Source organism: Cynocephalus volans, chromosome 11 (assembly GCF_027409185.1).
Source record: "Cynocephalus volans isolate mCynVol1 chromosome 11, mCynVol1.pri, whole genome shotgun sequence".
Classification (NCBI taxonomy): domain Eukaryota; kingdom Metazoa; phylum Chordata; class Mammalia; order Dermoptera; family Cynocephalidae; genus Cynocephalus; species Cynocephalus volans.
The window spans coordinates 61,862,898-62,004,035 of record NC_084470.1 but is presented as its reverse complement, the minus strand read 5'-3'; the positions used below and the strand labels follow the sequence as shown (position 1 = coordinate 62,004,035).

The following is a 141,138-nucleotide window of genomic DNA, read 5'->3' as shown; positions in this document are numbered from 1 at the left end:
TAGGGTGCTCATGGCTGGCCCCAGGCCCTTGCCTCCACACTGCCTGCTGTCCTTGAGCATTAACACCGCCACTGGCTCTGTGAGATTCAAGTCAGATTGCTGGGGGCTGCATCCTAGCTCTGCCATTTGGGTTGTCTTGGGCAGGTGACGTCCCCTTTGCTCATCTGTAATGAGTTTGCTCATCTGTAAATGGGGATGGCCAGAGCTACTCTGCAGGTTGTGGTAAGGATTAGTGGTAATGTGTATAAAGTCTTGAAGTGCCTAGCAGGGCCTCAGTTGCCGTTTTAGGGTAAAGGATTTATGCTCAGGACTATCAGCTGATATGGCTTCAATGTTTATCTCTCCACCTGGAGAATGATCCTCCTAGGCCAGGGGCCATGCCCAGAGCACTGACAGAGTTCAGATGTGTTTGAATCAGAGGCACATGAAGCTGGGAACAACAGCTCTCCCTGAAAGCAGGACCAGGACTCTGGGGAAAGTATGTGGACATTGGTGCTGGCTCGTGCTGGGGAGCAATGAGTACCAGACAAGGAGAGGTCTGGGCATGAGACCTAGGAAAACCTGACAGGAGGAAGACTTCCATGTGAGGAGAGTCTCCCTACTAAGCTTTTACAATGCAACTCACCCCTTCCCTCTGAGTGGAAAAAGCACACTTGGTTTCTCCCACTGTATCTCAAAACTCGCTTCTGACACCAGGTGTGGGGGATTTCTCCCCACCAGCAAGCAAGCAAGCAGTTCTCTAGTGGACACCAGCTGGTGTCCTCCAATTCAATTCTGACACTATCTACCTAGAGATAGGGTCAGATCCCAAGGTTGAGGGTTCAGTCCCCAAGACTGTCCCTCACTTCAGATGCTACACACAAGCCTCAGGTTCTTTTACCTGTACTCTTGACTGGCTATAAATTGGGGTTCCCATGGCCCTCTCCTTGGGTTTGGTTAATTTGCAGAGCAGCTCACAGAACTCAGAGAAACACTCACTTACATTTACCAGTTTATTGAAAAGGATATTACAAAGGATACTGATGGAGAGATGCACACGGCAAGGTATGAGGGAAGAGGCGTGGGGCTTCCATGCCCTCCCCACGTGCGCCACCCTCCAGGAACCTCCATGTGTTCAGCAATCTGGAAGCTCTCTGAACCCTGTCCTTTTGGGTTTTTATGGAAGCTTCATTACGTAGGCATGATTGAATCATGGACAACCATGTAGAAATGTGATTGGATGAAAAGGGTCTGATCTAACACTAATAAACTAAGTCTATTATTATTAGTTTGTTCAGATTCTTCTTGGCCTTTCTGTGCAGCATTCCTTCCACCAGGGTTTGGGGAAGGACCCTTTCTGGAATGGGGGTCTTTCATCTCCAACCAGACAAGGGTCAGAGGATATCTTTATGGCCAGCTCCAAGACAGAAAGGCAGGGGAAGATTAGAGTCCTGCCTTGGTGAGAAAAAGGAGCAGGAGAAAGGAGGGCAGGAGAAGGTCAGAGAGTCATCACCTAGAAAATTACAAGAGCTATAGGAATTATGGGCCAGGAACTATGGGTGGAAAAAAAAAAAAAAATATATATATATATATATATGAATAAAAATTATGTATATCATAATACCACACTCTAGGATACTTTATTTAATGCCCTAAGCTTCTAAATATTCTTGGAAAGGGCCAGCCTGTGGCTCACTAGGGAGAGTGCGGTGCTGATAACACTAAGGCCACGGGTTCAGATCCTATATAGGGATGGCCGGTTGGCTCACTGGGTGAGCGTGGTGCTGACAACACCAAGTCAAGGGTTAAGATCCCCTTACCGGTCAGCTTTAAAAAAATAAATAAATAAATAAATAAATAAATATTCTTGGAAAACTTTCGTGACATTGTACTGTTTCACCTTAGAGTTGTTTATAAAAGCCAAGCTTCTCATTTTTAAGCAGTTCATAAATCCCATCTGCTTCCTGCAGATCTTTCCATCTTTTGTTCTTATAACCCCAAGAAGCAGGGAGGGGAAAGTTCCCCAAGGGCCTTGTAGACCCTGTTGGCTCTGAGTCTTATGAAGGAAGAGTGAGACTTCCTGGGCATTCAGGTAGAGGCATTGCCCACGCTAGCACTGCCCACTTGAAGGGGAGGAGGTGGAGGAGTTCTAGGCGTGGGAATGTGTCGGACAATGGAGATTCCTGAAAGCTGGTGTGAGGTAACAGGGCTGGGGGCACCAAGGGAGGGTGTTTCCTGAGCAGGAAGGTATTGTATCATGGTTCCGAGGTGACGTGACTTCCTTCATGCCTAGTGGCCTGCTTTGATGTGCAGTTTTTTTTTTTAATTTGGTGGCTGGCTGGTATGGGGATCCAAACCCTTGACCTTGGCATAACAAGGCAGCGCTCCAACCGAGCCTCGACATATGGTCTTATCTGCTGGGAACGTGACTCAGCCGAGCTCTTCTCAGTGCCAGGCCCAATAGGGGTGTGTGTCTCAGGAAGCCCAGGCGTGCTCCCAGCCTCCCAGGAGGATGGGGTGCCAGCACAGCTCTCCAGGGAGGAGAAAGCACAGCTGCTCTTTCTAGAGCTACGAGAGGGAGACAAGGCCGAGAGGTCTCCTCGCCACCAGCTGCTTGGTTTTTCTTCAGCTCTCCCATTCTTCCTAGCAAACTACACTTGCCATCGGGGTTCCCTTTCATTCCCTCAGCATACATTTGCTCAGTGCCTACTGTGTATCAGGCACTGGACTGGACTTTGAGGACACAGAAGATAGAAAGGGTACCTGTCCTTATGGAGATGACATTGCACAAGGTCAAATGCGACGGGAAAAAGTCGTGGTGGTGACTGGCGCTTTCAACGGCAGCATGGCAGGGGCCAGGTGATGATGAGAATGCAGAGGGACGGCCTTAGCCAGCACACTCAGCGGAGGTTCCGTGGGGACCCTTGTCCTGAGGGAAAAGAGACAGCCATGCCATAATCCCAGGTAGAAAAATCCAGGCAGAGAGAGAATGGCTATCACCTTGGCCTGGAAGCTGGTGAGAACCTAGGTATTTGAGGCCCTGAAGTGGGCCCCAGCCTATTAAACAGCATGAATAAACGGTGGGATGGGAGATGAGGCTAGAGAGCTGAAGGCGAGCCCAATCCCAGCTTTGGCAGCCTGTGTGGGGAATCTAGAATTTAATTGAGTGCAACTGGAAGACCCAGGGAAACTTTCTGCAGGGGTGGGACGTGATCTGATTGGTATTTTTAGATCTCTCAGGGAGTTCCCCACATCTGTGGACGGGCTGATGCAGCTGTCATGAGATCTCTGCAAGGAAAGTCTAGCCAGGGGCTAGACTCTTCTTCCCATGGCTGGAAGTGGGGTCTGCATCATGCATCTGTGCCCACCCCCTCTGCTCCTCCCCAAGGTAAGGCACTGTAGTAGACCAGGCACTGAGACACCCATGGGTCCCAGCTGGTCTTGTGGCTCTGGTAATGTTTGGTACCAAACCTGGGGGCCAGAAAGAGCAGTGCTTAGGACTCCTTGCCTCTGGTGCCTTTCTCTGACCCCTGGTGTCCCTCCCTCTGGTCCCCCCAGAGACAAATATGCCCGGAAAGAGCAAATCGAAGCGTGGGAGGCACCCCATTCACTCTCCTCCAGGAGTAGAACGTGGAAGGGACTAAATGGGCACAGCGCGGCCCTGGCCACTACCCCTTCCCGTTTACAGCAGTAAGCATGGCCTCCTCCCCCACTCCCAATCCCACTCCCACAACTGTAGCTTGGATTTAATCCAAGTTTACAAGTAGACACCTCTGGGGGGGCAGACAGTGGACAAGGTGGCAAGGGGTAGGTATTAGGGGTCCAAGCAGCCATGTACAGACTCTATATACAATATACAGACAGGGTCCCTCTCCCACCTGAACCCCCTGACCTTTCTTGACTTCCCCTTCCCCACCAGGCTAAGGCCCCCCACCTAAGGATCCCTGGCTCCTCTTTTGTTTCTGTGAAGCTTGGACCTATGCAACGCACGCTTTTGGAGACCATAAGATCACAATGCCCCCTCCCTTCCAGCCCTGAGGTGGAACCTTGCTCTCTACCCATCTATGTGATCCCCACCCATCCTCCTGGACTTTTTTCAAGTGTTTTGGCTGAGACGTTCCTATTCTGCTATTAGTCTAAAAAAATAAACTGGAGGTAAAAAAAAAAAAAAAAAAAAAAAAAATCAGGCTGCAGTTAGGGTGGAGGCTGGAGCAGATGCCACAAGAGGTGGCATGCCAGGGTGGCAGCAGGGGAGGTGATGAGAAATGGCCTGATACTTCAGAGGTGGAAGTTACAGGACTTGCAGGGCTGGCCAATTAGCTCAGGTAGTTAGTTTATGGTGTTGGTAACACCAAGGTCAAGTACCGGCCAGCTGCCAAAAAGAAAATTACAGGACTTGCAAATGGTGTGCATGTGAGGCAAAGGCAGAGGCGACTTCCAAATGAGAGGCTCTGGCTAGATGGCACGAAGAACAGTGAGGGGTGGGGAAGGGAGGGGCGGGCAGAGCCAGGGAGGCCTCTGCACCTGTGCAGTGGGAGGTGCTCATCTGACGCCCAGTCAGAGCCAACAGTTTGCGGTGTTCAGATGGAACTGAGAACCCTGCACTGAGAGGGACCACGTGGGGTGGGGGGTGTTGAGTGCAGTTAGAGATGAGCCTGGTGGGACCATCAACATTCACAGGAGGACCCAGCCAGTTAGACCAAGAAGAACCAGCTCACAAAGTAGGAGGAAAACAGTCAGGAGAGGTTAGTGGCACAGCTTAGAGGAGAAACCTGTCAAAAAGCCAAGGACAACCACCTCCAACACAACTGAGATCCAGTGAAATGAGGACAGAACTGGCCGCTGGATTTGGCAAGACAAAGGCAAGATGTGGCAAGAAGAGTGGCCTCCAAGGGACTGGGGATGAAAGACCGAATAGGAGGGATGAGGGGAGACAAGGGGCAGAGATGGGTGGCAGCTGGAAAGGGGTATAGACTGAGGGAGAGCACGTGTATTTTTGACAAATAAATAAACAAATAAAGTGACAAAAGCCAGGGAGAATGAGACAGCAGAGGAGGAAGGATTCGTGACACAGAAGAAAAGAGATGATTGCAGGAATGTACAAGAAGCAACAGGATCCAAAATACAAGTGGAAAGAGTCAGGGTGAGAAGCATAGACCCTGCACTTCTGCTGGAGGGGACACGATGGGCTGGAGGACTAGGTGGTGACAGATAAGCCAGCCCCTCCTATCACGGGGAAGATAGTTGAAGCAGGAGCAGGAAGGGAAAGCAGGAAGGATGCAGCTGCAGAAGGACTCTGGGCAGCACTGACTGCCCGTTTAAGACTCAAGGCTAGAAGTTCCACGTGAACCCGGCTGCCGTTGAGGTGTTGCTTCTTTCAGAACTGTTCAGCCACTGGGGTGCAGCAGGCACCAAACAGGTAGTTGGGATCAAGCAGAGCAGGAGGTGCTGCCACTCCAGCAGGGTCTGAGCCATTACCAGAGGACCAGTATATTTTTGTACAGCTTATACATCTCTATAACATAGACTGAATTTAAAGGGAAGGGATGATGAAAAAAATTTTGTTTGATTAAGTAGTCAACAGCAGAAAGACCCATCATTTAAGAATTTATTTTCAGGACTATGTTTTACTATAGATTAAAATTTAATATAATTTAATTCACATATAAAGACAACTCTGGAAACTATCTGGATATGATAATGGCCTGGGTTTAGGTAGAGTAATTGAGGTCACATTCAGGCCTGAGCAGATACCAACTTGCTCATGCCTGAGAAATAGGATTTCTCCCTTTCACTCATCACTTCAAAATGCAGTGGCCTCCTGCAGAAGTTGCACTCGGCTGAAGAATGTGGCTTCAGTTCCAGCCCCACTCGCTTCCATGTGGCCAGCAGATTCTCTGTGAAGAAAAACAGTTTTTAAATATTAAAGGGAGTATACACCCAAGAGAAATGAAAACATATGTCCATACAAAAACTTGTACACACTGGGCCGGCCCGTGGCTCACTCAGGAGAGTGTGGTGCTGATAACACCAAGGCCCCGGGTTCGGATCCCATATAGGGATGGCCAGTTAGCTCACTGGGTGAGCGTGGTGCTGACAACACCAAATCAAGGGTTAAGATCCCCTTACCGGTCATCTTTTTAAAAAAACAAAAAAACTTGTACACAAATGTTCAAGTAGCATTATTCCTAACAGTCAAAAAGTAGAAATACCCAAATGTCCATCAATTAATGGATAAACAAAATGTGGTAAATCCATTCAATGGAAGATTTGATAATAAAAGAAATGAAGTGTTGATTAATGCTACAATACGAATGAAACCTGAAAACATGATGTGAAGAAGTCGGGCATAAAGGACCACATATTGTACATTCCACTTACAGAAAATATCCAGAATAGGCAAATCCATATAGACAGAAAGTAGATTAGTGGTTGACAGGGGCTGGGGAAGTAACTGCTAATGGGTATGGGATTTCTCTCTGGGGTGATGAAAACAGAGGTGATGGTTGCACAATATTGTGAATGTACCTAAAAACTTCTGAATTGTATAGCTTAAAAGTGTGAATTTTATAGTATGTGAATCCTATCTCAATAAGGATGTTATAAAAATAAGCAAAATAGAGAAAAGCAAAACCTAGAGTTAGGCTTTATCTCATAGGCCTTCAGGGAAGAGGTTGCTGCAATGTCTCCACATCAGGGTTAATTTAAACTGAGCATTTCTAACACAACGCAAAGCCTCTGAGGAAGCTCAGCTGGCTCAGGAGGGCCATGTACCTTTGGGGCAGAGGCAGCTTGCGGCTAAAAGTCCTCCTCAGTCCCTGCCTTTAGTTTGGACATGGGGGGAGGGAGGTGGGGGGAGACAGTAGAGAGCTGTGAGCAGTATAAAATGCTGAGCAAATACTCTTATCAGAGGGGGTTAGGTATGGGGTTAGTTCAAGGACCACACAAAATGAAGGAGAGCAGTGCAGAAGAGAAATATGAGCTGGACTCTGGAGGGCCAAGGGAGACTCAAGCCTTCAAAGGCCTCTTCTCCCCTGCAACAGCCATTACTGTGCTTCCTTAAGTCATATACACAAGGGGGCACTGGAAACACTGGGTGGATTAGCAGGCTCCCTCAGAGCTTTCATAATGACTCTGCACCCTCTTAAAGTGAATCAAACAACTAAACATATTTTAGAGTTTTGTACCATCTGAGGGCATTCTTAATTATACGGAAAAAGAAGAAACAAACCTGAATGCCTCTGATGGGCTTCAATTATAAACACTGCAAGACGACAGCTTTACGCAACTGTCCAATGAGGCACCAGCAGCTCCCAGGTACTCACCAAGGAAGTAGCTCATCATCTGTGGTGTGTGGTGAGGGGTAGGGGCAATCCGTAGGAGCTCTTCCCCACGGGGCACTGTGGGGTAATTGATTGCTTGGACATAGATGTTATGTCTGCTCATCAGTTCGTCACAGACTTCTGTGTTTTTCGCAGCATCTGCAATCTAAGTTTGATGATAGTGGAAGGTAAGGTCAGAACAGGATAACTACCTCTTAACAGAGATTCCAATGAACACTGCCCACAAGGCTCATGATGAAGACCAGACTGTAGCAGTATATACAAACTTAGGGGAGAGGAACAATGCTGCCCAAACACCTGCAATTTAAAGGATCTGGTATTGATCAGTGAGGAACAGAGAACCAAAACTATATTAGGAAGAAGTAAATTTCACATTGCTCTCCCTCCAAAGCCTCACCTGGGGAAAGTGGTTCTGTTCCTACTAGCTAGTCTTCATAGCCAGGATGTATAACTCAGCCTCAGTTATATTAGCTATATTACACTAATTCAACTGTGACACCAACAGAGCTACCATTTATAGTGGGAAGGGCAAGACTTATTTCAAAATTTACTAAATAGAAAGCCATACTTCAAAGCTGGCCAAGCTCAGGCTTTGAAGCTTTCCAGATATAAGCTGTATTTATCTCATTAAGGTCAATGCTTTGGAGAAGGAACCTCTGCTCCAGCCTCAAAGGGTTCAGGGGGTTCATTCTCATTGTGAAGTGAGCCAAAGGTAGAAACATGAGACAGCCTCTGGCTATAGCCCCCTGTCCCAGCAGTCACCCCTACCCCCCAAGCCCAACTTCAGGAAGGTGTGAACCAGAACATCTGCACATCAAGTGTGGAGGCACAGCCCCCAGTGAGTCCAATCACAGACAGGCCATTACCCGCACAGGGATGATGTGACTGGGGCAGTGGACAACTGGGAAGCCAGCATCCATCAGCATCTGCCTCATGAGCTTAACGTTGCGCTGGTGCTGGCGGCGAAGCGCCCGCCCCTCAGCACTCTTCAGGATCCGCACAGACTCCAGGGCTCCAGCCAGCAGCATGGGTGGCAGGGAGGTGGTGAAGATGAAGCCAGCTGCGTAGGACCGTACGGTGTCGATCAGAGATCTTGTGCTGGCAATGTACCCTCCAACACAGCCAAAGGCTTTGCCTGGGAGGAGCAAATTTATTACATTTATTACAGCAACAGCCTCTAAATGTACACAGCAAGGTGTTGTAGAGCCTCAAATAATTTACTTTTCTCCTTATCTACTCTGTCCCTAGACTGACAGAGGTAAAGGGATGTCCACCCCTTTTTAAAAGGGAAAAAGCTGAGGAAAGTTATACGAGGGTCTTGCCTGAAGTCACATGGCTAAGCTAGAGTCTGACCACAATCAAGACCAGGCCTGGCCCCAGTGTGCCCAAATACCAAGTCTCCAGACCAAGCCTGGCTCCAGTGTGCCCAAATACCAAGCGGCTACCTCTCTTCCCACCATTTTATTCTCACTTGCCTTTCCCACCCAAGCTTGCTGCTCTGCCAGCCAGCAACGCTCCATTTCTGCACTGTATGTGCTCTTTGGAACAAGATATGAGTTGTGGTACTTGCGCTGTCCTCTCACTGTGAACATTACCCTTAAGGGTGGAGTGTTATCCAGCTAAAGCATTAACTGTTTTGCTGTGACTAGTGTTATTTCCTACTTAAGTAAACACAAACTCTGACAATTAGCATTTGCCAGATAAATATGAAAACGCAGAACCTGTCAGGGTTGATTTAGGGCCAGACTTGTTTTTCAATTCTCGTTAAGTCCCTTTGTATAATCTATATCTCAAGTTTCAGGATTAAGGACTCCAGAAAGAGTCCTCAGAGATCTTAACATTATGTTCTGTAATTAACATTTTTGCTGGAACCACATGCAGAGCAGGATTGGTTCAAACCCCTACAGTGAAAAATCTCTCTCCAGCCTTTCCCATCTTACAATGAGTGTACCTTCAGAGAGCCCACGTCATGAGAGCTCTTTAAAAGAAAAGAGCTGCTGGAATTAGGACACATGAACAAGTGCTTTTCTCCTGGCAGGGTTCTACCCTGAGCACCCACAGGCTCTCTGGGTCTGCACCAGGCTCTCACAGGCCTTGGCAAGTGCTAAAGCATGCTTTTTTGCCTGCCTTTCCTTTACCAAGTGCAGGCTATAAATTGGCAGTTTAGCTGATTGCTACGTGGATTTCTAGCTGCCTTACCAACTTTTGAAGGTTTAAAAAAATCCTCAAATCTATACAATTTACATTTTTATCTCTTTTGGGTTCTCACAGGCAAAGGGAATGTCTACAGTAATTGTCTGCGCACAACTCATTTATCTTCTCCACAAAAATTATGATTTCAGTCCTATTGTTATCTCTGTTATATTGATGAGAAAATCGAGTCACAAGAGGTTATCTACCAACCCAAGGTCACTCAACTGGTGAGTTATGCAGCCAGGATTTAAACCCAAGGCAGCATGGCTCCAGAGTCTGGCTCCCATCTACACAAGATGCTGCCTCTGTATGAGAAGGAGCAGAAGAAAGCCAGGGTGAGCTGGAATGTTCCCATGTGGTAGGCACAGAGCTCAGTACTTCACAACATCTGAACCTAACAATTGCTCTAGGAGAAAAGTACTAAAACCCTTTTTTCTTTTTAATTTAGGGGAACGATCTAAGGCATAGAAAGTAAAGACTCTTGCATGGCATGTGGCTAGAGCCACAGCTATATTTGGAATAAGCTCAGATGGTAATCAGTGGTATTTCTGTCATGTTAGGCTGTGAGAGTTCTTTAATTCTGGGAGCCATGCTTTCATGCCCCAAGGGATTCTGCTAAGCTGTGCTGCCACTCATGGGGATATAACATTTCACCCAAAAGAAAAAGTGGCCCAGGCTTTATATGTTATCACACTGTCTCCTCACCTGTGCCGTTAGACTAGTTAGTCCTTGGTCTTGTTAGGATAATGTAATTTTAGTGTAGATGACAGGATGTACAAAATATACATACCAAGTGTTCCAGAAATGATGTCCATTTTTGGCATGACTCCATCTCGATCACCAATCCCTCCGCCTTGAGCCCCATAAAGCCCCACTGCATGGACTTCATCCACGAAGGTGATTGCTCCAAACTCATGGGCCACATCACATAGCTCTTCCAGTGGGCACACTGCCCCTAGCAAAAGACAAGAGACTGCTTGGAAGAGCTTGCCATTTTGGAAATTTCTGTTTTGGTTAGAGTCAGAACAGAATAAACTTACATTCTAAGGTATCATTTTTAATATTGCGGAGAAAATTAACTCCCCCAATTTCTAGGTTATCTTGAGGTCTTAGAGCTTAGTAAAAGCCAAAGCAGAAAAATCTACATTCATTGTTCATAATTATCTTCTGAAGAAAAAAAAACAAAAAAAAGAAAAGAGGGAATCTACATTCACCCAAATCCTTAAAATGTTCATCAATTACAAAATCCCAGCAGAGTGAGAGGAAAATAAAATGCAAAAACAAATCAAAACACTATACTTTTAAAGAGCTTGGGCCTAGTTTTTCAGCTCAGGTTTCTGATTAGCCTGTGTTTAGACTTACCATCCATTGAGTGGACAGTTTCAAATGCAACAATCTTGGGGACTGAAGGGTCAGATCTTTGCAGCAGTTCTCTGAGATGGCTGACATCATTATGGCGGAAGATATACTTCGGCACTCGGCTATTCCGAATCCCTTGGATCATGGAGGCATGGTTCCCAGAATCAGAGTAAATCTCACAGCCTGACACGACAAAAATGCTACTTATTGCCATCTGCATCAAAGATAAATTAATTCCTAGACAGAGACAACAGATTTTTCCCTGAAAATGCCAAGTAGAAAAAAGACACTGTCTGCCAATTTCTTCCTAGAAAAATAATTAGCTAGTGTTTTTCCTTTCAGAAGGCCCAAGGTGTAGAATAATCCTGTGGCAGGTAACTAACCTGCTTTTAAATCTGGCTGCCCCAATCCAAACTTAATCAAGAGATAACTAAAAATGATTAAGAGATTTCTCCAAAGGATCTTCTTGGAATACAAACCACATTTGAAGCAGTTTGCGTAAGGGACCTTCCAAATATCAATCTTCATTGATATCATGTTCTACTGGAACTCGTAAAGTGTAACTGGCACTTCATGCTCGATCTAACAGCAAATGGTCCCAGACAAGACCGTTCCTCTCAATTGAGAGTTTTTGGTAAGCCTTCTTTGTTGCCAATATTCTTGTTACTACTAAGAAACCCCCAAAACTCTATAAGACACCCACATGCCATGCTTCCTTACCTGGCATCATCTTAGCCAGGGTGAAGAGGGTTGAGTCATTGGCCACAAAGCATGAGGAAAATAAGAGTGCCGCATCTTTCCCATGGAGGTCAGCCAGCTCCCGCTCCAGGTCTACATGGAATTTACTAGTTCCAGAAATATTTCGAGTACCACCTGCCCCAGCACCATGTTGTTTTAAAGTTTCCCTGTTAAAACAAAACAAAAGACAGAAAATAAAGCTCATGGTTCTAAACACTATGTGATTGTTCCCAGGATCCAAGAGACTGAAATTTAATGTTGATCTAGCAACTCTCTCACTGTGAAACCTGGGCCCAGTAGTTTCAACTGACTTCATCTTCAGACTAGGGAGAGAAGGTGTCAACACTATGGTGATGACACCTTTAGAATCAAGAATAAGTGTTCATTTAATAGTCACTAAGTACTTAGTATTAGCCAAGTTAATTTACTAAGGTTCCTTTCCTCTGAAAAACATAGTCTTTCCAATAACATGACATATTAAGAAAAAGCACTCTAGAGAGACATCTTGGATGGTGGTTACCTAAACCCTCTGCAAACCAGTCATGTAATGTCACGATATACATGTATTGTTAAATCTAAGATAGAACTGTCTTTAGCAAGCCTCTTGGAGAGTTTGGCAAGCAACTTGTTCAAGCATCCCTAGCTATGGCAATCCTCCTGAAGGGCATGAATGATGGGATCTACCATCTTTTTTGAAGTAGCTTTTCCTCTAGTGCTGCTAGATTTGTATTCTCTGCTTGTATCCATAACCAAGGATGTCTCTGTGCATGACTGCTTGATATTAAAGACACACTCACTCATGGAGTGGTAGGAAGTGAACCGACCTGTGTAGTCAATGAGCCCGTAAGCATGAACCCTCACACAGTAAGGAGCTCCACCAGCTACTTGCACAGTCAAGTTTCTTTATAAGTAATCTGTAAATTTTTCAAAGGCTAAGAATAGTTTTTCGTTATGACACACTTTCAACTGCTGAATATTCCCTCCATAAAAGATCCAACTCCTATAAATCATCAGTGTCTTGCCAAATAATGCCAGTGGTATTTGAAAGCCAAGGGCTACTTACATAACTGCCCCACACACCCGTGGGTGGCGACTCATCCCTAGGTAGTCGTTACTGCACCAGACCGACACCTGCTTTTTGGTGATGAGGGAGTCTGAATAGTCATCTGCCATGGGGAAGATGTGTGCTCTCCGGTTTACAGTTTTAAAAACTCGGTAGGTGTGGTCATTTTTTTTCTCATCAATTTTCTTCTCAAAGAAACAATCATACTGAAAAGTGGAAACAGCTAAACACCAAACAAAAGACAGTAAGGTATGATGGTTAAGAAGCACATCTGGGTTTCTGTGACAGACAGACCTGAGTTCAAATCCCAGCTTGTCCACTTAGTAGCAGGAAGATTCGGGGCAAGTTACTTAATAACCTTGAGAAAAAATAGTGACTTAGAGCAATATAAGGAATGTAAGGTCTGCTAAATTTAACAGGCCCAGAGAGATATGAGCATACAGTCATGTCCCCCTCACCCTGTCTGGATAACTGCTAAAAAGCATGTTCTGGTGGTGGTTTCCAGACTGGGTGCTGCCACCAACAGGTATAGATTACCCAAATGTTGTTATCACTAGTTGTATAATGCGACTCTCACTTTTTTTGTTGCAATGTTCCTGGAATTTATGATGCAAAGAGCAACATATAGCCAATCAGTAGCTCATTTTATTTTAGCAAACTAATATAAATTCTTGGCAAACAACTTTGGAACTGCCCCTTAACTTCTTTCTCCCTTTCAAAATCTGTTTGTAACTGCTGCCCAGTGGAGCACATATCCAAGGCAACTTGGGTTTGTGTTTCCTGGGCTGTAGTCCTCAACACCTTGGCCCAAATAATCTCATTGTTTTATATATTTTTGCCTCAGTTTCTTCCTTTTGGTTGACATCCTCATCTTGTGAGGAGTTAATGAGATTGTGCATGTCAAGTGCCTGGCAGTGCCCAGAGTGTGGATAGCAGGTATTAAAAGAGAGAAGGCAGGTTACCAGCAGCATTTGTAGTCACTATGACTGAGAGCACCTACTCACTCAAACGAGGGACACAGTTTTCAATCCTTAATTTACCATGCAATTTTATGTTTAATCTGATGCATGTTTATGTTATAAACTCTCTCCTGCATCAGGCAAACCACAAGAAACTTACATTTTGGCAAGTTATCTTGAAGAAGATGAGACACTCTTTCTGGTCTCTGTTTTCGCATGATATCCTGGAAGTTCTTCAGCAATCCACTTGGATCCCCTCTGTCAGTCTGCACACTAATCACACTGGGGTTCACTGAGGTTTGGGCAACCTCTGTAACAAAAGTAACAAGAGGCAAATGGGACTTTTTTTTTTTTTTTAAACTACTCAAGTGTAAGTGAGGGAGGGTGGAAGAGCAGAACGAGGAGTTCAATCTGTAACTAACTGTGAAAAATCAATTGAGATAACTCACTACCTTTGGACCAGGCCCAACATAATAGTCTGAGTTCACAATACTTTCCATACATATTCTCAAAAATGGCTTATTGTCTAGCTCACAGGAAAAAGCCAATCATAACCAAAGTTAATTGTAACTCAGTGTATGAAGCTCTTCTTCTATTTTATTTACTGTAATGGCTGACTTCTTGCTGCTATTTTGTTTTCAGAGCTACCAGCCAGTTTTAATGATCAGTAAAGTCCAAAGCTTTCTACCTGGTTAGCATGACCTCCCCACTTCACCTCATTTACCCTCTCTATCCTAATCTCAATTTTCTTCACAGAAAACAATTTTGGTCATATGTATAATTTCTGCTGGTGAGGCTTTTTGGAGGCCTTGGGTGCTCTGTGGCTGATAGCCAGAGCTGGAATTAAGATTGCCACTCAATGACCATCAGCTTGGTCATATGACACATAACTTGGGAGTCCTAGGACCAGCACTTACTGCAGTAACACCATTGTTTTCTACCTTTTATCCAAAGCGACAAAGGGCAGATTGCAGGATAGACCAAAGGGACAAAGGGCAGTTGGTACCAGCTCAAGACTGCAAGTTATCTTCGAAAATTAAACAGTTATTGTAAAAGCTGGTCACATCCTATACGCTCACCAGAAAGAAAGTCCCACATTTTGCAATACAGTTCTTTGATTGTCTGTCTTGAGGACCTTCCTCCTTGGCCATAAAAGAGGAAGGCGTTTACACAAATATAGCCCTAATAACAGCTCATACACAAATCTGAGGATCCAAAAGAACCTCCTCACTCTTCCTAAAGGTTCTTGTCTCATCCGTTACCTTTCCTCACAGCATGCATTTCCTGCACATCCTCCTGAAGCTCGAGACTGGCTTTGCAGAAGACACTGCTGCCCCTCTGGCTCATCTGTGCTGCCAGGAAAGGGCATTTGCTTGCAGTGCCCTGGCTAGTGGCAGGTGAGGGGTGTCCAGATGGAAGCTGTGTACTATCTGGAGTCTGCTGGGATTTGTCAGGAGCCTGCTGGACCTCAGCTTTGGCAGTTTTGTCCTCTGAGGGAGGAAATGGAAAAAGTGAAGCATCAGATCTGGTTGCACAGTATACAAGAAAACCACTTATTTCTTTCTCTTATTGCCTCAAAGATAAACTTTATACTTACTCTACCCTATAATCCAGATACAAGCTTACTTTTATTAGGTTCTGCTAATATCTCTAATTTCTCATCTGCCTCACTGGAAACAATGCTCCTGTGAAGACTTAATTCGAACACTCCAGTCACCTCCCTAACCCACAATTTTCCCCTTATAAATCCAAAAAAGTACCATTTTCTAGTTTTAGACAACCCAGAGTCCTTTAGTTAGATCATTTCCAGTGACTCCTACCCCAAGTATATTCAGCATATTTCACAAGAGGACACACTCTCTACAGTAATTGTAAGTATTCATACAATTTTTTTCTGTTAATATTTTCTAAATCGATTTTTGACAAAAACGCTATTGCTTAACATAGAAACTATGAGTTTTCTTCTAAACAAAAGAAATTAGACTAAAATTTAGGTCTTTAGATTGCTGTCTAATACAGTGCAAATTTGTAGTAAGCTTAGAAAAAAACCAAGGGTATATCACATTCACATACCTCATCTACTTTCTCATCTAAATTCACCAAAGAAGTCTGCTGACTCATCACAGTTGGCTGGTAATTATGCCTCTAGTTACAGTGACTTCCCTCTCCCCTTGAGCAAATTTGATCACTTTCCTTCTAGAAAAGCTTTTCTTCATCATTTTGGAATACTCCTGTGAGTCACTGGCTAGCCTTTCCTACAACTTGGGTAAGGTATCTCAATACAATTTCCAATAAAATCTTCTATAAAAAAAGCCAAAAAATTATTTTGAAGTTAATTTCATTGATTATAAAATAATACATATTCATTATAGAAATTCTGGCGAAAGAAGAGTCCTATCATTCAAAACATAACCATTGCAAACATTTTGGTTAAAAAGACATAACTCCTGAAAATTAGTCCTACAAAGGATAAAATCCTTTCCACTTAAAGAAAAGAAATTCCTTTCTTAGAAGTCCACACCCACAGAACACACCTAAGAAAAGTCTGTAAGGTAAAATATACTGTAGGATTAAGTGAAATCTGAAAAGCCTAATCCTCTCCTGGCAGAACCAGATCAAAACTAAATTCAACTCTAGTCTCTTTATTAAAAACAAAACAAAACAAAATTATGTATAAAATGAAGATGTGCTAAAAAATCACTAACAAATACTGTACCATTGCATTGATATGAGTAGTCAAATTCATACAAAGTAGAATGATGACTGCCAGAGGCTGGGACATGGGAGGTATGGGAGTTACTGTTTAATGGGTACAGAGTTCAGTTTGGGAAAATGAAAGAAAGTTCTGGAGATGGATGGTGTTGATAGTTGTACAACAATATGAATGTACTTAATACCACTGAACTGTACATTTAAAAATGGTTAAGATGGTAGATTTATTGCGGTGCATTCTACCACAAAAAAAAATTTTTTTAGGGCAGGCCGGTTATCTCAGTTGGTTAGAGTGTGTTACTGATAACACCAAGGTCCAGGGTTTGATCCCCGTACTGGCCAGCCACCCCTCCCCCCAAAAAAAAGAAATTTAAAGAAAAAAACCCCACTACTTTAAAAGCCAAAGGCCATATATTTAATGAAAGGTTGAAATAGAACATTCTAATTTAATATTTATGTGAATGAGGCACTGAGGAAACACTAAAACACCAACAGACACTGACATGCAATCCAGAAACCTGTAATGTGGAACAGTGGTCACCGTTTCACCTTTAAAGATGGAAAAGTAAAAGTGCCTACCTCCTGGGGTTGGGGTGACAGTGATACAAGAGAGCCCACGCACAGAGCTGAGCCTCCATTAGTGGGGCCCTCACCACCACTGTGGATTGGCACTGCTTCTAGTCCAGTAATGAGTGTAAACATCCCCACCCGCTCCTTCACTGCCAATGACACTTACTCTCATTGGCTGGAGGGGTTTCTTTGATCTGCTGGCTGTGTACTGCTGAAATGGACAGAACCCGAGGGGCTGGTTTGGCTCCAACTTCCATCATCTTGGGGCAGTTTTGGGCATAGAACAACAGAGATTTGCCTGCCTTCTGCAGAAAAGTCTGGGGGACTCGGGATAAGAATGGGCAGCGGCGAACAACAGTCTCCATGTCCAGGAAGTGCGCTGGCTCCTGTAGAAAGACCGATAATGAGTGACATCAAACTTGTTAATAAGCAAATACAACTGTAAGGTCATAGGGTTCAGGTGTCACCTGAAGTTTATACCCAGGGTATTCTGAGATACTAACACCTCTCACTCAAAAATGTCTAAGAACAGCACTGATGTGGGACTTAACTAAGGAGTGGTAACCATACTTTACTGAGGTCATCAAATTCTTCATTTTCCATCTCTGTACAAAAGCATCTTCAAAACAATTTCACCAAATGAATTAAATACTGATAATTAATAACTAAGGGGCTGGAAGGATGAGGGACAAGTAAGGAACAGTTTTGGGAGTCTAGAGGCTCCTTGAGGGAGGTGCACAGTGCAAATAAGACAACTTGATACACACGCAGGTGGAAATGTCTGCTGGGGGAGAAGCCACTGTCATCCATCAGGCAGGAAGGACAGGACTCTTAGGGATCCTTTCTTCCTCCTGGTCTCCACGCCCCCAAAGCCAGAGGAAGGCGTCCAGCGGGCCCTGAGTCCCTGAGGCAAGGATTTCCCCCGAGGTCATGCCCCCACGGCTGGGAAAACCGGACATTACTGAAGAAGGAGGAGGCCTAAAGAAGAGCAGGAGTATGGGGGGAAGCGCCTTGGGACTAATTGGGAAGGCGCTGGGGCTATAAAATCGAGGGAGTCGAGTGTGGTAAAAGGAGGTGATCCTCCAGGAGTGGGGGTCAGAGGTAACTCGGGGTGGAAGGCTGGAGAATAATTGGAGGGATATGGGAATGGAATACTAAAGCGGCCAGTTAGACAGGGAATGGCGGGAGGGGACTGTTTGGGGGAAACTGAGGAAGCCGAATAGGCAAACTATTTGGAGGATGAACGTTGACCCCAAGGGGGCGGGTGACTGGGACGGTGGGGGATGGGGTCAGAACGACCGGGGGAGCAGGGGCCAGTTTGGCAGGACACGCGGGGGCACCCACAGCGTGGGCCCTCACCTGCGCGGAGAACTTTGAGGAGGCGGTGGTGACGGAGAGCACTCTAGCCGAGAAGTCCAGATGAACCGTGGCCCTTGTTCACCAGCAGCCGAAGGCCCGCACCGCCAGCGACCTAATATACAGCGGGAGTGACGGCTGCGCATGCGCCCTGGGTGCGGCCTGCCTCCGCGCAGGCGCGCCGTGTAGCGCTCCGGGAGTCGGGAGACGGGACCGGGAAACCCCTAGTACTGGGTTTGCGCCCTGGGCTGGGGTTGCTTCTCGGGCGCGCCTGGGGGAGGAGGAAGGGCAAGGCGGTGGGCGGGCGAAGTCTGTTTTCGGGGCCTCATCTTGCACCCCCGTGCCGCCTCCCCACTAGTGCTTCAGAACCCTGCGCCTCCATCGTGGAGCGTTAAAAGGACAGAGACGGAGGCGAAGTGCCACTAGGGCCAACTGAGGGAAGGGGGTTATAGGGCTGTAAAAATGGGTGTCTTGGACATGTAGGAAGGAGGAGATACAAGGGGTCCCGGGCCACGGTCTTAAGAAGGATCCGCTTCACCAGGGACTTGCTTTCGCGGCTGTGGGGCTGTGAACGAGGGCTTCCTGGAGGAGGTGGGGCGAATTGCCCAAGGCTAGAGTGGTGCTGGTGGGCTGGAGCTCGGAACCTCGGAGTAAGGAGGAAGTAGCGGAAGCAGGAGACCCAGCTGTGGCCCCTTCCGGTTCGAGATGATACAGAGAAGGGATAGAGGAACAGGACTGGATGGAACCCATTGACTCCACAGCTTTGCGCACCAGGGCAGAGAGGCACAAGGCCTGACACATAGTTAGAGTTTGACACATATTAGCTATTTTTATTTTTCATCGAGGCTTGTCCAAAGTTCCTTGCTGGCCACCCTAGACACCAGCTGGCTGGCTTAGGACTCCATCCCAGAGTTCAGAGTTGGGCCATACCTCCTTTGAGTCTTTCCCAGACCACACCAAAAGTGTAGGGCTTGGCAAACCACCTCTCAGGAATACCAGCCTGGCCTCCTTGCTCCACACCCTTCTTTTGTGCTTGGCTCAGGCTGGGCTGGGCTGGGCCTGTGCCAGGCTCAGAGCTACCCTCCTCCACTCTTAGGGAAAGGGCTATTCTGGTTACTCCTTCCCCAGCTGAACTGTAATAAAAGTCCAGAGTGATGGCAACCACGATGTGTCCAGGTACTTTCCTGATTCTCTGAGCATACAGCCAACTGCAAGGCAGGCAAGGTGAGTCTCCATCTGCAGAAGAGGCACCTGGGTCCAGAGTTGCTCTGGGACCAACCCAGATGAAGTCTCTAGCCTGGGAGTCCAAGACCCAGCTCTGCCCCATCCTGCTCAAGGGTCCTGGGCAGTGCACATCAGACAGGAGGAGAGAGGAAAGATCAATCAGTCTGTGGACTCAGACGCAAGTGCAGGTAGAAGTGGGAACAGGATGAGGGTGATGTTGAATGCTTTACTCTTCTCTGGGCCTCACTTTCCTTATCAGGGCAATGGGATCATAATCCCTGTTCTGCCTGTCTCACAGGGGTGTTTGGGTGATTGTAGGCAAAGCAAAAGCAGAAAGAACTGGACATTGGAGCTGGACACAGGTTCCAAACTCAGCTCTGAATCTTTCTTGGCTGTGGACTTGGGCAGGCCACCACCTCTCTGACACTTGATTTCCTCATTTGTAAAACTCCCCCAGCCCTACCACTTGTGGGTGGCAGGAAGGTCAGGTGAAGTCATGGATTTCAGAAGCTTAATTAAACCGACAAGACTCCAGTCCTCTGGGAGTTTCCTGTTTAATAGACAGAAAGGTTGGGAAATCAGGCAGACTCACAGAAAGTGAAGTAGAATGTTGTAAGCAATTCCAAATGGAGGAGGAGGAGGCTTTTACTTCAACAGGCACTAAAGGAAGGGGATTCTAAGCACCAGGAAAGCTTCCAGAAGAGAAGTGGGTGCTGGCTGGAGGGGTGGGTCTATGTGGACTGGGAGACTGTTGGATAAAGTTGAATGGCTGTTGAATAGGAAAGGCCCTGGCCTGTGGGGGTTGGGGGTGGGGATGGGGTCAGCGTGAGTCAGCCTGAATAGCTGGGCTATATGGCAAGGAGGTCAGAACAGAAATGCCCTAAATGAGCCTTGGGGCTTCCCAATGTCAGAGCCCACCACCAGGGTACTGGTAAAAATGCAGATTCCTGTGCCATGCTCCTTTGACTTGAACCCAGGAATCTGCATTTTAACCAGATCACCTTTCTGCTGATGTGGGGGTGGGGTATCTTGGGGCCACATTTGGGGATATGCTGCCTGAGAAGCTCAAAGTTTGAGACCTTAAAGGGCAAAGCTAAAGCCATGAGTTCTAATCCTGGCTCTGCTACTTTCTGACTCTGAGATCTTGAGCAAATTATCCCATGCCCTAAGCCTTAGTTTCATATCTGTGAAGTGGGAGTTACCTCAACTGCCTTGGTGATAAGTCTGAGTGGACCCTATTCTGGCCCTCTCCTGGGCTGCTTCTTCCCCTCCCGCAGCCCCATTCCTCCTCCTCCTTCCCCCCTCCCTCCTCCTTGCCTGCCACCTCCTCTTTCTTCCTCCCCTTTCCCTCCTCCCTTTTCTTTCCCTCCTTCCTTCCCTCTTCCTCCCTCTCTTCTTTTCCCCTCCCTCCCTCTTCAGAGCTGCGATACAAACATCTTATCTCCTGGCCCTGACAAGGGAGCTCAGACCGCTGGAATTTGGGCAAGGTCAGGCCCATACTGGGGATGATGCTGGGGCCTTTCCTCCCACCCAGTCTGCGTCACCATCACCGTCAGGGGCTGCTGCACACAGCACCCGCCTAGCGGTCAAGGCAAAAGGAAAATGTCAACCTCAGCCCCAGATTCACCCTTCCTACTCTGGGCCCCAGGAGCTGTTTTTAGGAGTGCTCCCCCATGAGGATGAAGTAGGTCAGCCTGGACAAGCTTATTGCTTTCCTCTGGGCATCAGTTTCCACATCTGTCAGCCAGGCAAGAAATCTTGCCAGTCTCTCCCTCAAGGAGACCCAAGAGGACGTGGGACAGCTTTGAAGATGGACAAAACCTCCAACCTGTGCTGTTGATGCTCAGTGTGGCCTTGGGCCAGCGATGCTGTTTGGAGTGACAGTGCCCTTCTGTATAGTAGTAGGTGGGGACCAGCCTTGTAGAATGGCTGGAGGTTCTAGGCATGACTCCAGGGTTTACAGTGACAGGGCCCAGAAGCCATCATGTGAGATAGAATTTGGGGGTCGGGCAAGGAAGGAAGGTTCTGAGATCCTCAGCAGCACCTGCCTTGTCCTGGCTATGCCTTTGGAACCCCCTCAGGCTCTGGCCAATCTGGTATAGCCCAGGAGGGACAGCGCAGGCCTGAGCCTGGGTTTGTGAAGCCAGCTGTAGGGCAAGAGGTTGGTGAGGGGAGAAAGAGGGGCCAGGGTGGAGCAAAGCTGTTAAATGTTTTAGGAGGCAGGTCTGGAGTGGGGTTCACAGGGAACAGCACCCCCAATCCTAGAGAGCAGGAAATGCACAGAGGGCCCCATCAGACCCCTGAACCTAGCCCTTCAGCCTAGCACCTGTGGCCCAGACATGTTCTATTTGGCCCACATAGTTCTTGTTTTAAAATGTTAATTAATTATCAACATTTAACCATCAGGAGATTTCTCATCAAAACTCATATTCCCAGCTTCTCTTGAGGAATCAGCAGACCTGAGCCCCTGGGTTGACCAGGCAGGATATGGTCTCTCCAGTTCTCTACCAGCCCTCCCTTCAGTGGGTCCCCAACCCTGAGAACACGTGATGTCCAAGAAGTGACACCTGCCTGGCCTTGTAGGTATCACAGTGTGTCCTTAGCCCTAAGCTGTTTTAGAGCCTAGAAGAATAAGACCCAGAGGGAGGAGAGGACTTGCTCAAGGTCACACAGAAAGTGACATTTGGGCTACAGTGGGACCACGGTGTCCTGTTTTCCAGTCCCATACACTGAGCTCACAGCCTCTGGAGGAGAGGACCTCCCTGCCCTTCTGAGCTGCTGCTGAGACATCAGGAAAGGAGCTGTTATAGGCTGTGACCATTGTGCGCAAGGGCACTGGGCTAGAGAATGGCAGGGAGGGGGACCCACCTCAGAGGTGGGACTTGGTGTTAAGGAGATGCCACCTGGAACAGAGCAGCCAGGCCAAGGGGTCCCCGGTGAAGGCCAGCGTGTTCCTGGTGTGGAGCAAAAACATCTAGGAGGCCAGGGAGGCTGGATCAGAGAGAGCAAGGGGGAGAAGGAAGGGTATGTGGCAGAGGCAGGAAGGGGGTCAGAGTCTCAACAGAGTCTCTGCTCCAGAATCCCACCATGACCAACAATGCAATATCAACCAACACAGAGGCCTTATTTCTCTCTTGTCTTGTAGGCATTTAAAGACCTACCCAGGGCCGGCCCGTGGCTCACTCGGGAGAGTGCGGTGCTAATAACACCAAGGCCCCGGGTTCGGATCCCATATATGGATGGCCGGTTCGCTCACTGGGTGAGCGTGGTGCTGACCACACCAAGTCAAGGGTTAAGATCCCCTTACCGGTCATCTTTTTAAAAAAAATAAAAAATAAAAAAATAAAGACCTACCCAGCGCCAAGAAAGGGGAGGAGAAGGGAGTAGAGAGTGAGGGAGGCTCAGAGAAGTGGTGCTGGGTAGGTGGGGCCAATAAGAAGAAGGCCAGGGATGATGGAAGAGCCATACTTGAGTATGGCAGGAGTAGCAGCTCTGTTCAAATGATTGGCCTGGCGTTGTGATTATGTGCACAACATCAGGTCTCCCTTGAAGCAACCCTACAGGTCAGTGCAATTATTAACCCATACATGGGACAGAAGGTCAGAATGGTTAAGTAACTTGCCCAAGATCACACAGCCAGCAAATGGGGAGCATGGCTGACCTGCTGGCTTTCTGCCTTCCTGTCCAGTGCTCCACCCCTGGGTGGGAGTTGAGGAAGCTAGGAGGAATGAGGTTGGGGCTGCTTTGAGGGTCTCAGGTCTCAGTGGACGCATTTCTCTACCTCTGGGTAACAGGTCTACTTTGGGCAGACAGATGGGAACGCCCACCCAGCGATGATGACTAAGGCTTCAGCCCAGCTGCTGGCCAGCCCTACTCTTAGGAGAAGTTATCCACTTCTGGGAACCTCTGGGCAGTCAGCCACAGCTTCAGGAGGCAGGACTCCTTCCAGACTCCACACACTGGTGGACACAGCTCACTCTATCCCTTGCACCTAGGTCAGCAACTCAGGGCCATTGAATAGCACCAGGGCCCATAGCCTGGCAGAGGGCTCCTTTCTGACTTCCTTTTCTCCCTGCTTGGGGGTTCCTAGAAGGAGGAAAAGATGCCCTCCTGGAAAGAGGAAAGAGTTTTTTGCTATACGTCCCAGAACTCTTCTCCAGTGGTGAAGAGTGCCACTCCTTTATTTATTGAATTTTCAGTGCGGACAGTAGTAGTAATAACAGCCCCTTCCTTATTGAATTCTGTTTCTACCATAGGTGTGGTGCCGGGCACTGTGTGCGTTTTAATATCTAATTTTCACAAGTATCTTATGAAGTAGCTATCTGCAGCCCCATTCTCAGAAAGTGGAGGCAGAGTGCTGCTTGTGTTCAACTCCCAACTTCTTTCTCTGTGTGCTCTGTGACCTTATGCAATTGACACAGCCTCTCAGAGCTTCAATTTTCTCATGCACAGAAAGGGAGTAATACTTTCTGTGATGGTTAAATGTTATGTGTCAACTTGGCTAGGCTGTGGTGCCCATTGTTTGGTTAAACACTAGTCTAGATGTTGCTGGAAACATACTTTGTACATGTGATTAATATCCACCATTAGGTAATTTTAAAGAAAGGAGATTATCTTCAATAATGCGGGTCGGCCTCATCCAATCAGCTGTAGTCCTTAAGACCACAAACTGAGGTTTCCTAGAGAAGGACTTCTACTGCAAGCTAAAACATAGAAATCCTGTCTGAATTTCCAGCCCATCAGCCCGCCATACAGATTTTAGATTTGCCAGCCTCCACCGTCGTGTGAGTCAATTCCTTAAAATCAATCAGTCGATCTCCCTGCCTCTCTTATTGGTTCTGTTTCTCTAGAGACTGATGTTTTCTATGCTCAAGGTTGATGTGAGGACTCAGTGGAATGCTGCCTCTGTGCTTGACCACAGCACTGGAGACAGCCTGCAGGTAGTGTTAGCTGTTGGCTACAGATGAAGGAACTGAGGCTTGGAAAAGTGACTTGTCCAAAGTTTCAGAGCTGGAGTCAGGATTTGAGTTAGGACCTCAATCACTGTGTCTTTACCTTGTCACTTCCTTGCCAAAACCATGGGCCAGGGAACCTAAGGGACTACTGATGGCTCCCTCTCTCCAGGGGTTCCTTTTGGGTTTAATTAAAGCCCTCAGGCCCTGGTGGGGGAGGTGAGACCAGACGTACTATTGGGGCCCCAGTAGTACTGAGTTAACAGGTTCTTGTGCAAGACTAACAGGCTTGTGACATGCTAACATTCAACTGCCCTAGAATTGTCATGGCCCTGACTCAGCCTTTAGAGTCGTTGTAAGTGAAATCAGTAAAGAACTGATAACTAAATAACAACCCCTCAGCTTGGGGAAGCCCTCTCAGCTCTATTTCCCACTCTGCAGTCCTAGCAAGCTAAGCCATTTGCAGCGTAGACCTGGGATCTGCTATGCAGAGGCCCGCAGAAGACATATCTCAGCTCTGACCATTGTCATCCCCAGGAACACAGCTGATGTGACCAGGCCTCCTTCCCATTTTTTAAGGAAAGACTCACATCCAAATTTTTATATGCACTTTGAATTCTCATTGTTTTTTAATATCAAAAACTTATTTGAATAGATGGTATTTGCATATGGTAAAAATGCAAATAGTATGGCAGGGAAAACAAAGAGATTCCCCTCATCCAGGTCTCTTCCTGGACACTACCACTGCTTCCAAGTTCTCTCGGGTCCTTACAGAAAGATCGTACTCATTTATTCAACATTTATTAGTTGATCACCTACTACATGTCCAGCACTGCACTTATAAAAAATTATCCTCCTTGTTTGCTCCTTGCTTTTTGTACTTAATACTATCACTTGAAGAGGGATCCATATGTTAAGAGAGGGTGCCCATCCTTTTTTACAGCTGTGCAGACATGATTCTCTTGCCTAGCCCCTACTAGTTGTTTGGTGGTTTCCAGTAAGTTTCCCATGGTTACTCCTAATAAACATCCTTAACATGCTCCTCATATGGGGTGAGGACATCTGTGGGATATTTTGAAATGAAATCACTAGGTCAAAGGTCAAAATCTTTTATTCCAACTTTATGTTTTGTTCTCTCCTATTGAATTGCATGTGTTCTTGTAAGTGGCCTCAGATCCCTGATGGAGTGAGGCAGCCTTCAGGAAATGGATAAATAGATTTATTTATTCAGCAAATACTTACTGTGCACTTACTGTTCACCAGGAACTGAGCGGTTCTGGGATGGCACCATGAACAAGGAAGATGTAGTCCCTGCTGTCGTGGAGTGGACAGTCTATGGGGAGACAGATGCATAGTAAGTAGATGCCATCCAAACATGCCATAACATTGGGGTGAGAGCTCACGTGGTGGTCTGAGTGACGAGAACAGGGGCTGCTCTATTTGGAGGGTTGGAGTGGGCTCTCTGAGGAGGGGAGTCCTAAAGGAAAAGGATCCAACCAGGTTCATTATTGGGTCAGGCTGGGCAATCCAGCACCATGCTACTCGCCACTTGCAGCTCTGGCCACTCTGCTTTTTAATATGGGAGGGTTAGAAATCTCACCCATCATTGACCGGTGCCCAGGAGATGTCGGCTATGTCCAGTTATGATTACTGTTATTATGATAAAATGTGAACAAGGAGGCATGAGAGAGCAGTTGGGAGGAAGTGAGCAGCACTTGAAAGAGCTCGGGCTCTCTAGTCCTCTGGCGGACTGTCGGGAGGAGAAGTGGGAAGGAGTTGGAAGGCCACAGTCCTCCAAGCCCTCAGTGAAGTGTAGCTGGTGGGAAGGGGAATGAGGGGCAGCAAAGGCAATCTGGGCCCAATCGAGGGGCCCCAGAGAGCCAGCCAAGAGATGGGCCTTGTTCTGTGGGGTTTGGGATGGTTGGACAGCTCTGAAGCTTTGGGACTCAAGCCCAGCTGAGACATACCCTAGGCCCCGGGCAGGGTAACTGTGCCAGCCCCAGTCTGGGGGGCCTGGGTTGGGGGGAGGGTAACCACAATGTTTACCCAACCTTCAGAATTCATTCGGCTTGATGCAGTGGCCTGGTTGTGACACCAGCTCAGTGCTTCCACCCAGCTAACGGCTATCAGCCCACTGAGCCCCCAGGTTCCTCTTTGCTGAGCCACCCACCCCAAGGTCTGTTGGGACTGTGCTCTCACTACTCTGACCTGGGGGGCTGGAACAGGTCAGCAGTGCTGGTGGCTCACAGGAGGTGCTCAATGAATGTTTGTTGAATGAATGAATACATGCATAAATGGATTACCTGTGGACTGTGTGCAAATGAACATGTGGGAGTGAGTTCTCAGGCCCCAGAGATGGGGTGCTTTATGGGCAGGCTGTGTCAGCAGAGAGGCAAGTGTGGAAAGCTGGAAGCAGGTGGCTGGCAAGCAAATTGCCCAGGGGAAACTGAATGAAGTCATTTACCAGGCACCCAGTTGCTTGGGCATCTTTGGGAACCTGCCCTGGGGAGATTTGTAAGTACCCAATTCCCAAGACCCTGCCACTACACTGCCACCCATGTGTATATAAGCTCACATGGGCCCTCCCAGGGGTCCACCCCATCATCCTCAGTGCCTCTGTGTGCTCACCCTGGGACAGGTCACCTCTGACTCTGGGCCTGGTCTGTGGACTGTGTGTGCGTAGTCAGGAGTCAGTTGAAGACCCTTGGAGCTGAGCTAGGCTAGAGGCTGCAGGACAGATCACAGAGCAGGTGGCAAATCTTCCCTGTCTCAGACCCCAAGGCCCCTTCCTGGTCCTTCTCTGGTGCCCTTCTCTGGCCAGCACATCAGAAGATGTCCATGGCTGTGCAGCAGAAGGGCTCTCACTTTATATTTGGGTAGGTACATTTTTTTTTTAAAGATGACCGGTAAGGGGATCTTAACCCTTGACTTGATGTTGTCAGTACCATGCTCTCCCAAGTGAGCTAACCGGCCACCCCTACATAGGGATCCGAACCTGTGGCCTTGATGTTATCAGCACCACACTCTCCCAAGTGAGCCATGGGCCAGCCCTTTTGGGTAGCTACATTTAAAAAATAGTTTTTCCAGGAGGTCACCATGGCGGTGGCCTTGGCTCGGCTCAGGCTCCAGTCTGTCGAGCAGGTTTGGGTTCAATTCTGCCCTTTTGAGAAGAAGGTGGAGTTGACAAGGACCTTCCTCCAGGTGGTAAGCAGCAAGGTCTGTTCCACCAGTCTCAGGGGCTCGGTGGTTGCAGACGTGAGGGATGATGGCTAGAGCTGCGAAAGCGCTGTTCCCAGCCGGGCATCGCCTGACTATGCACAGCCTTGCTGCTCAGGAAATGCGACTGCCTTCGCCTCCCACATCCAGGCTAGGGGTGCAGCGGAGAGCGGGGACAAGCTGAGCCCTGGCATTGGGCGCTTACAGCTCGGAAGACACCAACAAGCAGACTTTAGCCTGCGACTAGGACACTTCCCTAAGAAGAACTTGAATTAATCACTCATATTAGTATCTGGAGGGCCACGGAGTAGCAAAAAAACAAAAACAAAAAAACCCGCGACTACAATGTTTCTGGGTCAAGACAAGATTGGGGAAGGGTCTGGACAAATTTGAACTTATTTCACTTTCTAACCATCACTCACTGCTTAATCCTTTTGAATTCGGCTTTTCCCACCACTTATTCAAGGTACCTCTCACTCTTATTTACCAAATCCAGTGTGAAAGAACACTGACAGACTGTGCTGTTTTCTCATCTTTCTATCAGTAGCATCTGCTGCACTTAATTTACCTCCTTGTGGAACTTCTCTCCCTCTGGGGTCCTTTTTCTTTTCATAGCCATAAAGGTGTACCACCTTCATCCTTCTCTTTTTATTCCTCCTGGGTCATCTCACCCCTGTCATACCTTGAACTACCCTCTCTAGGGTTAAACCCTACATTTCTGTTTGGTTCTAATCCCAACTTCTGTACTATGGTCAGGTTACCTACTACCAGCTTCCTCCAAATCCCACCAACACTCATTGTCTAAAGTAGAATTGATCATCTTACATATACATGTACTTGCCTCTCCCCCCAACTTCTTTTGCCTTCTTTTAAAGGCAATTAATCTGCTCAGCCTTCTGGGCTGGACACCACAATGTTATCTCCAGTTCTGCAATTTCCCTTTCCCTACATATCCAGTTAGTCAGTTTGGAGTATTCTTTTATTCTAAATATTTTAATTCTAAGTCTTTCGTTTTGTTTTGTTTGTTGGTTAGTTGGCAGCTGGCCAGTACAGGAATTGAACCCTGGATCTTGGTGTTATCGTCACCAATCTCTGACCAACTCAGCTGACTGGCCAGCCTATTCTGAGTCTTTCTAAAAAACTTCTGAAATGGTCTCTCCATTCCCACTCCCTCTCCTGTATCATTGTTGCATTCTCCCACCTGGTCTCCTTTTTCCTAATCATTTTTGCTGCTGCTTAATTTTATCCTTCCAAAGTACTTGACTGGTTTTATTTCCCATTACTATCTGTTTCATAAAACAGTGCCTAAAGTAGGGTTTTTCATAGAAATTAATTAATTTAATTTTTAAAATTATTAATTAATTTAGGGAGTTAAATCAGCCTGATAAAGTGAAATAGAATAAGGCTCACTCGGGAGAGTGTGGTGCTGATAACACCAAGGCCACGGGTTTGGATCCCATATAGGGATGGCCGGTTTGCTCACTTGGGAGAGCGTGGTGCTGACAACACCAAGTCAAGGGTTAAGATCCCCTTACCAGCCATCTTTTAAAAAACAAACAAACAAACAAAAAATGAAAAAGAATAAAAAGTATCATAGTGCATGACAAAAAAAAAAAAGAGAGAGAGAAGAGAAAAGAATTTTTCCACAGCCTGCCTGTGTCTTAGCAGACAGAAAACTTCTGGCCACTCAGAAGTGACAACTCAGGTTTGGAAGTTCTTAAGGCCAACTTTCTGCTAGGGCACGCTACTGGTCACATTTATAGGTGCACACATTGGATATCTCTCAAATACATACACAGTCCCGGGATCACAGGTGCCCAGAGTCACAAACACCCCCCCACACACACACACAGCCACATGCCCAGCCACTCTGGTCACAGGAATAGCAACACATATACCAACAACCACAGGTTGCTGTAAAGTCACATTGTTATAGGTAGACACACAAGTATAGCCACAGTGAACCCCAGGATGTGACACTGTCACAGAGACACTCAGGTATGGCCACAGTGCTCCATGGTTGGGACATCATACATGGTGTCACACACACATGGGCTGAGCTGTACAGGGTCAAAGTGTTGTGCTGCTTCACCCCTCTCCTCCACTGTGCCGCCCCCCAAGTGCTGCCTAGTTCCCTGGGATGTGGCCTCATGCTCCCTTCCCACACCTACATTCCTGACCAAGTCAGGGCTATCAAGAGCCCTCATTGTCCCTCCTTTTGCCTGCTTCCTCTGTGGTCATCCTGCTCAGGACTGTGCCGATGGCCCAATACACCCCTGAAAACTACCAAACCGACCAAAGTATGGACCCAGAGAGGTCCCTAGGGCATAGTAGTAAAGCTGAGTGACATGAGAGTCCCTTCTCCTTTCTAGGCCTCAATTTCTTTACCTGTTAATGGGGGCATGGTCCTAGGGGTTCCAAGTTCTCTTCTGGAATCCATAATGGCCCCTCTAGCATTTCCTGGGCCATCTAGCTCCTGAGATTTTGCTCAAACCTCATGGCCAGATGTCTCTCGCTAATGAATGGGCCCCCAGCAAGGTTTCCTTGGAAGCAAGGGAGAGCCCAGCTATCCTTGAGGTGTCAGAGGGGCCCCTGAGGCAGGCCCAATGCCTGGCTGTCGCAAGAGCTAGAGGAGTGACCTCCCAGCTTCGAGGCAGGAGGCTGGATGGACTGACCTCCTGGGACCCACCTAAGCCTTCTATAAGCAACACATTATCTGGGCCCAAAGGGTAGTTCTTGGGGCAGGAAAGCCTTCTAGAGAAGCTGCCATGAACTCTGGCAGGGTTGCACTCTGACCACCAGAGATAGTCATTGTTCTGTACAGGCCAAGGTGGCAACCCCTCCTCCTCTCCTCCTTGTTCTTGGATCCTCCCAGACCCTTGAGTTCCGAGGGCAGCCCAGGGAGTCAATGCATGAGGGGCTGTAGCCAGGTCCCTGTAGAGCTTGGGGGAGATCAGTTTGTAAATTACCCATGTCTAGTCAGGGTCACCATGAGGAAATTCTTGCCTTTTTCAAAGGGCAGTTGTTGAGTGGTCACTCCATGCCAGGCAGTGCGAGAAGCCAGAGAAAATAAACCAAAATGCACCTGAAGTAGCATTTTTCAGTGTGGCCAGATGTTTATAAAGTGTTCTCTGAAAAAAAGTGTTACATGGTCAAGAAGGTTAGGAAAGCATATTATGTAATTCACCTGGGCTGAACAAAGATGAACTGATTTCTTTTTTTTTCCCCCCCTTTTCCACTAAATGACCGGTTTCTTTCTTGTGGGGTTTGGCAGAGCCTTTAACAGGCTGTGTATGTCAAGAGCATTCAGGGTTGTGGGTGGGGGCTCCAATAGCGTGTGTCTCATTTCCCATGTGCCGCTGACTGCAGAATCCCTCTTCTCACAGCATCTGATGGGGTCTGGTGAGTGAGACTTCTCCAGAAGCGCTTGAGCAATGGTGCTTGAATGGCACCAGAGTTCCTGGAGGGCTCCTTATGACGCAGGTCTCTGCATCCCACCCCAGGGCTCCTGACTGAACAGGGCGCCTGAGAATCTGTATTTCTACAAGTTCTCAGGTGCTGCTGTTGGGGACCACACTTGGAAAACCACTGATCTTATTTATCTCAGAGTGATCTTTTTAAAGCCAAAAGTGCATGGAGTTCCTCCTCTGCTCAAAGCCCTCCTGTGGCTCTCTCTCACTCAGAGTAGAAGACAAATCCTCACGGGAGTCTGCAAGGCCCACCTACATTGTGGACATCCCCCCAACCCCCCAACTCATTTTTCTGTTCCTTAGACCCACCCAGCAAATCTCCACTTCAGGCCTTTGCTATTACTGTCCCTTCTGCCCATAATGTTCCTTCCTCAGATCTTGGTGGGGCAGCCCCTCCCTCACCATCCCTCTATTTCCACCCCACCCCCATCCTTGTACCCCTGTTCTTCCAAGAGACCTGACTACCTGACTACCATGGCAGCTCTGGCTGCCTCTCCCCATCCCCAGCCTGCTCCCAGTCATCCTCCGCACACCTGAACCTTGGGTTACTGCCTTAGCCTCTGTCAACTCCAGGAGGCCAGGGCTGTGCCATCTTGTTCACAGCTTCATCCCCTGTGCTGAGAGCAGAGCTTAGCATGTGGGGTGTGTGCTAGGGTTGCTGTTAAGTTGGTGGAGCCCAGAGCAGCCCAGGGGGCCCCAGCAGGGCTAAAGCTGAAGGCCTCTGAGGCCAGCCAGGTGAGCCAGGCCTGAGCAGCTGGGACTTTCACTCAGAAGGATGTGGTCCCATGCCAGGTCTGGTGCCCTGGGAGGGTAGGAAGGGAGCAGAGTTGTCCAGGCTGGGGTAGTGGGGAGTGACCCTGTGGATTTTGTCACTGGCTCCATGAATCTTATCAGGCTGACCTATGTCCTATCCCTGGAGCAGTCTGTGTTCCCAATGCATCTGCCCAGAGGTCATAGCAATACAGATGAACTCGGCTCACCCAGTTCTCACAGTGGCCTTGATGAGCTCACAGGGTGTCCTGCGGCAGAAACCAGAAGGCTCTGAGTTGGGCTGGAATTGGGGCCAGGCCTGTCCTCCCCAACCCACCCTCTACTGGCCCTAGCTACTTACAACTTACAACCCACCTCTACCTACCCCAGTGGGCAGCTGTGGGGAAGAAGGGCTTGTCTGACTGCCAGATGCATAAGAGTTATGGGGAGGGGGTGGGGGAGTGGCAAACCCCCCTCTGACTACTCCTCTGTCTGGTGGGAAGTGACTGCCCGTAATCTTCACTGTGGTCACTGGGGCCTATTCCATGTCTTGATTCCATGTCTTGACCCCTTCTCCCAAGTGGCAGCACTTCTCCATCATGCCAAGCCTATGGGTTTGAGTAGCCTTGGGTGTGGGGGCTGTCTGTGAATTTGCACATGACATCAATTGTGGCCTTGCTCAAGATTCCCAAGGAATTTTCTGATGAGCTAAGCTTTGACTTTGGCAGCCCTTATGCTGGCAAACTCTTGAACTACCATCAGGCTGGCTCTGCTGGGCAGGTGGGCTGCAGGCTGAGGTCCCTGAGTCACCTTTCCTGGCCCTCCTGGGTGTGACTCCATGAGTGAAGCTTTGTTTCCCGTGCATGTGTATCTGCCTGGGCACACATGTGTGCACGTGTGAGTGTGTGGGGGCATGCAGGAAAAGCCTGCCAGCCTGAGTTCCCTCATCCTCCCCCACCTGCCCTTCTTTTTTAAGCTACCACTTATTGAGAGTTTACTGTGTTCTAGGCCTGTGTTCTAATCCTTACAGCAACCCTATACCCTAGGGTTGTGCCCCCACAAAGATATTTTCAAATCCCAGTACCTGTGAATGTGATTTTATTTGGAAATAGGGACTTTGCAGATATAATCAAGTTAATGTAATCATACTAGATTAGGGTGGGCCCTAATCCTGTGACTGGTATCCTTAAAAGAAGAGGGAAATTTGGACACAGACACATAGAGATGACAGCTATGAGAAGAAAGAGAAAGAAACTGGAGTTCTGCTATTAAAAGCCAAGGAGCTCCTGGGGCTACCAGAAGCTGGAAGAGGCAAGGAAGTGTCCTCCCCTAGAGGCTTTGGAAGGAGAATGCCCTGCCAGCACCTTCATTTCTGACTTCTGGATTCCAGAACTGTGAGAAAATAAATTTCTGTCGTTTTGAGCCACCGAGTTTGTTATGGCAGCCCATATATTAGGAAACTCATATAACCGGCTTCTGTTCTCATCTCCATTTAATTTTATTTTGTTGTCTCAGGTTTATTGAAACTATTACAGCATAGCAGGAAGATTCAAATGGCTCTATGTGGTGTTTTGAAATTCATCCCAGCAGTAGGTAGGCTGAGGGACCTGCAGGTTGGGCAAACGGCTAAAGACCAAAAGCTTCAGCACTTCCTTGGTGTGAGGATCTACTTCAATGATCTCCTGATCCAGGGCTGAGACCTCAGGAACATAATCATCTCTCCTTTCTCTCTCCTGCTCCTGCAGCTGGACGGAGATACCTCCACCGGGCCTCTCTGAATCCGCTTCATCAGAGGCACGCATAGCCCGCGGTCTTGCTGCGGAGCTTCTTGCTGCGAATAATGGCAATCACCTCGCACACATGCTCATTTGTGTGGGAGTCGTTGCCCAGGTGTGTGTAGTACTTCTCGGTGATGACCCGGGTCGCCTTCATGGTTTTGGTGTGAAAGTGGCCCGTGTTGGCGGGTCCTTGGTAAAAGAGGTTGAGTGAATGAGGAAACTGAGGCTCAGAAAGTTTAAGCTGTTACCTACAGTTACCCGGCAAAGTCAGTGTTGCACATGGGATGGGAGCCCAGACCTACACAACTCCAAGCCTGTGAGCTCAACCTCTCCCCTAGGGGTCCCCTTGACCTGTCACTTTCTCTATTGGTCCCATCCCTTGACCCTCTTCAGCACCATACATCACCATCCCCTCAAAGTTAGGGAAGACTCTTTCCCGTCCCTTTAGCCCCTAAAGACTCCCCCAAGGGTCTGGCTTCTCCAAACTCCGGCCCCACCTCCCTTCTTCCTTTCTCCAGCAGGCTTCAGTGGTGCCCCTCACCATCCCCCAGACCCCACAGCTGCTTCAATCCTTGATTCTGCTCCCAACTGTCCATTTGGGAATTATGGTCCCCCACAGCCTGGCACTGACCTGATGCTCCTGCAGTGTCTCTGTCTGTGCTGTCATAATCTGCCTGTGGCCAGGCCTACTTCTTCCTGCTGCTCCTCAGGTCTTGGCAGCTCAGGCCCCTGTTCTAACACCTCTCCCTTTTCCCCAGGCCTCCATGCTCACTCTTTGGCAAGGACATCTTGCTGAGGCACTCAGACTCCTCCTGTCCCACCCCAGCTCCTTGGCATTGCCCATTCTGCTCCTTGACTCCCTCCCCAATTTATTCTCACACTCCTCCACAGACCCCTCTTCTCCTGCTGCCCTATGGCTATCAGACATTGCCAGTGAGACCTGGCTGCTCTCCTTTTCCCATTCCCTTGGTCTCCTGTCCTCCGCCCTGACCTGTAGCTTCTGAATTCCTAAACTTTGCTTTGACAGTTACTGGCCACCACCCCTCCCCAAAAAGCAATAGCCCCTGGCCAGCGTCACCCCAGGCACATACCCTTCAGCCTTGACAGGCTAGTCACCTGTCACACTTAGGGCTTTGCACAGGCTCCTCAGCTCTGCCCATCTTACAGACCTGCTCTGGGTGTTCTGGCTCCCAGTCTCCTCCTCCCTCCAACTGCTTGGTCTCCAGCCCTGCTCACAGAGTGGTCCCTCTAAAGGGGAATGCTGACTGTGCCCCTTACCAACATACCCGGATTCCAGCACTCCCCACTGCCTACAGGGCAGGGGCCAAGCTTTCCCCAGCTACTGTCAGGCTTCTGTGGGCCGCAAGGTTCAGACAGAGGAGGCTGGGGCTCTAGTCCTGGTGCTTTCTCCACAGTAGGGCCTTCCCCATCTCCCTGCTCCCACCACACTTTGACCCCCAGCCTCCATTCTGGCCCAAGGGCAGGAGGTGCCACTGTCCAAAGCAGGTGCAGATCTGTTTGTCCAAATTTGGTACAAGCCTTGCATGATTTGGTAGATCCTAAGCCAGCCTGGCCAGGGGAGGGAGAGGGGACAAGGCCAGAGCTTGCTTGATGTTGTTCTGACCTTTCCTGGATCAGTAGAAGTTTGCACAAGGAGAGGTCACTGGAGTCCCTGTGTCCCTGGGGCATGACAGGGCACTAGCACATACACGTAAATGTGGACACATGGTGCTGTGGCTTGTGTTGATGCTCTACCCAGCCCCCTCCCACTTACTGTGTTTGTGTACACTGCCTGACTTCCAGCTCCAGTACTGGATGCCCTGTACCTGAGAGCTTGCTTTGCCACAGGAGCCCTGAGGCCTGTGTAGGGCAGGCCAGAAGTGCCAGGCCTCAACCATGGCAGCCAACAATGACTCCCTCACACCTCAAGTGGGATAACCTTGGTCATATTCTGTACCGTGACCCACAGCTCTCCAGGGGGGGGATTGGGCCCTGATCACTCACAGTGGTAACTTGCTTAATGACACACACATTACTGCTGCTTTCCCTTTACTGTCTCACTGTCTGACGCCTCCCAGTGTGTCCTAGGATCACTCCCCGAATAAACAAGTTACTGTTGAATCCTTTCTCGGGGTTGGCTTGTGGAGGAACCAAAACTAAATCACACAGGCACAGGTACATGTATTGTGTCTCACATGGGCACACACCCACACCCACACACACAGACACAGCTAAACACATACATACAAGCATTCATGCACAGGGAAGCACAGCCATGGACACACAAAGCCATACCCAGACATGCACACATGTATATGCATGCACAGACACATTCACATGCACAGATACATGCATGTACTCTCAGCCACACATGCAGACACAGGTGCACATAGCTGTGAGTATGCCTTCATCCATTCCATCTAATCAAGAGGGGACCAGAATGAACTGACAGGACCCTGCCTCCAGGAGCACATGGATCCCCAGCTAGAGTAAGATCCGGCCCCAGCAGCCATAGGGGAGGAAGATCTGGTCTGAGGGAGTCTGAGTAACCTGAGCCCCTTGAGGTCCAGAGGGGAGGCAGCCATTCCTTCTGTGCATGGGGGTGGAAACATTTGAACAAAGGTTAGGGGCAGGATTTCCCCCTAGGGGCCTGGACACAGGACCCTCCCAGGCAGAGGGAACAGCATAGACCAGGCACAAGGGTGGGAAGGTCTGGCCCATGAGGTGGTCCTAATGGGGTCGGGTGCAAGGCGAGGCTGGAGATGTGGCAGAGTTAGGGCAGGTGGGCAGTGGGGAGTCTGGCCTATCCCAAGGGCATGGGGAGCCACAGATGGGCTTTGAGTGAGGGAGTACATGGCAAGCCCCAGGGAGACTGACAAGGGTAATCACCCCACATCTCTATGCCCCTTTTCTTCTCCTCTAGGATCAGAAGACAAGCTCCCTCCTCTCTGGAACTCAGTCTCCCCCACCACAGGGTAGTTGTGCTGGCCCTGAGCGTATGGGTGACTCATGGGGGTTGAGCCTACCCAGGACCCAAGGATGACTCACCACAGGGAGGCCTTCGTCACCTTGGCAAGCCCCTTGACTCCTTGCAGCTGGGCTAGAAGGGATCAGTCCCTGAGGGGCAGCGGAGCTGATGGGTAGAAGGCAGTGGAGGTGAATCCACACCAGATGGGCCTGTTACTGCCCACCTCAGCCTGGAAAAACTTTGCGTCTCTTCCATCCCACACCTTTCCCTTCCAGGGCCCAGGGTGCCCATGCCACCGTGGGACATCTGCTTGTCCTTCAGCACTCCCCATGCTTTCTCCTCCTCCTCCTCCCAGAAGCTCCCCATCCTGCCAATAGAGGGATACCCCTGGCACTGAGCTTGAACCCTTGGTGAGGACACTCACTGAGTTCAACCTTCTTGGTGGCCCTTTCCCTTTCTGGCTTCCCTGGAGGAGGCAGTCTGGTGTTAGTCACCTGCTTTTCCCGCTGAGCCAGGCACAGAGGCCCGTATACACCTGCCATTCTGCAATCTGGTGATTCCAGAACAGGGTGGGCACACATTCCACAGATGCTTGTGGAATTGAATTTCCTACTTCTGACCCCATACAAAGCCCCTCCCAGAGTCCAAGCATTACTGGGGATGGTGGGTGGGATGTCCTGGTGCTCTAATCCTAATTCCAGGGATTGATTCATCAAACAAGTCTGGATGACCTTTCTCTGTGCCAGGCCAGGGCCAAGTGCTCAGCACCCACCAGTGACCAGAAGGACATGGTCCCTGCTCTCATAGAGCCCGTAGTCATAGGGGAGGTAAACAATAAATCCACAACATATAAGCAGTGAGGAGGATTGGGGCGTGAGAGGAGGCTGGGGCAGGGTTCAAGGGGGAGCCTCTGAGGAGGTGATGTTCAGGCTAAGATTTGAAAGACCATGAGCCAGCAAAGTGATGACCTGGGGAATGAGCAGGACAGGCAGAGGGAACAGCCAGTGCAAAGGCCCTAAGGAGGGCCTGAGTTTGGCTTGTGGGAGGGGGAGCGTGGCGTGATGAGGAAGGGAAGAGAAAGAAGTCCAGACTAGGCTTTCTTCCAGCCGCTTCCTCCAGGGAGGTTCCCCTGACTACATCCATCCGTTGAGACCAAAAGGCCCTAGAAGCTACCTGTGGATGTCTTTATTGTACAGATGGGGAAACTGAGGCCTGAGATGGGATCACGGAGAAAGTTGAGGTCAGAGCCGGGACTTGTCTAGTCTTGTGTCCCTGACCAGGGAGGGCATCACAGTAGGGTGAGAGTCCTCTTGCTCCTTAAGGGCAGGGCAGGGCTGTTCTTTCTTAATGAGGTCTCAGGACCACCACATCAGGATCACCATGGAAGCTTGTTACAAATGCAGGTTTCTGGCCACCTGGCTCCCAGACCCACAGAATCAGACTCTATGGCAAAACTGGGAATCAGCAATTTAAACCAGCTCCTGCTTGGATTCGTAAACCCTGTGCCCTAGATCCCCTGTGGGCCTGGCCCTGACAGGCCTGCCTTGTTTAACGACCATCTGGGTAACCCTTCTATGGCCCTGCTTCTCAAACTGATGGGTGGTGGAGAGGAGGACATGAAACCACAGGAGAACAAACTGGGGTGTCCTCCTGAGTATCAGCTCGACTTGGAGTTAAATGGTCCATCAATAATTTGATATTGAAAAGAGACGGTTGTACTGTAGAATAGATGATAAATGTGTTTGACTGTTTGAGATAAAGCACAAGATGGCAAAAGACTTTCTAGTGTGGGGTTGGCCATTTTGGGACAGTTTTGGCCTCCATTTCTGCTTCCGGGGGTGAAAGTCTTGGGACCCTCTTCAGTTCTACTGGGGCCTGAACTATTTCAAGTTTCTTAGTCCTTCTTCCTGGATGCATTAGGATTAAGGGTTCAGCTTGCAGTCAGACAGACTTGGGTTCTAATCCTGGCTCCTCACTTTCTGCCTCAGTTTCTCATCAGTAAAATGGGTACAACACTGCATTGCTCCTGGGGTTATGATAAGACTTCATGTGGCATTTGGTGTACAATGACTCTGCAGTAAAAGAAAGTTGTCAGTTATTTTGTTGCTGACACCTTTCTGGGTTGGTTCATGGCACTTCAGGACTCTTTGAAGGAGGGAAATCCCATTATCTTCTGGCCTCTTGGGCATCTGGCCCCATTTTCCCACCCCAGATGCTTTGCTGGACAGCCAGCAAAGCCCTGCTATGGGGCACAGAGAGCTGTGGCCTGCATCCTTCTGTCTTTCCCTAGGTCCCTGGGGTTGGGCTAGTGTCCATGAATCCGCAGTAGGCATAGGGTCAAAGAATTGCCAAAGCTACTGTGGACTGGGCATCATGCCCCCCATGACCTCACCAGGAGACTGAAGTCCGAGAGGCTCAGTGACTTGCCCAAGGTCACAGAGCCAGTCCACAGTCTAGAGCTGTTGTGCCCAGTATAGTAGCCACCAGCCACATATAGCCATTCACATGTAAATGAACTAAAATTAAAATAAAACTAAAAATTCAGTTCCTGAGCTACACTAGCCACATTTCAAGTGTTCAATAATCACATGTGACCAGTAGCTACCATGTTGGACAGTGAAGATAGAATATTTCTATTATTCCAGAAAGTTCTTTTGGTCAACTCTGGTCTACAGTAGTGGTTCTCGGCCTTGGCTGCCCACTGGAGTCACCTGTGGAGCTTTGAAAAACACTGATGCCCAGGCTTTACCTGCAGAACTTCTGAATGGCAGCCCAGGCTTAGAACTGCTGTTCTGATGCTCTGTCCGCATGCATTATTTACTGGAAAGGTTCTTAGCTTTGAGTTCAGACCTTATCTGAGTATTTGTACCCTGCTCTCAGCGCATGTGTGCAGGGCCAAGGTAGAGGGCTTTGGCTTTGTGGGATTTGCTGTTTTTCCAGCTGGGCTGCCATGGTCCTGTCTCATCTCCCTGAGCTGTGCAAAACAGAGGCCTGGCATCTCTCATGGTGCCACTCAGGGGTAGGGGAGGGAGGCCATGGGTCATGTTCCTAGAATGTGGGTAGAAGGAATCAGCATGCAGAGGCTTCCCCATCTGACTTGAGTGGGTGGTGTGGGGTGTGGCTACTGGCCAGCTCTGTGTCCTCACACCTTCTAGAAACTGGTTCTAGGGACTTCTGGGTCCATTGACATTACTGTCTCCAGGAATCACATGACAGCTCCAGTCATGTCAACCACTGCCTGAAATGTGGAAGGACAGGCCCGAGCTGTATGCTTATCCAGAGAGACTCCCTAATGTTTCTACCAGCATGGGCTTTTCACCAGAGTAGCCACTGCTGTAGGACAGAGGAGCAGGGCTAGGTGAGGTTGAAGGCTTGTGGCCCCACTGGACCTCTCCTCATTCTGGGGCGTGGCCTGCCTCGAGAGAAAGCTGACCCACAGGGGCATGCCAATTCCACAGTGGGTACCACTGAGGCCCACAATTGCCGTGGGGTGGGGGCCACCCTGCAGGGGTAACTCCTATAGCAGGTGGGCCTGTTGCTATAGCCCCATCTGTGGGAGGTCTCTTTTGGCTCACCTCAGCCCAAGGAGGAGACATGTGGCCTCCTGACCCTTTGAGACTGATACCCAGGGGTCTTGCCTACATTTGTGGCCTTACAGTCTGGCCTTACTCTTCACCCCACCTGCTTTGTCCCTGCTCCCCAGACACTCCATGTTCAGTTCTTTTACCAGACCTTTACCTAATTTATTCTTTGTTCCCAAACTGCCCTTCCTCTTCACTCCTGTCTTTCTGCACCCCACTCATGCTCCAAAGCTCAGGTATCCGTGGCCCCTTAGAGGAGCTTTACCTGATTACTCTAATCCCTTCTCTCCAGGTGAGAACCAGTCTGTCCAGCACAGATCCCATTACAACCTATGAGCAATCTTGTAGTGATTCATTTATTTATTCATCAAATATTTATTGTGCCCTCCTTCTGTCTGGGCCCTGGGTTGGATGCAGGTGCACAGTCATGTCTGTCCCCTTGAGCTGACATTCTCATGGGTAGAAGACAACAAACAAGTCCAGCATGTCAGATAGTGATAACTCACTGGAGGAAAGTAAAGCAGAGAAAGGGGAGGGGTAGGTTGATATTTTAAGTAGGGTGGTCATGGAAGGCTACACTAAAATGACATTTAAATATAGGTCTGATGGAAGTAATGAATCAAGCCAAATGGACACTGGGACAATAGCCAGTGCAAGAGTTCTGAGATGGGAGTGTGGCTGGCACATTCTTATTCAAGGAACAGCAAAAAGGCCAATGTGGCTGGAGCAGAGAGCCAGAGGAGAGCGGTGGGAGTGGAGGCAGAGAGGTGTCGGCTAGATCAACAGAGAACAGCAAATATGAAGTCACATACTTCATATTAAGTATTCACTGACAGCTCAACATCAAGCTCTGACATGAATTAATAGCTCATGGGATCTCCCCTCCCCCATTGTGGCAGGTATATTATTATGATTATTTTACAATTGAGAACACAGAGACTGGGAGAGTTGATAGGACTCCTTCCAGATCACCCAGTAGGAAGTGGCAGGACCTGGGACAAGCCCTGAGCTGCCCTGCTCAGAGTTTCAAATCCAGGCCACAGCAGGTGCAGGGCAGACTGATAGCACTGATGGGGCTTTCCAGGCGCAGGCTGGACTGGGCTGTTGGGCATGATCTCTGCCTTTCTCACTGCTTTTTCTGCCCCACCCCGGGTGGCCTTGGCCCTTGGGCAGCAGGTTGGAGAGTAATGACAGGGTGAGAGGCTCTTTTAGGGAGGCCTGCCTGTGGGCTTTTTATGAGGACAGAGACCTCCCTGCCACAGGGGGGCTTGAAAAAGAAGCTCCCTTCCAGCCTCCTTCAACATAGGAGTCCCCGCAACAGGGAGGATCCTACAACATTGAGCTCTGCCACAACATGGAGGCCACAGTCAGAACTGGAGTCCGAGCTAATGGGAGTGGCATGGGGAATAGCAGACCTGCCCAGTCAGGAAGTGGAGGCACTGACCTTGGTTTATGCGGTTGTGCTAGTGGCAGACCCTGGGTTGTCTACATGGTGTTGGCAGAGTCTGCATTTTTTGGTTAGGAAATGAGCAACAGGGCATGGGATATCCCCAGTTCCTCCTACCTTGTGAGTAGGGATAGAAGACAGTGGGATCTGGAAAGATTAGGGAGGGTGAGTAAAATCTTCCAGTGACTCTCACTTTGAGCAAACTTCATATTTGAAAACCATTTTACAGAAGTTTCTGTAAACTCATTTTTTTTTTTTTTTTTTTTTGTCTTTTTCGTGACTGGCACTCAGCCAGTGAGTGCACCGGCCATTCCTATATAGGATCCAAACCCGCGGCAGGAGCGTCGCCGCACTCCCAGCGCAGCACTCTCCCGAGTGCGCCACGGGCTCGGCCCTAAACTCAATTTTTGAAATTACAAGCTCCTATAGACCAAGGGTTTTCATAGCTAAAATCGACAATAACAAAGCAAAACCAAGATCACAAAATACAACACCCAACAATAGAAGAACCCTTAAGTTTAATGGATAGATCTTTCTGTATTTAATTGTTTAAATCTTCCTCAATTCTCCCCCCCACCCCCCAATGTTTGGTTGCCAGGCAAGACAACAACTGAATAAGATGCTGTAGTAGATTGAATTATGTCCCCCTCAAACTCACTGAAGCTTGAATTGTGTCCCCCAAGTTTTACATAGTAGAAACTTTGTCCCCACTTTGACTGTTAAGAGGGTGGGAAATACTATTACGGTAATTGAAAGGTGGAGCCTTGAAGAGGTGATTAGATTGCAGGACCACGCAGTAGTGAATGGATTAAAAATTAGTGAATGGATTAAAAATGGTGGTCAGCAGATGATTCTGAGGGCTTTAAAGAAGAGGGAGGAGAGTGTGTCTGTCTCCCTCTGCTCTGCCATTTCACAATATGATACCCTGCCATCACTTCAGTCATCACCAAAGAAAGCCTTCTCTGAATGTGGTCCCTGGACTTTGGACTTCCCAGCCTCAGAAACTGTAAGCAATACATTTTGTTTTCTTTATAAATCACCCAGCTTCAGGTATTTTGCTATAAGCAATAGGAATGGACTGATACAGATGCGAATGTTGGTGGGAAGACTTGAAAACTGTCTTTAGAACAGGGTTGAACAATTTTAGGGTGTGTTGTTTTATGGAGAATTTCACAGTGTCTAAGTTAAATTAGCCTGAACATTTCTAAAGTAAAGGAACTAATTCTATGCCAGATCACAGTGAAAATGAGATTAAATGTATCCCCGTTTCTTGTGTCTGGCCTCACACCTTCCAGGTCCAAATGAGAGACACACTCCTCCACATTCCAGCTCCCACCATGTGCCCGTTTCTGAGTTTACTCAGACTCTGGTTTGCAGATCCAAGAACATACAATCTCAGGTTTCGGTATGCAGTGAGAAACCTCAGAGCGTGGCCAGATCCTAATCAGTGTTGGGAATCTGGCCAAGTCAGTCTGCCCAGGAGAGGTGATGGAAGGTTCCTGAATCTTGCAAAATATCTGGTTCGGTTCGGTTGCATGTTGGGAAGATGAGGTGGGGTAGAGGAAACATCTACAATAGACGGACAGTCTGGGCTTTCGGGCAGCTTTCTGTGAGTAGGGACAGCCTCTGGTGGTCAGACTTCTGGATTGCCTCCTTCTTTTAAACGTAATTGATAACAGTTTCTCAGGGCTGAAGGGTCCTAAGAAGGCTGGGCTGCATCACACTCCCTCATATTACAAGTGGGGAAACTGGCCCACAGAGCAGAGGCGTTTTTCCTGAAATCGTGTTACCAACAGGCCAGGCTCAGCTTGCCCTCTCGCATTAAACAAATGACCTGAAAGTCCAAAAGTTGATGCAAGGATTGGAAGGTTTATTCAGATTACCGCTACTCAACTAAATGTCTAACCAAGCAAACAAAGAGAAAAGAGGAGCAGTGGGGTCAAGTTTAGCTTAGTCCCAATTGGCGGGGCCAACCTATTCCATTAACAATAATTGATAAAAACAGTTCTCCCCACTGTTTTCAGCATAAAGAAGAAAAGTATGGACTGGATTTAAATCAGAAAAACAAAGCATAGCCAGGAGCCCTCCAGGGTGCACCTATACAGAACAGAATAGGGCTTGGAAAATCAGAAACAAAGCATAGCCGGGAGCCCTCCAGGGTGCACCTACATAGTAGTGGGTACAATCTAACCAAACAGCAGAAGAGGGCTCAGAAAATCAGAGAAAGGTAAAGAGAATAAAGCATTGCCGTGTCAGAATTTAGGCCGGGGACTCCAGGAGAGATCTACCAGCAGCAGAGACATGGGAGCAAAATAGTTCCAGTGGCCAATTGCCTCTTGCAGCTAGAGTCTTCTCTGGTGCCCAAAGCTTTCCAGTTTTTGCCAGTGATTAAATTAGGCTCTTGGATTCTAAAGTCATATAAATGAACAATGTACCCAACAGCAAAGCAAGCAACGCTTTTTTAAAAGAGGAGCTAGGCGGTAGCGACAGTAAAACTAGCGCGCCCCCCCCCCCCCCCAGCTGTTCAGGGTCTTTTATAGGGAAACGAGTTAAGGGGTACAGGCCAGCATCACTGGAGGTGGTCCATTCTGTTTTTCCTGGTTGCATCATGGGTGCATGCTCAGTAGGCAGTGGTGTTCATCATTGTCACCCCAGGAGGGTCATTGCAGCAGTCACCTTGATGCTTTGTGCACAGGTGGGAATTCCTAAAGGGGTCTTAAGGTTAATCTGTAACTTTTACAATTATAGGAGGAGTTTTGCAACTCAGTAAATATCTGTTTCCTCTCTTATCTCAGTCTATTTTGTCAGGGCAGCCCATGGGGTAATCATTTGCCCTGGGGGGGTCTCATGACTGAGGAGTGGAAAAGTAACAAAGTGTCCTCTGCAGGGAAAATGGAGTCAGTTTGGTTCACAGGCCTATCCTTACTCTGTTTCAATCGCGCAGCGAATCAGGGCGAGAACTGAGAATCGAACCTAAGGTCTCTCAACTCCACGGTTGTGATTCCAAGTGACTCGAGTTCTTTTAAATCGACACGTGTCTTAAGCGCGTTCGGAGGGGCGAGCCATTTAGAATTCCTGAGAGAGCGAATGGTTGATTCTCAGTGGGGTCTTGAAGGAAAACCCAGGCAGTGCTTTAAGGCAGGGGCACACACAGTGACCCACGTGCCCTCCGCTTCCGCTTGGGTTGCTAAAACCCGGCCCCCGCCCTCAGGGTATCTTGGAAAATGTAGTTCTACCTTCCTCCAGATTCAAGGGTATGGGTGGCTCGGAACTACATTTCCCAGAAGGCTGCGCTCGCCGTCCTGTTAGCCGGACGACCGGCGGATGGGGCGAACCCCTCGCCTTGGGCTTTTTAATTTCTCAGGAGGAATGAACGACGGCGGACAGAGGCCTTTAGTGGCGCCATCTGTGGGTTGCCTGGCCTGGAGGAGCTGGGCGCGGAGGCTGTGGTGCTGCCATACAGCTCTGCTTCCGGTCAGGGGGCAAAAAGCTGAGGCGCTTCTCCTTTAATCGCAGTGGGCGGGGCTCGGCGACGCGACCTGCGTTGCTATTGGCTGCAGCTGGGGGCGCGGAAACTAAACAGGCCGCAACGGCCGCTGCTCCTGCCTCGGGTTCATCCCGCACCTGTGGCGCCGCCAGCCCCGCCATGGCCGCGTCCTGCCCGGTAAGTCCTTGTCGGCAGCGGCCGCTAGGGCTTAGTCTCCCCGCTGGGACAGTTGGCGCTTGGCCAGCTAGAGCGATGGTTGCGAGAGGGGCGGGTGGGGCGCCGGGCTACGGGGCGGTTCTCTCCAGCTTCAGTTTACCGTCTGTGTAGGGGGCGCTAGGTTGGGGCACTTACTGAGCGCCTTCTGCATGCCAGGCCCTCTGGCGGGATACGGGGGCAAGTAAACAAATTTGCATCTTAGCGAGGGAGACGCAAGCATGGCTCGATTCAGGAGGTCACCTGGGATAGGTGTCGGTCTCTCTAGCTTGTCTCCTGTCCTGAGCAGTGGGTGACTGGATGGGGTCTTGTTGAGGGTACAACCCGCTCCAACTGGTGGGAACTGCTGTTCCCACTGGGATGCCTGGGACAGCCCAGACTTGTGTTGTCACCAGGGCCAGGCCGCCCTCTCTTGAGTCCCAGGCTCCTCCAGAGGCCAGAGAGGAGCACTCCAAAGCTTGTTTTGAGATGTTGCTTCGAATGGGCCTTGCCCTCTGGCTGGGCAGTAGTTTGTGGCCTACTTAGGTATCTGAGGACTTGGGCGGAGGGTCCAGATTAGGATCCAGATCTTTTGTCCCCTAATCTGGTGCTCTTCCTACATCCCTCCCTCCCTCTCAATATATAACCCCCCCCCCCCTTGGGGGAAGTGAGCCCACATGGAGGGACCTACAGAGGGGGAGAGGGTGTTGGGAGATTTCAGAGGACCCTCTGCTTGGTGGTGGACCTGAACTTGCCTCTGCCCACTGAGGCTAGAGGTGGGCACTATCTTACCCTTGTTCTTCTGAGAGGCTCAGAGTGAGAGAGGGGAGGAGGCTGAATGGGACAATTGCTGGTCTGTTGGGGGTCTGCCTCCAACTGCCACTCCCCTTGTTGAAAGGGAGACTAAGGCAGATGTGTTGGAGGGTTGTGGGTCCTTTGTTCTGGTTATGGCTCTGTGGGGTAACAGTGGCCTTGCCCTGCCCCAAGGACACTTTCCCAAGAGAAGCCTTTGCTGGGCTCCCTGGAGCACCTAAAATGCTTCTTTGAGGTTTCTGGTGTTTGGGGTGGGGGGAGATGTTTGGATGGCTGAGGTAAAACCCTTCAAGTGCTAAGACACAAGCTGCTGTTGGGTGGATAGAATCTGAAATATTCTTTCTGATGTCTTCCTAAGCAGTGCCCTGAATGGCCCTGCTATTTCTCTGATGTTGGGTAGAGTGGAGATGGTGGTGATACCACTGGGGGTCTTTCCACGGCTGACCTTTGGGTTCACTGGCCAGTCAGTGGTGAGATTGAGGGGGTGGATCTGATTTCTGAGATTGGGGGTGCTGAAAGGCCCCGATTTTCTTTTTGGGTTAAAAAAAAATTATTGGGTTGTTTATTGTCACATACCATAAAATTCACCTTTTAAAGTGCCCAATTCAGTGGTTTTTAGTACATTCACAGTGTTACGAAATCATCATCACTATCTAATTCCAGAACATTTTCATCATCCCAGAGAGAAATCCCATACTCAATAATAGTCACTCCCCTTCTTCCTACTGCCCCTCCTTCCCTCCCTAACCCCTGGCAATCACTAATCTACTTTTTGTCTCTATAGATTTGACTATTCTGGACATTTCATATAAGTGTAACCAGACAAAATATGGCCTTTCATGTCTGGCTTCTTTCACTTAGCATAATGTTTTAAATGTTCATCCAAGCTGCAGCATTTATCAGTACTGCACTCCTTTTTATGGCTGAATAATATTCCATTGTATGGATATACCACATTTGGTTTATCCATTATCTGTTGATGGACACTTGGGTTTGTTTGCTTTTTGGCTGTTTTTAATGCTGCTGTGAACATCTGTGTACAAGTTTTTGTGTGAACCATGTTTTCCTTTCTTTTGGGTATTTACCTAAAATTGCTGGATCATTTACTAACTCTATTTTTAACTTTTTGAGGAACTGCCAAACTGTTTTCCACAATGGCTGTTTTTTGTTGTTCTTTTAAAATATTGTTTCGTTTTTTCTGAGTTTCTTGCATTTTCATGTGAATTTAAGGATCAGCTTGTCAATCTGCAAAAACAGCACTTGGGATTTTTTTTTTTTTTTTTTTTTTTTTGTCTTTTTCGTGACCAGCACTCAGCCAGTGAGTGCACCGGCCATTCCTATATAGGATCCAAACCCGCGGCGGCGGGAGCGTCGCCGCGCTCCCAGCGCCGCACTCTCCCAAGTGCGCCACGGGCTCGGCCTAGCACTTGGGATTTTGATAGGAATTATACTGAATCTGTAGTTCGATTTGGGGAGTACTGCATCTTAACAGTATTAAGTCTTCCAATTCATGAACTTGGGATGCCTTTCCGTTTTTAATGTCCTCTTTAGTTTCTTTCAGTGATGTTTTGTAGTTTTCATTGTACAAGTCTTGCACTTTTTAAAAATTATTCCTAAGTATTTTTTATGTATCATAAATTGAATTGTTTTCGTTTATTTTTTGGGTTGTTCATTGTTAGTGTACAGAAATACAATTGATTTTTGTATCCTGTAACCTTGCTGAACTCATTTATTAGTTCTGATAGTTTTAGTGGATTCCTTAGGATTTTCTATATACAAGATCATGCCCTGAGCATTTTTAACCCCTCCTGACTGTTGTAGGAAGATCTTGGCCCTGGGGAAGCCCACTCCTCACTCAGGCTTTACACATTTGACCCTGGCTCTCTCCCAGGAGGACCCCTCGCTGGAGAGGCATTTTAAGGGCCACCGAGATGCAGTTACCTGTGTGGACTTCAGTCTCAATACGAAGCAGCTGGGTAAGAGGAGGCATCTTGTCTAGGCACTAGATTATGAGCTGAGAAGGATAAGTTTCTACCTGGGAGGTGCGGTGAGGGGGGAACGGAGGACAGCAAGGGCAGGACAGCTTTGTCTAGACCTGCATCTTGCTTCCACCTGCCAGTTCTCTGGGTGCTGCGTTTTATGAGATCCATTTTATATGCAAAGAGTGAGAGGCTCAGAGAGGTTAGGGGACCTTACCAAGGTCACACAGCCTTTGAGGGTGGGACTGGGGTTTGGGCTTTTCCCTGCACACCCACAGCCACCTCTTGGGTCTGTCCTGTGCAATGGACCCTAAGTAGTGGCTCCTTTTCCTTGAATCTTTATCCAGTGTGTTGCCCACAGTAATATGGCACACCTTCTTGTTGAAAAGGCTTACCAGTGAGGATGTTGAGCAGAGCTGGGGGCCCCTCCTCACCCCACTGCCTTTGTGCTGCAGCTGAGTGCCCTCCCCCACTTCCTTGGTTGAATGGGGGTTCATACACAGCTTTCATGGCTGCGGCTTTCTTGTTCCCATAGATGAGGCTCACTCCTTCATCCTATCATTAGGCCCCCTGCTAGAGGCTGCTGGCCTTGTGGTATGCTGTATTGGATCTGTTTTGGTGACCTACTCTGGACTTCTTATTGAGTTGGCCTCTCAGTGGTAAAAGGCCTGTTGGGTTGGGCTGGTTCCCCATGTCAGGAGGACTTGCTCTCTAGTGCCCTCAGGGTGTGTCTGTGCGGGACCTAGGGGCCCATGGGAAGTTGTCCTAGAGCCCTGGGTTGCAGCCCAGGGCTGCTGGTGAAGGACCTCTGTCGGTCTGGTTCCCATGTGGACTTGCTGCTTGGAGAACTGCTGAGCCACAGGCTGTCCAAACTTCTGGTCCGCAGTTACCAGAGGTGTGGCCTGCTCCGTTTGTGGATGCTGGCGAAGGCGAAGCTGGACATTTTGCTCCCCCCCACCCCCTGCCCCTCTCCCCCACGTCCTGGAGGAGGCTCAAGGCCCACTAGAACCCAGGGTCACAGCATCATCCACTCTCCTCAGCCAGTGGCTCCATGGACTCGTGCCTCATGGTCTGGCACATGAAGCCCCAGTCACGTGCCTATCGCTTCACGGGCCACAAGGATGCCGTCACCTGTGTGAACTTCTCCCCCTCGGGACACCTGCTTGCCTCAGGCTCCCGTGACAAGACTGTCCGCATCTGGGTACCCAATGTGTGAGTTACAGACTTTGAGGGGCTTATCAGAGTCTGGGGCCTTGGTGCTAGCCATTCCCATCAGGTCCTCATCCTGCCTTGGACTGGTCACAGTGGGACATCTACCTCACTTCTGAGGAGGTACCATCAGAGGCTGGGGCTTCAGTTGGGGCCCTCTCCTCTGGATTGGGAGAGGGATTCTGGGCTGATCCTAGCTGTCCTTGAGGGAATGCTACCTAATGCAGTTTGCATGTGGGTGGGGGATGGGGGCAGTGCTCTGGTCCTGTAGGGGAGGCTCTATCCTTTTTTGGGAACTAGGGTCCTAAGGCCTGGACTGACTTTGGGAAAGGCGTCTGAGGGGTGGGGAGAGCTGTTGTTGCTTTTATGATTTTCCTGATTCTGGATACCTGACCTTGTAGCAAAGGTGAGTCAACCATGTTTCGTGCACACACGGCCACAGTGAGGAGTGTCCACTTCTGCAGTGATGGCCAGTCCCTCGTGACGGCCTCTGATGACAAGACAGTAAAGGTGTGGTCAACTCATCGCCAGAAATTCCTGTTCTCCCTGAGCCAGCACATCAACTGGGTCCGCTGTGCCAAGTGAGCATTGTCCTGTCTGAAGACCCTTGGACCCTGGGGGCTGGTAGGGGCACAAGAGGGACTGCTAGGTGCCAGCTTGTGACCTTGGGCAAGTTACTTAGCTACTTTTCAATCTTACTGAACTTCGGTTTCCTCATCTGTGAAATTGGAACAGTAACAGTTTGTGCATTATAATTTGTTCAGTAGCTTCGCTGAGCTGATGCATGCCACATAAGTTAGTCCATTGCCAGCCATGGTACACCTCTGACATCTGTGCTGACATAGCACAAGCTGAGTCAACAGGGGCCACTTATTAGTGTTAATAACAATAACAAGGTACTGTCAGTACTTCCACTATGCATTTTCTTCTTGTTCCTCATGACATTTCTACAAGCTAGGTGGTATCATTTCCATTTTGCAGATGAGGAAATGGAGGCTCAGGCAGTGTAGTATCTTGCCCCAGGGCACACAGTGGTTAAGTGGCAGAACTGGGGTTTGAACACGAGTCTCTCTGGTGATGAGGCTTGCCTATTTTCCTCTGGGGTATTCTACTCCTCAGAGGTTGGTTTTGCTCCAGAGCTGCCAGATGGGGGCCCAGTCTTCTGAGGGGGCTTGGCCTGGAGGTTGTCCCTCCCTTTGTTGTGGGAGGCAGTGCTGTACAGATGGGGGCCAGGTGACCTGAAGGACCTTTCAAGATCCAAGAATTGCAGATACAGATATGTCTACTTTCAGCTTATTCCATTCCTTTCAACAGAGCTTTCTCATGTGTCAAATTTCTTTGCTCCAGAGGAAAGGGTTGGGGGTGGCCAGGAGACGCTAGAAAATCACAGGAGTCAGAGGTTGGGGGCTGTTGAGCTGTGTTTCTCTGGGGACCGCATACAAGTTACTTGTTCCCAGGACACCCCTATTCCTTTGTCCTAGGAAGTCCCTGATTGCTCAGAGAGGTCTCACGATCAGGGTCCTGAAAACAGGAGGGCTCAGTCAGCAAACTGGTGGTGTGAAGTCCAAACTGGGCCTTTGGTGGTGGGTCCCCAGGACCTCTATGCCTTTTTGTTGGCAGATTGTGTTTTGCCAATTCATACTCAGAATCAAATGTAGACACAAAGGAACTGGGAATAGGAATATGGTACTGATCGTGGGCTTTTGGTCATCTTCATGCTAATAATACCAGCATTCAGCACTGGCTGTGTGTTGCCACATGCCATGTGCAGTGCTGGGGGCTTTATGTGCGTTATGCTACTCCATGCTTGTCCATCTCACAGAGAGGGGAAGCCACTTGCCCACAATTACATTGGGGATCAGAGCCGGGCATGTAACCCTGGGGAGTTCTGGAGTCAGGTGGTAGGCATGCAGGGAAAGGTGGTGTGAAAGATGTCATATGGCACCCATGATATCTGTTATTTTGTGTTGTGACTTGTGCCTTATCTGGTTCAGGTTCTCCCCTGACGGGCGGCTTATCGTGTCTGCCGGTGATGACAAGACTGTCAAGTTGTGGGATAGGACCAGCCGCGAGTGTGTCCATTCATACTGCGAGCATGGCAGGTGAGTCCCTGGATGCTGTCCTCCACCTGCAGGCATTCAAGCACAGAGCACTGACCAGGGCATAGGGAGGCCCAGTGGCCTTCAATGGTTGGAACTATGGGAGCCAGCAGCCACATCTCTGCTGCTCCTTCCCCCCCCCCCCAGCTGTTTCTTGTCTGATGCCTTTTGCAAGCACCAGCAACCAAGCTCTGCATCTTTTCCTGTACGGGTGGAAGGTTCAGCCCCAGCCCCATCCGACAAGTAACTGTAGTGTGTAACCTCAAGCCATGTAATTCTTTGCGACTGAGTTCCCCCCTCACTCTTCGGTTCTCAGAATTACCACCTGTGTGTTTGTGAGCAGCTGAGCTCAGTCCCCAATCTGCATTTTAAAGCTTCTTTGTATGTTATGTATGTTGATGGCTTTACAAGTGAAAGTCTTATCAGGTTCTTATCAGGTTCTTGCAGCAGGTGGTGGCTGTTCATATTGTGCCACATCATCGAGAGAGGGAGGAGCCTGCATTTGAGTAGTGACTCACCTGTTCCAGGTTCCTAAATGGACCCTAGCTTCTGCCTTCCTTAGTTAGGCTGGGAATCAGGGGTAAGGGCTCCTCCTGAGAGCTGGAAATGTACCAGCCTGAGCATCATGTATGGGTGAATTGAGGGCCCCTGGCCTGTCTCCTAGAAATAGGTGGGTCATTGGCCCTGTAGCCTCACTGGACCTTCCCACTTGAGCCACCACTGGCAGGACCTGTCCTGTGACCAGCCCTGGTGAGAGTACCTACTCCAACTCTGAAAACCCTGGAGTAGCCCAGCTGACCTGGTCTGAAGACAGCTTTCTCTGCTTATATTTAAAAATTGATGGTGGGGCTTGGTCCCTGGTAAGTTCACCTTAGTTCACTGTTGGCCACTATTTTCACCTTCTACTTCTTGCTGTCCGTTGGCCACCTGATAAAGAAAGATGGCAGAAAGGAGGTGTTCTGGCTTGAGGGAACAGCATGAGCACAGGGATGGGGAAGCACTGAGCCAGGACAGACCTCCTGTAGTGCATGGTGGCCCCTGTCTTTCCAGCTTTGTCACCTACGTGGACTTTCACCCCAGTGGTACATGCATTGCTGCTGCTGGCATGGACAACACAGTGAAGGTGTGGGACGTGCGGACTCACCGGCTGTTGCAGCATTATCAGCGTGAGTGTTGAGCAGCCTCCTGGGCCCAGGAGCAGCTATGTTGGGACTGTGCTGGTGCCAGGTATTTGATTCATTGCTGCAGTGTCTGAGGACACCCTTGGGTAGGGAGGAGTCCAGGTCTGTTGGGATCTCCAGGGTTGGGTAGTCTGTGACATGGCTGTCCTGGCTTGGAACATTGGCCAGGAGATGGAACGTGTTGCTACCTAGCTTCCACCAAGTTCTTTGGTGCCTATCTATGAGGTAGCAGAGTCTTAGGCACATTGCAGGGCCAGATGGGGAGTCCTCAGTGGGTCTTTGGCCAGGGTTCCCCTTGAGGGCCACTTCTCAGGAACTGCCCATGCCACTCACCTCTCCCTGTGATGGAGGCTCTGCTCTCCAGGGTCAAGGTTACGACCCTTGTCCTGTGGTAAAGGGCGCAGGGCTGTGTAGAGGTCAGCATTGGTGGGATGGGATCTTGGCCACCTCTGGCCTCATGGTGATCTCCACAGATGTAGAGCTGTGAGTCATATAGAAGGTTGACTTAACTAGGGGTCAGGCTCGGGAGCCAGGCCCAGGGGATTGCCTCTTGATTTAATTGTAGCCCTTGGAAGGCAGCCACCGGGCAGTTGACATGGGTTGGTGTCAGGCTCTTGGTGGGAGGTAGGGGACCAGGGCAGATTTGGATGTGATTAGGAAAAACTAGGTGAGGGTGTAGGGGTATGGATTTGTCCTGAGAGAAAGTATGACAGGGCAGGGCCATGAGGCACCCCAGTTCTGGGGATGGGGCTCCCACAGGGGTGGGAGCTGGTGAGGGGTCATGGGAGGAACTGGGATTTGTGCAGGAGGCAAAACAGGGATGTGTGAGACTGTGGGTCACGGCTGAGACCAGGAAGGAGACAGAGCTGGAGTTGTTTGAAGAACTGTGGTCATTGACTTGGGACTAAATTGAAAGTCCATGGGCTCACTTACACAATCCACACCTGAAACAGGAAGGACATGGGTGGACACAGGTATGGGGCTTGGGGTTTAAAGCTCTCCCCCAACACCCCTGACAAGCCCTTCCTAGCTGACTTTCAGACATTTGATGACAGCACTTTTTTGGGGTGACCAAGGTGGACAGACCACCTAAGAACGGGGAAAAGAGCCTAGTCTTGAAAAGCACATGGTAGAGGGTGGTCTCTGCAGCCGGCTTCAGTATTTCTGGTTGTGATGTTGGGCAGGTCACTTGTCTCAGTGGGGCCCTTGGGATAATTATGGGGCGTGTCTCACAGGTGGTGTTGGGAGGGTTAATGAGTTGGTTCATGTCAGGAACTGAGAGGGTGGCTGGCACAAAATGGGAACAAGGTACAGTGTTAGGGACAATGCTGAGAGTCTTGGTTCTGGTGAGTTCTGGTGTCCAGCAGTCTGGTCTCCTGGTGAAGCCAGCCCTGTGGTCAAGGCCTGCAGTACCCCCACACCACCAGCAGCTGGCAGAGGCAAGTCACAGAAACCAGTTCTTTCCTACGCAGAAGCCCCGGGATTTGTCACTGATGCTCTTTTGGGCAGAGGCTTCTAAAACAGAGCAGCAGTAGGGTCTGCCCTCTCCTTGGAAACCACACCTGTCCCTTCCCTCCTTCAGGCTTAGAGGCCGTTCTTCTGCTCTGGCCAGACCTGAGTTTAGGGCTGGGGTTGGGGATGGCGCACATGTGCATGGTGGACAGGTGCTGAGGAGGGAAGACTTGGACAGGGAGAGATGGGAAGGGAAGGTGAGGAGCAGTGCAGTGGTCAGGAGTGCAGGCTCTGTTTCCTTTCTGTAAAGGGGTGATTGTCACCTCTCTCCCCCTGGGTGATGGAGACACAAAGGATTACTCAAAGCCCATTTCTTCTGAACAGTGAGAAGCCCCGAAGGGGTTAATTTCCAGGAACCCTCAAGAGAGAGGCATTCCTCCTTGAAAAATTAACACTGAGCTGGGGTTCTTTCTCAGTATTTATTCTCCAGGCCAGAAAGTTACAGGAAAGGAACATAGGTGGAGTTATGGTTAAGTATAGTTTAACAATAGAAGCTGGTAATATCAGTGAAATAATGCAATTCCATAATGCAATTAGTAAAAAGTTAAGTCAGTCCACCAACAAAAGCTTGTTCTTAGTAAACACTTTCTTTCCCTACAGCAATTTCCTTAGCATATTTACATAACAATCAAGTAACTTTCTTAACATATCAATCAGTAGGTTAACCTGCACCAAGGACATCTGTCCTTGAGCCAGCAATTTTGCTGTGTTACAATTCTTTATCTACAGTAGAGACTTTAGCCTGGGAAAAGTTTCCTGTCTTTTGCAAGCTTAACATTTCTATGTGTAATTTTAAAAAGTTAGGCTAGGGCCGAGCCCGTGGCGCACTTGGTAGAGTGCTGCACTGGCAGCGCGGCGACGCTCCCACCGCAGGTTCGGATCCTATATAGGACTGACCAGTGCACTCACTGGCTGAGTGCCGGTCACGAAAAAACGACAAAAAAAAAAAAAAAAAAAAAAAAGTTAGGCTAAACCTGAAACTACAAGGCTTTGGAAGACAGGCCCTGTGAAATACATTTGTTTTATTAATGTTAGTACACTCCACAGGTGATAACAGGACCTTCCCCATGGGGCATGTGAGGATCTGATGGGAGAATTCATGTAAGGATTTTAATACAGGGCTGGGTATGTGGTTTGTACCACATAAATCTTGGCACTGGGAGGAGAGGATCTCTGGGTGACCCTGGGAGGGTCCAGGCCCATCTCTCAGGAGCCTGGGCCTGGTGTTCACAGGATGCAGCAGCAGCTACCCATTGGGGAGGACCTTGAATGCCATTTGTGGCTGAGGGTACCAAAGACGTGCCTGACTGGCCATGCTGGGACTGGCCCCGTATGCAAGAGCAAAGAGATAAAGCAAATCTGAGAGGATAGCAGTGTTGAAAGACTGCTTGGGTGGGGGGCTGGTGCACCCTGGTGATTTGTGTATGCGCTGTCTGAGCCCAGTGTCAAAGACCATCATTGGGGGAGGGGTCAGGCCCGAGGAGTGGGTTTTGGAGATTGAGTAGGAGCAGAAGCTTCTGCTGTCAGGGAGAAGGAGCCAGCTGGGCCCAGGGGTCTCGGATGTGAAAAAGGCTGAGGCCACATCCTGGGCCCCTACCATTGAAGGGCCTTGGAAGAAAAAGGTCCACAAAGCAGCCAGAGTGGGGGGTGTGAGCAACATCTTCCAGCATGGGAGGGCTAAGGAGGGCAGAGCCTTGGGAGTGAAGGAGAGTGGGGGCTCGTGAAGAGGGTGGTCAGGAGAAGAAACGATGTAGAGCAGTTGAGGAGTGGTGGGTGCTGGGCAGAGGGCCCTGGGGTTCTTGAGGGAGCAGGCTTGGCAGTGGACAGGGCTGGAGCTCAGTGATGGCAGTGCCAGGGGGGGTGTGGATGGACTCAGATGAGCAAAGGGGACCAAGTCCTGAGTGGACCTGAGCACGTGAGGTTGACAGGCTCCACTGAGAGATTTCAGTCTGTGTTTTATGTAGTCCTTGCCTCTCATGATGGAGCTACTCAGCAAAGCTGCAGTGTCTTGTTCCTAAGCCATCCCTAGCGTAGATTGGAGGCTTAGAGGGACTTGGAGTGCCCCATAAACAGAACCTGGTCCTCCCTGAGTTCCCTGCCCAATGCCATGGTGTTCACAGGTTAGCAAACTCATTCCATAGCTTCTAGGCTCATCCTGAGAGGCTCAGTGAACTGAGTTAATATAAGCTCATTGTGGGGGAAGGGGACGTACCTCTCACCCTCTGCTGATGGAGGGACCTGGCTAGCTCTTCTCAGGACTAGTGACTCCCCGGAGAGCTCTGTGGCTAAATCCCTCTTCCCAAGGGACTCCTCCCTGACCACAGATACACTGGGATCTCTTTGGAGGCTGGTTCCCCAAGAAGGGGTCCCAGTACTCTGGCAGCAGATACCTGATTTGTTTTTCATCCCCGATACCTGGGAAACCCAGGGGAAGTTTTTAAGGATACAGTGACATCCAGTGTCTCCCTTGGTGGCTCTGGATGAGCATTAAGCACTTCTGGAGTGGCCTTCAGGTGTGTGAGGCTGATGGGCTTTTCTGAGATATTGGTAATTGCAGTGTGTGGCTAGCAAGCCCCAGCCTGCCTGTGTCCTGCTGCCCCATGGCTGTGCTCTGTGGAGAGCACTTCCTGTCTTGGCTTGGGTTGTTGGAGTTGAAGCTTGCCTCGTTCTTGGCCTACAGCAGGCAGCTGGTGCCATTTGTCTCAGGCTGGCTGATTCTCCTCTTGGGCAAGGAGTTTCTTGGCTCTGGCCTGTCACTGTAGGGAGCAGTTCTGATTTCCCAATTGAGCAAGGAGTTGACGGGCCGGTGGAGCCCCAGGAGTGCCAATCCCCATGGAGTGGGTTAGGCTCCATATGCTCTGAGCCCACGTTAAGACTGTTCAAACATCTGAGCAGCAGTCCCCATCCTGCAACGATAATGTGCTTATGGTTTACAGACATGTGCAGATCAACTGTCTAGTGACAGGCCTGAGTGGCCAGCTAGGCATTGCTACTCCCCATTGCACAGATGGAGAGTGTGAGGCTTGCTCATGGTCATCTAGTGGCAAAGATATGAACCCGGGTCTCTATCTCAGGGCCTCCAAGTTTGGCATTTGGTCCACCATTCCATGCTGGGTACCTGGCACTGTGATGATTAGTCATTTATTTCCCAAGGTCCTGGAGAGAGGTGGTCTCCTTGGCTGGCTTTCAGTAGGTCTTGGCCTGGCCTTCTACAGAAGCCTGGATTAGAACTCAGAATCCCAGGTACTCTGTCCACTGGTCCTTCGTGTACCCCTGCACACCCACCTTACTCCAGACATGGTCATGGAGGGTTTTTAAGTGGCTGAATATGCAGCAGGCAGTCCTGCACTCTTTACTAGGTGTTTTGAGATTGAAAGCACCAAAGGGTACATGGGGATACAGTGTGCTGTCCCACCTCATCTAGCCAACATACCCGGCTCCTTCCCGTCATCCTGAAGTGGGCATTTACATGACATTTGCAAAGAATATCTTGGGTGTCCTTCACTGCTGGTATCAGAGCACCTTCATTGTATGACTCCAAAGCTCCTTGGAAACCCAGAGCTGCTGTATCACTGGTAATGCCAGTTGTGTATCATGAGAAGCCACCCTGGGCAAAGTGAGCAGATCCCTTTGTGGCAGGATGTTGGGGTGTGGCTTGGCTCTGATATGTCTGCCCCAGAAAAGTACCACCTACTTGAGCACCCAGGCTTTCTCTGGGCCCCTTGGCCAGTTTAGAGCCCTTTGGGCAGTGGACCCAGGTTTGCTAATGGCCTCTACACTAAGAGCAATGTGAGCAGATTGGATTGTGGGTACTCAGGTCTCTCTTTAGGCTGCCTGTGAGCCATGACCAGTTCCTGCACTTGGGGGCAGGGGCTGCGGTGGCCTCGTCCCACCTCCCTGGGCTTCTGGTGACCTGCATAGTTTGACGCTGATGTGTCTCTAACCCTGAGTTGTAGTTCCCTCTTTGGGGTGCAATTGGGGGGATAATTAGCCAGACTCACAGCTGCCACTCAAATGGCATTCTCTGTTGTCACTGACATACGCCAGGGAGCCAAGAAGAGGGCCTGCAGCTTTGGACTTGATGAAAAATGGATCATTCTTGGACACTCACTGCTCAGGGCATCATGATGGGAGGCTCACCCCCTCATGTGAAGCAAAGCCCTCATGGGGGACTATTATGGGATGGTTCTTATGATGAGGCCTCCCTAGATTGCCTCCTCCCTACCACCTCCACAGAAGCAGAGAGGTGTGAGAGCAGAGGCTGGTGTGGCCAGTGGACAAGGCAGGAGAGCAAGTTGGGGAAGGCCATTTGGGTCCTGGTATCTGAGGCATCCCCAAAAGCCTGGCATGCCAGGCTGAGCCCTCTCCTGGAATAAACGGCTCCCGGTGTTTCCACTCCAGCCAGGAGGCCTTTGGTATTCCTGGCATTTATAGTGGAGTGGGTCTTCTGTTGCCCTTCTTCCAGGGGAGATTCCCTCCCTTGGGTGGACTTGACCAGGTGGGAGGCCCTGGTGTAGCATCCACACACTAACCCCCTCACCCTGGTGGTGCTGGGGAAGCCCTGGGCTCCCCAAGCACACCCTCCCTTGCACCATCCTCTTGTCACTGGCTGCTCCTCTGCCAGCCTCGTCTCAGGTAGGGGTGGGGGTGGCCTTCATCCCAGTGCAGGCTGTGAGGTCTCTGTACTCTGACTCCAGGAGCTGGCTGCAGAGACCCCATGGCCCCTCTCCAGGCCGCCTCCTGGAGTTCCTGGCACTTGGAGGGTATTGTTCAGATATAAATACCATGTTACATAAAGCCTTGGCCGTCTCTCCTAAGTGTTCTTGGGAATATGTATCCACACTCCCTGGCACACCAGCACAACAGTTGGGCTGGCATCTGAGGGGCTTATTGCACCCCTGTGGGCTCTGCTGAGGGGCCTGTGGGCTCTGCTGAGGGCAATTTTGTGGTGGGTGTATCTACTGATCCAGCAGTGGTCCCTGTAGCCTCTCAGTGCCCATGTGAGGGGTTGGTTTTCATGTTTGTCTATATGTTTGTGGCAGTTCTGACTTGGCTGGGTCATGATTATTTTAGCCCCTTGGCTTCCCTCACCAGGCCTGTGGTAATGGGCACAAAGGCACCTGAGTCTTTCTCAGTAGCCACTCTAAGAGCTGGTCTATGTGTTGCCTGTGGAATTGCTCTGCCACCATGTGTACTGCCTGGGTCTTCCTTGGCTCCACCCAAAACATGCCCTTGGCTTTGAGGGTGGGCTGTATAGCCCAGTGGGGCTTCTGGAACCTAGCCCAATCACCTGCTCACCAGCCACTTTCTGAGTCCTGCTTGGTGTCAGGTACAGAGCCAGGAGCCAGAGACTTAACACAGCCCCTGGTTGATAGAGCTTGTCGTCTCATAAATGTGAAGAGTGAACTGATGGGAGGCTGCGGTGCTTTGGAAAGACAAATGAAGGAGGTGGCTCTAAAGGGAAGATTGGGGAAGCTTCCTAGAGGAGGTGACTCTGAGTGGTGAGCTTTAAGGTCAGTTCAAGAGGAGGGCAAGAGTCTCCTAGGGCCATTGGGAACAAGGGGTGCAAAGGTTCCACGACTGGGGAAGCCGACAGACCTGGTGTGGCAAGGTCTTGGTAAATGAGGGACACCAGGACAGATGGTGAGGCTTGGGTGGGGACAGTGGGGAAAAGAAAGTCATGGACAGGGCCAAGCTGTTGAGTGGGTAAAATGGCAGGACCTGGAGTTGCATGGGATGCAGGGGGCAGAGGAGAGGGATATCTCACTGGCACTGGGGTCTGAGGCTTATGCTGTACATAGGCCTCGTGGGCTTACCCCCTAATGTGTGACTGCTATGGTACAGATGGAGAAGTTGAGGCTCAGTGTAGCCAGGGTGGCTGCTCAAGGTCACAAGGTGAGCCAGCGGGGAGGCTGGGATTGAAACCCAGGCCCGACTCTCTCCTGGGAGTGAGTATCTTAGCTGTCTGCCTGCCTGCACCCACATACTTCCTCTCCCATAGGGCAGCAGCTTCGTACAGGCATTTCAGTGGTTTTGTTTTCCATTTGGTTTCCCTAAAGTAACAGTATGCAAGACGAATTAAAGCCTGTGTTTGAGTGCTCTCTTCTGGTCTGGCTCAACTGCTTGGTGTTGTGGGAGAGGGTGAAGGAATTGTTTGATTCCTCTAGCTTGCCACATCTGTTTCCTCCTGCCTTGTGTCTCCCTGCCTGCCCTTGACTCTGGATGAGTCTTCTTCTCCTGTCCTTTGATTATGCCACTCTGCTGGGAAACCCTTGTGAGCCTCCCCGCAATACTTCTGAGCAATGGGTACCCCAGCCCAGCCCCATCAGGCCTGTGCTGAAGCTTGATTGGCCCCAATTGCCCACCTCAGCTAGCACCTGACTGATGTCCTTCCCCCAGTGCACAGCGCAGCAGTGAACGCCCTCTCCTTTCACCCGTCTGGAAACTACCTGATCACAGCTTCCAGTGACTCAACCCTGAAGATCCTGGACCTGATGGAGGGCCGGCTGCTGTACACGCTCCACGGGCATCAGGTGAGGGGTGTTGGCCTCAGCAACATGGAATGGGGCAGAAATGCCACCTTAAGGCCCATGCAGGGCTGGAGTTCACCTGAGGTGGCCTTCCTCTGGAGCCCACTGTGGTCCCCTCACAGCTTGGGCAGTGGGGCGAGATGCAGAAATGGGCTTGCCACCTGCATGACCCTCAGGAAGATGGATGGAACCCTTTCCCTGTGACTTGGGCAGGTCACTGTGCATGAAACTGGTGCAGCTGAGAAGCAAGTATGGTAGTTAACTTGCGTGGAGGGTCAGGGGGATGCATTAGGGCATGGTTGGCAAAGTCCCTCCCAGGGGGCTGAATGGAATTTGTCTCCTAAAGGCCTCAGGCATTCCTTGGTCCAGTGGTTGAGTAGAGCCCTGGAACCTATGTCCTGAGTTGACACTGGGGTCTCCTGGGGGTCCTGGGACGGGCAAACATCAATGCTTCTACAGAAAGAGACAACCGCAGATGTCTTGCAGAGGCCAGACCAAAGGAGGGAAATCTCCTGCATATTTTTTGTTTGAGAATTTTTGAAATTGAATCAAGGGGCTAGAGGCCTCTCTGAGCGAGCTTCAAAGCATCCGGTGCCCTGTACTACCTGAGTGGGTAGTGGCTAGTGTGCCTCTGTGGGCTGGCTTTGGGGAGTGGGCCGCATCTGGCTCTCCCCAGCAGCTGGCCTATGTTTTGGCCTCTCATACATACCCTCACTAGGAAGTTGTGGCTGACCTGTCTCCTGCTGAGCAGAACAGTCATCAGAATGTTTCTGGTTGGGACATAGGCACCACACCCAAGTGGGGCAGGAGCCATGGAGTCCAGAGATTTTAAGTTTGTCCTCTTCTCCATCTGTGAGCAGACAGGATAGAGAGTGGGGATGGGCCCCTGAGGGCTGAAGGAGGCCTGGGGTGCTCATGTGTCTTGGGCCAGCAGCCAGGTGTGAGATGTCTGGCCTAGGGCTCTCTGAGCTGTTGTTCAGGGTTCTACTGCCATCTCAGGGCAGGTGGGGGCTGTTTGGCCATGGCTGGGGGAGGGAGACTTCGGCCTTTTCTTCTACATCATTGGGGCCTGGAACCTGCTTGCTGCCCCCAGCCTTTTGGTGACCCCTTGTCTTCCCTATCAGAGACATGTCCAGTGTGCAGGACCAGCAGGCCAGCACATCCAGGTATAACACGCAGCCAGGCTGGGCTGGGGTGACTGCCAGCCCTAGTGTGAGCCTATTGGGGAGCCACCTTTGTAAGTCCTTGGGCAGGTCAGTTATTCAGATTGATGTGTAACCAGGAAGGCATTTGAAATCCATGTGAATGCAGCTACCTCCTTTCCTCCCCACAGAAAGAAAAACAACATGCAAACAGATGCATATCAAGTGGTCACCTCTTTGTGAGGCTGACTTACCTCTTAGCCTAAGAACACTTGAATGTGGTATCTAAAATGTCATTCCCAGTGTTCGGGCACAGCATTCAGCACGTAAGGGAAAACCTATTGACATCATTCTCCCTGAGAAGTGAAACAGGAACCACGGAGCATCTCCTTATGCTGTCTGCTGTTAAACCTGGAAATGTGGGAACTAGGCTGAGGGACACCTGATGGTTTGGGGGTGTGGAGACCGGAAATGACTCCATGGAATCGCTGGGTCATTTCTTCTTCAGAACACCAAGTTCACAGTGCCCAGAGGATGGGAGAAGAAAGAGAAATGAGGGCCGGCCTGTGGCTCATTTGGGAGAGTGTGGTGCTGACAACACCAAGTCAAGGGTTAAGATCCCCTTACCAGTCATCTTTTTTTAAAAAAAAAAAAGAAAGAAAGAAATGAGCTAACATCTGTTCATTTTGCCATCTGTTTGTCTGCTCATCATCTGCTCCCCAGCTCATTGGGCAGGCCTCCAGAGATACAAAATGGATGTCATGGTCCCACCTCCTGGGGTTCATGGCCTGGGAAGTGGGGGACTCCATGGGGAGGTCAACAGAGCTGAAGACAGCATGAAACAAGTTAGGAGACCAAGAGAGGCAGGCTGGGTCTCATGAGGTACTTGGAGGGTTGGGTGATGGTGAAGGTAAGTAGGCCCTGCCTCTGTCTCCCAGGGTGCATCTCAGATGAAGGTCATGGATAGTCATGAAAGGCAGGATATGATGCTCAAATTTTTTTCTCCTCCCAATCCCACAAACTCCCTATCAAATACAGAAACTTAGGATTGATTTGCCACAGATTTCAGGGTTCTTCCTCCTAGGATACCCATAACACCCAGCCCCACTGTGGGGCACTGTAGGTGCCAGAGGTGGGCGCTCCTGGGTCTGGTTTGCTCAGGGATCTGCAGACTGATTCAGGAGGGCAGGAGTTGCCCAGGGTTGCTCTGACTCGGCCCTGTCCCTGCATTTGCTTTAATCCTTGCCTCTTTCTAGAAAATACTGCTTCTCTCCCACCCTCCTTTTCTTCAAGACCCCGTGGTGAGACAATCATGCACTCCCAGCTGGTGGTGGCTGCACAGTGCTGGATTTTACAGGTGGCCCTGATTTAAAGGTTCCCAACAAGGAGAGATCTGGCCTTATTCCCTTGCCCCATCTGTGGTGTGGGGTTGCTGCATTGAGAGGGCTTTCTTTGGGGCACTTACTAATGATGCTGAGGCAGCATTGTGATTGAAGAGTTTGGTCTAGGGTTGATGTAGGGGTGCAGGTGGAGAATGTGTAGGGCAGGGCTGCTGGAGATAGCCTTATTTACCCTGAGCAAAGCCCAGCTTGCCCTCTGTGCCCCAAGCCAGAAACCTTGGGACAGAGGTCTGCCAGAGTTTGCTGTGGCTCTTTGTCAGGCCTGGTTCTGCCCTTAGGTTTGCGGTTATTCAAATTTAGCTAATGTTAGCTTCTTAAGGGAGGATAGTGCAGTTGAGCAGCCTTAATTTGGGCAGTTGGTTACAGAGCCTGCCAGCTGGACTGAATATCTAGTGCTTATGGAGATCTGTGGCCAGGAGCGGGGACTGTTTTGCTTCATCCCCAGGAGAGAAATCCCTGGAGGCTCAGTTGTCACCAACCTGCTCCAAGGACATTCGTGACTGATGAGAGTTTGTGAGATGCTGTCAAGCCAGTTTGGCTCAGCGCCAGGAAGAAGTTTTTTGTAACTGCATTGACCCCTTTGGGGCATGCCTCTTCCTCCACTGAGCCCCAGGGAGAGGGTCTGGCTGGGGGCTGCATTACAAGGAGCTGCTTAAAGTGGGCTGGAGCTCCACCCTGGCACTCTGCAGCAGATGTGTAGTCCTCGTAGGCTCCCCACTCGTGAAGTCCATTCCCTGTCCTGTCCTTCCAGGAAGATGTGCAGCTAGGGTCTTTGACGACTTGAGCTTTCACATTTGTTTTGGGAAGTGATAATATGGTGGGGACCTGGTGGCCAAGGGCCCAGTTGAGCACAGCTGCTGCCAGCCACTTCCTGAATCATGAGGCTGAGCAGCCCCAGGGCTCCTGAGTGGATCCTAGGAGCCCAGGGGTTCTGTCCCACTGATAAGGAGGATGGCATATTTGAAAGCACTTTTGAATCCAGGTGGTGAAACTGAGGGCCATCTGGACTTGTAGGGGTCTTATGCCTGTTAGGGTACAGAGCTGGGACAAGTACCTACATCAGTGCAGTTCCCACCACACTCACTTGCCTCACACATATGGCTTTTAAAATTGGAGTTATGATTTCACTCTTGTTTTTAGCTCGCTAGTCTGGGTAGGATGCCAGTAAGCCTCAGGGCCGCTTGTGTCCCAGCCTTACTGCTACATGATGCTGTTCTGGTCTAGCAGTAGGAAACCCCATGAAACTGTGGTTTGGATTTGGAGGACCTCCTTATGGTGGCAGTCCCCAGGCATAGCCCTGGGAGAGCTGTAGGAGGCAGGACCACTGAGTTTTTTGGCCTGGGGAGCAGCAGTTCCCTTGTGCGTCCATTTTTGTACCTGTGAACAGTGGACAGCACAGGTCGGGGGTGAGGGCAGCAGAGAGGTTAGCCACAGAGAGCTGTTCCTGGGGTGAGGCAGACCTTGACCAGGAGAGAGGAGCTCTGGGAGTGCCCAGGAAGGTGCCTCCATGTCCTGCTGTGAGGGCAGGGCCTGAGCAAGGCCCTCTGGGGACACTGTGGGGGGAGGGTCGGGGTGGAGAAAGAAGGGTCAGGGTAGCAGTATTGTTGGGCTGATACTCTTGTCGGGGTTTAGGCCACTGTCACCCTGGTGTACCTTTCAGTTGTCTTCTAAGGCACAGGGTCAACAGGACGGAGGAACTTGCTAACATCAGGATTTCCCAGCACAGCCCCTGGGTCTCCTGGGCTGGACCTGTGTGCTGGCGTTGAGGGTAGCTCATCAGCAGGGAGTCTGACCGTGCGGGCAGTTTGGTGGTGCTCTGGTGCATTATTGGCCAAGCTTTCCATCGGCCCATTTGAGAACCTTTTAAAAAAATATTTATTTATTTATGGCCTCAAGTCTTAATACATTTAAAAAGACTAAGATCTTAGAAAGTGTGTCCTCTGACCACAATAACAGAAGGAAATTTAGAAAATTCACAAATGTGTGGAAATTAAACAACACTCTTCTAAATAAACAATGTGTTAAAAGAAAAATCACAGGGAAATTAGAGAGTACTTTGAGATAAAAATCAAAGCACAACATATCAAAATTTATAGGATGCAGGGCTCATGCAGCGCTTAGAGGAAAATTTATACTTGTAAACACCTATAGTAAAAATAAGAAATATCTGAAATCAGTAATATAAACTTCTATCTTAAGAAAATAAAAAAAGAAGAGCAAACTGAGCCAAAAGCAAATATAAGTAGAGAATAACAAAGATTACAGCAGAAATACATGAAATAGGGAATTAAAAAACAATAGAGAAAATCAACAAAACCAAAAGTTGTTTCTTTAAAAAGATGAACAGAATTCGCAAACTTTTATCTAGACTGACCAAGAAAAAGAGAAGACCAAAATTACTAAATCAGAAATAAAGCAGGGGCATTATTACATTGTCATTATGGTTTTTTGTGGTGGTAAGATTTAGTTTCTTTCTCTTGCTCATTTGCATTTTTGTTCTCCCAGTAGATTTTGTTCTTTCTTGTGTATTTGTGGTAGTGATTATCATTTTTTGGATTCCGGATACAGGACTTCCTTGAGGATTTCTTATAGGGCTGGTCGTGTGGTAGTGAACTCCCACAGTTTTTGTTTGTCTGGAAAATATACTATTTTTCCCTGGTTTCTGAAAGATAGCCTTGCTGTGTACAGTATTCATGGCTGGCAGTTTTTTTCTTTTAGTATTTTGAGTATATCATCCCATTTTCTTCTGGCCTGTAGAGTTTCTGTTGAGAAGTGTGTTAGTCTGATAAGGGCTCCTTTATAGGTGACTTGATGCTTTTCTCTTGCTTCTTTTAAGATTCTGCCTTTGTCTTTGAGTTTTGCCAGTTTGACTATAATGTGTCGTGGAGAGAATCTTTTTAGGTTGAATCTGTTTGGGGATCTTTGAGCCTCCTGGATCTGCAAGTCTGTGTCTCTTTCTATACCTGGGAAGTTTTCTGTTATTATTTTGTTGAATAGGTTTTCCTCCCCTTCTGGAACACCCATGATTTGAATATTTGTGTGCTTAAAGTTGTCTGCTAGCTCTCTTAGATATTCTTCATTTTTTGAATTTATTTTTTCCTTTTTTTCCCCCCATCTGGGTTATTTTGAAAAGATTATCTTCAAGATCAGAAATTCTTTCTTCTGCTTGTTCTAGCCTGCTGCCTAAGCTCTCAGTTGTGTTTTTTATTTTATTGAGTGAATCTTTCAGTTCCATGAGTTTCTCTACATTCTTTTAAGGCATTTATTTCTTTGTAAATTTCCTCCTTCATATTCTGGATTTTTTTTTTTCTCATTTCATTATGTTATCTGAATCTTCTCATATCCCAGTGAGTTTCCTTAAGATTGTTGCTCAGAATTCCTTCTCAGTCATTTCAAGAGTTACCTGCTCTATAGGGTCTGGTATTTGAGAATTACTATATTCTTTTGACAGTGTCATATTTTCTTGGATTTTCATATTTCTAGTAGCTCTTTGTTGATGTCTGATCATCTGATAGAGTACTTGCTGTTTCTATTAGTCTAGAGTAGGCTTTGAGGAGAGAGAAGTCCTCTTTTTTTCTTGTCTCTGCTGGTGACTCTCATGTCAGTGTAATCGAGTGTTTGGCATGCTGCATCAAGCTGCTTTTGCAGCAGCTGTGGCTGTGGTGGGCCACCTTCACAGGAGTGGTGTTTTCGGTGTGCTCCTTGCCTGCTTCCAGGCAGGGGATGCTGCCCTCTGCTCCTACCTAGTACCCTGGGCATGCTCTGCTTCTTGCTGGAGAGGGGTGCCCTTGGCTCCTGCCTAGGACCCTGGGTGTGCTCTGCTTCTTGCCTGCTTCCAGGTGGAGGGGGCTTCCTAGGACCCTGGGCATGCTCTCGAGAGCCTTTTGTTTGAGCAGGCTTACTTTGTGGGGATGGAGGGTTGTCTTAGTCCATTTTGTGCTGCTATAACAAAATACCTGAGACTGGGTAATTTTTAAAGGATAGAAATTTCTTACAGTCTGGAGTCTGAGAAGTCTAAGATCAAGTTGCCAGCATCTGGTGAGGGCTGCTTTCTGCTTCCAAGATGGCACCTTGATGCCACATCCTCTGGACGGGAGGAATGCTGTGACCTTACGTGGCAGAAGGTGGATCGGCAAAAAGAGGACCTAACTCCCTCCATCAAGTCCTTTTGCAAGGGCACCTAATCCCATTCATGAGAGCAGAACTCTATTGACTCAATCACTTCCCAAAGGCCACATCTCCCAAAACTGTTGCTTAGGGGATTAAATTTCAATGTGAATTTTGGAGGCCTTTGGGCCTAAAAATTTTAGTCCTGCAGTCCTGGGTTTGGGACTCTGAACTACAAAGGGCCATTTGGGGGTATGACTGGAGAGCTCGTTGCCATACATGCAATAGCCCAAGAAAAGAGCTCGTTAGCTCTGTGACTCTTCAGAGGCTTCCACAGGGTGAGTGTCACTGAATGATTTGGGTGGCGGGCCAGAGAGCAGGGTGAGCCCTTTGTTGGCTTTGATCTGTGTGGGCCCTGGCCCCCTTAACAGCCCTGCTGCTCCAGCTGTGTGGGTGCTCAGCGATGGCTGGAGGCAGCAGCTGGCTGCAGGTTTCCAGATGCAACCCTGAGCAGACACCCCTTTGCTAGGGCAGTGGGGGCAAGGCACTATTGGGAGCCTAGTGGGGCTGAGAGGTAGGATGGCCCTCCACCTCCAGCCCGACTCTGCCCACTCTAGGAAGAAAGCAGCAAAGAGGGAGGTGCTGCCAGCCTGGATATAGCGCGTTGCTCTCCTCCTTCATCCTGGCCCTGGGAATACCAGAGCCTGTAGCAATTACCTTTGCAAGAGGCTTCTTTGATTGAGGTCAAGTGTGGGGATATGTTCGTTTGGGGAGGGTTCACATTTTCTTGCGTGGTGGGTGATGATGCCCAGCTTTCTAAGGAAAACCCCAATATTTCCAGGAACAAAAAGCTTGTATCCACCCATTTCTGGTTTTGAAAAACCATGGGTTAAAAAAAAAGAAAAAGAAAGAAAGAAAAACCATGGGTGCTCTCCTGTCTTGTTCGGCCGGAACAGCCTGAGCTTCAGGAGGCTGCCGTTAGGGGAGGTAAGGGCTTGGGCATTGGGGTCAGACCATTCCAGCTTTACCTCTTACTGTGTGACATTAGGCAAGACCTTGACTTTGCTGAGCCTCTTTCCTCATCTGCGAGATTGATATCCTGTTATCTGCTTCATAATTGGAGAGGCCATGTCTAAATTGCCCAGCACCAGACACAGTAGGTCCTCACAGATGTTAGTTCATTTCAGCTCTTGGAAAATGATCTGATGCTGTTTTAGGTGAGAGCTCTTTAAAAGGCCATTAAAAATTTCTGTATGGGCATGGTCCTGGCAGTGAGTGGCCAGTTAGTATTTACCGGGAAAATGTGTCCGGGGGTGGTGTCTGATGACTTAGCCACCCTGTTGAGGGCCACAGTGCTGTGGCTGGAAGGCCTCTCCCTTCTGGGATGGAGGCTCACCTCTTTCCCCCTCCCATGCACCCATGGCATCTCGCAGGGGTTTATTTGGCTTTTTATTTTGCTTAGGTTGTTGTCATCTCCCCCAAAATACCTTCTTGCTTTGGCTTGTCTTATCATGCAGCTCCTGAAATCTGTCGCCCAGTGGGCATGCTCAGGTGACTCCCTGAATCCAAATGTACTTGTCTCCACCAGCTGCTTTTAGTGGGTTTGCCTTTTCTGGTGCCTTGGTCTTCAGGTCCGTATGCAGTGCTGTTCATTGAGTCATCTTTTCCAGGACCTGACTCCTGGGGGGACTGGCTGGGATATCAGGAAACTCTCATGGGGACAGTGGGCTGGTTGGGGGGTGCCAGTGCCCTGGCTGAGGCTCTGGAAAGTCTTGCTTGGGGGATCTGCCAGGGCCATGACAATTAAGCAGGAGGAAAGGGAGTCCCTGCTTCTTGCTGGATGTAAGACAGATTTTGGAATGTCAGACCTGCAGAGGAGCCTCATCATCATGTCTCACCCCCTCAATTTAAAGAAGGGAACACTAGCTGGGAGAGGGAAGGGCTTTCCCACTGACTACAGCCATCGTTTAAAGCCTTGTGCCCAAGCTAGGCCCTCATAGCTCTGTGTGGCAAGTGTGGGGGCAATGTACTAGAAATACAGATTTATTGTTCTCTATTTTCTGAAACATAATCTTGAGCCATGCTCATTTGGTTTAAGTTCCTTAGAGCTATTTGGGAGAGGATGGTGGGCCGGTAGTGGGTGGGGAGTTAAATCTGGTGTTTGTGGCTGTGCAGTTGGTGTGCATGTCACTGTAGAGTGACTGAGCTGCATGAGGAAGCCCACCATGTGGGTAAGTGGCCCTTGCTGTGGGCCAGACCTGCACAGGGGCTGCTGTCTGTGCTTGGAGGCTCAGTTGGTGAGAATTCACAGGCTCAGAGTGCGGGGCACACTGATGTTTACTGGGCGCTTGTGCCATGCTAGGCCCTGCTGAGGCTAGAGAAGTGGCAACAAAAGGGGCTCACCCTCAGGGAGGGGAGGCAGCAGTATGAAAGAGTGGCCTGGCATGTGGGCTGCTCCTCAGGCTGCTCCTGCTAGAAGCAAGCTTTTGGAATGCCTCTCCTCCCGTGTTTCTTAGAGTGCTCTGCGGCTCTTGTTCAGTCCTCTCATTTTGGAGGATTATTTTGATGCTCAGAGGGTCATACCTTGCTTGGATGATTGGGCATGTCTTGGGAGAGATGAGGGGACGTAAAGAGAGAGAGCAGCTCATTTACTCCACTGTAAGTGACCAAGAGGTCAGCAACCCAGAGTTGAGGGCTAGGAGCAGGTTTCCTTGGCCAGGACTGGGAGAGAGTCTCGGTATCCTCATGCAGCAACTCCTGCGCAGAGGCTGCTCCTTATCTGCTGGATCGTGATGGCCCTATGGTCCACCACTCAGATATGGGAGTCTCCCAGTGGGGGCTTGTGAAAAAAGCAGCCCAGTGGGCTGGTTTGCAGTTTCTCTGCCTGAGCATGGGGGTCAGAGACCAGAGCACCCACTCTGAGGCCTCTTGGGCCTCCTTGGTCTCCATGTCTCTGTTTGATGGCCACTCTGCTTTTACCCCTGACTTAGGGGGCATGTGGTGTGACAGTCCTATTTGTTCACTGGTAGGCTGTGCAAGAGCCAAGGAAAAACATTTCACAACTCTTGCGAGGTGGTGATGGATGGGGGTATACCTGGCTAGGGTTTTCCAGTGTAGCTGTTGTGGGCACAGTGATCAGAGTTCAGGCATGCAGGAGTCTCAGTGAGTCAGGTGGGAGGGGGTGGGGAGGGTGGAGAGATCTGGACAAGCTGCTGGGGGCAGCAGAGTAAGAGTCAGTATGACTGTGAAATCTAATCCAATCACACTATGGACTCCTTTGTTTTGCCTTTTTTTTAAAAAACTTTCTCCACTGATGCTCTGCCATTTGAAGAAACCAGACAGTGTGGTGAAATGACTGGGTGTGGGTCCAGCCAAGCTCGAGGGTCGAATATCACTGGGTCCAGAGGGAGAGTAGGGTGGGATGCCAGTCCATGTCTAGTGCTCATGATTGAATAAGCAGGGTCATCTCACGAAAGATTCTGACTGCTCTTTTGGGGGTGGGGAGAGGGAGGCCCTGGTTGAGCCTTCGAAGCATCCCTTCCAGTGGACCTGGCCTGGAGTCAGATGGAGACCAGGGCTTCAGGCAGGTGGGCACCTCTGGCCGTTGGGGGCAGGCTGGAATCCACATGGCTCAAGGCCCAGCCAAGAGCTGCTGCTCAGAGTCACACTCAGAAGTCACTGAGGAGGCGCCCAGGGGCCAACCTTGCCTGTGGGAGGGAACAACTTGGCAACATGCCTGTCCCAAGCTGGGGTCCTGATGCTTTGAGAGTGCTTAATTGAATAGAAGGCATAAGCTACCATGAAAATAGAACAATCTCAAAGAACTTGCCTCATTATCTGATCACTAATAATGATAAGAAGTGACTCTCCCCAAGCCCCCATGGCTTGGAAACTTTAGAATGCACTCCCAAGTAACTAACGGATTAAAGAGGAAATCGCGGTGGAAGCTAAACATTTGGAAGTGAATGACAGTGAAAATATTGCATATTGGAAACTTCTGGGATCTATCTGAGGAGGCACATTTGTAACCTTAAAGAATTTGTTTAAAACTGAGAAAGATTGAAAATAACTGAGTTAAGAGCTCAATGCAGGAGGCGACAGAAAGGACACAGAGAAAAAGGAGACCTTTTGTAGCTCAGAGTTTGAGGAGCAGTCAGTAGTCCAGTGGGCTGGAGCATTGATGAGGGGAGAAGGAGAGGGCTTGCAAAGTTGGGGGTGGACAGAGGTAGAGGGTGCGCTAGATTGTCTGGAGCCTCGCAGTCCACACCCTGAAGCATGTCAGCAGCAGAGAGTCCTGTCTGTATTCTAGTCCATGTTGGCTTCGGCCCACAGTGAAGACCAGGGCCGGCCTTTCCAGGAACGCAGAGGTACCTGATGCAGAGGCCACAAAGTTCTCTTGACAGATGGGCACTGCTGGGGAGGACTGCGGGCCCCACACAGTATGCTTGTTGCTCACTCCACCCTCAGAGTTTGCTGAGGTTTGGTCTCTGGGGAAAACACTAGCACGTCTTAGCTGGAGGACTCCCACCTCCTGTGCTCTGGTCCTGATCCCTCTGCTGGGCTGCGGGCTGCATTCTTCGGTGGTTCTGCTGCTGTTGTCACTGCTCTGTCTCTGACATCTTGTTCCCAACTTGGCATCTGGTGGTTGAGCAAGGACAAAGGAGAGTGACCTGTGAGTGTTTGCTTGGTCCCTTATTTGCTATGCCTTCTTGGAAATGTGCCATTACTCAGTGAGCTCTGGGCAGGCAAAGGGCCCATCTTTTTGACACTGCATGTACTGGTTTCCTTCTCTTTTCTCTGTTCCTTTGTTTTTCCCCCAAATGAAAATAGTTTTGTTGTTTTGTTTTTATATTATTGTAGCGATGCCATATACTATACTCGTTGTTCAAAAATTCAAAGTATGGAAAATGACAGAGATTCCCAAGAATCAAGTAAAAGTTACCTGCAATTGCACCCCCTAAGCCCCCCATTAATCCCTGTTAGTGGTGTCTGTCCACCTGGGAGAGTGTCTGAGTGATGCACACCCTCCCTCTGTCCCACACTCAGGCCCTGCACATGTGGCCAGTGTTATGCAAATGGGGCCATACAGCCTGTGACGCCTTGCACCTGGTATTGCACACCCACTGTTGGTATTGGGCATTGTTCCCCATCAGTAAAAGTGGGTCTACTTTATCTTGATTAATGGCCGCTTAGGCTTCCTAGGGTTGCTGGGGGTGGAGCACGCCTGTGCCCTTGTGGCTCCACCTGTGTGGAGAAGGCAGGTAATGGGATAGGCTGGAGGCTTTGTCTTTGTGTCTTAAGGCTTTTCCCAACTTGGACACGACACTCTTATGGTTTGAATGTGTCCCCCAAAGTTCACATGTTGGATACTTGATCTCCAATGTGGCAGTGTTGGGAGATGGGGCCTAATGGGAGGTGTTTGGGTATTGGGGACACCACCCTCATGAATGGATTAATCCCATTATAGTGTGAGTGGACTCCTTATAAAAGGACGAGTGTGGCCCCCTTTCTTTCTCTCTCACCCTGTTTGTCCTTCCACCATGGGATGACACAGCAAGAAGACCCTCACCAGATGCCAGCCCCTTTCTCTTAGACTTCCCAGCCTCCAGAAATGTGAGCCAATAAATGTCTTCATTAGAAATTACCCAGTCTCAGGTGTTATGTTATAGAAGCACAGACCGTCCTCTGAGGGCTGCATGGGTTAGTGCGGGTGAAGTGCCCCAGCCAGCCTGAGCGACGTGCAGCAGCTGGTGTGGTGCTCACTCTCTTCTTCATCACTGCCTCTGAGAGCCCCTCTGAGAGGAAGAACCGTAGGTGGGTTCGGAAGTATGGGTGATCTGTTCCTTCCTGTCCAGTGTGCCTGAGCCTGGGTGGCATCTCTCAGCTTACCCATATCCTGCAGGTGAGCAGAAGTTGTCTTGTTCCACAGCCTTGGGTCCCTTTTTCAGTCCCAAACTTGGCTGGTCTTTTCTGGCATTGAGTGGAAGGTGCCTCCCAGTGTTCCTCTCGCCTATAGCTCAGCCGTGGTTCTGCTGCTAGAGGCCCCTGTCATGGGCAGTTGGGACTCCCTACAGAGGTCTGGAGTAACTGAGGTGACCTTTGTGATGGCAGCCATGCTGTTCTCATCTAGGAGAGAGCCTCTTTTATCTGGCTTTGCTTGGAGAATGTCAGGTACTGGCCACAATAAAAGTTTGACTGGGAGGGAGAGATGGTTGTAGCTGTGGTCCTGGTGTTGTGACTAAACAGATTCCTGCTCTGTGTATCTTTCTGAAATGGATTTCAGGCATGTGGGGAAGATACTTCCTTCTTTTCCAAGAGATCATGCACCTCCCTACCCCCCCAGGCCTGGACATGCTCACTGGCCCTCAGAACATTGCCTGGCATGTGCCTGGCATTCCCATTCAGGTGGTCATGCAGAGCTCCAGCACCTGGGAAGCCAGAGTGGCACGTCTCCCCCCAGGGCCTGAACATAAGGAAAGTGACTTGTTCAAGGGGTGCATCATGTCAAGGACCGACTGTCCTGTCTGCTTGAGTCATTGACTCCTCCTCTGGGCTCCCAACTTCTCTGGTCAGCGATAGGGCATTGTGGGAGAGGAGCATGGCCTGGCTCAGAGGGACTGAATTCAGGTCCCAGTGCTGAGTCTGGGGCTTTTCAGTGCATCTCTGTGACCTCCGGTTTTTCACGGGGGAAGCAGGCACAGTGCTGCCAGCCCATCTGGGCTGCCAGTGTGGACTGTCCCCTTAACTCATCTATGCCCATCCATGATCCCATGGGCTATATCCTGTTGGGGAGCCCAGGAACAGAGTTCTCAGCTGTGGCACTTGCATCTGGCCACAAGCGGGCTCCTCAGCCAAAGGTTGGGGAGGACTGTGGGCTGAATGGGCTCTCAGTCCTTTCTCCTGCTGCTGCTCTCATTCAGGAATTTCTAGTTTTCTTCTGTGCACTTAGAATCTAAAGTGACCATTGCTGTTTGTTCTTTTTTTGTTTTGCTAGGGACCAGCCACCACCGTTGCCTTTTCAAGGACGGGGGAGTATTTTGCTTCTGGAGGCGCTGATGAACAGGTAAGTAAAGAGTGGTATGAGGAATCCACGCTGATGCCACTCAGCACCAAACAGGAGGCCAGAGACTGTCTTGGGGACGGGCTGGGTTTCACAGCTTCCTCGGTGGCTTTTAGAAACCAAGAAGGCCCTGCTGGAGCTTGGGACGGGGACACTCAGAAGCAGGGCCCTTGCCACTCCAGAGTGAGTCTCCTGCAGGTGCTGACCTTATGGCAGCATCTTAGAACCCTCACTGCTCAAACTAGCATGGGTTGGAAGGAGTCTGGCTATTGCTGCCAAGAAAAAGCTGATGTTTTTTAGTTCTTTTCCTGATTATAAACAAATATATAATGATTATTGGGTACTTACTGCAGGCCTGGTAATGTAGCCAACGTGACAAGAGCTTCAGACCTTATTTAATGCTCATAACAGTTCTATGAGTCAGGCCTTCTCATCTCCCCATTCTGTAGATGAGGAAACTGAGTCTCAGCAGATAACAGATCTGGGACAGGCACTGGGGCCCATCTGACTTCAGACTCGTGCCCCTGTGCTGGGAGCCTCTACTCTGTCATCTGCTGCCCTTTGCTCCCCAGCCTGCTTGTGCAGTTTGAGGGGCCAGCATTTGCAATATCCTTGGCTGCAGAGAGAGGACATTGTGAGGAGGTCCTGTCCTGCCTTGTCACCGTTTGCACTGAGGCTTCAGCCTGTCAGCCCTGGTGCCTCCTGCCCAGACTGCTAAATACAATGGTCTGTCTCTTGGCAGGCACCCTGCCCCTGGGGTCTAGCCCAGAGCCTGGCACCAGGGAGGCCGGGAACACTGAAGAGTCCACCCATCAGCAGTCTTTCTCCAGAGTGTCTGCAGAGTGCTTCTTGTCCAGAGAACTGCACTCTCCCGAGGTGGGGAGGAAAGGGTGGCTGTTACGAGCCACCGTTGACCTGGTGGATTGCTGAGAATATTTATCCCATTGATGCTGGGCCTCACAGCTCTGGCTGCGTAGCCCAGAAAAGTCCCACCAGCCCTACATGAGCCCTGGCCCCAGGCACTCGTACCAATTTTGGTTGGAGACTCTTTGACCACAGCCTGGCATCTTCTCACACTGGCACCAGTCCCCACACTAGCAGACAAGGGAGGAGGAAGGCAGAGGGACCTCTGAGCCTTCCCTGAGCTTGGAGGCCTGGCTTCTTGCTGAGAAGACAGGGAAACTGGTATAGTAAATCCACACAATAAAATAAAATAAATTCATATAGTATGAGAGGCAGCCTGGTGGAAAGTAGAGCTTCTACCCACTCTGGCCCCTCCTCAAGCAGCCGCTGCTATCTGCTGCCAGGCTCCTTTTTACAGCCTGCTCTGAAAGCTTTTTTGGAGGAACATTTGGCATTATCTCTTTACATTCATGATAGCCACTCTGCTCCCAGGAATTTATTTAGCTATTAGATTTGCACAGTTCTACAAGCACCCTGTAAACACGGGGGTGTATGTGCTGATGTTCGGTTTGTAAGGTGATGAGAGAGACCCTGGGTGCCCATCCATTTGGGAGCAGTAAGCAGTGGAGCTGCTCAGGGAGTTGTGAGGAGCCTCCCAAAGAACCCGGCTCACAGCTGCATCCCGAAGGGGAGGGTGTCCAGGGCACCTCGAGTGTTCATCTTGTGTGGATACAGTGGTTTTTCTGTGGCCTCAGTTGACCACTACCCATGCTCCGCTATTCCTTTTGTGAAGCTCAAGCCAGCCATCCTGGAAGTGTTCCTAGAAGCACATGGCCACATGTGTCCAACAGCCTCCAGCAGGGGGTGCTCTCGTTCCCCCTCGCTTTCACGGAGGGGCCTTGGGACACGATCCTGTTTATAGGAGGATGCTCAGAGCGGGCTGTGTTTTTTACAGCTGAGCTCAGCCTTGGGATAACAGGTGTGTTACGGAGGGCTCCTTGGGTGCCAGTGTTTGTGCCAAGATGTCTCCTGCAAGCCTCACAGCAGCCCTGTGAGATGGGACCTAGGCTTATCCCCTTTTCGCAGGTGAGGGAACTGAGGCACAGAGTTTGAGTCCCTTGCCTATGGCCACATAGTAAGAGGTGGGGCCAGGATCTTAACCCCAGTAGTTTGGCCTGGAGTCCATATGTTAACCACTTCTTACAGTGTAACAGGGCAGGCCACCACCCTCAGGAGCTTCTGTTTTAGTGGGGAGACAGATGATAAACAAGGAAAAGGGACACATGGATTAAATAGCTACTGACTCTGATGCTGTGAAGGAAATAAATAGAGGGCAATGATAAAAATTAGCAGGAGGCCAAGGAAGGCCTCTCTGAGAAGGTGGTGTTGAAGCAGACCCTTCAGCTTGAGAAGGAGCCAGCCATGTGAAGCTTGGGCCCATAACACCCCAGGTAGAAGGACCAGCAAATGCCAATATCTGCTGGTGCCACACAGTGATGCCCCTTCCTGGTGGCCCATCCAGGTCTTTTTTTTTTTTAAATTTTATTTTGTTGATATACAATGTGGTTGATTATTGTGGCCCATCACCGAAACCTCCCTCCCTCCTCCCTCCCTCCTCCCTCCCTCCTCCCTCCCTCCTCCCTCCCTCCCTCCTCCCTCCCTCCTCCCTCCCTCCCTCCTCCCTCCCTCCTCCTCCCTCCCTCCTCCCTCCCTCCTCCCTCCCTCCTCCCTCCCTCCTCCCTCTCCCCGCTCCCACCCAACAATGTCCTTTCTGTTTGCTTGTCGTATCAACTTCAAGGAATTGTAATTGTTATGTCTTCTTCTCCCCCCCGTTTTTTTTCTTTTGTGTGTGTGTGTGTGTGTGTGTGTGTGTGTGTGTGTGTGAATTTATTTATTTATTTTTAGCTCCCACCAATAAGTGAGAACATGTGGTATTTCTCTTTCTGTGCCTGACTTGTTTCACTTAATATAATTCTCTCAAGGTCCATCCATGTTGTTGCAAATGGCAGTATTTCATTCGTTTTTATAGCTGAGTAGCATTCCATTGTGTAGATATACCACATTTTCCGTATCCACTCATCCGATGATGGACATTTGGGCTGGTTCCGACTCTTGGCTATTGTAAAGAGTGCTGCGATGAACACTGGGGAACAGGTATACCTTTGACTTGATGATTTCCATTCCTCTGGGTATATGCCCAGCATTGGGATAGCTGGGTCATATGGTAGATCTATCTGCAATTGTTTGAGGAACCTCCATACCATTTTCCATAGAGGCTGCACCATTTTGCAGTCCCACCAACAATGTATGAGAATTCCTTTTTCTCTGCAACCTCACCAGCATTTATTGTTCAGAGTCTTTTGGATTTTAGCCATTCCAACTGGGGTGAGACGGGATCTCAGTGTAGTTTTGATTTGCATTTCCTGGATGCTGAGTGATGTTGAGCATTTTTTCATATGTCTGTTGGCCATTTGTATATCTTCCTTAGAGAAATGCCTACTTAGCTCTTTTGCCCATTTTTTAATTGGGTTGCTTGTTTTCTTCTTGTAAAGTTGTTTGAGTTCCTTATATATTCTGGATATTAATCCTTTGTCAGATGTATATTTTGCAAATATTTTCTCCCACTCTGTTGGTTGTCTTTTAACTCTGTTAATTGTTTCTTTTGCTGTGCAGAAGCTCTTTAGTTTGATTTTATTTTTCCTTTGGTTGCCCATGCTTTTGGGGTTGTATTCATGAAGTCTGTGTCCAGTCCTACTTCCTGAAATGTTTTTCGTATGATTTTTTAAAGAAATTTTATTGTTTCAGGGTGTATATTTAATTCTTTAATCCATTTTGAGTCGACTTTAGTGTATGGTGAAAGATATGGGTCTAGTTTCATTCTCCTGCATATTGATATCCAGTTCTCCCAGCACCATTAGCTAAAGAGGCAGTCTCTTCCCCAGTGTATAGGCTTGGTGCCTTTGTCAAAGATCAGATGACTGTAGGTGTGTGGGTTGATTTCTGGATTCTCTATTCTATTCCATTGATCAGTGTGTCTGTTTTTATGCCAGTACCATACAGTTTTGGTTATTATAGCTGTGTAGTATAGTTTAAAGTCAGGTAATGTTATGCCTCCAGCTTTATTTTTTTTGCTCAGCATTGCTTTGGCTATGCATGGTCTTTTGTTATTCCATATAAATGTCTGGATAGTTCTATCCATTTCTGAGAAAAATGTCATTGGAATTTTGATGGGGATTGCATTGAATTTGTATATCACTTTGGGTAGTATGGACATTTTCACTATGTTGATTCTTCCACTCCAAGAGCATGGGATATCTTTCCATCTTCTTGTATCCTCTCTAATTTCTCTCAGCAGTGGTTTGTATTTCTCATTATAGAGATTTTTCACCTCCTTGGTTAACTCAATTCCTAAGTATTTTATTTTTTTGGTGGCTATTGTAAATGGACAGGCTTTCTTGATTTCTCTTTCTGCATGTTCACTATTGGAGAATAGAAATGCTACTGATTTTTGTGTGTTGATTTTGTATCCTGCAACTTTGCTGAAATCATTTATCAACTCCAAGAGTTTTTTTGTAGAGGCTTTAGGCTGTTCGATATATAGGATCATGTCATCTGCAAACAGGGACAGTTTGACTTCATCTTTTCTAATCTGAATGCACTTTATTTCCTTCTCTTCTCTGATTGCTCTGGCTAGTACTTCCAACACTATGTTGAATAGGAGTGGTGAGAGTGGGCATCCTTGTCTAGTTCCTGTTCTTAAAGGAAAAGCTTTCAGCTTTTCCCCACTCAGGATGATATTGGCAGTGGGTTTATCATATACGGCTTTAATTATGTTGAGATACTTTCCATCTATACCTAACTTATAGAAGGTCTTTGTCATGAATGAATGTTGAATTTTATCAAATGCTTTTTCAGCATCTGTAGAAATGATCATATGGTCCTTGTGTTTGATTTTATTAATATGGTGTATCACCTTTATTGATTTGCATATGTTGAACCAACCTTGCATCCCTGGGATGAATCCCACTTGATCGTGGTGAATAATTTTACGTATGTGTTGCTGTATTCTGTTTGCTAGTATTTTAGTGAGGATTTTTGCATCTATATTCATCAAGGATATCGGCCTGTTGTTTTCTCTTTTGTTTATATCTTTACCTGGTTTTGGTATCAGGATGATGTTTGCTTCATAGAATGAGTTTGGGAGATTTGCGTCCGTTTCAATCTTTTGGAATAGTTTGTAAAGAATCGGTGTCAATTCTTGTTTGAATGTTTGGTAAAATTCTGCTGTGAATCCATCTGGTCCTGGGCTTTTCTTTGTTGGGAGCCTTCTGATAACAGCTTCAATCTCCTTTATTGTTATTGATCTGTTCAGATTTTCTACGTCTTCATGGCTCAGTTTTGGGAGCTTGTGTGTGTCCAGAAATTTATCCATTTCTTCCAGATTTTCAAACTTGTTGGCGTATTATTGTTTATAGTAGTCTCGAATGATTCCTTGTATTTCAGATGAATCAGTTCTAATATCACCTTTTTCATTTCTAATTTTTGTTATTTGAATCTTCTCTCTTCTTTTTCTTGTTAGCTATGCTAATGGTTTGTCAATTTTATTTATCTTTTCAGAAAACCAACTTTTTGATTGATTGATCTTTTGTAATGTTTTTTGGGTTTCAATTTCATTCAGTTCTGCTCTGATCTTAATGATTTCTTTCCATCTGCTAAATTTAGGTTTGGATTGTTCTTGTTTTTCTAGTTCTTTAAGGTGAAGTGTTAGGTAGTTCACTTGCCATCTTTCCATTCTTCTGAGGTGAGCATTTAATGCAATAAATTTCCCCCTTAGTACTGCTTTTGCAGTACCCCACAGGTTTTGGTATGATGTATCATTATTTTCATTAGTTTCAATAAATTTTTTGATTTCCTGCTTGATTTCTTCTTGGACCCATATGTCATTAAGTAGAATGCTGTTTAATTTCCATGTGTTTGTATAGTTTCCAGAATTTCCTTTGTTATTGATTTCTAATTTTAATCCATTGTGGTCTGAGAAAATACATGGGATAATTCCAATATTTTTGAATTTGTTGAGACTTGATTTGTGACCTAATATATGATCTATCCTGGAGAATGATCCATGTGCTGATTAAGAGAATGAATATTCTGAGGTTGTTGGATGGAATGTTCTGTAGATATCTGCCAAGTCCAATTGGTCTAGAGTATTGTTTAGATCTTGTGTTTCTCTACTGATTCTTTGCCTAGATGATCTGTCCAGTATTGACAGTGGGGTGTTCAGGTCCCCTGCTATTTATGGTATTAGTGTCTATTTTCTTCATTAGGTCTAATAGAGTTTGTTTTATAAATCTAGCTGCTCCAACAGTGGGTGCATATATATTTATGATTGTTATGTGTTCTTGATGGATCAATCCTTTTATCATTAAGTAGTGTCCCTCATTGTCTCTTTTTATGTTTTTTAGTTTAAAGTCTATTTTATCAGATATAAGAATAGCTACTCCAGCTTGTTTTTCTTTTCTGTTTGCATGGTAAATCTTTTTCCATCCTTTCACTCTTATTCTATGTGAGTCTTTATGGGTGAGGTGGGTCTCTTGAAGGCAGCATATAGTTGGGTCCTCCTTTTTAATCCAGTCAGCCAGTCTGTGTCTTTTGATTGGGGAATTTAAGCGTTTTACATTAAGAGTTGTTATTGAAAAGTGTTGCTTTATTCCTAGCATTTTATTGATTATTGTTTGGTTGTCTTAGGTGTCTTTTGTTCCTTGCTTTCTGATTTACTGTTTGTTTTCTGTGTTTGTTGGATTCTTGGGTTGTAGATAGCCTTTTTGCTTGTTTTCTCTTCATGAATGCCATTTTTATTATACTAGTGGGTTTTGATTTTTCTTGGGTTTTTATGGCAGTGGTAGTTATTTTTCAGAAACCAAACCCAGTACTCCCTTGAGAATTTCTTGTAAGGGTGGTCGTGTGGTGGTGAACTCCTGCAGTTTTTGTTTGTCTGAGAAATATACTATTTGCCCTTCATTTCGGAAGGATAGCCTTGCAGGGTAGAGTATTCTTGGCTGACAATCGCTGTTTTAGTATTTTGAATATATCATCCCATTCGTTTCTGGCTTTTAGGGTTTGTGATGAAAAGTCTGATGTTAGCCTGATTGGGGCTCCCTTATAGGTGATTTGACGCTTCTCTCTTACAGCTTTTAAGATTCTCTCTTTGTCTTTGAGTTTTGCCAATTTGACTATAACATGTCTTGGAGAAGACCTTTTTGGGTTGAATATGTTTGGAGATCGTTGAGCTTCCTGGATCTGAAGATCTGTGATTTTTCCTATACCTGGGAAGTTTTCTGCCACTATTTTGTTGAATATGTTTTCAATGCCATCTCCTTTTTCCTCCCCTTCTGGAATACCCATGACTCGGATATTTGAGCACTTAAGGTTGTCTGCTATCTCTCTCAGATTTTCTTCAATGCCTTTGATTCTTTTTTCTTTTTTTTTGCCTGTCTGTGTTATTTCAAACAGCACATCTTCAAGTTCAGAGGTTCTCTCTTCAACTTCTGCAAGCCTGGTGGTTAAACTCTCCGTTGTGTTTTTTATTTCGCTGAATAAATTCTTCAGTTCGGCAAGTTCTGCTACATTTTTTTTCAGGGCATTGATTTCCTTGTACATTTCCTCTTTCAGGTCCTGTATACTTTTCCTCATTTCATCATGATGTCTAGCTGAGTTTTCTTGTATCTCATTCAGTTTCCTTAGAATTATCACTCAAAATTCCTTGTCAGTCATTTCAAGGGCTTCTTGTTCTATAGGATCTAGAGCTTGAGAGTTATTATCCTTTGGTGGTGTACTTTCTTGATTTTTCGTATTTCTGGTATCTTTTCTTTGATGTTTATTCATTGTGCCAGTGGGTTTCACAGTCCACAGGTTTGACACTATTGACTGACTAAGATGTTGCTGTGGTTGCCAATTTGGTATGGCTACCTCAGCAATTGCTCAGTTGGCCACTAGTGCCTTGTGTGTGTGGTTGCCTTGGGTCTTGGGCCTCCCCTGGGAGCCACCTCTCTGGTCAGCTTGGACTTGGCCGGGCTGCTGGGTCACGGGGCGGTACCACAGGGTGTGTGGTCTCTGCTGAGCTTCCACCTCCCATGCTGGACTTCTCCCTGTTCCGTGCGCTCTGGGCCGGGCTGCTGGGATGTGCGGAGGCATCGCAGAGCGTGTGGTCTCTGTGGAGCTTCTCCTTCCCCTGCAGGATGTCTCCCTGCTCCGTGAGTGCTAGGCTGGGCTTGGGATGGAGCCGGGTGGCGGTGGTGAAGCCTACCTGCGGCTGGATCTTGTGGTGGCGGCCCCCCACAGGGTGTGTGCACTCTACAAGCTTTTATCTCCCCTGCTGGACGTCTCTGTGCTCCGTACGCATTGGGCCTGGCTGCTGGGTCGTGCGGCAGCAGTGTGGTCCCCGTCGAGTTCCCGCCTCCCCTGCTGGACTTCTCCCTGCTCTGTGCGCACTAGGCCGGGCTGGGAATGGAGCCGGGTGCCTGCGGTGAAGCCTACCTGCTGGATCATGCAGTGGCGGCCCCGCAGGGTGTGTGGTTTCCGCAGAGCTTCTGCCTCCCCCGCTGGACGTCTCCCCATTCCGTATGCACTTGATGTTATGTTTTTATAGTTTAAATCGGTTGATTTGTGGGAGAGAGTGATGCTAGAGACTGTCTATTCTGCCATCTTGACCAGAAGTCTCTCTTGTTTTTTCTGACTCTGTAGCAAAGCTGCTACTGTATTTTGACTGCTCATTTGTGGGAATGCTGCTCTGGGGCCCCATCCAGGTCTTCTTGAGGCCTGTGCAAAAACCTATTCCCCAAGGAGGTGAGGCAGGTCCCAGTGTTGAGTTGGGATGTCATGTGGAGACTACTATCCCCCCATGGCCCAGAATTTCCAGGGTGGCCTCTGGGCCCATTTTCTCAGTAAAGGAAGACTGGGAAGAGCTTTTCCTCCTCCTGATTCTGTGTTCTTGTTGGTCTTGGCAGGTGATGGTTTGGAAGAGTAACTTTGATGTTGTTGACTATGGAGAAGACATAAAAGTGCAGAGGCCTCCGACCACACTGGCCAGCTCCATCAGGAATCTGGTAAGTGGCTTGGCAGGCGTGTCCTGGGCCCTGTGACTCTGGTGGGCTGGGTCATGGTGAGCAGCACTGGGCTCAGAGACGGTAGGGGGCTGAAGGCTTGTGCCGGTCATGGAAAGGGACCATAGTAAAAGCTTGTCATTTACCTAATAATATTTTGGCACTTGTGGTGCTTTGTTTCCAGTCTAGAGTGAACAAATAAGACATAAAGAAGCTGTTAAAACAAGCTGCCAGGTATGCAGGCCCCATACTGCTTGGTGGGGGAGTGTTTCCGTGGCACATGCTGCTGGGTGATTGAGGCCTTGGGAAATGAAGGACCTCTCCCATACTGAATCCTGGGCCATAGGACCCAAATGTGAGGTTCCTAGAGGGTTCAGGGCCTGAAACCACAGCTGGAACAAATGGGAAAGGCCCCAGCCCCATTCTCTCATTTCCTTTTTTTTAAACTACGGAGAGGAAGTTTCTCAGCCATGAACCGCTTTTAGTACTGTTGTTCGTAAAAGGGCATTCATTATTCCTGAATGTAAATAGTTAATACTTTTTGACAAATATTTGGGAGAAAACAATTGATAACTGATATAGTCTCATTAAATAAGGTCATCTTCAGCTTTGGCTGAACTAAATGTTAAAGCCAGGGTTGTGGCATTTGGAGGGTTTTAAGCTCCTATGGCCACAGGCTGTTTAAATTTCTCCCTTGCCCCTTAGAGGCAGTGTGGAAACTGCCACACAAGGAAACTGGACCAAACAACAGGAAGTGGCTTGCCCAAGGCCACTAGCAAGTCAAGGCTGGGGCCCCGAATAGAAGCAGGAAGCATCCTGAGTCCATACCGGGGCTTTGTGTGGCTCCAGCAGATAGACCCCGTCCCTGCCCGCCCCCCCCCCCCCCCAATATGTCTTCATTCTGTGTGCTGGGGTTGATCTCTAGTTCAGGTTGGGATTTAGTTTCTCTTCCAATGGTTGCCCTCCTTAACTGGGAGGTTTTGTTCTTCCTCTGCACTTGCTAGTGAATGGCTAGTTTTCAGCTTTTGGGTTTCTTGGGGGATGACTGGGTTACATGAGGTCTGCTTGCTGCCAGTTCATCTTCTTCCTAGAAAGACATTTTAAACTGCAGGGTTGGGGTCCTCTGGAGCCCAGCCAGACCTCTAGGGTCCTTGCCCTCTCCCCTTTAATTCCCTGTCTGTTGGGCTCTTTCTGTGGGCCAGGCATAGCCAAGGCCTTTTACATGTGTTACCCTTTTATTCCTTACTGTCAGAAGACGTGAGTGAAGCTATTGCTCCAGTTCATGGATGAGACACCTGGGGCTTGGTCACCTGCCCCAGATGCCAGGACCTAGGGCCCACCATGCTGGACCCTCTGAGCAAGGCTAAGCAAGCTAGAAACTGCACATGGCAGAGGACTGCCTAGCAGCTCTTTCTTATCCCAGGGGAGGCACTGCCATCTGCCTTTTAGGAATGGTTCATATCTACCAGTTGGGGGAGAATCCATATGGTTGTTAGGAAAATAACTTGTATGAGCTGCCTCTTGTTACTTTAGTCCTGGCTCAGAGATGGGTTTGGGGCACCCTTGCTTCCCAGAACTTTGGGGCCTGATAACCCCAGGACGAAGGCATATGGGGTGGGGGAGGCCAGCCCAACAGGACAGGGCATGGACAGGCGAACAGCTCAGCAGGGCTCGTGGCAACCACTTGTCCCCAAACTACCTTCAGGCCCACGTTGGAGCTGTTGTCACAGCTCTGCCCACTGGCTATCACCACATGGAGTTCAAATAGGGGAAAAGATGTGTGTTCTGGGGTCAGAGAACCATGGTTCCTGGCAAAGCACCCATTCTTCCCAAGCCACCGTTTTCACAATGGGAACTGAATACCCACTAGGCTGGCTCCGAGGACTCCATGTGTAATGTAGATGAGCTCTGCTACACGATGAATTGACTCGTTAATCCTAAAATCCTTCTTGATCGAGATCAGGGGTCTTTCCTTATTTGTCATAAGCCCTCCTGAGACTCTTGAGTGGATGTATGGACCTCTTCTAGACACACGCCCTTGGCAACACCCACACACTCCCAGGCCAAAAGGAGAGCTAGGTTTTTTGTTTGTTTGTTTATACATATATAACATAAAATAACTCTGTTCAGTGGTTTAGTTTTCTCCTGAGTTAGGAAGGGAAGCTGATGAGTATGTTCTCGTCCTTCCTGCCCAAGGGCCTCTCTGGTGCTGACATAATATCTGGGGACTGATTCTGTGGCTGGCCAGGGTGTCTCAGCTCCCCAGGGAGCCCAGGAGCACTGCAGCCATGTCCTAGGAACCTGTGAGTTTGATGCTCCCTGCCTCTCCAGCTCTGTCCACATACCATCCTTTCCAGGGTTTCTCAACCTTGGCACTATTGATATTTTGGGCCAGATAATTCTTTGTTGTGGGGGCTGTCTTGTGCACTGTAGGGTGTTTAGCAGCATCCCTGGCCTCTGCCCGCTAGATGCCAGTAGCATCCCACCCCTCCCAGTTGTGATGACTAAAAATGTCTCTGACATTACCAAATGTTCCCAGGGGGGCAAAACTGCCCCCAGTTAAGAATCATTGCATTAAGTCCTGCCTCAGGAGTGAGCCCAGAAAGGAAGCTGACCTAGCAGTGGGAGGAGTGTGGGAATGTGGCTGGGGCTGTCTTAGCAGCAGAAGGAACACACATGTGGGATGGGGGAAGCATGGGCATGTGACTGAGGACTGGCCATTCTAGCAGCCGTGTGTGTGAGGACTCTGCTCAGTTGGGCCAAATCTGGACTCTTGCCAGTAGCTGTGGCCCAGATTTCTCAGCCTGGGTATCTAATAGGAGCCCATTTTGTAGGAATGTTATTTGGCCCATCAAATTTTGGAATCTTTTAGAGGTGATTGTAAAAAACCAAAAAAAAGACCTTTTGCCTTTAGAACTTTGTTTTCTTCACTTACAAGTGGAATGTGTTCTTATCCTTCCTGTCTAAAGACTTCCCTGGCTCTAAGATAATATCTGGTGAGTGGTTTGGTGACTGACCAGGTGGCTTGACTTCTCATAGAACCCATAAGCACTGCAGCTGTGTCCCAGGAACTTGTGAATTTGATGACCCTCTGCCCCCCTTCAGCGCTGTGTACACTGTGACCCTCAGGCCTTGAAGCTGCAGAAACACTCCTTGGGCATTTGGGGATTTTAGGAAGCCTGTTGGGCCAGGTGTGGGTTTTGAATTCCTGACCATGTGCCCATGCCAGCGTGGCAGTTGAAAGTCAGAGGACAGACTCTGCGTGGGACTGCTGCTCTGCCCACCCACTGGCAAACCATAGCAAGGGCAGTTCTGTGAGCCTCTGTCTCTCTGCCCTGGAGAACCCCCTGCCTGTGACCCCTTCTCTGACTGTGGTGTCTCAATTCTCAGATCTTGGAATGACGGCAGTCCTTGAGCCCCCTCTGAACAGAGCTCTGTTCACTCTGGAGCTATTTTCAACCTCTGGTTGAAATTCAAAGCTTATTTTTAGGCACATTTCATGTTGAAAAGCAAAAGCCATTTCCCAGCCATTCAGAATGAGAATAATGGGTTCCATTTTCCCTCTATTCTTGGCTGAGTTGTGCATGAGGAAGGATTTCAGGGCTTGTGGCTGGGGAACTTTTCTCTGCTTGGAAGGTTGTAGATGAAGGATTCCAGGCTATGCTCTAGGTTGGGGATGGGCAGGGAGCTCCATGTTCTGCCCTATGACATGCTGCAAGGCTGGAGGAATGTTGGAAGGGCCACTTACAGGCAGATGAATACCTTCCAGAGGGGCTGGAATGGGGGCAAAGAGTGGGGCACCCAGGAAGTTGTCTGTAGCAGGTTCTTGTGTTGGTGTTTTCAAGGGTCTAGTGCTGGTCTAGTGCCTAGCTTTGTTCCCTGCTGCAATCCTGGCCTTCTCACCCTCTCTGTGCTTATCCACTCTCCTGCAGTCCGTGCTTTGGGGCCTATCCCTGAGACATAAGGACCCCTGCGTCTTGGCTGACCTTGGATATAGCACCTGCTCCTTCAAACCCCAGCCACCATGGGACGTACTTCTCCGTCAACCAGAGAAGCATTTTTAACCACTTTTAAATAGTAAAGGTGCATTTATTTGAATTTACTGTTATTTTTGCCCTCCCTCCAAATGTCTGAGGGCCCATTATGCAATTGGGAAGGAAGGTTGTGCTGGGTGGGGTGGGAGGGGAAGAACACAGAGTTCTAGGTAATTCAGTGAAACTGGGAAACAACAACAGCAAAAACACTTCCTGAGTTCTCAGGGTTGGCTGCTCTCTGGTCCAGACGTTAACCTTGAGTTCTGGGGCCAAGGGCTTTTCTCCACTCACCTCCCAAGATCTCATTTTAAGGAGAAAAGCTTACCTGTGGTTAAGAGCTTGGGTTCTGGCTTCTGACCGACCTGTGATTGAATTCTGCCTCTGCCTCTGCCTTGCCTGGGCTGTGTCCCTGGGCAAGTGGCCAGACCTCCTTGAGGCCTGGTTTCCTCTTTTGTCACATGGGGAGATGCCAAACCCTCCTTCATGAGATTTCATGGTCGGTGCATGCCCAGCTGCACGTGGCACCATGCCTGCACATGTTCAATGCTCACCAAGCTTTAGCTATTTTAAAAATGTTCCTTTTCCCTCCTCTGTCCAACTAAGAGCCAGTCAGGAACATGAATGTGTGTTCAAAACCTGCTGGGATGAGGGACAGCAGGCAGGGGTGGGGGCAATTCTGACTGGGATAATTTTCCATGTTGATTCATCCCTGCAGGCCATCTTTGTGGTGAAGAGGCAAGCCTTTTAACATTTGACCTTTATTGTAGTAAGCCTCTTGCAGTGATTCTCAAACTTTAGTGTGCGTCAGAATCACCCTGAAGGCTTGTTAAAACACAGTTTGCTGGGCCCAATCCCCAGAATATCTGATTCAGTAGGGAATTTGCATTTCTTACAAATTCCTAGTTGATGCTGATGCTGTTGGCCCAGGGACCCATTTTGAGAACCACTGGTCTATTGGAAAACAGTGTAGCCAATTGTAACTGTAGTATCCTGGGCAGGGGGATGGTGGGAGAAGAAGAGAGTCTCTTTCCATTTGGGAAGTTTCCATGACTTGTGGGGACTGCAACTTGAGAGAGACAATTGCAAAATCAGTGTCGCTCTCAGCCGCCTGTAGTTTGCTTCTTTTCAGAGAAGGAAAAGTGGTGAGGTCTTGGTTATAATCCCAGTGCAGTGTTAAAAGAAATCCCAGTGGTGCCCTGTGGGCCCTTTAAAGCCAAAGGCACCTGCCAATCTCTATATATAGCCAGGCAGGCAGATGTGTGGTTTTATTACCAGCCAGTGATATCAGTAAGAAGGAAGAAGGTACTCGCTGCGTGAAGCCCTGCTGTGGGCCTCTGACAGACCTGCTGTCCTATCTTGACTCCTGTCCTGCCTGTTAGTGCTGCTGCAATTAATCCAGTCACCTGTTCCTAAATCCACGTCCTCCATGCCACCTACCTCCTGCATTGTCCTCAGTGTCTCCCCTACTGTCTCAGTGTCCCTGCCTCCCTCCTCTCACCCTGCAGATGTGGGTGCCTAGGCCAGCTCCCGTCCTCCAGAGAGCCTGCTCGGTTTTAGGGAAGCTGATGAGTGTGAGTCTGTGACACCTGAGCTGGAGATGGCCTGGATGTTTGTGGCTCAACATTTAAACCCCCAGATGAAGGCATTATTTGCCGAGGCTTTGGCAAAATATCTCCAGGTAGCAAGAGCAGGGATAGCCCTGAAACCGTGATGGCAGTAGAGATAGCATGCCAGGAACAGAGGCCGGAATTCCCTTCTCTGGGCTGATGGTAGTTTCCTGCCACTGAAAAATTCCCATCCATTCTACAAGCAAGTAGGTCCTTTTCCAGAGGAGAATTGCATGATGCTGAGGAAGGAAGGCCTGTTGAATGACTTAAACCAATGGGAGGTATGTTCTCAGACATCCAGGGCAGGGCATATTAAGACAATCACCATGTCATGAAGATGGAGAAGGCTAACTCAGGAATACAGACAAAGCCTGAAAGGCCCTTGGATATATCTCCGCATGCACTGGAACACACCTAACACATAAATCTGACCACACACACCCCTTTGAGAGTTCCATTATCTCTTAGTCCCAGAACTGTTTTGGGTTTTCCTTTCCCCCTGGCAGCCAAGTTTAGGTTCAGGGTTATTGGAAACTCCACATTTGCATATAGGGAAATGAGTCTGAAACACAGGACAGAGGACAGTGGGGTCTCAACTTTGTGATGCTTTACTACAAGGCACACTTGGTCCCAGGCAGGGCTTGGTTGCATGCCTCAGAGGACCTTTCATTTCAGCCACTGGGGCCACTGCTGTGACACTGCTAAACTGTGACACTGCTGATGGTGATGACAAGCAATCTACAGCCCTGTCAGTCCATGCTGACAAATCACCTCTCCATGTGAGAGGCAACAGGGGCCACAGAAGAATCTTGTACCATTTGTGTGGTGCAAAGCAGAATGGACAAGAACTGAGGCCTTTGACATTTAAGGATCTTTCTTTCTTTTTTTTTTTTCCCCTTTCTGTTCCATACTATTTTTTCAAACCCAGAAACCTGAAAATGGAAGAAATGAGCCACCTGTAGGAATAAACCCAGTTGCTTAGGTCTTACTATGATTCTTTGGACCACTGTCTCCTATTCCCAGCAGGCTTATCCTCATCCTGTTAGTCTCTTTCCAGGTGGTACCTCTTCCATGCAGCCTTCCCTGGGAAGCCAGCAGGTTGTGAATTCTTCCTGCTCCAACTCCCCAGAGCCCTCCTCCCAGCAGTAGCCCCCTTCTCCTCTTGTCAGTTATTTGCAGGTCTAACTTGTCTCCCTGGAGGGCTGAGGCCTTGCTCCCCCCATGGTGCCCAGCATGTGCCTGGTACAAAAAGTGCTCAGGAAATTGGAGTTAAGAGGTCATATGCCCTCAGTCTGTGGGCAGTGTGGGTTGAGTGTGTGAAGCTAGAGGTGGGCTCTGACTCTTTTGGAATTTTTGCCACTTTCTGGCCTCATTTGTCATTTGGGGGCAGATGGCATGGTGTGATATGGTCAGTGACCAGGCGATAGGGAATGGTAGAATCTGCACATCTGGACTAGAAGTTTCAGAACTTCTTTTCATTTTAAAAGGAAGAAAACTTTTTGCAGTTTATATTTTCCAAATTGGATAGCAGCATCGACCATGTGGTGTAAGGGTGTTGGATAATGCTTGTGTTTATGTTCTTATTGGTTACCATGGGGAAAAAATCAGAATAGATGGTTTCCATGGAGATTATCTTACAGTTAGTTTCTTTGAAGGTCCAGACATTGCTGCAGGGTTCACTGAAAACTCTCAATGCCATCAGGGGCTTTCTCTGTGGCAATGCCAAAGTCTGGTTGGAACATTCCATTGATTTAGACAAATCATCTGCCTCCTGTGCTTGCAAATCCCAGGACACTGGAGTAGGGATGATCCTGTGGCTCATCTTCCTGTTGAGGTCCCACTCACCTGGCTTCACCGCCACAGATCATTTCAGTCACTGCAAAGCTTTTTTTATTAAACAAAACAGAACACCTCTGGATTGTGGAAATTTTCAAGTTTGCACAAAAAGTAGAGAATAATATAATGAACCCCCGTGTACTCCTCAGCTAGCATCAACATTTTGCCAATTTTATTTTGTCCATTTTCCCCCACATTTTTTAGAAGAGTTAGAGTATTTTTTAAATCATAGATATATCGTTTTACCCTAAATAAGGACTTTTCTTGGTTATATAACAGCAATGCACTTATCACACCCAACAAAATTAATAATTCCTTATATCAGATACCTAGTCTGTATTCACATTTTTCTGCAAGAATGTTGACTTGTGCTTTCTGTTTGAATAAGGACATGGGAAGCTCTGAGAAACCCACATGCCCCCACCCCTGCCCATGGTTCTGGTGCGTGGAGGAGCCGTGGTCAGGCCTGGGGGCAGGGGAGCTTCTAGGTTCGTGCTACTTTCCCACTGTCCTCAGAGGGAGTTTGGTACTATGAGCTCCTTGTTCTTTCCTGGAGATGTGTCAGTGACAGGTGGGCCAGCTACTGTCAGCTGTCCTAGGGGAAGCATCCTCTGGGGGGCGCTGGCCCTCTTTGAAGTCTGTGAGCTGGGGGGTGGTGTGATGTAACCTTCCTTCACTACAGTTATTTGCAACTTCATTTTCCAGGAAAGGAGAGGCTGTGAGACCCTGTGGGACACAGCCTCACTCAACTCCTCCCTGGGAAGTGTGGGGCCATTGGTGAAGGGCTCTGGCCAGTCTGAGGCCTGCTGCCTCTGCAGGTTGGACAGAGCCAGTCCTGATTATCTGTCTCGGCAGGCTTTGCTCATGTCCTGTGAGGCTGCACAAAATATGAATTACTGAGTTTGGGAGTGATGCCCGGGGTGTGGTTGGTGGCTCTAACACTCTCCATTGAACTAAGTACAAGGAGAGTTTAAAATAGCCAGCCTTTGTTCCCAAGGTTTTAAAAATTCAACTCCAGTAGTTACAATGAGCTGTCTTCAAGTGGATCTATAAATAAACCGCTACTGTTCCTCTTTGTCACCAAGAGCTTCGGCATCTTCCGGAGACATCGGCTTTGCTGCTCATCTTCATTAGATGCCTCTCATTTGTGGGGCAGCTGCAGCTGTCAGCAAGCTGGGCTGACACACAGAGTTTATAATGACAGTAACACATTCACTTTTTAAAATCCACAATCCGCCAAAATTAACTACACAGGGTAACTTTGCATTGGAGAAATACTGTCACCATTGATCAAGGTCAGCACTACTGGTACTCAGTCCTGTCTGCATGGACCCTGTGATATCAAGCACATTGCTTTTGTGGTGGTGTCAAAAATTTATAACCTAAGTCCACTCGTGATAAAACATCAAAGAGACCTATATTGCGGGACATTTGACAAAATAACTGATCAATATTCTTCAAAAGTGTCAAGCTCATGAAAGAGAAGGGAAGACTAAGGAAATGACACACATTACAGGACGCTAAGTATATAATAAATTCAGTGTGAAATACTAGATAAGATTCTGGAACATCAGATCCAAGAGCATTAGTAGAAAAACTGGTGAATCTCAAATGAGGTCCTAGTTTGGTTAATGATATTGTCCCATTGTTAATGTCCTGGTCTGATCATTGTCCTGTGTTTATTTAAGATGTTAACACTGGAGGAGGGATATATGGAAATTCTCTGTACTATTTTTTGCAGCTTTTCTTCAAGACTAAAATTAGATCAAAGCAGTATAATTTAAAAAAAAAATCTACAGTCAACACTTGGGCTTTATCAGAATCCTTGATCTTCTTTTTCCCGGGATGCTTCGGCTCAGGTGTTTGCTGTGGGGAAGGTAGGCATTACTGTCTCCAGGTGGGCAGTAGGTAACTCTAAGATACTCAGCACCAGCCTATAGTGGGCCCTGGGGAATGTTGTGGAGCTGATCTAAACCTGCCCTAATGGGAGCTTGAGCATGTTCAGAGGGAATGCTCTTATACACGTGTTGTACACCAGCATGGGGCCTGCAGGGAGGGGAGGTCTGCTAGTCCATATTGTCATTTCTGAAGTTGCTCCAGAGGTGATTCTGCTCCAGGAAACATGGGACAGACTGTCAGCAGGAGTATGGCTGGCCCTAGATGGACCTACCTCCTCCTAATGCTTCCATGGGCTATGTAGGGTCCTAGACCACGCCCCTTCCCCCTACTCCTTCTCTGTGTTCCTGACCCCATCTCTGCCTTGCTGCCCACCATTGTGTGTTTTGGGCTGTAATAAGATGTGATGATCTGGAGGACTTTAGCTCCTAAAGGCTGGGGGTTGTTTTTCTGCCCCCTCAGAACCCTCCCAGGGAAGAGGGCCAGGGACCGCCTCTGTTCCAAGGAATATTCTCGGTGCGTGATGGCATGGCTGCCTGCTTTCTCATGGCCTCCACCAGTTAGAAATTGATTAGTCTCCCCGCCTTCTCCATTTTATCTCACTCCTTTCTCCTCACTGCATTCCTCACTTGTGTGTGTCCTGTCAGTAAGACAGACCTTCCAGCTACACTTCTTTTCCTTGGGGGCATATTTGGACTTTCCATTTCCTGCCTACCAAGGCAATCCTTTCACTCTTTTGAAAAATTGCCCCCTCTTGTGTGTGGAGAAACACATGGAAACCTTTGCAGGGCTAGGCTAGGGAGTCAGCAGATTGGTGGGGATTGAGCCCAGGAATGGCTGTCACAGCCTAGGGGCATGGGCCTTGGTCTTGCCTTGGGCCTGGGTGAGGATAATGAGGTTTCTTGGTTTGTGCATTTAGCATCTCCCACATGCCTACAGACCTATGAGTGAGGCAGGTGTAATAGGACGACAGAGCCCCCTATGATCCTTGCCTCAAAGGGACCACTCTCTGAAGGGGACAGCGAGATGAGAAAGTGCACCAAGCTGCCAATGGTCCTGGGACCCAGCGACACTGGTTCTGTGTGTGACAAGGCCTGGAATCCAAGGGTTGGTCAGGCACGTGGATCCTTCATCCTCCATTTTAGGCCCACCTTCGACCCCTTCATAACTCTTAGTCCGAAGGACGCACTGTTGATTTCCCATTGGAGGGGGCCTAGAGTCAAGGGGTGGCTCTGAGACCTGACTGTGATCTGTGGTTCTGGAGCATCTGATTTGGTTTGGAGGCTGCTGTGCTGGCCCCCAGGGCCTGTGTCTCTGTGTCCCTGAGCTTTCACAGAGACCCAGCACCCTGCCCTCCTTAAAGCCAGGTGTGAGGAATGCAGAGGCACTCTGCATGCTCACGCCCTCTAGATGAAAGCTGGTGGCAGTAACCAAACCCCATACTCAGGCTGGGGCTGGCTTGGAAGAACATTGGCAAGACTGCCAGATAATCAGGTGATTTTAAGAAACCAGAATTCCTCTTGGGTTCAGGACTATGTTTAGCATCAGAAGTTTCCTTTCTTGTTGCATTCCAGGCCAGAACCCTAAATTATAGGGCAAATAATGCTATAGTATATCTAGTCTGTAAATAGTGTGGTGAATACAGTATTAGGTTTCTTTTGAGCTTTGATTTGAGAAAACAGCCCTGCCTTTTCCACTCAAGAACCTGGACATGAGGATGAGCCCACGTGAACTCTGTCCTGTTCCCTGCTTCCCTCCTCAGAACCAGGTTTAGCAGACGTGGAGACAGGCAGACATGGATGCCTGTTAACTTTTCATGGTGGCAAATTGTCAAAGCCGAAAACCTGAATCCAGGACTAAGAAACATCTGTGTCTGTGAGTCTCCTCATCCTGCACTTAACTATGAAGTGAAGTGTTCAGTGAAAGATGAAGTTGAAAAGATTTAATCATGGTATGTGTGTGTGCATGTGTGTGTATGTCCATGTGTCCATCTGTCTGTTTTTTCTAGTTTTGTACTCAGCCTTGCTTTGGAATGCAGTGACATTCTTTGGTGTCTTAAGTGGTCAGTGACCAGACATACTGCCCACTTCAGTCTGTACAAGAAGGGTACCAGTGAGACAACCCTGCTGTTGGCCCCAGGTCACCTCCTTTTGTCCTCTCTGGCCCAGACTCAAGCTGTGGACCAGTTCCTGGATACTTTTGTCCATTACAGAGTTTCAGTTTCAGGAGCAGGCCAGGCAGAGTATAACGTCCAATGTTAGATATTAAAAGAAAAGGAGAAATTTCCACCTTTCATAGGTTTTAATAATTGTCCTCTCCACCCACCCACCCCTCCGAGGGGGATGTTCTGTCAGGTCAGCTCACAAAATCTATGGTCAGGCTCCAGCTACTCCTGGCTGCTCACCAGGTGTGTGTAGACTTTGCTCCTATCAAGCTGTGTATGAACCCCTAAGTGGCTGAGGCCTGACACTCCACAGACTGGGAAACCCTGCCTGGTGATGTCTGCTGCTCTCTCAGCCTCCACTGCTGGGATTGAGGCTTTGGGAATTGAACTGCACTGAAATGTGACTCTGGCTTTCTGTGTTCGGAAACTCTAATTCGCAGACCAATGGAAGACTTCATGGGCCTCACCTAGGGTCTTCAGCCTTGGGTTTGGCCCATTGGTAATACCCCATGGAGAGGTGGTGATTTTCACCTTGAGTGATGAGTGGCAGTGATGGGTAGTGTCAAGTGTGTCGTGTGATGGGTGGGTTGGGCTCCTAGAGGCATTGCAGTTGTAACTGCATCTCCCCCCCACCTTTTTTTTTTTTTTTTTTTTTTTGTCGTTTTTTCGTGACCGGCACTCAGCCAGTGAGTACACTGGTCAGTCCTATATAGGATCCGAACCCGCGGCGGGAGCGTTGCCACGCTCCCAGCGCAGCACTCTACCAAGTGCACCACGGGCTTGGCCCCCACCTTTTTTTTTTTTTTTTGAGGTCAGGCTTTATAATTCACAAATAGTAACATTTTAAAAAGTGGATAGTTCTGTGAGTTTCGACAGAATCATGTAACCACTGCCGATTGCAGTCAAGATACAGAATATTTCCATCATCTCAAAAAGTTCTCTTGTGTCTCTTTGTTGTCAATCCACTCCCTTCACCTCTAGCCTCAGGCAACCACTAATCTGCTTTCTGTCACTATAGATTAGTTTGTATTTTTAGAATTCAATATAAATGGAATTATACAATTATGTATTTCTTTTGGTCTTTTTTTTCACTCAGCCTAATTATTTTGCGATTGACCCATATTGTTAGATTTATCAGTAGTTCATTCCTTTTAATTGCTGAGTAGTGCTCTGTCAAATGGATATACCACAATTTATTTATCTACCTGTTGATGAACGTTTGGGTTATTTCTAGTTTTGGCTATTACAAATAAAGTTGCTGTGAACATTCATGTACATTTTTTTCTGTGAACGTATGTTTTCATTTTTCTTGTGTAAATACCTAGGAGTGGAATGGCTGGGACATAAAATAGGGTATGTTTAACTTTTTAAGAAACTGACAGGGCCGGCCCGTGGCTCACTCGGGAGAGTGTGGTGCTGATAACACCAAGGCCACGGGTTCGGATGCTATATAGGGATGGCTGGTTCGCTCACTGGCTGAGCATGGTGCTGACAACACCCAGTCAAGGGTTAAGATCCCCTTACCGGTCATCTTTTTAAAAAAAAAAAAGAAAAAAAGAAACTGACAAACTGTTCTGCAAAGTGGTTGTACCATCTTACATTCTCAGCAGCAGTGTATGAGAGTTCAGGTTTCTTCACCTCTTCACCAGCAGTTGATATGGTCAGTCTTTTTAACTTTAGACCATTCTAATAGGTATATAGTAATATCTCACTATAGTTTTAACTTGCATTTCCCTAACGACTAATGATGTGTGAAACATCTTTTTGTGTGGCTGTTTGCCATCTTTATACTAGGGTACTTCAAAAAGCTCATGGAAAAATAGAATTAAAAAGTAATACATGTTATAACATCAAGGTCAAGGATTTGGATCCCTGTACCAGCCAGCTGCCAAAAAATAAAGTAAAATAAAAGATAATACGAGTCTTTCCATGAACTTTTTGAAGTATACTCATATTTTCTCTGATGAAGTGTCTCTTCAAATTTTTTTTGCCTATTTTTAAAAATTGGGCTGTTTGTTTTCTCATTATTGAGTTTTGAGAGTTCTTTGTATATTCTGCATATAAGTCCATTATCGGATATGTGATGTGCAAGTATTTTCTTCCAGTCTGTGGTTTTTCTTTTCATTTTCTTAACAGTGTCTTTCAAAGATCAGAAAGTTTGAATTTTGATGGTTTATTTTATCAATTTTTTCTTTCATGGTTCATGCTTTGGGTGTCTTATCTAAGGAATCTGCCTAATCCTAGGTCAAAAAGACTTTCTCCTGTGTTTTAGAAGGAAAACGTATACAAATTTTATAGTTTTAGGTTTTACATTTAGGTCTGTGATCCATTTTGAGTTAATATTTGCATCAGGTATAAAGTATGTACCAAAGTTCATTTTTGTGTGTGTGGATATTCCGTTCTTCCAGCAATTGTTAAAAATACTGCCCTTTCTCTAGAAAGTTGTTTGTGAACCTTTGTTAAAAATTAATTGGCCAGATATCTGTGGGTCTATTTCTGAACTCTGTTTGTTCCATTGATCTATGTGTCCATCCTTTCACCAGTACCACTCTGTCTTAATTACTGTAGCTTTAGACTAAGTCTTGAAATCAGGTAGTATGAGTCCTTAATTTTGTTCTTTTTTCAAAATCGTTTTGGCTTTTCTAGTTTCTTTGCCTTTTCATATACATTTTAGAACCAACTGCTTGATGTTTATAGATAATTTGGAGGAGAACTGGCATCTTAACACCACTGAGCCTTCAATATATGAACATGATGTATCTCTTCATTGATATAGGTCTTGTTTTTTCTCATCAGTGTTTTGTAGCTTTCAGCATACAGATTTTGAACATATGTTGTTAGATTTATACCTAAGCATTTTGTAGTGGGTTGGATGATAGCCCCCAAAAGATATATCTGTGCCCTAACTCCCAGAACCCACGAATGTGACCTTACTTGGGAAAAGGGTCTTAGTGGATGTAATTAAGTTAAGAATCTCAAGATGAGATCATCCTGAATTACTGGGTTGGTCCTAAACCCAGTGACAAGTGTCATTATTAAGAGACACACAGAAGAGAGACACACAGAAGAGGAAAAGACCATGTGAAGACGTAGGCAGAGATTGGAGTTATGTAACCCCAAGCTAAGGAATCCTGAAGCCAGCTTTGGCTGGAAGAGTTGAGGAAGGATTCTCCGTTAGTGCCTCTGGAGGAAGTGTGGCCCTGCTGAACCTTGATTTCAGTCTTCTGGTTTCTAGAACTGTTGAAAGAATAAATTTTTGTTAGTTTGAGCCACCAAGTGTGACAATTTGTTATAGCAGCCCTAGGAAACTAATATCTACTTTTTTTTTTTTTTTTTTTTTTTGCTATTGAAAGATAATGGTCAAGAATTTTTAAAAAAATAATGAAAGGCATCGAACCGTATCCAAGAAGCTCAGAGAAACAATGAACAGGGTGGAGAAAAAACAAAGACAAAACCCTAGACAAGTTGTATTCAAACTTCTGAAAACCAGAGATTTAACAAAAAAATCTTGAAGATAGCCAGAGAGGTAGCTGGCCAGTTACCTCAGTTGGTTAGAGTACAGAGTTATAACACCAAGGTCAAAGGTTTGGATACTTGCCAGCTGCCAAAAAAAAAAAAAAAGAAAGAGAGAGAGAGAAAGAGAGAAGGTAGCCAAAAGAAAAAAAGACACCTGTCCAGAATAATTATCATATGAAACTATACAAACCAAAAGAGATTGAAATAACATCTTTAAAATGTTGAAAGGAAAAAAATGCCAACTCAAAATTCTATACTCAGTAAAAATATCTTTAGAAATGAAGGGGAAATGAAGACTTTTTTTCCCCCAGACAAAAAAAAGCTGAGAGAATTCATTACCAGCAAACTTGTACTATAAAAAATGTCTCTTTTCTCTCTCTTCTGGGATTCCAGTTACCCATGTGTTAAACAATTTGATATTGTCTGTCGTATAGCTTCCACTGTGAGATGCTCTGTTCTGTTTTTTCCATCTTGTGTTTTAGTTTGAGGAATTGATGTGTGTTTAAGGGCACTCATTTATTTTTCTCAACTTGCTTTGATGTAGCCCATCAAAGTCATGCTTCATCTCTGTTAACAGGGTTTTTATTTCTAGCATTCCATTTTACTCTTAATACTTTTTATCTTTCTGCTGAAATTCCTTGTCTGTTCATGTGTGTTGTTCAGTAGAACCTGTAACATATTAATCATAGTTATTTTAAATTCTGTGTCTGACAGTGCCAGCATCTAGGTCATCTGAGTCTGATTCTGCTGATTGCTTTGACAGTGGGTTTTTTTGGCTTTTTTCCTCCTTGCCTTTTTGTGTCTCATAACTTTTGATTGAATGCCAGACATCATGTTTAGGATGGTAGAGATTGAGGTAAATAGTCAGTCTTATCAGGAGTTGATCTTAGTTTAGTGTTACCTCATAGTTAGGCTGAGGTCTGGGTGTTGGAAGATTTTCTCAGTCTTCCTGCTCCATCCTCAGCTTTTGGTCTTCCCTATGAGCCTGTCCCTCAGACGGGTATACTCTTATGCTCTTGGGAATTTACCTCAGGATGAATCACACCTTGAGCCTCACCCATATCTGGTTTAGATGGGACTTTGGATTTTGGACTTTTGAGTTGTGCCAAAACAGCTTAAGACTTTTGGGACTATTGGGATGGAATGAATGTATTTTGTATAGGAGGGGGACATGAATTTTGGGGGCCAGGGGTGAAAGGTTATGGTTTGAATGTGTTCCCCAAAAGTTCATGTGTTGGAAACTTTGTTGCCATTGTGGTGGTAAGAAGTGGGGCCTTTGGGAGGTGATTGGGTCATGAGGGCTCTGCTTCATGAATAGATTAATGTCATTATCCTGGGAGTGGGTTATTGTGGGAGTTCAGTCCCTTTTCCTCTCTTTCTTGTGTGCTCTCACTCTCTCTTACCCTTCTGCCTTCTGCCCTCTGCCCTTCCACTGTGAGATGACCTTTACCAGATGCCACCGCCACGTTCCTGGATTTCCCAGCCTCTGGAACTGTGAGCTGAATACATCTCTTTTCTTTATAAATTACTGAGTCTGTGGTATTCTGTTATAGCAGCAGAAAATGGACTAAGACAATTGTCAGTCTTTTTCTTGTTAGGATGAGATTAATGCTTTCCCTGACTCTATATCCTAGGCAGAAACTCCTTATACCTACTTGCATCTTGATGAAAAAGTGAGGCCATAGTCAACCCATAGACCAGTCAGGAAGTCAACCCCAGATAGGGATTGTCACAAGGAAAACCTACAAGCTGTTATGTTTTGTTTTTTAATTAAGTTCTATGGTTTGGTTGTTCATGTATCTGGGTGGCTGATCATCAGCCAGATATGTATGCAATTCCTGCCCTGTGTGAAGTGCTGAGCTCCTGGTGGCATATGACAGGCAGGCACAAAGGTAACAGGAACTGAGGCAGGCAACACATTAACCTACTGTGAGAATCCAAGGTCCCACACCAGGGTGGCATGAGAGGGGACACCTGCAGATCCTAAGTGAGATTTCCACAAAGTTAAATAGTTTCATCTCTTAAGAGTCACTTTTTGTTGTTGTTAGGATATTAAGATGTTTATATTTAGCAAATGTGAGAAATTATTGACTTGGCGTAGTTAGTGTGTCTGTGTGGGTTAATTTTTATTGTGATTTTACTTATGATATACTTAACTAAGAACCACTAGTCAAAGCCCTTTGGACCCTTTGATGTTGAACAGACAAAGTGCTGACAAGAATTTTCCCCTTAAATGCTGCTCTCGTTATTCTGTGATTACTCATGGCCCTTGTTCAAGCAACTCTTCCCATTCTTGCGTGTCGTTTTCTTATATTGGCTTTCTCACTGTTTTCCAAGCTCTCAGGGAAATGCCATAGCTCCAGAATGCTAGAGTACAGGTAAGTGGCTGCAGTGCCATGGGGGCAGGGCTGCTGGCCCTATGCTGCAGTGCTGGAATTTCAGGTGGTGAGCTCGTCTCTTTGAGGTGTTGAGTGAGTGTGGAGGGTCTACTTTGTGCTCACCTCTGTGCTGGGCAGACATTCCAGAGCAGGCAGGGTTGGAGAATGACACAAAAAGTGTTAGACCCAGGAGCTGGGGGCCTCCACGAGAATGCAGGAGAGGAGCTATGCACGTGGAAGCCCAACTGCAGCTGATGTCACCTGCCAGAAGCTGCCTGATGTCCAAGAAGAGTCTGCACTTCTGATTCAGGTCCCAGCTCTGTCATTTGCTGGGTGACTTAGAACAAGTTACTTAACCTCTCTGAGCCTGGGTTTCCCCATCTCAAAAATAAGGTTAATAATATCTATTGCAAAGGGCTATCATAAGGATTAAGTGAGGTGACATTAAATGAGGACATATAGTAGGTGGCAAGTAAGCAGAGCAATTGCTGGACTGCTGGTGTGTTAAGTGCTGCAGTGTCTCCTGATGGGACTGGGCAAGGAGGCAGTGAAACAGCTTGGGGCAGCCCTGGGGTTTTGAGGTGGGTTCCTTTGGACAGTCATTTCCTATCAGGGCCTCAGTTTGGAGCTGGCTCAGCTTTGGCTCAGAAGGAGGGTTTCTGTTGCTAAAGTCAGTGGTGCTCCCCCTCAGCATCCTCTGTGCTTCCAGAGGCTCAACTCAGTACTGTCGTTTTCTGAGCCCTTCTACAGAAACACTCAGGATTTCTATTCCCTCCTTGCCAGGCAGCATCAGTCTTGCCCACTGATCAGGGCAGGGATCGGGCAGGCCTAGATGTGCAGGAGCACAGAGGAGCTCCTGATTAGGAATGGGGCATTGCAAGGTGAGGGTGGGATTGGGATGCCTGGAGCAGGGAGAGGAAGGGTGGGTGAGGGCATCCACAGTAGAGGACCACATGATCTGGGCACAAGATGCAAAGGCAGGAGAGGAGCTGTGGAAGGAGGCAAGCCAGATAGGGGTGCCTTGCCAGCGGGCTTGAATTTTCTCCTAAAGGTGACAGAGAGCCCTGGAGGATTGGCAAAGCTGGGGAGTGATGTGGTAACATTTCAGATGCCCATTGGTGAGGTAGTAGTTTAAAACTCTGAGCCCCAAGTGTGGCCGCATTTATGGGTTCCTGAGGCTTTGGGGCTAGCCCAGAGTGTGGGCCATCACTGAGCACGACATTTCCCCAGGAAACAAGTCTACAGAGGAATTGCAGGCTACAAGACCAGAACTGGGGCATCTTCTGGGCTTGCTCTTGGGCACCCATGGCTCTGGGCTTCCAGCCCTTCTGAACATGTGCACGGCACCTCCTAGGTCAGGAGAAGCCTTTGTCTGTCATCTGTGCATAGACCAGGGGGCTGAATTTTCTGAATTTGGGGGCTAAAGGGCCTTAGGCAGAAACACCAAGTCCCTCACATTCCTGGAGTCCTATCTGAAGCAGCCTAGGGGTGCCTGTCTTGTGGATTCTGACTCCTTCCAGCCATCTGGCTGGGACATCCATACGGAAATCTTTGTTTTCCCGGGGGATCTAGGCCAGGGCTGGGTTGGAACATCCTTCCCCCTCCTCTCAGTTCTGAGCCACAGCTACTGGGGCCTTGGGAAGGTGTTAGTGAAGCCTGGGACATCCCCATGTTGGGGGGTGGGGAACAGGAGTTGAGCCGACTGGGAGGGGAGGTGACTTCAGGGCCAGCTTGGACTTCAGTGTCTCTGGACTCACCAAGATGCCTGCTGGAAGGTGAGAGCTGCATGAAGTGACGGGGGACAGGCCAGCCTCCCTGAGGGCCTTTGAGAGCAGGCTGAAGGCACTCACTGGCTCACCTGTCTGTCCCCACCAGGCCCCTTCCAGCTGGGCCCGCCAGGTGCTCTGATTCCGCTCCTCACTCATGGCCTCTGCTGGGAAAGGTGGGTGTGTGGACCCAGGTGTGGGAACACTGCCATGCTGCCATTTCTCACTGACACTTGGAATTCTTGGAATTTGCTTGCTGCTGGTTTCCATTTTGCATCTTTTAGAGGGGCTATTCCTCTCTCGGGTATTTCCTCAAGCACTGAATAGACTGAGAGACTATCTTCTTTCTGTCTTTAATTAGCCGGAAGTGGGTTTCCCCATCCCACCAGGCAGAAGCAGGAATCTGCAGTCTGTGCAAAGCCAGCCCCAGGAGCCCGTCAGCATGCCTCAGACGCTGACCAGCACTCTGGAGCACATTGTGGGCCAGCTGGATGTCCTTACCCAGGTAGGCCATGATGTGAATTCACCCAGGTGTCTACACTTGGTCTGGTATTGGGACCATTTGAAGTTGGCTGGCAGGTGCTGGATTTTTTAAAACCGTAATTGATTTTCTAATCCAAATTAAAGAAACAGCAGTGACTGCCCCGAGATCCTGGCTCTCGGAACCATCCAAGCCCTGTCCAGGCCACTAGACTTAAAAATCACTAATGCTGGCTCCTGCCATAGTGTGTCCACCCAGAGCTGGATCACAACAGTATTTGAAAGAAACACTGTTTGTCCACTCATACCACTCTGCTGGGTGGGCACTTCAGGGACATGCCAAGGAAATGTGAGCAATGGCTCAAGGCTCCTGAGAGCCCAGGCTCTGGGTTCAAGCCTGGTGTCATTCTTTATGCTCCAAGCAACCCCAGAGGAATCCCTGCAGTTCTCCAAGCCCTGGCATGTTTATCTGCAATGTACAGGTGATCATGGGCTCTCCCTTCCACATTCATGGTGAGGATTAAGGGAGATGAATCTGTGGGAAGTGTTTGGCCCATGCCTGGCTCTAGGTAGCTGCTCAATAAATGTTAGTTGTGGCCTTGACTACCTTCATCAGTGAGGTAGATGTGGGCCCTGCCCTCTGGAGCTTGTGTTAGCAACTCATATGTAACACAGACACAGTTTCAATAAGAGCAAAATGTCCTGATGAGAGGTGGTGGCCAGCAATGGAGTGTGCCCAGTGGGGGCATCTCACCTAAGGGAGGGAGAGTGGTCCTGGCAGAGGGAGCAGTCTGTCTGTAGGTCTGGAGGGGCCATGGGCACATCCAGGGAATGAGCGAAGCCCAGGTGGCTGGCATGTGGCATGTGAGGGTGGGGCAAGGCAGGATTTCAAGGTCCTCTGACTCCTTGTCTCCTTGGCCCTTGATGCCAGGCTGGGACTCTGCTGATCCCCCTCTCCCATGCCAGCACATGGGCAGAGCAATGCTACTAGAGGGACGCATGTGGCCCACGAGGAAAAGAGGAAGGTGTTAAAGCTGTTAAAGCGGGGAGAGGAGACCAACAGCAAGGAAGAGCTGTCCCCAGTTCAGCCCACATGAGGGACAGAAAGGACTCTTGGTGTATCTAACCAAAATGGGGTTGAAATGGTGTGGCATCCTTTCCCTACCTCTCGTTCTTGGTCTGAGTGAGGATTGCTCCACATTGTATCACATTGTACATGGCATGTCACAGTAGCACACTGAAGGAAGCACGCTTGAGGAGAAAGGCCAGGTGTCATGACTGGGGGTTATGGGGCTACAGACATGTCTGAAAGCTGCAGGTGCTAAGAGAGATCTGAGCAACTTGCAAAAACTTTGAAAAATACCCCACTTCAAACCTGTCAGAAACTGCCTAATGTTCTTCACGGCCTCATCAAGTGAGAGATCAGGGGAGGTGGAATCAATTAGAACTTTAGAGGATAAAATCGGATATTAAGTCTGAGAAGATGGTTAAAAATAGCTTCATGGATCCAGAGGAGTACAACACTAAAAATATTTCCTGTCACTATGTTTTAGGGGTGCTCATGGAAGGTTTGTTATGTGTTAGTAGTTAGGAGTATTAAAGTAATTTTGCAAGAAACTTGTGTCACAGAGAATAAGTGAAGGCTGTCCTGTGGCTGGAGCTGGGTGTCTGTATGTCCCTCTGGCACCCTTATCCTACCTCACACCGTTTAGCCCCTTTGCAAATCCGAACGGCAGTCCACCCCTGAGCAGATGCCAGGCACATCAACCAGTCACCTGCTTTGTAAAACTAAAAATGTGTGTTTCTGGATGCCACAAAGTGAAGGGTGTTCTTGAGGGACTTGATGTCTCCTGAGGAAACTTGGATTCCACGATGAAGCCCTAGTGAGGCCTTAAAGGTCAAGCCACTTTCAGAACCATACAGGGTGCATTTGTGTTAATCCAGCTGTACTGTCCTCAGGCATGGCTGTCAGTTGTTCTTCAGGCCCACCTTCCTCTCTCCTGGAGTTGGAGCTCTAGCTGAGGTGTTCCAGCCATAGCCACAGCTGTCTCCACCATGGAGTTGGAGGTTTCCCGCTCTCTTCTCTTTGGATCAGCCCAGTAGAGGGCAGGCCCTTCTCTGGGGTGTGGGTAATAGTTTTATTGGGATATAACTCACATACCATACAATTAACCAATTTTTTTTTCTTTGTGGCTGGCCGGTAGAGGAATCCGAACCCTTGACCTTGGTGTTACAAGGCCATGCAGCAGGCACCTCTCTGGATGGTCTAGACTGACATAGCCTTCTCCTGAGGCCTAGAACCAGGTGGCCACTGCCATCCTTCTTCCCAAGTGACTTGCTCAGCTGGGCTCCCTACTTGATCTGTGGGTATTGGCCTTGGGTGCCACCCCCTCAGCGAATACTACTCACTGTGCCCCCCCATCCCGAAGTGCCTCTGTGCTCTGCAGGGGGAGGGTGTCCCACCACCCCAACACTGACTCCTACTTCAAAGTCATCGTCTCAATCATGCTATTCTCCATCCCACCCCTGCCCCCCTGCCCCTTCCCTCCCACATGAGGAAGTCTACTTCAAAGTGCCCTCCCACAGGGAAATGTGCCTTCTGGGTCCTTCAGGCCTTCATTCTGCAGAACATCCTTCCAGGGGAGAACCATGGGAACTGCAGTGGGCAGCAGCCAGGGGTGTTTACTGAGTGAGTCACAGAGTCTCCAGCCCCCGGGTGACATAAACAGGGCACCCCATTACAGAGGCTCACAGTCCTCAAAGCCTGCCTTCCTGTTCAACAGGCTGGGTGTGGCCCAATGTGGCAAGGCCACCTCTGTGGATGTTTGTGGCCTATTTGGCCCTAGTCTGAGGGCCAGGGACCCAATCTCAGTCCTCTCTAGGGTGACCCTTCAGTGGCACCTCTGTACAAAGCAAAGGCCTTGAGGCTGGGAAGTTGAGCGAACCCATAGGGGAGGAGTGGCTCAGAGCTGTCTGGCTCACCACAGCCTAGTCCAGTGACTTTGGGCAAGTCACTTAGCCTCTGAGCCTCATTTTCTGAATCTGGAACACATAGCTGATAACAGTACCCACTTCACAGGCATCTTGGGAGGATTAAATGTGTCAGCCTATGTGAAGCTCATTGAACAGTGCCCAGCAATGCCATACTCTGCTGATGTGTTAGGTGCTGCTCCTGCTGCTACCGCTGTCATCCAAGGCGAGACAGGGGCATCTTGTCACACCAGACATAGCTCCCCAGTTCCTCACTGCCTCATGAAGCTAGAGCCTTCCCTGCCCAGGATGAAGCTAGACCCTTCCCTGCCCAGGACAGCTATTTCTCAGCCCCCCAAAGAAGAGATGGCAGGTTCCCTCCATGCACATGCATTCACTGAGCCCATTCGGGGGGGGGGGGGCTGTGTGAGATCCATCCCACTCTCAGGAAGTCTCTAGGTCTGAATCTGCTGATGTCAGAGCCAGGCCAAGAGGCCTCTCAGATCAATAGGAAACCAAATTGCCCTTGGGGCTTGTATAGCGTCAGAAACCTAGTCCTATAAAATTGAGGTTGTACTGTTTTATTTTTTTAGGAATACCTTTTTAGTAAAATGTATATATTATTTTTCAAAAGTGTGTTTATATGGGGAAAACAGACTTTAGGATGACCTTACAAGGTATGTGGCCCTTTGTCCTGCCTCCTGCTGTTGGTGCTGTCCCGAGCAGGTGCAGTCTTTAGGTTGCCCTGGCCTGTCAGGTCTCCCCCGCATTGTTGTTTTAGATGGAGAGTCCTCAGCATGTGAGGATCACATCTTCACCCTAATTACCATCTTCCTGATGTTTATCTGAGGCCTGTAACTTTCCAAGGGCTTCCCTTTGCAGTCCTCACTTTATCCTTCCATCTGGTGCCAGCAGCAAGAGTCATGCCAGGTGCAGATAGGACATTAATAATCGCTGTTGTGTCTGGACTAGCCCTAGGGTCTACCCAGCCTTGGGTGTCTCCAGAAGCCAGGTGATCCTGATTTTAGCCACTATAGGTCAGAGCTTCCCCAGCTTTCCTTGATAAACAGTTATGATGGAATTGGGGATGGCTTTGTCAAGAGGTTCCTCTGCAAACCAAACTTGACCTTCCTGAAAGTTAAGCCCAGAAGTTCTTGCTAGGGCTCTGTGATCACAGAGCTCAGCAGGCTGAGCCCCTCAGGTCACCAGCCAGAGCACACATACCCTTGCCCTGGCCTGCCTTTTTGGAGAGACTCCCCTCCTTACCCACTGTGAGGTTGCTGTTTGGGACTTCACTGGTTCCTCTGCTGAGCTCCTTGGGGCCCTCATCCCAGCCAATGCCATGCTCTGAGCAGCCAGGGTTTGTTCACCAGCTGTGGGGAGCAGTGGTTCTCCCTTGGGTTTAGCAGCTGCTCTGCTCACCCAGTGAGCCACCTGCCCATCAGCCTGGGTGCACTTGCCCTCCCGGATTTGAGGGCCAACTCCACCATTCATCACCTGGGTGACCTTAGGCAGGCGACATCACCCTCTGAGCCTCAGTTTACTCTTGTAAAATGGAGACAATGAAGGCTGCGCAGGTCTTCCAAGCACTGTTATGAAGCTCACGGTTACTGGGGTGTGCTAGACTGGTGCTGGCTGTTTTGTGACACACAGCATTAGGTCGATGTTCTCTGAGGGGCAGTGTGGGGAAGCACCAGGGTGGCCTGGTGGCATGGGAGTGGCAGGAGTGGACCTTCCACAGGCCTCTATAACTGCTGGACTCGAGTCCCAGGAATGCTTTTGAGCTGCCAGTGAGGCTCTAATGTCTGCTAGGCAGGAGGATGAGAGGGAGAGAAAGAAGAGATCTTTCCCCAGGCTCCAAGAAGGAGAAGGGCACAGGAGGTGATGGAGGCACTTGGATGTACATGGGGGCTGCTGAAAATCAGGTATGGGCCATGAGGCCCTTTAGACAGAACCTTGAACCCAGATGTGGGCATTAGGGGCCAAGATTGAAGCTCTTCAAGGATGTATAGTTCTTGTGACAGCTATTCTTTGAATCAAATTATTGTAATGGTTATTGGGGAAAATGTATTTCCTAACAACGAAATTTAAATTTTTCTTTGGGGGACTTTTTGTTCCTCAAAAGCCGTATGAGAACTCTCCTAGGGCTGAGGTCAGGCGTGTTGTGCTTTGTATTGTGTGTGTGCCTCGCTCAGAGACCACACATCTGTCCCTTGAGGTGCAGAGATTCTGCTGTGAGCCTGTGCTGAGTGCCATCCCCTACCTCCCCATTCCGGGAAGAACACATGCCTATCCTAGGGCTGCCCCGGGGTCATTCAGCTGCGGGGCCTGCCCTGAGTCTTCTCATCTGAGAAAGTTGGCTCAACCTCAGAGGCCCATGGGGATCCAGAGAAAAGCCTAGACCGGGAGTCAGAAGCCCCAGCTGCTCTGACCTGCCTTTGGCTCTTTCTGGCTTTCTCTAGGGGGGAGATTTTAGGTACTGCCCATCTGTCTGTCTGTCCCATGCAGAGGTCAGCATGTCAGATGGGGCCAGGACTTCCCATGGAGCCTTGCTGCATCCTCCCCGGACCAGGTTGCTCCATTATGGCTGCCCCTGGAGGACTCCAGGCTGGACCCTGTGGCTCCCCGACCAGCCTGCTTGGTGATGGGCACTCAGTGGATGTCCAGGCAGAGGCCCTGGCCTGTGTGCTCTTTCCCCTCTTGCTCCTGTGGGGGTGCCACCTAGTGATCTAGGGATCCTTTCCACAGAAGCTGGAAAACTACTTAGTGAGCAGGAAGAGGCCGTCTCCACAAATAGTGCTCCTGCATGAGCTCACCTCCGCCCTGGCTTTCTTCATGGACTTTCAGGGCTGCTGTGCAGTGCTTGGCTGCCCTCATGAGTAACCGAGGCTCAGCTGGTGTCTGGAAGTTGTGGAGGCCCCAGGTCTTCTTTAGGGAAGTGGAACATGATGGGGTGGAGGGCGGAGATGTGGACAGTGACCCAGGAACTGTGGAGGCTGCTGTGAGGGGTCTGGCCCAGGCTCAATGAGCGGCTTGGTGGTTTTGCCTCGGAAGCCCACAGCAGAGTTATTTTTGACTCCAGTTTCATGTCTTGCTGCTTTTTAAAAATACCGAGCCATGAAATTCCTGCTCCAACAGTTTTTTTATGGCACCCAGTGCTTCAGGCTGGCCACAGCAATGCTGTGATGTCACGTTCAGGTTCTTATGACTCATGGAGGCTGCTGGGCTCCAGGACTTGAAAATGCATGCAGTGGGGAGCAGGCCCACCCAGCCCTGCTGACGGGGGTCTCTTTGGTGTTTGAGTTTAAATGTCCAGGTCATGGAGCTCTGCTGACCTAACTCAACAAGGCCAAAGATTTTTGCCCATTTATTTTGGGGAATTAGAAAGAATGTCCCATTTGCTTCAAGACACTGTATCTGCCCTCAGCCCTCCTCCCACCCCCCATGTTCCCAGCAGTTCCCTACTTGGCAGGCTGCTCTGGTGAGGCATCGAGTTCCATGCTGGTGGGCAAGGTGGGAATGCTGAGCCCTCATATGGGTCGGGCTGCCTGACTACTCTCAGGGGCTTCTGGTGTCCTTCTTTCCCGGGCAGGCCAGCTGTTGCATGTGGAAACAAACTCCAGATATGAAAGTAGTTATGTCATTTTCCCTGGGTGTCAGTCTTCCCAGATACATCCAGACCAAATTTGTTGGGAAGGTATAGAGTAAAAGTCCCCCCTGTGATGATCCCTGTTTACAGAACATGTGCAGCCCTCCTGACACTGCTCCCGCTCACAGGCAGGGCCATAGGGTGGCTTTTTTTGTTTCTACAAAAGTGGGCGCTCTCTCCACATCAGCACATCTAGTCACCTCCCATACTTGGTACATAGTAGATTTAGCCATCCTCCTCTATATGGACATTCAAGGGCTGCCTTTTAACCAAAATCAAGTTCAAGATAGCTTGAGCTCTCACTACTTGGAGTTTGGAGATATGAGATTTGTTTTCCTTCTGCTAAGAGGCTACTTTCTGGAGAACCAAAGACTCAAGATACTGTCTGGTGTGTGCTGGGAACATACTTGATGCCTGACTCCAGGCAGCTCAGAGATACTGGGGAACATCTGTCTGGGCCTTCGGCCCCTCCCCAGCCCTGTTGCTTTTCTTGGCATTTTACCCACAGGCTCCTCTGGCTTTGCAAATGCAAGGGACAGGGGAGGCTATGTCTTCCCCAAGTACCAATTCAGGGCCAGTGCCTGGCCTCCCTTCATGATATGCAGCCTGCTAGCAGCACTTGAAAACAGGGCAAGCTCATGTTTATTATTGCATGGGGAGCTGGATGGCTGCTCCCATGGGGATCTGGCAGAAAACTCTTGTTTTCCATCTTCTATCCCATCTGGGGTTGTGGCAAAAAACAGCCCCTCCCCAAAGAAGCTGCAGATTGAAGGCCCCCGCCTGCCAGATGGGCTGGGCAATGGCTGTGGTTACCTCTGGGGCCTGGAAATATTCACGGTCGGGTAGTGTGAGATTTCTTCTGAGGCTCTGAGCAGGCCTAGAGATGAGGGGGAGGGTTGGGAGCTGGCAGGCAGGGGAGTGGAGAACAGAGGCTGGGAAGGGGAGTGAGGCCCACGCAAGGACATGTCATTCAGGCTGACTTTGGGCTCACTCTGAGAGGAGGGAAAAAGGGGACTCCAGGTGATTTGCTCTTGTTCCTCTGGGGACTCAAGGGCCCTCCAAGGAAGGCTCAAGCACAGGACATAAGAAGTGAGCCTATGAGTGTTATGACAGGCAGCCCCAAATGGGCCTGCATGGCTGTGCACTTAAGCAAGTCACAGCTGATTCTGTGTTTATTTGGCACTGTCCTGGATCTGAATGAAGTGCCTCTACAGCACTCTGTAGAGGGTCTGGATCCAGGCCTGTACTGTGGGTATAGACCCTCATCATACCCACAGTTCACAGCCGGGGGGAGATGAGAACGCAGAAAGAAGCTGTGAACTTAGCAGGGCGTGACACTTGAGGAGCAATTCTGTGCCCCACATTCTAATCTGGGCCCAGCTGGTGGCTCCATAAAACTGGCTGGGGTGAGAGGTCAGGTTTCCCCACCTTGGATCAGTGGATACTTGGCAGAGCAGGAGAAGGCCTGTGCCCTTCATCCTCCCTGAGGTGGTCTTGTTGGGCAGGAGCTACAGCCTGACTTGCCAGACTATACTGAAGTTTTCCAGGCCTCCCACAAGCTACCAAGCAGTCTCTGGCTTGAGGTGATCATGTTTTATTGGGTCTTGGTAAGTTAACTACCTTAAATGAGTTGTTGGAAAAGTCAGCCTCTGAAGTAATGGAATACAGAAGGTGGCTGAGGCCAAGGTCCCTGTCTCATGCTTAGCCCTGTGTGGACTCACCTGGAGTCAGAGTACAGCAGAGCCTATGGCCAAGCATGACTGGCATCCTACACCGTGGCCCTGTCAGACACCTGGCATCCTTAGTGGCCTGAACATGGCTGACAAAGAGATGTGCTTGAACCCAGGCCAGTGTCTGTGGGGCTGTGGCTCAGGTCCTCCCTTCTGGTGTGAGTAGCGTCCTGTGGGTCCCAGAAGCATCTTGTTCTGTGAATGGCGGTGAGTGGACCCACTTTTTGTAGGTTCTTCTTTTGGGGGAAGCAGTGATTTGGAAGGGCTATTTGTTTAAAAGGAGTTGCTATAAAGCCACGAGGAAGGTAAGTTAGCCAAGATTCCTTAATCCAGGGGCTAATCCACCAAAAGAAAATAGCGTTTCATGTACTTCCAGAAGAGAGCTAATCCTCAGTAGAGATGGGAGCGGAAAGATGTGAAAAAGTCAGAGAAATCCTATATCCCTGAGAGAATGTGAAACAGAAGTACAGACCCTTGGGCTCAAGGGACCAAAAGCCCATTTTGTGTCATTTGCAGCAGACCGTGGGGGTGAAGAGGAGTGATGAAAAGACAGTTGCTGAGCCCAGAGACATTGGAGGAATTTCTATAGAAATTCGTTTTTCTATGGGTCAGCTGTGTGTGATCCGAGCATGTAGCTCATCAGACATCAGCATGAGGGGGAATCTCCATTCCTCCCTCTCTGAAATTCAGGCCTCAGAGCTTTTAGTCATCCTCACACTGGGCCTGAGGTGGGAAGAGGAGGAACTGGGCTGCTTCCTCGACTCCTGCCCCCACTCTGTCCACCCCCACTTCCTGCTGAAGCCAGGAGACTTCCTCCCACCCAAGGCCAGCTGGTGGGGGCTGTCCCCTCCTGCCTGCCCACCCTTCCCTCCCTCCCCAACTATCCCTTCAAGCTAGCCAGGTCCAAGGCCCAAGCTGGGGTGAGTGTTCCTCACCAGCCAGGTGGGCTCATTCCCAGAGTTATGCTGCCTTTTGGCCTTGGGGGCCTGGGCTGACAGGCTCAGGACCTGTGTCCTCTGTATTCGCACAGGGCTCGGGGCCAGGTGTTTGTTCATACAGTACTCAGTGGGCATCTACTGCGTGCCAGGTGCTGTCTGGGAGCAGGGAGACAGCAGTGAGCAAGAATGGACAAAAACCCCTGTCCTTATGATGCTGGCATTCAAACTGACGTCAGCAGGCTGCTCAAGGGCCAGCGTGTGCACCCTCTGACTCAAAAGCCCCCGTGCTGCCGACCATTAGGTACCGGGCAGTGGCTGGGGCAAGAAGGCAGAGCCTTGGGTGGCGGGAAGGGCTGGGCTCAGACCAGCAGCGCCTGTCCCCAGGGAACTGACCTGTCCCCTCTGGCCCCCCGTTACTCCTGACATGTGACAATGGACTGGCCGGGACGCCATCAGCAAGGCAGGGCCCTACATTTGTGCCATGTGTATGCATGAGCATAAGCACATGTGTGCGTGCACGCACACACACACTCACACACAAACACACAGAGGCATACACTAAGAGACAAGCTGGAGCTGGCAGGAGTCAAGGCAGAGCTGGGGCAGGCAGCAGGCCCAGCAACCCTGCTTTGTTTTGATAGCTCACAAGACCCTACAGCAAAGAGATTCCCCTTTTATTACATCTGTTTTAGATCTTTAGAATCTGAGTGAAGTCAAAACCATGCTACAGGGTAGATTAATTCCACATTTTCATCTTTGCAATGAAACCAAAGGAAAGTTAATTCCATGCAGCACAATCGAGACCAGGGATGTTGAGCCAATGGCCAACTCCAGGACATTTCCTCCGGCTGGCACAACTGCTCTCAGTGGTGTGGCTGGGTGACTGTGCCCATTCCATGAGACCCAGGGCAGCTGGGACTCCCTGCTCCCGAGTAACCTGGCTCCTATGTTGCAGGGTGGGGGCTGAAGAGCCCCAGCCCCTCCAGGGATACCTCCTGGGGGAGCCCAAATCAACAACCCTGGAAATGATTAAAAAGAAACTTTCTGTCACAGAACTTTAAGAAGCAGCCAAACCACCACGTGCCCCAATGGCTCAGACACTCCCTGACCTGGCCACAAGCTGCCCACTTTGGGGCCTCATTGAACCCCAACTGTGCCTAACTCCCCCAACCTCTCAGTGCTTAGCCAGGGCAAAAACTGGAGGAGTCATGTTGTTGACAGTGCATCCCTGTGTCCAGACTGACACAGAGCAAGTGCTACATAAATATTAGCCATTAATATTATAGTATTACAGTGGCTCTATGAGAGAAGCATTTTACAGGCAAGGAAACTGCAGCCCTGAGTCAAATAACTTGCCGAAGGCCACTCAGCAAGTTAGTGGTCAAGCCTAGATTCAAACCCAGGCCATACAGATCTGGAGCCTGTGCTCTTCCCACACAGGACAGAGGTTCCCCACTGGGAATCCCTCTGATGGCATTTTCCAAGGGTCCACACCTGTGCTACAGCCACAACATGCTGGGAGGGGAGGCCGGCAGGTACCCAAGTGCTGGGGCAGGAGTGAGGAGGCTTCTTGGGAGAGAAGAGCTGGAATGGGCTTTGGGAAGGTAAGTTTGGGTACGAAGAGGAGCAGTGATGGGCAACACAGGACCTGAGTGCCACATGGATGCCATGCCAAGGAGTGTGGCCTTTATTCCTGAGCTCTTGGATAGGAAAGGAACGCAGCAGGATCAGTGAGGGAGGGGGGGAGTGAAGGGTGGCCCAGGAGTAGGGCAAGGGAGTCAGCAGGAAGCTGAGGCATAAGGGCGGGGTTGAGAGGAGCCCAGCAGGGGCAGGGGTGGTCTTCCTGGATCTGGTGAGGACAGTCATTGGCAGAGCCCTGACATGACTGCCCCTGCTGATGGGGCCCGGGACAGCCTGGTCCTGCTGTGCTCACATTCCCACTGCCCTCTCTCAGGCTTTGCCCAGCTGCTGTCTCTCCCTTCTCTCAGCCTGAGTGTTTCCCCATCTTGCCCCATCAGATACCAATGCCCTGGTCCCCTGGCCTTCCTGCTAGACTGCCAGCCTGAAGCAGTTGTACCTCCCCACACTGCTGTGCACGCAGCCCAGGCAGAGTGCTTGGTGGGGCGTGTGGTTGGACATCAGCTTTCTGCCTCTATCTGTCAGTCTGGCCTAGCTGCCCTGTCCACCTCCATGCTACCTATATTCCAGCTCATGGAGGAGGCCCAAGAGGGAACCTCCACCATAGAAACCAATACCACTCACTTAAGAGTGCCCCACCTAGGGCTCTGCTTGGAGCAGGATGTGGACATGGGGAGTGTGCTGGCCAGGGTGATGGGACTGCAGGGAAAAGGGCTGCCCCAGAGCTAGATGGGAGCAGGTGTGCAGGGGAAGCGTCAAGCAAGGCCTGCACACGTGGAAGTGTTTTTTAAGGTTCCAGCCAAATACCTGAGAAACGCAGATAGAGGGGCTGGCTGGTCACCTTCGTTCTTCTTTCCGCCCCCTAAAATGTCATTCACTGTCTGGTGGTGGATCAGTTTTGCCAAAAGCCAGCCCAGACAGGACTGGCGCTGTGGCCTCATCAGAGCCTGGAAGTCTCCAAGAGCCAGGGTCTCTTGTTTGCTGTGTGTGGTAGGTGCCTGACAAATGTGTGGGAGTGAGTGATGTTGTTAGATGCCCCCAGGAAGGTAGTGAAGGCCCCCAGGTATCCTGTAGCCCCTTGGGGTTTTGGAGATGTTCTAGCTCCAGCTTCCCTGCTACATTTGCACATGGTTTATGAGGGAGGCCTTAGCAAAGGTGGTGGCAACAGTGGCTCTGGGAGAAGGAGCAGCTCCTGGAAGGGATCTGGCTCTGAGGGTGTGCCCTTGTCTGTGTACTCAAATGCCAATCACTCCCTTCCATTTTACTGCTTGTGGGACCAGGTGGCTGTGGGCAGTTCCCAGGCCAAGCCTCTACTCCCAGAGTTCATTTTGGAACCAGCAGTCTGCAAACTGGCTGCAGGCATGTGGGAGCACCGTCTGTCCTAGCAGTGCCTGCTCAGACTTGCAAGTCTGGTGAGACCATGACAGGGAGTGGAGGCTTCCTTGGTCCCTTGCCTTTCTGCCTCTTGCCTTTCTGCCTGATGGCCCTGGGGCCTCTTCTCCACTTTGCTTATAGCCACCATATCCCTCTTCGCTGCTCTACCACTCCAGGCCAACCACACTGGCCTCCTGACAGTTCCAAGAGTGTGCCTCAGGGCCTTTGCACCTGCAGTACCTTCTACTTGGGAAGCACTTTCGTGGGCCCAGCCCATGGTGTTTCCTTACAGAGGCTTTCTTGTCACAGCTGGCTCTTCCCTCCCAGGCCTGCCTCCTGGCATCAGCCCCAGAGCAGGTGAGCCATGTTACGACTGCCTCTGACCTGTGAGCCAGACCCACACCCTGCTCCTGTTCTGCTTGTCTTCTCCTCAAACACAGAGTGAAAAGGGGATGAAAAAGATGCCTGACAAGGGAGCAGACATGAGAACTGGGAGAAAAGAGCTGAGGATAAAAGGCAGAACAAGCCACCTCAAGAGGAAACCAGGCCAGGGAGCAAAAGAGGCCAGTGGGGCTGAAAGAAGGGGAGATCAGACTGAGGCAGTGGGGAGGCTGGGAGGGAGGTGGCCAGCAGGAGAGATGAGGGACAAGGGAAGGGCCTGCACAGTCCGGGGAGAGTGCCAGGCACAACTGGAGGGGAGAAAGCCCCTGGGCCCGAAAGAATGCATCCTTCCTCTGGGAACGAGGGCAACCAGGCGAGCTCTACCTGCCCCTTTACTGTTTCACCACTTCTGAGAGTAGGATTCATTGTCTCAGGGAACACTGGACTCGTCTCCTCTGTGCGATGCCCAGAGAAGAACTCTTCCCTGCACCTATGCAGAGCCCACAGGAGTTATGCAGAGACCCTGCGAACCCACTCTGGCCTCTCACGGTGCCCCAGGTGCCTGAGTCCCCGTCACACATGCCAGAGGAGCTAAGGTTGTCCCCTCTGCCACCTCACAGGCCAATGGAGATACATAAACCCATGCAGGACACCTGAATTGGCCAGTTTGGACCATCGATGGGCACAGGGAATGATGTGGGAGCTGGGCTCCAACTGTTGGGCCCTGGAGCCCCACAGGGCCTATAGCAGGCCTTCAGCAGACACCTAATAACTTGATGTCTGTAGAGAAAGAGGTGTCTGAGGTAGTGAGATGTGGATGGGGTGTCTGTTGAGATGGCCCCAGCGCTGTGTTCCTCTTCCACTTGGAGAGGGGGGTCAGGTGCCAGACATGTCTCCAAACACTGGCATTTTGGTGCAATTTTTTTGAGCCTCACTACAATTTTTAGGGGACTAAAAATAAAAGCCTATCACTTTAAAATCAGTTCTTTTTCTACCATGCTCAGAAGGCCCTTTGGGTATTACATAAAACGTCTTACACGTCTTGAACTGTGAGAGAAGACACTTGCCCTGTTAATGTTGCTCCACTAGGAGAAAGATCAGTCTTCTCTCGCCTGAACAGGACAATTAGGATTCAAATAGAATGCCACTGTTCAGACTCTCCTGGAAGGATTTTCCTTGGAGAGCTCAGGGGATGAGTCACGCTGGGAACCCTACTTCCTGGCCTGAGCTCCTGGACCCACTGTCTGGCTACTGAGAGCCAGGCCAAGCTGGCCTCTCGCCATGCTCTTGGATTTTGTCCCCAGCACCTCGGCAACCTCTTCCCTGTTGGGTTACCTGGGTTGGGCAGTCCCTCCCTGATCTCCCACCAAACAGCTAGGCTGCTTTCCAGGGCTTTCAGCAGCATCACTAACATCATCCTGAGCCTTGGAGGGGCCCTGGGCTCACTTGCACTGGATTCTACTCTCCAGTGTTCAGGGACCTTGTCGATTCACTGCTCTCCCCTCCTCCTTCCCTCCTTCATCCCTTCCTCATCTGCCCACACTAGTGAGGATCTCAGTAGGGAGAGAAAGTCTCAGAATTACAAAACAACTGTGCTGCCAGCTGTGTGGGCCAGCCTGTCCTGTGTTCTCTGCCTCAGGGAACATCTCCTCTCTGCAGTCCCCCATCTGACTCACCCCCAGGTGATATTTGTTCATTCCTCGTGGATCTGTCTGATTTTGTCCAATTTCCTCCCTAGCTCCCCTCCCCCAGTCCAAGCCACCATCATCCCACTTGTTCTCACTTGCCCCCCACCTCACCTTCGCACAGCCACACATAGCCGCTCCCCAAACCATCCCCATGTAGCAACCAAAAGGGCCTCATCTCCCCTCAGCCTAGAACCCCTCAGCACCCTCCTGCTGCTCTGAAGGTGAAGATAAAGCTGCCTAGCGTGGCCTGCAGGGCCTGGTCCCATCTCCTGCCTCCTCCCAGTCCGTGCTCCTTACTCAGCGCACAGGCCTGCTTGGGTCCATCCCTCCTGCTCATTACCTTCCCTTCCTCCTCGGAGCCTTCATCCACACTGTTCCTTTGGCCCCGATGCTCTTCCTGCCCCCTTGCCTGATGAACTCCTCTTCAGCCTTTACTCATTCCTCACTTCCCCTGGCCTCTGACCAGGCCCAAGCCCTCCATTTTCCGCAGCACGGCCCACTGCACTTGCGCCTCCTTGAACCAGTGCACACCCTGTGGGCCCAGCTGAGTCTGCCTGCGCCACTGCCACCCTGGGCCAGGCCAGCACAAGGAGGTGCTCAGAGAGGATTTGAGTGAGTAAAAAGAGTCTAGGGCAAGGATTGGCAAACTTTTTCATAAACAGTTAATATTCTAGGCTTTGTGGGCCATAGAGGCTCTGTCACAACCACTCAAGCCTGCTGTTGTCCTCTGAGAGCAGCCATAGACGGTATGTAAACAACCAGCATGGCAATAAAACCTCGTTTATAAAAATGGGCAGCAGATTATTGTTTGCTAGCCCTTGGTCTAGAGAAACAGCAGAATGCATTTGATGGCAAACAGGTGGTTCGGAGGCCACAGTTTTCCATGAGAAAGGTTGTGGCTTCCTGGAAATTGCTGTTAACAGAGCAGTAGGTGGTTTCAGAAATGAGCCCTCAAGTGACCTTCTGACAGATGTGACTGAAGATAAAACTTCTGGAGAGCTGATAACCTTGCCGCACAAGGCTCCTTCACCCTGGGAGGCAGATAGTGTTGGGTGAGGGGTGATGGTGCCCAAGTGTGGAGTCCTCATTCTGGCCTCCTGTTGCTCTGATCTAGGGAGGGAAGTGCCTTGTATAAAGTCAAGCCCAGCCTTTGAGGGGTGGGGTGCCAGCAGTAACTCGGGGGAATTCCACAGTGTGTTTTCAGGCTGATCACTTAATGCTGAAGTAACAAAGTGCCCCAATGAAAGAAAGCATCCAAAATGAAGGTTATAGGATATTAGGTATTTGTTCCTCATCACCTATCTGTTCAGAGGTTCTTGTTGGTATGTCCATTTTGCCCCTATAATATTACCTTTTCGTGGCTCAGATGAGTTATTCTTATGACTTTTGTGATAATTCCAAACCTAAATGTTTAGCCAGGTAAGAGACTCTGCATTAGCTTGGGAACTGCCTCTGAGAGTGCTCAGGCCAAGTCGCCTAAATCAGGACAGAAGGTAGCCATCGCTGGGTGAGGAAGGGATCCACAAGTTTCTCCTCTGGCTTCTGGAAGTTGGGGGATGGGGGACAAGCCAGTCTCCCAGGGCCATGTGACCAACTGCCCTCAGGCACAGCCCAGGGCACATGGAGAGAAAGTGAGTGAGGCCAGGCCTCTCCTTAGGTATGCTTGATGGGGACAGAGCCAAGGTGCACGTTTCCCAATGCTTTAGCATGCGCTCTGAAGCCAGATCACCAGGGCTCACAGCCCAGGTTTGCCATTTATTAGCTGTGTGATTTTAGGCAAGTTTCTTAATATCTCTGTCTCAGTTTCTTTATCCGAAAAAATGGAACCGATGAAAGCTCCTACCCTGAAGGACTGTTGCAGAGTGCTTGGCACATCGTGAGCCCTCCCTGAGCGTCAGCTACCAAGAGAAGCCCTTGGAGCAGAGTGTCAGGAATCATCAGGGTGACCCCCTCGCCCCTGCAGAGCCTAGTCCTGGGACCTCCCTCTGGTCTCTCTTGAGTCTGGACTCTACAACCCAATTACCGAGAGGACTTAGGAATCAGCTGCCAGAGCAGCAGAAGGGGCCTCCCTGTGGAAGAGTTTGGACCCCAGAGTGGAGGATTCTGGGCCATCTTTCCTGGCCACTTTGCCCAGCCAGACCCACCCAGCAGCCAGAGCCCTGGGTTTCCAACCCTTTCTTCAGCTTCTTTTTACCCTGCCTAAAAGTCAGAGGCCATGGATACCCTTGTCAGGCAGGACAGTTTCCCTTGTTGGCACCAGCCTCCTCACCCGGCCTCTACCTCCTTGGGGGCTTTCTGAGTGGCTGGGACCAGATCTCTGGCCCCTCCTCCTCTGGACAGAGAAAAGTGAGAGGCAGTGTGGGTCAAGGGGCTGATTGGAAAGTTTGCTCTTGAATAAAAGAAAGTTGAGGCTGCTGGGCTATGGAGTATGGACTCAGAAAGACTGCAGAAGTGTTTGTCTTTATTCTTTTTATTTAATTTTTTTAAAGATGACTGGTAAGGGGATCTTAACCCTTGACTTGGTGTTGTCAGCACCACGCTCAGCCAGTGAGCGAACCAGCCATCACTATATAGGATCTGAACCCACAGCCTTGGTGTTAATCAGCACCGCATTCTCCTGAGTGAGCCATGGGCCGGCCCTAGAAGTGTTTGTCTTTAAAGTGCTCCTCCTCACCCTTCAGGGCACGTGTGGCCTTTACTCCAAGCCTGGTGAGGACAGGCACTATGTGGCAGGAGGAGAATTCCCAGGGCCAGACCCAAGACATGAGGCAAAGTGAGCAGCGAGAAATCTGCTTGGCTAGGCCCTGCCGAGGGTTGGGTCAGAGGGGTGGCCTGGGCTCCCCTGCAAGTGGCTCTGGCTCCAGGCAGTGGAAGGGAATGGCCTCTGGCCTCTGGACAGTGAGGCAGCATGTATTTACTGAGCTCTGCTGTGCTTCTGATACTGGTGTGGGGATGTACTCACCCTTGTTGCTCTGAACCGACAAGGAAAGTTCACACGCTGTGAACAAGGCCACACAATGTGGCCCTGAACTAGTTCTTGCCAGGAATGTCCCCTACATACCCACATGCTGCTTCAAAACACAGGTGCACTGCAGTGGCCTGACCTGGCTGCCCTGGGCCTGTGGCGTGGGAGGACTCCCTTCAGGTGGCCAACCAGCCCTCCTGCCCATTTGCACCCCCAGCCCTGAGTATTTTTAACCTTTGCTACTTGGATGCCACTGATGGGGGCCTTTCCACCGTGGGGGAAACCCTTTCCCTTATAGGGGGAAGGCATGTCAGCAAAATTTGAAAAGAGGATTTCCAGGTTTTACTTTATCATGAGGGATAGCCATTTTCTATGAAAATTAGGCTCCATGCTTTACTGGAGTAGGACTGAAAAAAAAACATGTGAAGCAGAGAAAGCTAGACAGCATGCTAACATACAGAAATCCAAAAAGCATCCTCCTCTTCCCAGCTCAAAAGGGGGTTGGATGTGATCCAAAGTGGCTGGGAAGTGCCTGGTGGACCTATACCTGATTGTGACCGCCACCCAGCACCTTGACAGAACAGGCTTGAGGGGAGAAGGGATAGGAGAATCACAGACAAAACATGGAGATGATAGGACTCTTCAGAAGGTTGGCTGGGATGGGGGGATCTGGAGAATGGTGGGGAGGTGAGGTGCAGGTTTGAAGGGTGGTGAACTCTTTTTTTTTTTTCCAAAGATGACTGGTAAGGAGATCTTAACCCTTGACTTGGTGTTGTCAGCACCACGCTCTCCCAGTGAGCTAACCAGCCATCCCTATACGGGATCCAAACCCATGGCCTTGGTGTTATCAGCACCACACTCTCCCGAGTGAGCCACGGGCTGGCCCCATCTGGTGAACTCTTAAATCCTTTTTGTCTATAATGTGCTAGGAAGTGCCCCCTTAAGCCTCCAAAAGGAAGGGCCCCCAACTGGGCCAGCACCCTCCATTCAGGGGGCTGGTTGTGAAACAGTTGATGCTTTTCTGTTCAAAGGAATTTAATATCGACAAATTTAATGGCCACATTCCTACTGAGCTGAAGTATGGGCCCCATGGAACTAAGTGGAGGCCCCCAGTGTTTCTGCTGGCCCAGCACCTCACCCACATGTTTTCTGAGCCACCTTCTCCACGTTTGGAAATTGGGTTCCTATGAAAAGTTTTTAAAAAAACAGAAGAGGAAAAGCAGCAGGCTCAGCTCCCCCACTGTGGCCTTGAGTCGGGGCCATCGGAAAAAGTCTGGATGAAGAATGATTTTGGCTCTGTGTAAGTTTCGCAGCAGCCAGTGGAAACTTCCAGGAATGCTGCTCTGGGCCAGCCGGGGGCTGTTTCCGCTGCCACTTTTACAAGATGCAGACCCCCTCCCCAGCTGGCTGGCCAGCACTGGGGAATGTGATGGTCTCTTCCAGCTCAGCCCTGTCTCTCAGGGTGCAGTCCGTGTTCCATGAGCAGCAGTTTTTCCAGGCCCTGTTTTGTGACCTGTGGTTCTGAGCCCTCACAACCCCAGCCAGCTCATTTAGAAGGGGCCAGCCACCAGGCGGAGCACCATCATGGCATCTGACATCCATGTGGGATGCCGTGGGAATTTATAGCAGCCTTAGAGGGGAAACTCCCTCCCAAAATATTTCAATGTTTTTTTAAACGTATGAAAGGAAAGTTTCCTTTCTACTGGACCAAGGCCCCAGAGCCTTCAAGGAGCCATAGGGAAGATGAAACCTCTTGGGAAAATCCATGGGGGAAATTAATCTGACCCTTCCTATTCCCGTAGGAATCAAGCCTGCCACGTTAACCATGGACCTGTTCTGTGGCTGGTGTGGGCCTGGCGTGCAATAGACACTTAGCCAACCCTTGATGAGGGACATGAGATGACGAGTAGAACCGTCATGGCCAGTGTGGGGCCACCTAAGCATGTGATGGGAGGGGTGGTCCCATTGTGGACCCGTACCCTACAGAGAGCATGGGCTTCCTGACACCACTGCCCCTCTGCTGACACTGTCCAAAGCCAGAGGAGTTGAGCAGCTTTTCACAGCCTGGCTGGGAACCGTGTCTGCAAGATGCCCTGGCCCATGAAACACATGCAGCCCTAGTAGCTCAGGGATTTGGCAGGCTGGGTGGCGAAGCCTCTCCAGGTATAGAGGGGAAAGGCCTGAGCCGTGAGCAGCACCCAAGTGGAGTACCTTCATTTGTGAGTACAGTTTTCTCACCTCTGGAATGGAGATGGTTGATGGTCTCTGATTGTTTATGGACAGAGCCTGGCCCAAACAAGGAAGCTGGTTCTGCTCCAGAACCCCAATCTAAATGCCAGACCACTGGGGTGGATTCCTGACCCCTTGGTTGTCTTGGGGATTGACCAAGGGCTGTGGGACCTGAGGTCTGCTTTCCCTCACTGTGTCCTCCCCCTGTCCACAAACATCAGAGGTGAACCATCCAGAGCCAGGAGGATTGGAAATGAAGGCAAGAGCTGTTCCAACAGCCACCAGAGACAAGGGGCCAGGCAGAACCCCTGGGCAGGAAAAGCTGGCACCTGGCATTTGGGCAGTGGGCTGAGGCAGCTGAGTGGGGACTGGCTGTGGGGATGCCTTGGACAGCCCAGTGGCCCCTCCATCCTCTGAGCCTGACCATCATTTATTTTGCAGACAGTCTCCATCCTGGAGCAGCGGTTGACACTGACAGAAGACAAGCTGAAGCAGTGTCTGGAGATCCAGAAGCTAATCACGCAGAGAATGCCACCGTGATCAGGGGAATAAGAATCAGGAGCTCGGTCAATTTGGGGGTGGCAGGCCGGGGGTTTGTATTGTAGTATTTGGGTAAATAAATAAAGGGATTCAACTCTGGGAATCAGATCTGTGCCCGAGCCCCAGGGATTATGCGGTTCTTCCCTCCACCTTGCTGTTTGCACCAGGAGGCTCTTCACCTGATAGTGGGAGGTCCCCAGCGGGCAGGGCCCGCAAAAGAGTATGCTTAAGATCTGACTGCCAGGACCACATTTATTTATTTATTTTAAAATTTTTTAAAAATTGTATTTTTTTAATTGTAACATAGTTGATTGTACATACCTGTGGGGTATGGAGTTGAATATCAATAACTGCAATATGTGATGCTCGTATCAGGATAAGTAGTATATGCAAAATTACTCAATGTCATGTTTAGTTTAATGTGAAGGAGCCCCTTGAAAATGTTTGCTGCCTGGAGCCCTAAGATTGCAGCTCCCTCTCTGGAGGAAGTGGTCCCAAGACGCCTTGCTTTTCACTCACCTTTCAGCCATGTAACTGGCTTCTCTCACCCCTGCCATGGCTTAGAAATTGACCGCTCATTGGTTGGATGAGCCAGGCATTTTCCCCCAAATATAACAGAAGGTCCAAAGGACCCCATCTGAGTCAGGTTTGTCCAGGAACAACCCCTCTGGAGTTGGTAGTGGCTTTGCAGTGGCCTTAATTTCTGTTCTACACATGTTCACTGGGGCCTGGTGGCTTCTTTCTCCCTGCACGTGTGAAGGCAGAGGAATCTGAAAATTAAAACTGACTTTATTGACTTGTTGCAGGAATGGCTTGTTCTGGGTGAGACCTAGTCAGTCTTCCCATCCCCAGGGCCCCTGCCAGGATTGCCTGAGGCCCAGGTGCCCTTGTTTGCAGCCGTTCAGAGTGTTGGGGGAGCAAGGGCAGCCAGAGCCCCTGCATCCCACCCCCCTCTGGCTGGCCCCCAGTGGCTTCTTCTGTTGGGACTCAGAGGCCTTGGGCACCCACATTTCCATTTGTTCATGAGGGTTTCCATAGGCTCCTTCCTTGGCCTCTGTGCTGGGAAAGCCAGGATGAGTGTTTTCCATATGTCTGTGAGTTGTCCATGTCTTCAGCCTTCAGCTTCTTGGGGCTCAGCCAGCCGGGGAGGTCTTTATCCTCAAACATATCTGCCCTGCCCTGGGGAGTGTTAGACCTTCCCAGAAGCTGCCAGTAACACGTGGTTAATGGGTTCCCAGCCTCTGCAGCTTCCAGGTGGGAGCAGAACCTGAATGCCTAAGAGCTTGGGCCGAAAAGGAAGGCAGCCTTTGTTGAGTTCTGATGAACAAGAATGGGGAAGCTGCCTCCTCCAGCCTGCACTGGGTGGGGAGAGAACCTCAGTCCAGGGTCAGGCCTCAGGCTCTGCCTGTCATCAGCTTTGTGACCTTGACACTGACCTAACATCTCTGAGCCTCAGGTTCTTATTGTGTGAAGTGGTTGTGATACCCACTTCTCCAGATAGCTCTGAAGTTGGTGCTGCACCGTATCCAGTGCAGAGCAGGTACTCAAGGGAAGCCCATCGTTCCCCACACCCACCAGTCCCTCTAGGATGACAGGGCCTGCTGTCAAAGACATGCTTCTCATGAGCTGGAGGTGGGGAGGAGGCTGCTGGCTCAGGATGTTCTGGAGGCCTCTGGGGACCTGCTGCAGTTCTCCCATGTGGCGCTGCCTGTATGTGGAAGAGCTTGGCAGGCCTGCTGTCTGTGAGGTAGTGAGCACCCCATCGCTGGAGGCTTTTAACAGAGTTTGGGTAATTGCAGGTCAGCCTGCTCAAAATGGACACAGCTTGTGGAGTCAGCCTTCTTGTCCCCTCCTATGCTGGCTTTCCTGCCACTGACCAGCCCTAGGCTGCCTGTTGTGGCTGCCAGTGTTGGGACTCTGATGATTTGAGCAGCCAGCCCATGGCAAGGTCATCTCCAAAAACAGGTGATGGCCCCTTGCTGGGGCAATAGGACATGAGTAGGGTCTCCAAGGTGTTGTGTGGCAGCTCTTGCTCACAGGCCAGACCAGAGTTGCCATTGTCCCTTTCTTCGGTTTATATCAGGATCAAGTTTGGAAACTTTGCAATCTACCTTTCTCTGCAGGAGGAAATGTAGATTTGAGGGAAATGGTCTGGAAGTAGTGGTGTGGTATTTGTCCCTGGTTGTTTATTTCCAGTGGAAGCTCCACCAGCTATCAGATGCAGTCAGGAGGGGGTGTTCACCCCTACACCCCACACTTGTAGGATGACGTCAGCTCCTCCTGGGACAGCGCTGGGATGTCTGTGCAGGGACAAATTCAATATGGGCCCTCCAGGTGGAGGCAGGCCAAGCTTGGACAGGCCCATGCTCACACAGCCCCACGGGCTGTCTAGAAGGGCTTTGCTAGAGGCCCTGGCTGGGCCCTCCTGAGGCGTCTCCTGCATGCTCACACACCTCCTTTGATGGAGCCACTAGCCAGACCTGGAATTTGGGAGAAGTATGGTTCTTGGATTGCTGCACTCACTTGTCTTTAAAACAACACGGAGACCTGTCTCCTCCAAGCCTGAGGGTCAGTGTGTATCACCATGCCAAGGGCGGAGATGTGGAGGGGCTAAAGTTCTCATTTTGGGCCAGGTTCTTCTCAAAAGAGTTCCTTTTCTTGCTCATCTGAGGCTCAACCTGGGACCCCACTGCTCTAAGAATCTGAAGTATTTGGTTGTTCCTGGGGGGAGGGGGACAGGGGGTCCTAGGGAACTCCGATCACTGTCTAGCCTCAGTTCCAAACCCCACTCCCACCCTGTGAAGACGCTGCAGGACCCTTGAGCTGGCTGACACTGGGATGGTGGCAGGCAGGACTGGGTGTGGGGGGCCCTCAAAAGTGGAGGAGAGTGTTGGGCCTGGGTGGGCTTGAGGTGGCTTGGCAAGGTTGGGGGCCACGTAACAGGGCCTTTCTTGTGGTTTCTCCGCAAATGACACTTCCTCTCAGCCCTATCCAATGGCTCCCCTGTGGCTGGGGCTGTTACCAATCCCCCATTCTTGCTGCCAAGCACAAAAGCAGACCTTCTGGAAATGCAAATGCCTCAGCTCAGCCGTCATCTCTCCTAATTTTGGATTTTGGTAACTGAGCTCCCAGAAAACCAAACTGCAGGCATCTCTCCCTCTCCTTTTCTTTTTTCTCTTTTGTTAGGAAGGTGAGGTTGTTAGCCTTTTTTTTGTTAGGAAGTGCATCTCAGCAGCAATTCCCAATCGCCCACCCCTTCGTGCCCTAATTTTGTCAATGTGAAACACAAGAATAGGTGTCTGATTTAAATTGCAATCCCCCACCTACCCTTTGCCAGATTCTCTGGGTTCCAGGGATGGACCTGTACTTCCTGCCAGAGACTCTGAGGTGGGCAGGCCAGGGGGGCCTGGATGAACAAGCCAGGCAGCCCTCAGGAAGAAGCTGCTAAGTCCAGCACAAAACCATATCAAGCCCACCTGCCCCTCATTCTATTCGCCACACCCTGGGAGCACCTGATAGGCTAAGTGTTGGAGGGTTCCTGCGTGCCTGTGGCCACCCAGCCACCCACTTCTCCAGAGACTCATCCTCCCACCTAGCACAGCCCTTGGCCCTCTGTCCTGTGATCTGCTTGACATGGCTTCATGATTTCTCGGTGGTGGCAGGGCTCTGTGGGACGAGGGCAGAGCCGTGGAGTCTGTGGGAAACTCAGTGGCAATCACTGCCCAGGTCCAAACCCTGGCTCTACCCCCTACTAGCTCTGTGACCTTGCAATAGTTCCCTAATCCTTTTGGGCCTCCGTTTCTAAGATACTACCTGTCTGGGCGCTCAGAGCAGTGGCTGGCACAGAGTGAGTGTGGTCAACATGTGACTTGATGGAACCCCACAACAGGTCTGGGGGAGGCTTCTGGCATGTCAGGCCCCTTCCTTGGAACTTGGCCCCATGTGTCAATGAGGATGGGGGGGCTTGTGGTCCCAGGATCCCTTTGGCTCTGAACTTCTAGGTGGCCATTGTCTCTTGATACCATGGGCCCTGCTGTGGACATCCCCAATGGTGAGAACGGACTTGGGCCCCTCCCCACCCAAGGAGGCAAGCACTCCAAGGCTACCTCTTCTGCTGTCACAGGTCACCTCTGGGGTCAGCACAGGCTTGGGGGTGGGTGTTTGTGATTGTCCAGAATCCCGGAAACCCAGCCTGCTGAGCAAGCGAGAGCGTAGTGAGTCACACTGGTCCTGTTGTCCTGGCTCCCTGTTATTAACCTCATCTTCCTAAATGATTTGCTCAAGATGGGCCCTTGATGGCTCCAGCCTTAATTGGTATGTGGCCATTTAAGGGGGATCAGAATCCACCCGGGGTTTGTTTTGCCAACTATCCCCCCCTCCAAGGCTGCTGAGGAGGGAAACATGTTTGCTAAGACAGCAGTGGCAGGCTGGTGGCAGCCTTGGCACCCTGGGGCATCATTCCACTTCCTATGAGCATTGCCGCCCTGGCACAGGCCTTGTCCTGTACCCCAGCCAGGCTGCTGTGGCACCATGGGCTCACTCACTTGGCCCCTTTGGGAAAGTATCTCTCTAGAAACTTCACACTGCCTCCCTGACTCAGAAAGGCCCAGGGTGTGGGGCCCCCATGGCCATGCTCAAGGTGATACTGAAGCCAGCCCAGAGAGCCTACAGCAGAGCCATTTGGAAGCATTCTGTGCCAGCCCCTCCTCTGCTAAGAGCTGCTCATGTAGAAACACTCTCCCAAGAACCTATTTATAGAGCAAGCCAGGGAGTGTTTTCACTTTAGGTGAGGCCACCTAGAGCCCTGTCTGCCTGGAGTGCTGCTTGTGGCAGGAACCCCCACCCCTACTCACTCTCTCTCCTACCACACATGAGAAATCTGAACCCTGGGACAAGGAACCTTGGCAGGAGAGGAAGTGGTGTTTTCCTACCGCTTCCCTTTCTCAGCCCTAAGCTCTTTCAGACACAAACACGTGTTCCCAAAAGTGGCATCTTTTGTGGGTACCCAGTGGGCAGAGGCCTGGCCTGCAGGAGCCAGCGCCCCTGCTGAGCAGTGTCACTCAGCCACATGTACTGACATCAGCCCCTGCCCATCGCCATCCTTCCCAGCTGAGCACTTGGACTCACCTTTGGAGTCAGGACTGACTTTGGAACCCTGGGTGTCCCTGAGCACCTAGGGCGCACATGTATCCAGCCCATGTTGTTCTCTTGGTCTCAGGCCTGGCTGAAGTCACATGTGCCCTGCACATTTCCTACTCACTGGCCTCTTTTTCCAGACCTCTGCCCTCCCCTGGCTGGGCTTGGCCTGGGGCCTTGCCTTACCTTGACAGGTCTCTCTAGAACCATCCAGCTCCCTCAGAAGCTCCTATGGTGCCCACTCCAACTGTCACTGAGCCCCTCAAATTCTGACCCCAGATAGAGCCACCCCAAAGACATGCCTTCATGCCCAAAGTCGGGATGGGAGCACTGGTCATACTCTCTGGGGCTAGCACATTTCCCACCCCCACCCCCAGTTCAGGTCCCAGAATCTTCCTCCCATGACAACTGCTCCTGGATTTGTTCCTCAGAAGCCTCAGAAACTTGAAGCAGGAGAAGCAATGTAATTAGTCCTCCCTGACCCCCCAGGCAGCAGCACACATATGCTTGCTAACTGGAAACAGAAGGTACTTTCTGTCGCAGAGGCCTGGGCTGGCCCATATCTGGGCTGCTGCCTTGACACTTCTTGGCTAGAAATGTGAAGCTGACCTCTTCTCCTGGGGTTGCCCCTGATCCTTGGGTTGGGTCCAGCTCCCCAAATAGTTGGGGTGCTCCAGAATAGGACTACTGCCTCATGGGCCTTTGAAAAGTGTCCCAGAGTCTACTGTTGGGGACAAATGCCTCTGGTTTGGAGGAGCCTCAGCTCCACAGGCCCCTCTGGTGGGGGATGGGAGCCTTAGGCTGGGACAGGACAGGTGAGGGCCCCTCCAGCTTCCCCTAGAAGCCTGGCCTGACCACCTCTCAGGCTCTCCTGGAGCAAGCCCCCCAAGGGACCAGGACCTGTGGAGATGTTGCCTGTTCATTTCCTGCCTGATCTCCCACTTCTGCCCCTGGCCCACCCCATCTGTTCTTAAGACAGCAGCCAGAGTCTGTTAAGATATGAAAGTTAGGGCTGGCCCATGGCTTACTTGGGAGAGCATGGGGCTGACAACACCAAGTCAAGGGATAAGATCCTGTTACCGGTCATCTTTAAAAAAAAAAAAAAAAAAAAGATATGAAAGTTGAAAATAATAAAGATAGCTCATACCATCCCTGCTCAACCCTCTCGGGTGGTTCCCCAGCCTCCTCCAAGTACAAGCCATAATGCTCACCACACCTGAGGCCCTACTCAATCCTGCCAGGCCCTCACCCCGTCTCCTCCTACCCTCCTCTCATTCCCTTCCAGCCACACTTGCCTCTTCATTGTTCCTTGGACACACCAGGCACATTCCAGCCCCAGGGCCTTTAAATTCACTGTTCTCGATGCCAGGAATGCTCTGACTTCTCTTTGTGCCTCAGCCTCCTTATCCATAACATGGGATAAGAGCAGAAGTGGCCTTGTAGGGCTGCTGGGAAGATTTGCTGAGACAATTGATGCAAAATTCCAAGAGCTGGGGGCTGGCCCATGGTTCACTCTGAGAGTGTGGTGCTGATAACACCAAGGCCACAGGTTCGGATCCCATATAGGGATGGCTGGTTAGCTCATTGGGTGAACGTGGTGTTGACAACACCAAGTCAAGGGTTAAGATCCTCTTACAGGTCATCTTTCTTAAAAAAAATTCCAAGAACTGGCTTTGTCCTTACTGTGCTACGGTCCATGGCCCAGGGCGGTGGGTGTGAGCGGGGCTGAAGGGTTGGGCCCCTAGCATCGGAGTCCTGCAGGCCAGCCAGATGGCTACAAGGTCAGCCTCAGCTGGCTGGCTGTGCTAATTTGGGGCTCAACCAGTGCTCCTGGGAGTGGGGTCCACTGTGCCCTATGAGACCCTCAGGCTCTGCTCCCTAACTGCCACGGTCTCTCTCTCACTGGACGCCCCTCCTCCCCGCCACATGCCAGCATGACTCCTGCACAGCCTTTTCCTAATGAGACTTCCAGCCGCTGGGCCAAGCCAGGTGCCTCTGCACAGCTCCCACAGGAGAGGGAGAGAGGGCGGGCAACTCACACTCCAGGCCTCCCTGCCTGTCTGCTAGTGAGAGGGGCAAAGGTGGGTGTCAGGGCTGGAGGGTCAGTGGCCTCGCTGCTCCCGGGCATCTCTGGTGGGGTGGGAGGCAGTTGGCTGGATTTGAATGAGCATCTCACTGTTGGCCAGCTAGCTGGATATGGAGGGGCTTTCTCATGCTTCCACAGACCCTCCCACCCACCTGGTTCTACCCTGCCCTGCTAATGGCTCAGACCCCCAGCCAAGCAGGGCCAGGGATTTGGGCTTTTTCTGTCTGAAGGAGAGCAGCGGGCCTCTAAGGGGCCTCTCACACTGCTCCCCCAGCAGACCACTGGCTTGGAGGCCTCTTGCAGGGGCCTGGGAGCCTGGCAGCCAACCTTGTGTGGGGTGGGCACCGAACTTCTAGGGATAAAGTCTTCCCCTCCTCCTTCCTCCCCCTCTGCTCCCCCTCTTCCTCCTCCCTTTCGTCCTCCTCCACAAACACATGTTTCCAATCCCCTCTAAGGCCCCCTTTCCCCCTTCCCAGCCCCTTCCCATTTCCTCTCCGAAGCATCCACCCGCATGTGGAACTCATTAGGAGACCCTCAAGGCTCGTAACCCAACTCTGGCCTGGGCTTGGGGAGGGGCCTTGTCCACAGCCCCCATGCTGAGACGCAGCGGCCTCCCCATGTCTGGCCCCTGTCTGGCCCTGTGCAGCCCCGAGCTAGAGACCACAAGGAACTGTTAATGGCCAACAGCCAGATGGTGGTGAAGGGAAGCCTGGCCCGGCAGCCCAGCTCGCCCAGTTCCTCTCCAGCCTGCTCTTGGTGCCCATTGAAGCTTCCTAGCCACCTCGGCAGCCAGGCCAGGGTAGCTTCTGATCCCACTGGGGCAGCTGGATCTGAAGGTGTTCAGAGTGGGCCAGAAGAAGGGTGTGGGGTTCTGAGCGACTCCCTCGATGACCCTCAGCTTCCCATCTGAAAAATGGGAAGGGGTTGGCTGGTTAGCTCAGTTTGTTAGTGCAGCCTTTTAACCCCAGGGTCACAGGTTTGAATCCCTGTACTGGCCAGCTGTCGCAAACAAAAACAGTGAAATGAAAAATGGGAAGAGAAGTCCAGGGAAGAGACTGTGGTATGTAGAACAGACACTGAGCAACATGGCTGTTAGTGGAGATTATGTAAAAAACTGGTGATATAGTCACCAGAGTTTGGGAAATGCCAGGATGAACAAAATAAAGCCAGCTACTTACCTGGGGGACTTGTCAGAGCCTTTAACACAGTCCTGTGCAGTGCAGCTGGGGCTATAGAGTTCATGGTGTTTATAAACACTTGACCACATAACCCTTTTTATCAAGGTGTACCTGGTGGGCCTACTGTTCTATGGAATCCACTTTGGAAAATGCTATAGGAAGAGCAGTGAGGAGGCAGGAAGGATGGGTCAAGACCCCTAATAGGAGAGGCTCCCTGAAGGTCAGAGCAGAAATTGTTGTTTGCTGGATCTGAGCAAAGGGTGGGAATTGAATGGAGATGACAGCTAAGGAAGGGTGACTAGGAGGCCAGCAGGGGCTGGTATGGCCAAGGCTTGGAGGTAGAACTACACTTGAGCCAGGCCAGAGCCCTGATGACTCTGAGTCCCTTCCTACCCTGGTGTTTCTACCTCATGGGACAATAGGCAGGTGGATGGGCCAGTGTGGGCGCAGAGACAGAGGCATGAGGCCGGCAGGTAGGGCCTTCCCCATGGGATGGGACGTGCACAGGCAGGCCCGGGGTGTTGGGAGTGTCCATGCTTCCATGGCAACATCAGCCTCAGGATGAGCAGCCACTGGCCGTAGGTCCAGGAGAGCTTCTTTGTCTCTGTTTCCCTCCCTGTTGGGGCCAGCCTCTCTGCTCAGAATCCACTCTGCCCACACTCCCTGGCATAGCTGCTCACAGGACTCCTCCCATCCCTCCACTCCAGGGTCCCTTCCAACAGGGGTTCTTGCCTACCCCCAGGACCTCTCCCCACTGTCTGGGCACAAGGAGAGCTGGGCAGGGGCTGGGCTGGGCCCTTCACATGGCTCTTTTCCTCCTACCTCCCAGTAGTCTTGCAGGGTGTACTGCAGCCCCATTTTATAGAGCAAGAAACTAGGCTCAGAAAGGGGAGGCCAATAGTAGAGTTAGGATTAGAACCAAGTGTCGTAATCAGGCTCCCCAGTCTCCATCCTACCCCATCTCACCTTTGCCCTGTTTCAACACAAATGGCATACTCACACCTTGGTCATCTGAGGGCCACATAGGGCTGTCCTCCTATGCCCAACACAGGGTCTGGCAGGTAATCAGCACTTGACCTTGTCTGGCACAGGTGGGCCAGGCCAAGGCCACTACTGCTGCCTGCAGTCCGTAGAGGTAGTCGGGGGTCCACACCCAGCCCCTTGGGCCCTTCCCTCTAACAGTCCCAAGGTAGAACCTGGCCGACTGCCCTGTACCCCCTGGGAGTTAAGGTAGGCAGAAGGTATGCCCCACTTTGTAGATGGACAGATTGAGGCCCAAGCACTGGGCACTGCCAGGGGCCAGCCAAGTCTACAGCAGGCAGCAGAGCGATGTCTCCCCAGCTCCATGGGGCTCCAGCTCTCCTGGCCTTTGTGTTGTTCCTGGGATCTGCCTGAGAGCTGCATGTCTGGGCAGTGCCACAGCCTACGGAATCCAGCTACTCTCCAACCTCAGTCCTTGGGATGGGCCTGGTGGTTCCGGGTGGCTGATGCTTCAGGGTCTCTATGGAGGGCTCCAGCTTTAGCCAAACACTTCTCTACACCCCTCATTCCCACCATCCCTGGGCTCTGAGTTTCCACTAGGGCTCAGGCTAGAGGGTGTACTATTGGAGATGGTGGTGAGGCCATTGCTGTCTTCTGCTGAGAGACTGTATGAGCCATGGCCAGAGGCAGGGAGGTGGGCAGAGGCCCTATGTCCACCCTGTTCCCACAGTAGGGGGCCCCACTAGGAACCCTGAGAGTCAGAGTTCACTGAACCCCTCCTCCCTCCCAGAGGACCCTAGTCTTTTCAGGGAAGGAGTCTTCCAAGTCTTGGGGCCTGTGCCCCTGTGGCAGGAGGGTGGGGCCAGGACAGGAAGGGGAGCCCCCAGACTGTTTCCTGATACTGCTTACTTGGAAACAGCCCACATCCAGCTCCAGGCAGGTGGCTAGACAGCTGAGCCCATGCGGGATGGGGCTGGGCTGTGAGGCCTCAAGCCAGCAACCCTGTGCCTGGACCAGGCCAGCTGGCTCCCAGGCCATTTCCCCAGCCTCATCATGGCCATAGTCACTGTCACTATCAGTGCCTCAGAGGAGGGATTCCTGAAAAACAGGGCTGCGTGGGCTGACGGGGAGTGGACCAGACAGGCCTGGGCGGCAGGCAGATGCTAATAAGGCAATTAGTCCTAGCAGCTACCTGCCCACCTGAGGCAGGCCCAGCCCTGGCCCCTGGCACATCCGCCTGCCAGGTGCCCTGGGAATTCCTGGCCTCTTCTATCCTCCCAGCTTCAAAGGTTAGACTGGCTTCACTGTCAGGAGCCTTTCACTATTGGCTCTCCAATCAAAAAACCAGAGGCTGGTTTGGCAAAGGCAGAACCAAGGCATCCCCAACTCCATCACTACCCCTTGACTTTGTCCTGGCTGAGACTGCCTGCTCAAGATGCCCTCTTGTCCTCTACCCCCTGCTCAAACCGTCTGGGTTCCAGGCCTTTCCTGGGAGAGGTGGCCTTAGAAGGATCAGAAGCTTCGAGCAGGAGGCCAAGGGTGACATGGTAGCCAAGCAGGCAGACAGCTAAGGGCCCCTGCTCCTCCAAAGCTCCAGCTTTCATCCCAGGTGGGTTCATGGGATGCTGCTCACAAGCCCTTCAGTGTCATGTGAGAGAGAGAGGAGATTAGCCCATGGCAAAGATACTGGGGATGCTAGGCAAGGGGATACAAGAGGTGAGGGCTCTAGCCCTCCCCCATGGCTTTGGGGCAAGGAACTCAGTCTACCTGGGCTTATCTGAATCTGTTTCCCCTTTCCTCTGCCTGCACTGAGGCCCAAGGAAATTAGGTGTGGCCTGCTTGGTTTCCCTGGGCTGCTGAGTAGCTTCTCCTGGCTCTCTAGGGATGACCTCAGTGTCAGCAGGTGGGGCGCCCAACTGAGTCAGAGCCCCTGGCCCAGCCCAGTCCCTCCAGGCTTGAGGGGTAGTAGTGTGTGGGACTGGAACCCAGGCTTGGGACTCAGAGACCTGGGTCCACAAAAAGGTGGAAGTTTTGGCTTATTCTGTGGAGGAAGGATGAGTGGCGCCTGGGTGGGGGAAATGGGGAAATTGAGGCCTACGGTCTCAGGGCAGGGATGAGGCCTGGCCAGCCATGGTGAGAGCAGGAATCCATCCTTCACAGCAGGGAGGCTTCTGACTCCAGGGACTGACCCTCACTGTGTGACTCTGGACAGGTCACACAAGATGGGCCCAAGTGGGGAATGGAAGTGAGAGGCTTCCAGAGTCATCCATTGTGGCAGGGGAGAGCCAAACATGTTTTAAATCACGGGACCATGTTCTCATGGCTGACAACACAGAAGAGTTTAGAAGTAGGCCAGGATTTGAATCCTGGCTCAGGCACTTTCCAGGTGCCCACTCTGGCCCCCAGAGACTAGTGGCTTTGAGGGGAAGGAAAAGAAGGCAGTCAAAGGAAAGAGCTGAGAGAGGAAGATCCAGGAGAGGGACCAGTGAGTGCAAAGGCCCTGCAGAGGGAGCAGGCTGGACAATGTTGGAGCCTGGGCTGGGGGAGGGAGGGAGAGAAAGTGGGGGGCAGCTGGAGAATCCAGGACCCTGAGGTGAAAAAATGGGCAGGGCCAGATCACCAAGAGCTATGCTGGCCACAGAACAGAGTCTGGACTCTGTCGGAAACAGTGGGAGGCTTTGGAGCAGGAGAAAGCCAGGTCTGATTCACACTCAGAAGATCCCTCTGGCTGCTGCATGGGTAATGGACTGTGGGGATGGAGGAAAGGGCTGGAGAAGGAGGCTGGTGAGGTGGTCTAGGGGAAAAGTGAAGGCCTGGACTGTGTAGTGGTGGTAGAGGGCAGATGGTTCTGAAACTGGGTCCCGGGATGGATTAGCCATGTCTCCCATGGAAATGAAAAAGGTGCTTGGTAGCAAAAATGCTACCAGGAGGATATAGCCCCTCTATGGGCTCCCTATCCCCCCAGTCTGTCTCCCACTATGCCAGTGCTGGGCCTCCCTGGAGAAGGGAAAGAGCTTGCAGAGCAAGGGGCTCCCTGTGGACTGTGCTTGGGCCTGGAGGAGCCTGGAGCCACAGTAAGAGCCAGCTGGGAACCCCAGGCTAGAGAAGAGGAGCTCTGAGTTTTTAGTCTGGGGCCCAGACCCTTGCCACAGCTTGATTTGTGACTATGGGCCTCAGTTTCTCCATCTGTCAAATGGGTTGGCAGCCCTCCCAAGGCTGATGCAAAGTCCAGATGCAAGGCCAGAGGGGAGCATGACTTGAGACATGCCTAGTAGGCCCATGGAGCCCTGTGTGTGGGAACTTATAGCTGGGAGCCCCAGGCAGGCATCCACCCTCCCCCCAGCCCACCCTTCCCACTTGTTTATGTGTTTCCTTCCCATCACCTGGGCCACCATGACTCATCCCAGTGGGTAAGTGAGTAACTAACTGGGGCTGGAGCTAGGCCCTTGGGTAAGACACTTGCTTGCTGGGCCTCAGCTTTCCCATCTGTAGAATGGTCAGAAAAGCCCTGCTGAGGACATGAAAGCAAGAGGCTGCAGTGGAGCGAGGACAGTGCAGGCATGCCTTTCTGCCAGGTACAAACCAGGCCCTCTTGACATCAGCCCCAAGTCAGCTCTAAGAAGAGCTTTGGAGCCTACTTGCTGAGGCCGACCAGCCCTGCAGACCCCCATTCCTCTCAGGGGAACCCCAGACCTGGGCGAGCTAGGAAGGGAGGGCAAGGTGGGGCCACGAGGGAGGCCTGACCATCCCCAGGGCTCTGGTGACCTTGTGGAGGATGGGACTCCAATGATGAAAGGGAGGCTCACAGGTGAAGTCTCCTGAGGTGAGGCCCCACCCCAGACGCCTGTTGGCTAAACTGCCCTCCAGAGTGGGCAGAGGGTGGAAAATGCTGGGCCTACAGGAGAGGACAGGAGAGGGAGCAGACTGTGCTGTGCTCAGGAAGGGCGGATGTCCTGAGGCTGTGGCCTCTCAAAAGGCGGAGATGATTTCAGAGGGTTGGGAGCATGGAATGAGGTGTGTGGAGGCAGGGGCACTGTGTCTGGGGCACAGTGTAGGGAGCAGGGGGGTCAGGGTGAGGTGAGTTGAGGGTGGGGACACAGAGGCCACAGCTAGTCTGGCCATGAATTGGAGCCTCCTTAGCAAATAGGTTTTATCTTCCTTGCCTACCACAATCATTTGGTTGTGCTTGCTTGGAAGGGTTTTGAGGCCAGCAGATGGCTCAGCAAGAAAAAGTACTGTGACCAACTAGTAACGTCTGCCAGGGACAAAGCATGGAAAAATGGTGGACGTGTGTCCTCTATTTTCCATCCTTGGGCTGACCCTAATGGGCTGGCTATGTGGTTGGGAAAGGAACACTCTCAAGTGAGTGGCCATGGGGACTCCACATGGAGAGGTTGGCCAAAGGCCTGCTCTGTCACAGTTGGGTGGGGAGCTGTGAGAGGGAGGAATTATGTTGGTCTGATAGCATCTGCATCCCCACTTCACTGCCCTGCACACTGCCTGGCACAGGCTAGGAGTTCAGAAAATGTTTGCAAATGAATGGAAGGGTTTGCAAATGAAAGAGGCTCCCCCTTTAGCCTGGCTTTCTTCTCTCTCTCCCCTTGTCCTTCTCCAAGCAGCCTTGGGGATTCCCCACAGATCTCCCAGGCCCTTGCTTCCATCCTATCAAGTCTTGTGCTCTGATTATCTTGGGCATGACTGTCTCTCTTCCTCCAAGGCTGTCTGCTCCCCAGGGACCTGCGTTCTCACCCCTTCTGCCCACACACCTGGGCAAGAGGGTGGGCAGATGAATAAGCACATGTCTCCCCAGCCCCAGAGCTGTCCTAGCTTCCCCACACTGTGCTGCCCTCACCCAGGGCCTGCTCAGAAGAAGGCAGGGGTGAACTTCTGTTCCATCCAGAACCTGTCACCACAGAGATCCCAGCAACAGCCAATAGGGCCAGGTGAGCACAAATGACTAGAAGGCTGGTGGGGAGAAAATCATGGATCCCACCAGCCTGGTAACAACACCTCTGGGGAACCTGTCTGTGTGGGTATTCCTCCAACAGGAGTGGCAAGTGCCCAGACATGGGTCTGAATGTGTGTGCATATGTGTGTGTGTATGAGTACTGTATGTGTGCACACGTGTATTGTGTATTTCTGCACATGTGCATAGGTCTGCTCTGTGTATTTCTGCACATGTACTTGTGTGCTCATAGCATATGTGAATATATAGGTAAGTCTACGTGTGTCTGTGCCTCTGTTGCGTGTGGCCTTACATGTACGTGTGTGTGTGTGTGTGTGTGTGTGTGTACACAGCCAGGAGTACTAGACAGGGCAGGAGAGTTGCCAGCCTTTTCACAGTCCACTTCTTTTTTTTTTTGTCTTTTTCGTGACCGGCACTCAGCCAGTGAGTGCACCGGCCATTCCTATATAGGATCTGAACCCGCGGCGGGAGCGTCGCTGCGCTCCCAGTGCCGCACTCTCCCGAGTGCGCCACGGGATCGGCCTCACAGTCCACTTCTGATCTGGCTTAGACATTACCCATCTGGACACCAACCTCAGTGTACATGCCACCAACGGTTGGGAGAGAAGCTGTCCCAAGGTCCAAGGGCAAGCAGAGTGAGTTTATGTCTTCACAGGCCTCTGAAGCGCACCTCCCTCTGCCTGGTAGAGCTGCCTTGAGTAGAGGCTGGCTTGGTCACAGCAGCAGGCAACGTGGACTGGAGGGCGCAGCCCCTGCCTGGGCCCTGCTCATCTTTCATAGCAGGAAGTGAGATAGACCCATTTTAGAAAGCTGCTCTCCTGTTAGCAAGCAAGAGCTCCCCCCTGAATTTGTGCTAGCCTCCTCAGTACCAGGAGGGCAAGGAACTTACCTTCCCCCACCTCTAGCATATGCCATTTGAAACATGGTGGCCCATCTCTAAGAAAGCCATGGGCACCAATGGGAAAAGGAAAGTTTGTTTTCAAGATGCTTAAACTGTTCGTGGTGACACAGATCCTGGGTCACTGAGCCACGTGGATGTGTGTGTGCACGCATGCCCACCACTTCACAGTTGCTCTTGGGGACGCTCAGCTCCTCTCAGAGGAAGAGCAAAGAACCAGAAAACATCCCATCATGGTGGCCAGGACTTGCACTACCAGGAGGGCCCCATCTCTGTGTGGGTCTGGGGTTGGATGTGTGCAGACAGGGAAGGCAGCTCCAAATGTTCCTTGTGGGTTCAGCCTAACACCTGGGTGCACAGTTATGAGATGGGAGGGCAGGAGAGGCAGGCTTGAGGGAGGGCAGATAGGCCATTGGCCATCCAAAGTGAAAAGTCTGGTGGGGGTTGTTGAATGGCGACTGTGATGGAGTGCAGCGCAAAGATGGGGGTGGGGGACGGGGGACAGGCAAAGGCTGAAGGAAAAAAATGTCCAGGCTGAAGGAGTAGCTTGTGCAAAGGCCTGGAGGCATGTGGGAGTGAGGTGCAACCCTCAGGAAGCTCAAACATTTCCCACCTGTACTTCCCCTCCCCAGACTGGCTCACCTCTGGGGGCCTCTTTCCCATTCCCCCATCCTGCACCTCAGAGAGACGCTAGTGAGCAGGGCACCTCTCCTGGGGGCTGCAGGTGAGGGAGGGCCTGAACCCAGAAGAGCAGGAAAGGCCACATTCCTGAAAAGGAAGAATGTCTGATTCTAATTCCCTGCCCAGGGCACCCTCCGAGTTCCCACCAAGAAATTGCTCTCCCAGATACCCTCTCCCAGCATCCTTGAGGGATGCTTAGAGCTGCAGGGCAAGGCCCTGGGCAGGGGCAGTTCTGGCCTCTTGCTGTTCAACCACAGGCAAGCCACGGGGTTCCTCAGCCCTCTCCTCATCCTCCCCCCGCCCCCGCACAGGGCAGCTCTGCCGTGATCCATTTTATGCATTGTGTTGCTCCACAGAAGCTGCTGAAGACTGGAGGCAGAGCTTTCACTCAGGAACTGTGGCTTTGGGCCTTTCCTCCAACCTGGGAGACAGGGGCCCACACAGCCAGGCTAATTCTGCCATCCTTTCATTTCCACTGTTACCTCTCCTCACATGCTCTCCCTGCTCCTGTATTCACCCAAACTCATCCCTGCTGAAGGATGCCTCTCCCTCCACCCTGGGGGAGCTTTTCCAATTCTACACATCCTCACAGATCTCTCCTCCAGGGTGTACACCCCCTAAAGGAGTCTAGAGGTCTAGAGGGGAGAGGGACAAGCGAGTCATCACAAGCTAATGTGAGGGATGGCAGGGCCCCCTTTCCTCTCTCTAGGGTGGTTCTCCCTCATGAATAAGGGAAGGGGGCTGTGGGGACACAGAAGAGGTTCCCATTTCAGTCACGCCCTTCAAGCATGCCTCAGCGCAGTGGGGCACATAGCCCAGTCTCATGTGAGGACAGCACGAACCTCCTGTTAACTTGACTCTGTTCTGCCCCTCAGGAGATGTCACCCTGGCTTACTGGGCATGTGACGTCTTGAGCTACTATGTTAGCAGAGCATGGTCCTTCCTGTCTGGAGTGGGGGCACCAAGCCCAGTCTTTCCCCTAGAGAAAGAAGGGTCTCTGTTCATCCTGTCATCGGTCTGGGGGTGCACCCCGACTGGCATTTAACCAACCCTGGTGGAGCAGGGGAGAGTCAGGCAGGCTGTCTGTGCTGCTGAGTGGAGGATGCAGGGTCTCTTGTCACTCCAGCTCCAGGCAGTGCCTGGTGCTCAACAAGGAGGTCCTCAACAAGGCCTGCTGAGTTAATGATTCACTGGTCAGCAGCTGGCCCTCCCCTGCGGGTTTGCTCAGGCCTCTTTTCTGAGTGCTGCCTCCATCCCTGACAACCACCACCCAGACTGCCAGCCAAGGGGCCCAGCCTCAGAACGTGTTCTCCCAGCTGGACAGATTCACAGACTGGCTGGGAATTTTCTAGACCAACACTCTCCTACATTCGGAAAACTGAGACCGAGCAGTAAGGACCATACTCGGGTCACACAAGTCAGCAAAGTGGCAGTACAGAATCTCGGTCTTAGCCTCTCAGGTCCTGGAAGCTCTTTCCACAGGGCCTAGAATTCCAGGAAAGCAGGCTCTGCCCAGCAATCCAGGACAACTCTGGGCCTCCTTTCACCTTTTGGCACCCAATCCCCACTGAAGACCATCTCTGGCTGCACTGCTGTGACATTTCTGGGAGTATGACTGTGGGAGAGATCCTTGCTGGGACACAGCCCTGCAGCACCTGATGAAACTCCTCAGGTAGACCATCCCTCCCTTGGAAGACGGGAGGGGGGACGGGGACTGCTCCTGGGCCTCTCCTTTTCGTGCCTTCTGGTCGGAGGTCAGCGGAAAGCTCCAATCCTTGGGATTCCAGAAGCCCTCCCCTCGGCAAATCTCAAGCACCACCCCTCTCAATCGGGGGTGGCGGCACGGTAGCTCAGAGCTGACCAGCAGCGGGCAGAATAGGGGGTTAAGCCCCAAGGACGTGGGGGCACCCCGCCCGGCATGGAATGGACCAGGTGAACTGCAGCGCCGAGAAGCGAGCTCCTTCCCGGGGCAGACCACCCTGGCTCCGTAGGGAAAGCTTGGCAGGTCCTGCGCACGCGCGCCGGCCAAGTCGAGCCGCTTTGTTCTATCGCTACCTGCAGA

The 141,138-nt window shown here is 50.0% G+C and overlaps 2 protein-coding genes and 2 pseudogenes across 4 annotated transcripts; 2 read left to right on the top strand and 2 right to left on the bottom strand.

Moving 5' to 3' along the window:
- Positions 1–5,573: 5,573 nt before the first annotated feature.
- On the bottom strand, positions 5,574–18,408 carry ALAS1 (5'-aminolevulinate synthase 1). The gene is made up of 11 exons (XM_063113896.1): positions 18,276–18,408; positions 17,083–17,302; positions 14,897–15,124; positions 13,795–13,944; positions 12,676–12,898; positions 11,595–11,779; positions 10,878–11,057; positions 10,306–10,470; positions 8,189–8,457; positions 7,305–7,467; positions 5,574–5,876 (listed from the first exon to the last, which is right to left on the bottom strand). The coding sequence occupies exons 2-11, from the start codon at positions 17,279–17,281 to the stop codon at positions 5,716–5,718; spliced, it is 1,923 nt and encodes a 640-aa protein (XP_062969966.1). The 5' UTR covers positions 17,282–17,302; positions 18,276–18,408; the 3' UTR covers positions 5,574–5,715.
- A 9,136-nt stretch (positions 18,409–27,544) lies between these two features.
- LOC134390111 (large ribosomal subunit protein mL53-like) lies at positions 27,545–27,940 on the top strand (annotated as a pseudogene).
- Positions 27,941–33,433: 5,493 nt separating this feature from the next.
- On the bottom strand, positions 33,434–36,996 carry LOC134390110 (small ribosomal subunit protein eS17-like; annotated as a pseudogene).
- A 7,979-nt stretch (positions 36,997–44,975) lies between these two features.
- POC1A (POC1 centriolar protein A) lies at positions 44,976–123,234 on the top strand. 3 transcript variants are annotated; one of them, XM_063114705.1, is made up of 11 exons: positions 44,976–45,322; positions 48,045–48,126; positions 49,170–49,341; positions 49,740–49,919; positions 51,333–51,440; positions 52,488–52,603; positions 60,530–60,663; positions 74,304–74,372; positions 83,276–83,374; positions 102,930–103,073; positions 123,052–123,234. In XM_063114705.1, the coding sequence occupies exons 1-11, from the start codon at positions 45,305–45,307 to the stop codon at positions 123,148–123,150; spliced, it is 1,221 nt and encodes a 406-aa protein (XP_062970775.1). In that variant the 5' UTR covers positions 44,976–45,304; the 3' UTR covers positions 123,151–123,234. The 3 variants fall into 3 exon arrangements, with proteins under 3 accessions (XP_062970775.1, XP_062970773.1, XP_062970776.1); XM_063114703.1 differs by having other exon boundaries at positions 48,042–48,126; XM_063114706.1 differs by lacking the exon at positions 102,930–103,073 and having other exon boundaries at positions 48,042–48,126.
- Positions 123,235–141,138: the final 17,904 nt, after the last annotated feature.

What these genes read in the sequence shown, in the direction of transcription:
- ALAS1 (XM_063113896.1), bottom strand. Translation starts at nt 17,281, where the DNA reads ATGGAGACTGTTGTTCGCCGCTGCCCATTCTTATCCCGAGTCCCCCAG. An exon ending in AACTGTCCACTCAATGGATG is followed by an intron (nt 10,471 to 10,877) that starts GTAAGTCTAAAC and finishes GTCTTTTGCTAG; the next exon opens with GGGCAGTGTGCCCACTGGAA. An exon ending in CATCATTTCTGGAACACTTG is followed by an intron (nt 8,458 to 10,305) that starts GTATGTATATTT and finishes TGCTCCTCCCAG; the next exon opens with GCAAAGCCTTTGGCTGTGTT.
- POC1A (XM_063114703.1), top strand. An exon ending in CTGGAGGCGCTGATGAACAG is followed by an intron (nt 74,373 to 83,275) that starts GTAAGTAAAGAG and finishes TGGTCTTGGCAG; the next exon opens with GTGATGGTTTGGAAGAGTAA. An exon ending in CCAGCTCCATCAGGAATCTG is followed by an intron (nt 83,375 to 102,929) that starts GTAAGTGGCTTG and finishes GTCTTTAATTAG; the next exon opens with CCGGAAGTGGGTTTCCCCAT.